This window comes from Cyprinodon tularosa, unplaced genomic scaffold (assembly GCF_016077235.1).
Source record: "Cyprinodon tularosa strain WSP-4 unplaced genomic scaffold, ASM1607723v1 ctg721, whole genome shotgun sequence".
Lineage (NCBI taxonomy): Eukaryota > Metazoa > Chordata > Actinopteri > Cyprinodontiformes > Cyprinodontidae > Cyprinodon > Cyprinodon tularosa.
This window is the reverse complement of record NW_024039476.1, coordinates 143,347-287,525: the sequence shown is the minus strand read 5'-3', so window position 1 is coordinate 287,525 and position 144,179 is coordinate 143,347. Positions and strand designations below refer to the sequence as shown.

The 144,179-nt window shown below is 36.8% G+C and overlaps 3 protein-coding genes across 32 annotated transcripts; 2 read left to right on the top strand and 1 right to left on the bottom strand.

Annotated features, from left to right (window-relative positions):
* Positions 1 to 3,335: 3,335 nt before the first annotated feature.
* gtf2f1 (general transcription factor IIF, polypeptide 1) lies at positions 3,336 to 8,674 on the top strand. 3 transcript variants are annotated; one of them, XM_038269162.1, is made up of 14 exons: positions 3,336 to 3,489; positions 3,876 to 3,942; positions 4,130 to 4,176; positions 4,337 to 4,409; positions 4,551 to 4,744; positions 4,888 to 5,058; positions 5,162 to 5,367; positions 5,494 to 5,644; positions 6,790 to 6,845; positions 7,091 to 7,222; positions 7,309 to 7,379; positions 7,507 to 7,648; positions 7,774 to 7,912; positions 8,174 to 8,674. In XM_038269162.1, the coding sequence occupies exons 2-14, from the start codon at positions 3,931 to 3,933 to the stop codon at positions 8,376 to 8,378; spliced, it is 1,599 nt and encodes a 532-aa protein (XP_038125090.1). In that variant the 5' UTR covers positions 3,336 to 3,489; positions 3,876 to 3,930; the 3' UTR covers positions 8,379 to 8,674. The 3 variants fall into 3 exon arrangements, with proteins under 3 accessions (XP_038125090.1, XP_038125091.1, XP_038125092.1); XM_038269163.1 differs by having other exon boundaries at positions 3,354 to 3,398; XM_038269164.1 differs by having other exon boundaries at positions 3,356 to 3,410.
* A 1,168-nt stretch (positions 8,675 to 9,842) lies between these two features.
* alkbh7 (alkB homolog 7) lies at positions 9,843 to 13,145 on the bottom strand. The gene is made up of 4 exons (XM_038269157.1): positions 12,769 to 13,145; positions 10,572 to 10,745; positions 10,379 to 10,503; positions 9,843 to 10,294 (listed from the first exon to the last, which is right to left on the bottom strand). Exons 1-4 carry the CDS (start codon positions 13,030 to 13,032, stop codon positions 10,174 to 10,176), a joined length of 684 nt encoding a protein of 227 aa, XP_038125085.1. The 5' UTR covers positions 13,033 to 13,145; the 3' UTR covers positions 9,843 to 10,173.
* An 11,580-nt stretch (positions 13,146 to 24,725) lies between these two features.
* Positions 24,726 to 135,382, top strand: cacna1aa (calcium channel, voltage-dependent, P/Q type, alpha 1A subunit, a). Of its 28 annotated transcripts, none has more exons than XM_038269128.1 (51): positions 24,726 to 26,221; positions 47,141 to 47,246; positions 47,602 to 47,741; positions 62,827 to 62,918; positions 63,612 to 63,764; positions 64,141 to 64,334; positions 67,483 to 67,586; positions 67,770 to 67,885; positions 68,789 to 68,833; positions 68,948 to 69,031; positions 71,894 to 72,100; positions 72,528 to 72,640; positions 75,718 to 75,830; positions 75,927 to 76,058; positions 76,277 to 76,349; positions 77,272 to 77,389; positions 77,732 to 77,799; positions 77,975 to 78,081; positions 81,692 to 81,742; positions 83,202 to 83,370; positions 83,549 to 84,177; positions 84,278 to 84,627; positions 84,723 to 84,855; positions 85,590 to 85,719; positions 86,063 to 86,122; positions 86,235 to 86,341; positions 89,572 to 89,583; positions 93,921 to 94,020; positions 94,180 to 94,340; positions 94,967 to 95,107; positions 95,189 to 95,390; positions 95,471 to 95,635; positions 97,324 to 97,434; positions 99,821 to 99,904; positions 101,982 to 101,984; positions 103,239 to 103,355; positions 104,372 to 104,437; positions 104,645 to 104,742; positions 104,857 to 105,007; positions 105,713 to 105,840; positions 107,031 to 107,127; positions 113,363 to 113,468; positions 115,545 to 115,652; positions 119,850 to 119,953; positions 121,662 to 121,777; positions 121,876 to 122,008; positions 125,273 to 125,386; positions 129,227 to 129,265; positions 130,991 to 131,201; positions 131,305 to 131,606; positions 133,783 to 135,382. In XM_038269128.1, the coding sequence occupies exons 1-51, from the start codon at positions 25,899 to 25,901 to the stop codon at positions 134,563 to 134,565; spliced, it is 7,569 nt and encodes a 2,522-aa protein (XP_038125056.1). In that variant the 5' UTR covers positions 24,726 to 25,898; the 3' UTR covers positions 134,566 to 135,382. The 28 variants fall into 28 exon arrangements, with proteins under 28 accessions (XP_038125056.1, XP_038125080.1, XP_038125082.1 ...); XM_038269145.1 differs by having other exon boundaries at positions 25,899 to 26,221; positions 83,202 to 83,340; XM_038269133.1 differs by lacking the exon at positions 107,031 to 107,127 and adding an exon at positions 108,878 to 108,974 and having other exon boundaries at positions 25,899 to 26,221; positions 119,853 to 119,953.
* The last annotated feature ends 8,797 nt before the right edge of the window (positions 135,383 to 144,179 follow it).

Below are 144,179 nucleotides of genomic sequence, written 5' to 3'. Positions count from 1 at the left end.
CCAATTTCATTTCCCACATATGAGCAAAGTCGAACCACATACATTCATTTGAAACACTAGGTGAGAGTTGAAAAGTTAAAAAGGAAGTTGCTACATCTGTTTGAAAAGGCAATTTTTCATTTTTCAATTTGATTTGATGCCAGTGTGTTGGACCAGGGAATCATCTAAAACGTTGCGGGATGAAACCGGCCCTCTGGGACTTGAGTTTCACAGCCCTGGTCTAAAGCATTTCTATGTATCTCTGGCTCTTCACTTCCTAATGGAAGGTAAACTACCCAAGTCTCAAATCTTTAAACATCTTTTCTTGTTATCTCAATGAATGGTCAGAGGAAATATTTTTATATAACTATTTCTTCAGTTTTCACAAAAAAACTGGAAGTATGTTTAGTGCTATGACCCAGAATTTCTAAAGCATATGGTTTGTAGAAATGGTAAAAAGATTCCCATAAATGATATCTGACCCATTGCATTAAATTACCGACTTTGCAGCTCAACCTTTTTTTCCTGTATGAGTCACACAACACCAGGATACAGTTAATTTCATCGATTTTTTTCAACATCACAACAATCCCTAATAGTGAGCATGAAAATTGTAGCAGTGGAGAAAATAATTCCCTTTTAAGAGGAAGAAACAGCCAGCAGGACCTGGCTCAGTGTGAGCGGCCATCTGCTGCAACCAACTGGGGATTCAAAAAGATGGCACAAATACACAAATACACAATAACACATAAGTACTTCACTAGCTACTTTAGCATCACTAAAATTGAAACACTTATACAAAAGAACAAATAGTTTCACTAAGTCTCTATTCACTTCTGGAGTAAGAAAAAGCATAATATGATAGACTAAGGTACTGTCCTCATAAAGGATAAATGTATTTTATACTTAATGATCATTGTATTTGCATGATTTCTATGCTAACATTTTTGAAGAAAATTATCTACAAAAACAACTTTCAGAAAGATCTGTTCATTATATTTCAATGTACCATACCAGGGCTGCAATGTAGCTCAGTAGTTATTTGTCCTAAATTAAAAGTCTAGCCTCTGCTTTTTTTGATTGAAATGTGCATGTTCTCCTATTGTAAATGTAGGCTTATTCTAGCTTACTCCCACAGTCCAAAAATCATGAATTTTAGGTCAATCGGCTACTTGCTGTGCATAAACTAGTTTCTTTTTGTAATATGCTGGTGAAGATTCTCAGTGATCCAGGTCATAGTCATTCTAAAAAAGTAAAAAGAAAAAAAAACAATCCACTGGACTTGGTTTCCAAATTTTAAGATGTTTTGCTTCGTATCTAGGAAGCTTCCTGGATATATTCATATATAATGGATATATTTTAACTTTTTTGGAATTGTTTTGTAATAAATTACTGTTTTAAAAAAATCACAATGTCTTTGAAGAAAGATCAATTTAATTCAGCATAAGGCTGTAGCATAATTATAAATGAAAGCAGAGCAGTGCTGTGAATTCTTTCTAGATTCATTGTAAATACCATGCAAATAACAGAAGTAAAATGCATCATAGTTCTGGTTGTTTATGCATTTAATTAAATGGGTTTTATACCCTGTAGAGAGTGTAATGTGATGAAGCTGTTCCTGACAGCTCCATATCCAGACATATTAGATGGCACAATGGATATCATTTTTTTATTTGGTAGCTGGGATAACTAAGAATATTCAAAATTATATTCAAGCATTAGAGCACATAAAACCCAGACCCAAGCCGTGACTGAAGGAAAAGAGAAATTATATATATATATTTCATAACATGACCATATCACATCACTTCTGAAGGCTGAGCAAAGTCCGAGACCTCTCAGTCAAAAAAAACAAACTGATTCTCACGATTTAGACATTTGCTTAAAAGAGAGGTTGCGGCCTTGTACAGATAAGCTTCCACTTTGCCACTTTGTCTTAACTTTGATTACCCCTCTCTGATCTGAAAAAGTGGACATTTGTTTACAGTGCCGGTACGGCGTGTTTAGTGTAGATTTTTCCCAGGCTTCTTTTGAAAAAGTGGGATTAAATTAGGCTTAATCCCAATACCCACTCCTCTGCCCTTGTGTGCTGTTATACTGTAAATTTTGAATACATTTTCAACATGAATACAATCCATGTTAAAAATGCACCTAACTGCATGGAACGTAATAAAAAAAATTTTTCCAACATCTGCAGGCTGCAGTAAAGGACATGCCTTTTGGGACATTTGTCTTGTGTTTGATCTAAGCTCAAATGTGCAACAGATTATGGGATAATGGCAATCCAGCTTTCTAAAACTGGAAAGCCTGTGTATGAAGGCATTTACCCCCAAACGTATTACAAGTTATGAGACATTATTTATTTACAGATGACATTGGCGTCTTGCTTGGTTCCAGGTTTTGATGTAGGTATGCATCCCACTTTGCATTCACATTTAAAAGCTCCAGGTGTATCAGTGAAGCAGTGCCACATTCTAGTCTAGACAGTCAGACATAGGTAAAGTTGGGAAGCCTTGATTTGTTGAATTATATCCATCCAGGGAGTAAGGTATGTCAAATAAATAAGCATAAATTCTTAGTAACTGTACTTAAAAAGCTACTTCAGTACCTGTACTTTGCATGAGTATTTATATTTCTAAAGAATTTTTATATTTGGTGACTACATTCGATAACAAATACCTGTAGCTACTGCTCCTTACTTTCTCCAAACGGCCTTGTTAATAATAAAAATACAGATAACAGCATGATGTTACAGCTGTGACATAAAAGAGAGTATGTGTCCATTTGGAGCTCAGTTGATTAAAAGAAGAACACTGATAGTGACATGAAGACAGGGGGCATTAAAACATTGCTGATGATGTATGAAAATGTCCCTCTATTAGATTTAAAATCTACATGTTGCTTGATTTTAAGCCCTATTTTCAGTTTATTACTATTTGCAACTTTACTTTGAAAAGTGATACTTAGATATGCAGCTGCTCATCCTGGACTTCTGTTTAGTCTAGTCTAAATTATCCAGTGTGACACTTGAATTTTAAACAAAACTAGACAGATTCAGTGTTTTTTATGTTCTCTCTACCAACACGGTGAGCAAAGGAGGAAACATGACCTATTTTCTGTGCATAGAAATATTTTTTAAGATGTTTTTATATAATTTTAGGAGTAACCTTAATATTTATTTATTTATAAGCGCAGCCTTTTCTTTTTTGCTTATCATAACTAGTGCTTATTTTACTTCTCTTTTTTGGTGTAAATCTCCTGTCTACACTCCAGCCCAGTAGGTGGTGGTAAAGCGCTTCAACGGTTAGTCTGCTGCTCGCCATGAAAACACAAGATGAAGAAGATAAGCGTATCCCTGCGGAACCGTTTTTAACCAGTTGTTTCCGACCGGCCATGTGAGCGGAAAGCACTGCGCCAGGGTGATCCGCACAGTTGTGTTTTACTTCCTAAATTTACAGGTTAATGTCCTATAACTGTTTATGAATTGAGTTATTTCTGTTAAAATAATAGGTGAGGGGGTTTAAACTTTAAAACAACAATTTTTAAAATGCGATACAATTAAAGACTGTAAATGGCTTCAAAGCTTTGATTACTTCTTGCTAGCTGTTTAGCATCGGTTGATAACAGTAAAACCTTTACAATTTTGCCGGTTCAGAATTTATGATACTTCGTCTGTCTTGTAATAAGCGTGTATTCCCAGATTTTATTTAAATCGCGTTTTGTGCATAACATATAAATTGTAGCAAGCATTGACGTGTTTTTAATGCAAAAAAAAAAAAAAACGTTTTAGTAGTTCGTGTTTCAGTGGTATTTAGACACTTGTCTCTGTCATACATTAGTAATTATTACATTGCCATTATAACAAACCTATTTTTATTTCTGTATGTGTGATTTAGTGTAATATATTATAAAGATTCGTCTGTTGATAAATCCAGCCGCCCAGCACACACCATGACATCACTGGTAAGTAAATCACAGTTGTTCTTAAAAATGCTAGTAACATTTATTTTCCAATTACTTTGTACATTCTAGTTCATTAGGTCTACATTAAATGGCTTTATACATCCCGTTTGTGCTTTAATAGTAATCCCTGAAGATTACAGAAAGGGCAAAACATGTTTATAGACCCACCTGTTTGTCTATCTTACAGAGTGGCGGAGGTTCCTCAACCACAGAGTACACTGTGAGAGTCCCCAAGTGAGTAACACAGACCAATATGCTTATGAATAGTACATTATTGGTGTAAAACATGAATATAGATTAGCCACACAAGGTTTAGATCTGATAAATTAACTAACACCAAGAGTTTTGTTGGAGAGTATTGTTTTATATTCACCCCTGTTTGTCTTTCCCATAGAAACACCAGCAAAAAGTACAATATAATGTCTTTCAATGCAGGTGACAGAGTCAACTGTTCAAGCTGGACACAGGTGGGCCTTCATATCCCCGCATGAGAATGGAATAATTTTAAAAGAAAGATTTTTTTTAAGAGTTGCAGCAATGTTAAAATTACAAATTACTATACAACTCAATGCAAGTTTGTAGCTTTTCCCCCTTCTTTCTCTTACAAGGCACGAATGGAAAGAGACATGAGCGCTCGGCGAATATATGGGGAAGAGGAGATACCTGAGAGCGGTGCTGGCAGCGAGTTTGGCAAAAAACAGCGAGAAGAGGCCAGGCGAAAAAAGTTTGGAATCGTGACCCGAGAGTTCAAAGTGGAAGACCAGCCTTGGATCCTTAAGGTCAATGGGAAAGCTGGGAAAAGGTTAGAAAATAGAGTCTATGTTGCTCTTATAAAGATATGAAATTGAAAGGTTTAACAAATGTTAATATATTTTTATTTTATTTTTTTTGCAATGTATTTTTGTAATTTATGCTTATTATTTAATTGTTCTGTTTTTTAATCAGGTTCAAAGGTATAAAGAAGGGTGGAGTTACAGAAAACGCATCCTACTACATTTTTACACAGTGTCCAGATGGAGCTTTTGAAGCCTTTCCAGTTCATGGGTGGTATAACTTTACACAGCAGGCAAAGCATCGAACTTTGACTGCTGAGGAAGCTGAAGAAGAGTGGGGCAGGTGAGGGAAATGAAAGAAATTAAAGTTATTTGGGGGAGGAAAAGGACCTAAAATATACCTGTATAATAAACCATGTAGGATTCATGATTCCCTCCTTTTACAGGCGGAACAAGGTTGTAAATCATTTCAGCATTATGCTTCAGAGACGCCTACGGGAGAGCGAGCGTGGTGAGGATGATGATGATGAGACAGAAAAGGGTGGGAAGAAGAAAAAGAAGGGGAGGGGAAAAAGTGGCGACTTTCTCATTCACGGCCTTGAGGATGACCTGGAGATGAGCAGTGATGACAGCGACAGCAGCATGGGAGATGGTAAGGAAAATCATGAGGTGCACACACCCTCTTATACAGCATATTGTATATCTGATAGTCATCAATATTGTTTCTGTTTCAATCTGATTCTTTTTTAATTGTTTTTGCTCTCATTTTATGTAACAGATGGAGAAAGCAAGGCAAAGACAAAAAAGGATTTGGGAAAAGGGAAAGGAAAAAAGAAGAAGCAAAAGGGCCACGATAAGGAGGCCCTTGAAGACAGTGATGATGGAGATTATGAGGGCCTAGAAGTGGATTATATGTCAGAGGAAAGCAGGTTAGTCACTAAGATTTCCTTTATACCATCCCATCGCCGCTAAAGACAATCAAGTTCGTCACACAGGTCGGATTGCACGTTTATGGGATAGTTTTCACATGACAGAACAACACCGACATTCAAAAAGTTTATCTGCAAAGCTCTACTCCACATAAATACAGAACAAGCAAGGAGCCTCCATTTAAAATCTCATCATACTATCGATTTTAGAAGTAAGCTCTATAAACTTAAAAAAAATATCTATATAGAGATGTTTTTTGTTGCATGTAAGGGTTGCACAATATATAACAGAAACCCGTCTTTATTCCTTCTGCACTGTATGCAATAAGTATATTTTTAAGAAGTGACTGAACAGTTATAGGTTATAGCTAAGGATTCAAGCGCCATCCATTCAGACTAACTATACTTAATGTAAATGGTGAAACTACTTTGATGTAGAACAAAAGGAATTGCCAATTATAGATAAGTTCGTAAGAAACTTTGCTTTCTCAGTCCTAACGCACAAGAACTATTTCCAGAAGATAAGGTATGGATATAAATGATCACTTACAATTTAGATAGAGTCCAAATATGTCACTTTAAGAGCTTTCTGGGTGCTGCTTTGATCTGATAATTAAACTAAATCTTCTTTCACAATAAGCACTTGATGGTTGAAATGTAAAACAAATATCCACAAGCTACTAGATCTGCTTTATTTCCTCACATCCAAATGCTGCAGCCACCATATCTGAGAATTTGCTGATTGATCTATTTTTACATTTTTGCTTCATTATTACTTAAATTTAGCAAAAAATATATAAATGTCTCACGGAACAGCGTACTGCGCAGTGAACAGGTGATTCTTAATATAGGATGACAGGGCTGTTACAAAGTGGTAAGTTTCTTTGCTGTGATGTTCAACATGATTAATTATGATTAAAGGCTTATATAAAAATAAATGTGTTTGAGTTTAGGGGACAATGCTTTTCCGTGCGCTGAGTTGCCCTCAGTTTATTTCTATGGCAAGCTACAGTTGTATGTCGGTATCTTCATTCTGCTCAAAGCCCTTTCCTTATTCTGATGATATCAACATTGAGTGTAGGGGGGAAGTTTTTGCATTTGGGAATGGTTGTGTTTTATTGTCTCTCTCTGTCTTCCCTCATTAGCTCAGACGACGAGCCGGTAAATGAAAAGGTCAGCAAAGCAGAAGAGCATCCTAAAGGTAGCAGCTTTTGATAATTGAAAACAAAATCAAAGTTAGAAATATTGGAGTCAGTTGTATGCATAATGTGTTTAAAAACAAAAAGTGCTTTTACTGGATTTTATTAAATAGGAATTATATAAATTTGCCTTTTACTTTTGTTTTGTTTAGTCTCGCTATTAAAATCACTTCAAGATAAATGCCAGGGCTGGGTTTGTGTTAACCTAAAGGCATGAATGTTTTGTTCTGGATAAATAAACGTGTAGGCATAGATGAGATGTCAGAAAGTGAGGAAGAGAGCGAGGAGGAGAAACCAAACGAAGATGAAGCCAAAGAGGAGGAAGAGGAGGAGGAAGGCAAGAAAACCCCAGTTCAAATGGAAAAGAAGAAGAAAAAAGGTAAAACCCCATGATGCTTTTCTATGCAAGACATAAGAAATATTGCAAAATATTCATTTATATTTTAATGCAATTATGTGTTGTAGACAGCAGCGGAGAATCGGACAGCTCTGATGACAGTGACATCGAGAAGGAAACCGCTTCTGCTTTGTTTATGGTGAGTAATGTAATATTTTTGAAATAGTTTACATCTAAATCCTTTCTGCCTGTTAAATATTGAGTGTAAGAGTGCTCAAAATCTTTGGAGCAATTTTTGATCTTCATTGGTATTTTGCTCCTCACAGAAGAAACGTACACCTCCTAAACGGCCCGGTGGACGGGGCTCCACAGGGAGCTCCAGGACGGGCAGTCGTCCGGGGACGCCATCCATCGACTCTGCCTCCACCTCCAGCACGTTACGTGCTGCTGCCAGCAAGTTGGAGCAAGGTGGGCACTATTAAAATCAACAAAAAATGTTTTAAACAAAAAAAAAATATAGATTTAAATGAAAAATATGATAGAGCATTAGATGCGTATGAGTCTGACTATGATGAAGGCAAATTTTTCCTCAGGGAAAAGACAGATTCCGGCTGCAGCTACTGACTCACCAGCAGCCAAAAGGCTGAAGATGGAGCCCAGCAGTCAGAGCCCAGTCCCCTCTGGGAAGAGCACACCTCAACCCCCGTCAGGGAAATCCACTCCAAGCTCAAGGTATGGATTTCATTTATCACAATGAAAAAAAGATGTTGGCACCTAAAACCGCTTTTAAAAGAGCTAAGACTTTATAGATTCCAATTATTTGGGATAAAATTCCCCCTAACTTTGAAAAACAGTCATTGGCTGAATACAAAATATTAAAAACAAAGATTGTAGATATTTTGAAACCAATCACAGTTTACAAAAATCAAATAAAAATAAATGCAATTTCATCTACAAACAAGCTTAGCATCTGTTTGAATTCTCTCCCTGCAGTGATGTGCAGTTAAATGAGGACGCTGTCCGCCGCTACCTGATTCGTAAGCCGATGACCACCAAAGACCTTCTGAAGAAGTTCCAGACGAAGCGTACAGGTTTGAGCAGTGAGCAGACAGTCAACGTGCTCGCGCAGATCCTAAAGCGCCTCAATCCAGAGCGAAAGATGGTCAACGACAAAATGCACTTCTACCTCACGGAGTAAGCGGCCAAGCAGGGAGGGTGGGAGTCAAGAACCATTGTAGAACCTTGAGAGGAGGTGTTACAGGAGTTATGCTCACTTTTCACAGTAGCTCTACCCTCAGTTCTCAGAAGAATAGATTTAATAAAGTCTTTTTTTTTGTTTAACTTTCTTAATTAGGTTGAATCTGAAGTGATGGAGCAAAGCTGTGTTTGTTTTCCTACAAATCTGATCAATTGATAATGTGATCCTAGAAGTTAGCCTTTAGCTGCTTTTTCCCTGGTCAAAATGTTTTATAATAAAATTAAAACTGGGCTGTTTTTTTTGTGTCGCTGATTTGTCTTGATATATTATAACTTTATAAGAAAAAGCATAAATATGCCCCACATTGTTCTTCATTTTACAATCATGCATAAAACTAGAAAACATCCCAAGGAAATTTTGGCACTGCCTGCCATTCATGTGTGCGTAATATTTGGACTGGCACCAAAGGCTTAATCGGGTTAGTTAGGTTAAGAACACTTTTCTTTTATTAGGCGGATGAAATATGCTAATTTTGTGAGAGAGGAATTTTGGGTTTTCATGAGCTGTATGCCAAAATCATCCGTATTAAGACTATAAAGGACCTGAAATATTTTAGTGTGCAATGAATCTAAAATATATGAATGTTCAAGTTTTATCATTACATTATGGAAAATAATAACTTTATCACAATATGCTAATATTTTGAGAAGGACCTGTACAGACAGCAGCTGGAGAGAGATCGAATCCCATTTTCAATTGTTGACTCTTTTTCCCTTCTTATTAGATTAGTCTATGCTTTATTACAGAGGAAATGAGAGCGCTTGTAATTTAAGTAAAAAAAAAAAGTTAAGAAAAAAGGCATAAAAAGCTAAACGAAAAGTTCAAGTGATTAAGCCAAATTAAAGTAAAAAATGTAAGCGCCTATATCAGCATTAATGCTCTAAGGCAGGCATCCCCAAACTCGGTCCTCAAGGCCCCCTGTCCTGCAGGTTTAGAGGTTTCCTTGCTCCAGCACAGCTGATTTTAATTGAAAGCTGATTAACAGGCTTTTGGTCTACTGCAATCATTATAACCAGCTGTGCTGAAGCAGAGAAACCTCTAAAACCTGCAGGACAGGGGGCTTGAGGACCGAGTTTGGGGATGCCTGCTCTAAGGTTATACAAGTTGTATTTCTTTTACTGTTTTTGTAATGAAATTCTTATAGAAGCACTTTTATGATTTTTCCTGAATAAATTTAGCAAGTGGCCGTTTCTTATTACATTGACCTTAATTTTGGCCATCAAAGTACAGGTTTTTTTTTAATGTTACAAAAGTTATAAGGTCTTGTCCTGTCCTCCAATAACACTCTTGGCTTTAACTTTTTATTTTCAAAGTATTTCAATGAGTACCTTGTAAAGGGTGAAACAAGTGTTTTTTTGTTTTGTTTGTTTTTTTCCTCATTACAGCAAAAAAAGAGAATAGAGCTGGATTGAGAAATATTTATTACGGTAATAATTTAAAATAGTCAAGTTTCAGATGAAAATTCTACACCATGTCTTGTTTTCATGTTTTTAAGCTTTACTTTAATCCCTCAGCTTAAGGTGAAAAGCAGTTTCAGGATTTCCAAGAGTATATCATACAGAAGGATAAAAAGAAACAGAAAAAGATGGTATAATTATATACAATACAAAACCTTTCCTTCAGTTTCATAATGACTTTGATTTTTGGAGGTTTTGAAACACAATATAATATATTGTTTTTACAATCTTTTAGAATCAGTCAAAAATATGTTATTTAAAATGAGAAACAGTAGGTGTCAGTCTGGAAGGTTACGACAGATAACGGAGATCCGTCGCTGGCGAGGCACCCTTTGTCCGTTGAACACTGACTCTTCATCTTTTAGGATCTCATGTGAGAAGTTATATCTAGCCTGGTCCCTGTGAAAACAGGACAGAAATTAAAGCATAACTGCAATTTATATTCGGAAATACATTCAAATTTAATGGATATGTCTAATGAACCTCAGGATGTAGAGGGAGCGACGAGTGAGCAGCAGATCCAGCCATTCTTTGGGTGAATTATCCTTTACTAAACGCATGATGCTGTCGGATAAAAGACTCAATCCGGCGATGGTGCTTCCACAAAACTAAAAAAACAAGAAGAGAAATTAAGATAACAGACTAGCTCACAAAAACAGCGTAGATAGAGAGGCACCTTGACGCTGTCGATGTGGGGCTTGATGTAACCAGCTTTGTCCAAATCTAGAACGTGCACAGGGCCCAGAAGAGGACTGCCCTGAGGGAATGCTAAAGATCGGACACGGTTCAGGATTCCCTCACACACCGGCCCCCACCTCACACGCTCTGTCTCTCTGTACCCATGAATTGCCTGAATATGAACAAGATAACAGTGCAGATTAATCTGATAGGAATCAAATACATGCATCATGTAAAGTTGTTTGAAAGACTTTGGAAAGCATATGTATTGATGTGTTTTTAAAAGCAAATTGCATGATTGCCTGCAATTACTTAAAAATCAGCATGCTTTCATAGAAACCTTTTTCATAAAGCATTTGGGAAAACTGCTGATTCTGCATTGCGGAATTGTAAGTCGATATCATAGGAATCAGGCTGTGCATTAGCCAACACTATGGCAGATGAAGCCATAGATTCATTGACTTTAGATTGACATTATTGTGAAGCATTTTAATTTCATCCTTGTATTTCCTGGTCAGCTGAATAAACCTCTTGTGTTTTATTGTTGTAATCAATAGTTTTAATTAAAAGCAGGTGAAATGTTTTGGTGCAGCTGTGCAAATAAAAAATAGGGATTTTATTAAAAAAGGAAAGGACAAAAACACAATTAAAAGACCTCTGATCAGTTTACCTTGAGCAATATCACCAAAAGCATGTGTGCTTGGTAGATGGGTTTTGAAGAGAATGTATCTCAATAAAATATTTTACAAAATTAATGAAGTCTGTTCAGTAGATATAAAAAAGACCAAACATATATAATCTATCAGAAACTAGATTAATTAAGTCCCTGTATAAACAAAAACCTGCAAAGATGCTGTAACTGATATTGAAGCGGTGCCACTGATGGGGAAAACAAAATGATATAATCAGTGGAAGGATTTTACCAAACATTCACCAGAAGAATGCGCTTTCCTCTGTTACTTGTGTAATTTATTTAAAGGAATAGTACACCCAAAACATGATTAGCCTTCATTTTCTACTCACCCCCATGCTGAACAACACCCTGGAGTACTTTTTTGATATCTCAAATGCATCTGGAGATCTGGGAGGCTTCTTGCTGTCTGCTGACATTCAAATAATGGAGGTCTATGGCGCCCGAGACAGAAAGGTCCATAAAAGTCCACAAAAACGTGTCGATATTCCTCCATACTGCTCGTCCAATGTATTCCAAGTGTCCTGAGTGGGTAGCATCCAGAATTTACTCGAAACGAAGTCATTTAGAATGTTTTTAGAGCATAAACAGTAGTGTATAGGATTTCCTGAAAGCGCGCACCTGCGCGTTCACGACGCTACGGAAGCCGGCAGACCAAACCAGATGAAAGTGCGCATTCAGCGTCTGCTCTGCCGATAATGCAAGCGTAGAAAAAGAAATTTGCTGTTTACCTGTGCAAAGAAAGAAACAACGAAAGAAAAATGTCTGAGGACTTCAGTGTTGAGGAAGAGCATGAGTTCTTTGCCGAGCTGAATGCGCACTTTCGTCTGGTTTGGTCTGCCGCGGTTTCCGTAGACTCATGAACGCGCTTTCAGGAAATCCTATACACTACTGTTTATGCTCTAAAGACATTCTAAATGACTTCGTTTCGAGTAAATTCTGGATGCTACCCACTTGGAATACATTGGACGAGCAGTATGGAGGAATATTGAAACGTTTTTTGTGGACTTTTATGGACCTTTCTGCCTCGGGCGCTGGGCACCTCCATTATTTGAATGTTAGCAGACAGCAAGAAACCTCCCAGATCTCCAGATGCATTTGAGATATCAAAAAAGTACTCCAGAGTGTTGTTCAGCATGGGGGTGAGTAGAAAATGAAGGCTAATCATGTTTTGGGTGTACTATTCCTTTAAGAACACTTTCTTCCTTCCATTCAACTTTCCATGATTAGGCCAAGATGCATCCAGATTAAAAAAGAACAAAAAACTTTCTGTAATTATGATGGGGGTCAATGGCTGCCTGCTTAGCAGCTTATCAACATGATTCTGTAACATGGCTATAATAATATAATTTGATCCATCTATTTTTAGTCAGGTTAAAATTAGGTTTTATTTAGCTGTAAACCACACATTTAGAAACAAACTAACATACATGAAAAATGATGTGTTTGATTGACCAATATAAGTGTTATTCAATTGTTCCTGCACTCACTGAAGATGCCTTACATCGTCCCAGTGGTCAAACTCGTAGCGTTTCTTCTTCAGACCTGGTTCCAGCTCCTGCAGCAGAGCTGCCTCCTCCTCTTCTGTGATGAAACCCGGTCTCACCTCCACCTGAGAGCCCAAAGCTCTCACCAGCTCCGGGCTGGACCCCACGATCACCTCATCCTGGGAGGGTGACGGGCTGCCGCTGCTCCTAAGGGTCGAACAGCACCGGAATGGGGCCCCTGGTCTATGAGTCTGTTTCAGGGCCACCAGCAACAATTTCATCCTACCGTAGGATAAATCATTCGTTAACGACGAAGAACACAACTGGTTACCATGCCCTGTGCTTTGTTTCGTTAACTGTCAGGCAACTATGGGACGCGCCATGTTGAAACCGCAATGCATTCTGGGGCAAGTAGTCCTTCTTTGGCGGTTGACAACAAACATTTAGCATTACCGCTACTTACTGGTATGGAGTGTGGGTCGTGACGGACTATCTACTTAATAAACATATATATGATTTCTAAGGGAGAAAAAAAACTACAAAATAATACATAACTTTGCATTCGATCCATCTATATATTACACATTCACATACAAATTCTATGAAATAATTGAGTTTTCTTTAAAAATAATTATTTGTATATGTTTACTCCCCAAATTCTTCCTCAAAATATCTAAAAAAATATTTTTTTCCATAATAAATTCAAACTCTCTCCTATATCTTCTCTCCCTTTCATATTTATGTAATTCCAGTATGACATGTTCTGTTGTTTCCTATTTTCCACATTAGTCCCATTTGCCAGTAGTATGCCTTTGTATTTTGAAAAGTGTATAATTAAGTCCTGTTTGCCCAAATCTTAACCTTGTTATCACTCTCCTCCTTCCTATTTTGTCTTCCATTTCTTTATCTACTATCTTCTAAATTTTATATAACAACCTTTCTGTTTTTTCTTTATCCCAACCTTTTGCCATTTGCATCAGTTTTTCTTTAATAACACTCTTTCCCTCCGATTTATTTTAACTGTAAAACTAATAGGATTTTGAATTGCCCTCTTCGCCATTTTATCTGCCCTCTCCTTTCCTTCTACTCCAACATTTGGTGGAACGCACAGAAATACAACAGTCAAACCTCTATCTTATATTCTGAATAATGTATGAAATATTTTAATAGAATTAAGTAGTCCTTCAGCAGAGAAACTACAAAAAATAAATCCTTTTTTAATAGGAGGAATTTTTTAGATTCTTTAGATGTCTCTTCAAATTTCTTTTGAAATAAACTGGATGAATTGTCGTTACTTCTGCATCTTTTTACAAATGTAATCCCAGTTTTCACACTAGAGAAATGGTAAATACGTTTATTTAACAGTATTACAAAAACGTTACGTAGTTCTCCAAAAAAAAAAAAAGAAATGCTGCAGTTCTTGACTGTGAACACTAGAGGGCAAAGGACACCAATGATTGTGAGTAGTGGGGTTCTGCTTATAAACAAGTCAAGTATTAGTGGTAAACAGGAGGGGTGTTTTCATATTTCCACCCTCACTGGCAACTGTTTGCATACAGTAGTTTCAGATTTGTGATAAATAACTGAGAGGGGGGAAAAAATAACCAAAACTTTATGCTGTCATACATTTTAGGTAAACTACAAGCCCAGCAAATGGAGGAGGAGGTAAATTCTTAATTTTTATTCATTTTCTTTAGTTAGTCTTCTAAAGGTCACTTCTGCTCTCAAAGTTTTGGCTTTGTGACATTCCTAACCTTATCTTATATATATCGTTTAGCTATAGTAACAGTTAGCAGAGAGTTTGCAAATAATCTTATTGTGGGCTACCAAGGTATCAGTCAGGAGATAAGGACTATTAAAAAAATAACAGCTTTGTGACGTTATGAAGATAACCATCAAATGCTGGAGATAAACTGATCACAGTGATGTCAGAAAAAAAAATTATATATATATATATTTTACTCCAGAGCTGATAAAATAAAGGAGAAACATTTGTCAGGGGTGCTCCTCCAATGCCTGGAAAAAGAGACAGCAGAATATTTTTTAGTGAAGGATGTGTTGTCATACTTACCATTTTAATTGAACGTGTCTGATTCATGAATTGGATCGTATATGGTTCAATGGTTTTGCTTCAGTTCAGGAAAAGACCAAGAAAAGACAAAACACAGACATGTGTTTTGTGGCGGAATGTGGTTATCTGAGGCCCTCCTGCCATCAAAGGAGCTGCCCATAGTCCTCACTGTGTTTATGCAGATCATTAATTACGCCGCAAGTTATAATAATCAGTAGGCATCTACAATACCAACACAAATTTTTTTTCTCCAAAACATACTCTGATTTGAGGCCTTTTTCATAGTCAAGTGTTTCAACATGCCATCATTACCTTTATCCCTGAATCCATTGTAATTTTCATCTATATGTTATCATCTATTACAAGGACCAGTCCTCAAGAGTTAATGTTGACTATGTTCCATGTCCTCTCCATAAAGCTCCATAAAGGTGAGTTTTCATGTCGCGTACATGAGGGATGTAGAGAACTGCAATATTACATAATTTTAGCATCCATGCCCCTCCTGCCATAGCTGAATTTCCTGCACCCTGCATCTCAGACAATTTGTAACGACACCAACTTTTCCAGGTGTAAAAACATGGCAGATAAAATACAGCTACTGGAGGGTTTGCAAATATAAAAATCTACAGACATTTTATGATTCTGCACATAAATGTCACGACAGTCAGAAATTAGTGTCCCTCTTGGATGAAACAAGCTTATTGTTTCTTTCCAACAGTCATAATGTTGGAAACAAGAGTTTTCTACTTCTGAATTTAGTTTAGCATTGTTAGCTAGTAGTCCGTGGCTGAAGGAATCCCACATTTCTTTGCGTGACTCAAGGTACAAGCCAGGGGTGCCGGCAGGAACTTGGCCCATGGAAAATATTGAAATTGCCCCCCCCCCAAAAAAAAAATAAATAAATATTCAAGCGTTAAAATTGCTTTAAAGAGCAACTGAAGAGTAAATTTAATTTATTTTTGTAATTTTTATTGTTTAATTTCCTCAAATAAACAAGATCCGAATGTGAAAAAATCAAATATACATTAACTTGAAACTTTACATTAAAAATCATCCCCTGAAAATAATAACAGCTTATTTAAAACAAAAAACACAAATGCATCTCTGTGCATATGAACAGAAAATAGGTTTTGGATTGTGAAAAGATATTCCTATTAAGTTTCACTATAACTTTAATAAACCACAAATTATTTTAGGCTGGCCCTGAGAAATTTTACATTCATGTTTGGCTGCTTCAGGTTGTTGATGGGAATGATCACAATTTATCTATCTTTTAATGGGTGTAATTGGATAAGAATATTAAAAATTTAACTAAACGTTTTTTATACTCACAAAGATTTTTATACAAGCTGCTGGAGGCTACCCAATGCACCTCAGCTGTCCAGGATACAGTATAAACAACTGGATATATATATATATATATATATATATATATATATATATATATATATATATATATATATATATATATATATATATATATATATATATATATATATATAAAACTTTTATTACATTTTTTTGGAATGGTAAAAAGAGGGAAACTGCACTGATGCAAAGTGGCCTTTCCTTGATCACAAGTTTATGTTGCCCATCTGTCACTGGGAGAAGGAGGGGGGTTGAAGAGACAGGGCTGCTGATGAACGAGGGACAAAGACAGATATTTGATGTCAGTATATTCATGCTCTGTTAGTAAGTAAGTAATGTTTATTTATATAGCACCATTCACAGATATAGAGATCAAAAAGTTCTTCACAGTCACAAAATGCATGGTCATTAAAAGACCCTTAATCCACTAGAATTAAAATGAATTTCTCAAACAAATAGGTTTTCAGTTCACTCTCAAAAACATCAATAGAATTAAGTAAGCGCAAGGAAAATGGAAGATCGTTCTTGAGTGCCCGCACGACCACCTGAAAGGAGCGATCTCCATTGGTCCTGTAACGAGTATTAGGGACCATGAGCAGGTTCTGAGGTCTAAGCCTCCAAGAGGGGGTATAAGGACACAACAAGCCTCTAATGTAGCAGGGAACCTGACCAGTGAAGGCTCTGAAGGTCAGCACCAGGATTTTAAACTGGAATCGAAAAGATCTGGGAACCAATGAAGAGCTTTTAGAATCGGTAATAATATCGGTAATATGAGCCCTTCTGTTTTTACGAGTCAGTAACCTGGCCCCAGAGCTACACTATTTATTGCTGAAAAAGGAGGGAAAACACAAATATTATTTAATTTTCTGCTGGATTTACTGTTTATAATTAAAAGATATAGTTGGTCAAATATTTTCTTCTGCTTTTGCCCCCCCGACACCCCACTCAATCAGGGCCCTTAGAATCTTCCTAACTTCTCCCCACCCAACAAAGTTTCAGGGATTATCCTGAAACTCTGTTGATCTATCCCATCTTCAACACAGGTGAATCGATTGAGTTGCTCATTACCAGGGTTGCTGAGCTGATTATTCGTTTGGTTCAGGTGTGGAGGAGAAGGGATGCATTCCTGGACAGTTGCTCTTGAGGACTGGAGTTGGGAGTCTGGATCCACAGTATTAAGTAGTGTTGCACCAATACCGATACCAGTATCAGACGGGGCCCCGATACTGCCCTAAAATGGTGGTATCGGTATCGGCGAGTACCAACAAATAGGGCACCGATACCATTTTGAGAGGCATAAGTTTATTCAACTATTGTCATCCACTCCTGGTAGGCAATAAAAAGTTCTACTGGATTCACTTTGTATTAGATTTTTTCCTGCTTCACAAAGGTAGGCAGCAGCTTCACAAAGCCATGATGGCAATTATTTTACTTTAATATGGTATTGGTATCGGCCGATACTGCACAGCCAGGTATTGGGTATCAGGGCCAAAAAATGGCATCGGCGCAACACTAGTATTAAGCATGAAGTACTTAAACCTCAACTGAATGTTTGGATTAATGTAAAGTATAAAGAACAATTGAATAGTATAACAAATTCTGTATGTGTAAATACAGTGGTGTGTATAAGGGGGGATTGTAAAAAAGTGTTTGATATGAGCGATGTCATGAAGAGAAATTCTGATCCATTTATTAGCTGTAGCTTGATTTTGTCTTTTTGTTGTTTTTATGTATGGTGTGGATCAGGCTTGCAGAGGTTTGCCTGGAAGTCTGTTACAGGTCTGTGGAGGAGCGGGTTCAGCAGGGGCGGAGTGCACTACATGCATTCAGTCATTGAATTATTCAGTCTTATGAATCATTGAGTCATGCCACTCCTTTTTAGGCCCTCGTCTCAGAGCTGCAGCCTCTCAGCCTCAGACTATATGAACATCTCATAGAAACTAAAAAAAAAAAAAAATGATTCTAAGATTTTTGCAGACATGCTTCATCTCCAGATTCAATTAATGGGTTAAAAAAGATTTCACTGGCGTGAAATTTTATGGTCTCAGATAAATCTGTCGAAAGTTTATGCTTCCTTTTTTAAAGAAGTTATTAAAGGTTAATTAGATTCCACATCAGGCTGAGCAGAAGTAGCCAATTACTTTTTCACATTTGGTTGCAGTCTGCTTCCTCTCAGTTTAAAGATTTCAGGGGGAAGTTAAAACATCACCTGAAGTTATCCCTACATCATTTTAGAAATATGTAATCAGTAGATACATAGTATTATTGAAAGGACTGGGTGCAGTAATGTAGTAATTTACAATGCCATTATAGAAGGATGAGGGCTCTACCAGGAAAAGTGAATTGAACTGCAGGGGAGAGAAATCAAACCCATTTATTCAAGAGCCATAAAGAGCAATGGATACCAAGAGAATAAACATATTACCCATTCTACCCTTTTGCAATGTGCAAGTATATCTGGACCAGTTATCACAAAAAAAAAAAAAACTTTTTCTAATGAACCAGATAGTTGGTGAGATTCTACATTCATTAACACGACATTTATAACCCTCCATATCACATTATTTGTTGTCATCTATAATGATGGATGGATGGATGGATGGATGGATGGATGGATGGATGGATGGATGGATGGAATCGATGGATGGATGGATGGATGGAGGCTTTGTCCTCGTGGAATATTTGGTTGCTTTTAGAGACCCTCCATAGTTCATTATACAGTATATATTTTTTTGCCTTTGACGGTAATCAAAAGCTCTGAATACTAACCATAATTGTTATCCAAATCATAAATATGTTCGTATGCAGTGGGAAAATATTAAAGAAAAACAATAACTTCTATAGTAAAAAAAGAAAAACACTCAAACAAGTGCTCACGTTCCCTTAGTTTGTTTCTTGGAGTGTATTGTTAAACACCTCTTTTTGTCCATTCTGTATTATTTTAGCTGGTGTGCACTAAATCTTGTTAAAAAAAAATTGTAGTCCCCTAGCAGTTCTGAGAAAAATAGTTACAAAATGACAGCAAAAAACCAGGTTTCAAATGTTGAGTGTGCTTATTTTGCTATTGCTAATCTTTTTCTTATGTCATTTCTATGTATTTTCTTGTCGATGAATGTAAAATTTACAGTCTGAATTGGTATATATTTGTGTAAACTGTCCTAGGCGGACTTTTTGTGTTTGTTCTGTTAATGTAAATGAACTAAGCTGAAATTTGGGTATTTTTTATTTTTCATTCTTTATTAATGCACTGGGGTCCGTTTTGTGAAGCACATTTAACAAATTCAGATTCAAATCTGCAACTTTAAATTGATGTAGCCTAATTTAAGGAACTCTGAGTTTTTGGTTTCACAGCGGCTGCTATGAATTAGTAGCCTGGGTGCCATTCCGAACTTAGTCCCGCCCACAACGTTTGAGGTCGGGAAGTTCGGTCTGGCATTGCTCAATATTAGTGCGAGTATGCTGGCACAAAATCTGGCGAGCCAATCAAATTGTCAGGACGGGCTTTATACAATGATGGACAGATGATCAACAGTAACGTAATCAACCACGTCACCAAAGCGCGCTTGGGTGACAACAACAATGGCTGCCGCTGGAGACTTCAGGTGTGTAGATTCTGCTATTAGGTCTGTTCTAGAAGATATCGACAGCAAATAAATTTTAAAAGAGGAACAGAGAAACGCGATCAAGGCTCATCTAATTATTCAAGGCGTGCAACTGCACACTTTGATTTTTGTTGACAACAACTATGTGTCGCTTAACATATGTCACGCACTCCATTGCTTTTATTGGTTGTAGGTCTATCCAATTGAGTGCAGAGGCATTTTTTTTCCTGGTTCGTTCGAAACACGCCCCATAATCACAGCTCTATGGAGCAGTATCAGACTCATATTCTGACTAGAATTGAGTCGGACTACGTCAGGCTAATGAATTAGTTCAATCAACTCCAAGTAGAACCATTGAGAGTTTAGCATGTACGCAACAAGTATGAAAAGCAATTATTAGTGGAGCCACGATTCGAGGGGTCACTATAAAACAAGCAACAGGAATTAGAAATTTTAATGTAGAAATGCAAAAAAATTGAAAATAAAATAAAAAAAGGAGAATGAGGGCTATGGCAGGCCGATTTATATTTATATATATCTATCTATATATCTATCTATATATATATATATATATATATATATATATATATATATATATATATATAGATATATATATATATTTATATTTATTAAAAGCACGCTCCTCTCTGTTGTTCCATTTGTAAATCAATAAAATAAGATTCATCCTGCTCAAAATCACACTCCTAGACTGAACAGGAATAACATGTTTTCTAAATTCCATTTTTTAGCAGACACTTAATTTTAGAAAGTAAAAAAACTAACTTATACAAGTAAGAATTAGGTTTTAAATGGCCGTTCTGACATTTATCAGCTTGACTGAAAATGTATTTATGATGTCTGAAATACATTTTGTCATAGTTAAAATAATACAAATGCTGACCAGTAATATTAGTAATATAAAGACCTGAAATTAATGTATAGACACCCAGAATGTTTCTGTCATTCTCATGTCATTTTATTTTGTCAAAGAAATTTTTTTTTTCAGATATCAGGAATACATATTCAGTAAAACTAATACACCAGTCTGTAGTGAATGTGATAATATTACAGGATTGTTTCTTGAATGGCAGTAGATCAGTGTATCTATATAGGTGAAATCTTCTGGCAGCTGGTGAAAATGTCTAAAAACATTCTAATATATAGAACCTGTGGATCATCTGACGCGTCCCTCCTCATGTTGATTCAGTCTTCTTTTACACAGGAAATTCCAAGTGGCTGTTTGCAGCCGTGCTTTGGATGTTATCCTCCCAATTAATTATAAATATTAATAAATATTGGCTAACAGGTTCATAGAATGGCTTCAGATTGTGCCTGTAGGCTTATTAGGTTGTTATCATCGAGTGAATCCTAATCCTGACCCTAAAGTAATTCCTTTTACCCTGTGGAATTAATAAATCTATTTATGTGTACTTCATGTACTGTAAATATAAATAAAAAATAATAAAATGATCCACATCTCGCTCATATTAAACAAACCAAAAGCAAGTAATCTCATATCCTGTCAACTGTTTTTACAAAAAGCTGACTAAATCAGGAAATAAAACAACGTGATTGGCTGTAAGGAGAGCGGAGACAGACAGCACTCTGAGTTTACTGAAGAAACTCTGCTGCTGTCCAGGTTAGTTCTAGGGAGGATGTTACTACGGTGACTCAAACAGGTGTTGAGGAAACTCTCTTTGTGAAACGGAAAATTCAAGAGTTTCCCTGTTTTCAGGTTTATAAAACTTAGTGTTTTCTGTGAACCTGCTTCATGAAACAGACCCCTGTTCTCATGCTTTGTTTATGTTGTTCCACTTTGTTAATATTCCTATTAACTCTTTTGTATTTTTTTGGCATGCAATATTGTACACGTTTTCTCTTTTTACACTTTTCTCACCATTGGCTGCTCATCTTGACCCTACTCTGCTGGATGCTTATTTCTGGAATAAACATTCTACCACACCACCTAATGCAGGAGGAGGATGATATACGAGAGCAAAGTAACGTTTCATTGCCAAATATTGGGTTCCTTTGTATTTCATGCTTTTTTCTGCACCATATGCTTTGTTGTAGACCAAGATTCTAAAATAAACAACGATGCTACTAAATATCTCCACCCCTACAAAAGGATTACATGAAAATTGGTAATATAGTAATTCTGTTAATGAAATGAGTTTCCTATTAAAAGCCAGCAAATAATTGTATGAATATTGCAGCTTTTGTAGCTACATTTACCACAGGTTCTTTTTTATGATTTTTTTTATTATTATTAATGATTTTCCATTAAACCTTTTGTTACTTTGGCTGATGTTTGATTCAGAGTAAGAGAATGAAATCAAAGTCAAAATCCTCTTTTTGTGCATACAGACTTGACAATAAATGTATTCTAAAATATTTCTTTATTCATATATATGGACAAGATGTGATTTTCTTCAGGGATGTACAACATTATAAATATATTCCTTTAAAATGGTGCTTTAATAACTTCTGCATTGTACTGTAAAGGGGTTTTAACAGTTTGTATGACACTATTGGTTAGCACTATAAAGATTAGGTCCATGCACTAGAGGAGTAAAAACACCACAGACAAAATAAAAGACTTTGAGGATAACAGGAAAATACCAGAAGGAACTGATAACTAAATAGAGGAACTGGTAGAGATATCGGCAAAGGAGTATAATTACTGGTATGAAAAACAGGCAACTCTAATTAACAAACCGGTCACTGCAATGAGGGAACAGGAAGGAGACAGAGAAAATTACAGAATACCCACATAAGGGGAAAAACAGGGATATGGGAGAGGTAAATTATAATTAGACATAGCAAAATGTTTATACTAATCAGGCAATTAAAGAATTAATTAACAAAATAAATACATTAACAAAACAGACTAAGCAGATCTTAACCAAATGATAAAATGTACATACACACTAAATTAAAGGGAACTCATCCCCCTCACTTCATAGGAAATACTGTTTATGCTGACCCAATTATATAAAGGAGCTGAAAGAGTGAATTTGTATGTAATATAGTGGAAATTGTGTACTTTATCAAAGGACCAGTGTCTAATTGTAGTGTTTCTTAACCACATAGACCTTAACTTGTTTCAATGTATCTTTCAAAAGAAGATTCCTACTTAGCATAGAAAATAATTTGTATGAAGTTCACCACCACCTTGTAAGTTCTGGGATTTGTGGTGCTGTCCTTGGTGCTGAAATATCAGCCCTATCTATCTATCTATCTATCTATCTATCTATCTATCTATCTATCTATCTATCTATCTATCTATCTATCTATCTATCTATCTATCTATCTATCTATCTATCTATCTATCTATCTATCTATCTATCTATCTATCTATCTATCTATCTATCTATCTATCTATCTATCTATCTATCTATCTATCTATCTATCTATCTATCTATCTATCTATCTATCTATCTATCTATCTATCTATCTACATTCAGGTTTTCTGTCCCTGTGGTAGGTCCAGTCCTCCCTTCGCATTAAAAGCCTTTCCAAAACGGACAAAAGGAGAAACAATCCTTTTCCTTACATATCAGATGGCCGGTTAAGGTCACGCTGTTATCGGTTGGTATTGGCGCTTAGGTTTCCCTATCTGATAGGTGAAAGGAGCTGCTTCTCCGGGTCACCCTTAAATCTTGATATGCAACATCACTATCCATTCACACGCATAAAAATACACACTGGCACACAGCCATTAGTGGAGTCAGTCAATTGGGATTCGTAACACAATTTTGCCATGTGATTAAGAAACAGATGATGATGATGATGTGAGGTTTGGTCTTCCTTTCCGCTGACGCTTCACGTAACGAGGCAACAGGCCCTTACAGAAGATTTTTACTGAGAAAAATGACATCACTCTTTGACATCCCTGGGGACATGCAAAATGAAGGCGTATATGTAACAGCTTTAATGAGAAATAAATTTGTATTATTATTACTGATAATGTGTCATAAAACATGTTCACGGTGCTTTGCCATTAGAACACTGCATGCGCTCACTGGTCACACCTTGGAAGGAGCACCAATGTTTTGGTTGTGAGATGAAAAAAAAAGTAGTCTTGAGCAGGGTAGAGTGAGGGAAGAAGATCTTCGACTCACTTTCAGAGAGGGAGGGGAGAGAAGTGAGCTCTATTCGTCCATTAACTTCCAAACGTCTGTTGCTAAGAATAGCCTCTCCCCTCCACCTTCCCTAACAAACACACGCAGACTTGCGCGCTCTAACTGTGACGCGCATTTTTGTTTTTTCATCATCTTCTTTTTATTACACGCTCCCGTGCGCGCGCAGTCTTTGTCGGCTCGGGTTGCAGCTGTGTCTTGCAGGAACTGCATGGTGCGAACATCAGCCACACATACATACAAGGGTATCTGCTTATGATGAGCGCTTATCCTATTGTGGACATTATGACACTTGTAACACCTCCCCAACCCCCCCCCCCCCCCCCCCAACATAAACAGAATATGTTACGCGTTATTAGAGTGGGCGCGTCTATACTGCAGCCAGAAGCACCTGGTGAACGAGGCGTCCACCCGTGGCATACGTGTGCAAGTTGTGTGCGTCATGCGCCCTTCCTGTAAAGCACAGAGTTTAGAAAAACTGATTTTGCTTGCAGGGGGATTTTTTTCTTTTTTTGTGTGTGTGTGTGTTTAATTAAATCGGGTTAATATTTACAGGGGAAAAAAACAGTCGATCGCCTCCTCATCCTGTCTTTTTGTGTTTGTTTGTTTCTGTCCATTCACCGATCGATCTGTCTCCATACCATCCATATCGTCCGTTTGTCCATCTCCTTTCTCTCCTTGAGGGCTGCTGGATGAGGAAAGATGAGGCCCTTTTCAGTGTGTGTGTGCGTGTGTGTGTGAACGAAAGAGAGAGGGACAGAGAGACCGACAGACAGGGAGGGAGGGAGAGAGAGAGAGAGAGAGGGCGCTCTTCCAGGACATTTGGGCTTATCGGTGCGGACCCAAGACTGTTCGGGGTGGGGATGGTGAGGGACTTTTTTTTCGGCACCTTCTCGAATGTCCGAACCTAGATCATGAGAAGGTGTGAGGCGGTGAAGAACAGCCTTGTCTTTGACGACGCCGTCCCCTTCCCTCCGTTTCTGGATGGATGGCCGCTGCAGGTGAGGGATTGAAAAGGGAGATAATGTGGTCGGACCGAAGAGGATAGGAGGAGGATGCTTCTGAATTCGTCTGATGAAGGAAAAAACAAAGACTAATATACAACAATGACAGTGACGCTACGAAGGAAAACGGTATTTTTTCTCCCCAACATTTTATCTGTAATTGGAATAATGCGATCTGAATTTGGACTTAAGATTGACAAATGTCACATTTTTTCTGCTGTCAAAGCTTGTCGGAGAGCACTTGTGAAGCAGCTGTAGGGTGACGGGAGCCAAATTATTACCACACGCTGTATCAAACATTGCGGATGTTTCATAAATAAATAAATAAATAATCCTGGCTCTCCCTCCTTCCCCCATACCTTTTTGACATAAGAAAAAAAAACACTAAAAAAGACGGGTTTGAGTCTATTTTTATATCCCTTTCTACATTGGGGCCTACATTTTGTGAATTTTAATCCAAACATTTAATGTAAAAGTGAAGAAATGAAGCGTCCAGAGAGGTGCGGGAACATTTGGTGCGCTCTGATCCAAGCATGAACCAAACAGAAGAACATGAAACATTCATGTATAACTCGATAGTCTCCCCATGAACTCATGTTTGGAGGCAAATCCTACTTTTTATGGACATAAATTCGGACTAAGACCGAGACGCCCCACAGCACTGCCATACAGTGCAACCAGCCAGCCAACCGACCGCACATTTAATTTCTTCACACCCACAGTTGGCCGTTGGCACAGGCACACAGAAGAAGGAGGACGCCGCAGGCTTCCATGGGCGTCCTCGTCTGCTGAAGCCGGAAGGTGCAGATGTTGATCGGCAAGCTCGCCAGGCAACCCCCGTTGTGCATATGAGACGTTCGGATCCAGATGAGATGTAATGTGGTGTGGCCACACAGCTGAGCATTGGTCTCCTTATCCGCTGTTACGTGAAGATTGGCGTCCGAGATCGGTGTCCACTGAATGGCGCGGTACGGAGATGAGATGCCGTCCAGGTACGGTGGTGGGCCCGGTGGAGGAGGGGGCCCCGGGGGCCGGGGCGGTAGCAGGCAAGGTGGGCCTCACGGACATGGCCACGGCCATGGGCACGGTCACGGACACGGACCACCTGGAGGACCCGGTACCCAGAGAATGTACAAGCAGTCTATGGCGCAGAGAGCCCGTACGATGGCCCTCTACAACCCCATCCCTGTGCGCCAGAACTGCTTCACAGTCAATCGCTCGCTGTTCATTTTCAGCGAGGATAACTTCGTGAGGAAATACGCCAAAAAGATCACCGAATGGCCATATCCTTTTACTGGCGCTGTCCAGTGAGTAAATGTTTCTGTTGCCAATAGGTAAGATTTTATATAACATAATTATGCTTTCAACTTCACAACAGTGGTGTAACAGGAAGACCCATCTTTGTAAGGTGAAATGCTGGCTATGCGTTTTTCAGGTAATTAAGATGAAGGTGAGGGATTGCTGATTCCCATTAATCATTTTGTTCCTCTTAATTTCACGTCAGAGTAACGCGGGATTTGCTTGATGTACCTGTCTGTGTGAGATGAGTGTAGGGTGAGCATGTGATTGGGTGGGAAGTTTGGGGGTAGGGGGTGGGGGAGTCTGTTTGCTGATGTCAGCATGCGCAGCAACCCTACCGCCTTGAACAGAGAAAGTGGCGAGAGGAACTGGAGTGAGTGGAAGGGCGGAATAAGCACAGTATGGCTTTAAATGTGTGTTTTGATGAGTGCGTCCCTGCTGTAGGCTACACCCGCTCCTATCAGCGCGATGCAGGTGGCTTTATAGATATGTGCAGAAGGCATAGCAGGTGACAGTCTGTATGGTGGATTTACTTGAGAATTAAATAATTATTTGAGTTATCCCACCATATATAGAGACATTTTGAGGCTTTCTGCTCTAATCTGGCAAAATGCAGGGTTCACTGAATTCATTTCTTCATTTCCAAACATCCTGCACGACTCTGGGTGTCAAGCCACAGCAAATTCTTTCCCCAAATCTCCTTGTTTTAGTTTTCATACATATAATGCAAAAAGGCAGAAAATGAAACAAAGGTTTTCATGTAATTTTTTTTTATTATGTGAATAAAAAACATTGGTTAATGGAGGGGATGGGAATAGGAGAAGGCCCAATGGTTGTACTGATCCTCAAGTCTTGACAAAAAGGCTAACACTTTCTGGTGTCTTTTAGTTAAATCAAGGATAGATCACTCAGTGAGGGATGTTGGCAGAAGATTTTATACCTAAAATGCTATAAGATGCCATTTGACCAGTTTTAGTGTACTCTTATTGGTATATATAGGACACAAAGAAAATTAGTTTTTTAAATAATAACCTCTGAGAATGTAATGTGTGTGTGTGTTGGATGTTATTTGTGGAGTGGCAGTAACAATTATTGGATTTCTTTGCTGCCATTTTATATGCCTCTTTAAAAAAACACTTTCCTCAGTGGTTAATTTTGTGTTGATTCTGTTTTTATCACATTAGTTCCCTCAGTCACTATTCTAAAGTGAATATGTTTTCTGTTTGCAATGTACATTATTGACTTTACAAAAAATTATCAAAGAGAGGAGAAGAGGTTGATTAAATCCAAACTGTACTTTAAACATGTAACTCCAGTTTGACTGGTTTCCAACAGCTTTTGTACTTGGCTTAATATAAATAAAGTTGTTTGACAAGATAAAGAGATAAAAAATAACGCTATTTTTCAGTGAGCAAATGCATAGCTAAAACTTCCTAAATCTAGAATTAGTTTTGGAGAGTCACTAGTTTTAAATTATATATATCATCAATTAAATATTTAGTATACAATTTTACAAGTATATGATTATCTAGTATATAGTCTTTAATTCCTATGTTTAGGTTTGACCAGTTGAGGTATTTTAGGGAGTTATTTTCCTTAGCTGTGTATAGCCCTTAAATGGATGAAAAGGTATGCTCAATCCTTATCGGTTGGAAATGACAACAAGCAAAAGACAACCTTTTCAGGCACAACGTAAATATTAATTTCTTTTAATGCCCTTGCACTGTACCCTGTCACTACAGCGCTCTGAGTAATGAGGCACTCTTCCCATATCTTAAGCCTTCTCTGAGGACAATTATTTTCTTTTTTATTGATTTCTATAAATAGCTTTTAGGCTTTTCTTGGTAGAAATGTGGATCATGCCAGTTTAAATGTTCCTTCACAAATTGGTTCTGTGACTCCCACATTTGGATGTTTTTTTTATACAATCTGTAATGCAAACTATATCAGTAGTACATCAGTCGTTTACCGTATCATAAAAAAAACATAATTCTATATGTATCATTTATAGTATTTGGTCATTTTCTAATTAACAGTTGAGATTTGAAATGGAATTGCATTATTTACAGGGCATCAATAAATTTGTCAAAAACACGGCCCCTGAGACAGTGCATGTAGATGTTTACCATTTTATTGCAAACCTTAAAAAAACAACATATTGAGTTTTGAAGTTGTAATTTGAAACATCGTTTTTTTTATTTTTTTTTTAATAGAGAACTTTAGAGCTTGGTTTAGATATTCAAGATAAACTAATACATTTCTTTCCCTATCACCAGTAACTCAAGTGAACATCACCTAATGAGAGCCATCATAAAAAAAAAAAAAAAAATCCTGTAGAGTTTGCAGTCTACCAAATGTGATATTGACAACTTGCAGGGCTCAAACAAATACTTCAACTGAAAAAAATAACTATTTGATACAAATCTATTGTACAGTCATCAGCTCAAAAAAAGCACATCATGTAAAAAAAGGAGAAAATGAAACCTAATAGTCTGATGTGAGTGAAATGCTGTCTATTGCTCACTGGTGCTGGGAAACAACTTAACAATTCATGCATGTTGGTTTTCGTTTTCCGGGTTTTATAGCTATTAGATGTCTGAAAAGTTCAAAATTGATGTTTAGTTACACCTAGTGTAATTTACACAAAGACATGCAGTCCCTCTGCATACACACAATATGGTTTCTGCGTCATCTGCATGATCTTAAGTGCTTTTTCTTCTTGATGCTGTAAATGGAGAGGAAGTCAATATATGTTCTATCTATAGCAAGAATGGGCTCCATTTGGAATACAGTGCTCTGCAAAATGTTCAGAGTACACATTATATGTGTATACCTGTTTCAAGAATCTCAATTTTAAATTATTTTTCAAGTTGCTTTGAACATTTTTTTTTTAAGATTCTTGAGAGTTTATCTTTAAACTACATGCATTGTGTGTAGCAGATAGAGAAACATTGTCCTTAGGCCAAGTCTTTTTAATTCACCATGTTCAAAAACATTTGTTTTTATTGTTATTTTTGTATTTCTGGTCTTTATCACTGACCTATGACTCAGTCAAACAATTAAAGGTCACATTAATCAAGCAGTAAGCCAATGTTGCACATAGACAAAACAAAGAACTCTGAAACAAGAAGAAACAGTAAACATCGGTCTCTATTAGCTTGTTTCAAAGTTCAGACTCCTGCAAAAATTCAATTGTGATCTTATACCAAATAATCTTATAATGATATGCAAAACACTCGATAAACAGAAGCAGTGTATGGTATTTATATTTTTCAAAATTTTCTTTATAGGCTTTATGAGATGGATGGGTGAATAGACAGACAGACAGACAGACAGACAGACAGACAGACAGACAGACAGACAGACAGATAGACAGATAGACAGATAGATAGATAGATAGATAGATAGATAGATAGATAGATAGATAGATAGATAGATAGTTCACTGTGAAACTTAGATGCAAAAGACGTGAAAAAGCTGGATGGGAAGTGAAACATCTTAAAACTTGGAAACAAAATTCAGTGGATTGTTTTTAACTTTTTTTGGAATGGCTATGACCTGGATGACGGAGAATCTTCACCAACATGTACAACTTAGACTAAAGATGATATTTCAGCACCAAGGACAGCACCACAAATTCCAAAACTGACCTGGTATTACGCACTTGTGTACTTCATACAGTTTAAACTACTTTCCATAAGTAGGACTTTTTAAAACATAAATATATATATATTTTGACTTATCTTTTTTTTTCTAAAGATTAGTCAAATTAAGTTGAGGCCTACTTAAGGGCTTGCAAAGAAGACTCAATGAAATGATGTGAAGAATCACAAAAATGAGACCAGATCCCTGTGATGAAGTACACAATGTCCACCATTTTACATATAAATTCATTCATTTCAGATCCTTTATATAACTGGATCAACATAAACAGTTCCTCACTCCAACTGGGTTGAGTTCCCTGTAATGTTGTATTTTTGTAATTGTTATAATTTTGTTAGGAGCTGTTTATTTATTTTTTTCCATTTTCCATTTGTGATTATTGTTCTTTTATTTTTAATTTATATTCCAATTGGTAGAATAATTTGGCTATGTCTCATGTTACTTTATCTTTCCCATGTCAATCTCTTGTTGGTATTGTGTAGTTTCATTTGTTTGACATATCAGCCTTTTATTACAGTCTTCTAGTCACTTGCATAAAAAATCATAAAATGAATATTACTCCTTAAATACTCTTTATTTTTATCAATCCTTTTTAATTTGATGTAATAGTAGAAAAAACATGCAAACTATTGATCAGGAGAGGCTTGTTATTAGAAATTTATTTGTCTCATTTGGACAAGGGGACAGGTTTGTTACTAAAGAGCATAGTTCGGCTGCATTAGTAGAAAATAATACTGCATAAATGGCCAAGGAATAATGTAGCCTAAACTCATAGCCAACTCATAGTGTCTGCTAGGAAAAATTCATATTTAATATATTGCACTTTCTATCAGCCACAGACAATGTGTCAGTCATAATTTAATTCAAGTCATTAGGACAGACAACTGACAAAAGGGAGCAAGAGATACACTAATGAGTCAAGAAGCAAGAAAAAGAGAAAGGGATGAGGGTAGTTTTAGGTGGTGATCTACATTCACTGCAGGATCTAAATTATTCATTCGCTGTTCTCTAACTTGCTTTTGTCAGCTGATAATGTAGAATACTTGACTTTAGTTCGTTGAGCTTGTCTTGTATTTACATCTGAGTTATTTCATAGTTCGTTTTTGACATTTTCCTCTTTATTTTGAAATCTTGTTCATGTTATAGCTCATATGTTTTGTTTTTGGTTCCTCATCAGTCAGATTATGTGTTTTATAAGCTATAGGCCAGTTTAAATGCAACTATTTTTGCTTAAAAGAAGCCCTGTTGAAAGACAACATTGTGCTGATCTTAATCATTTAAAATTTTGCAGCTTAGACTAAGGTTTGAGAGCAGGCATGAGGGACTATGAGCATAGGTAAATTATTATTACAGTAATACAGTGTTTACAGCACAATTTCTTTTGTTTGAACAAAAAGAGGAATATTATTCCTGCTAAAAAATATTAAATAATTTTCTTAATATATTATGTATAATATTTACTTGGAAATTTGATTTTAAATCATACGGCTAAAGGTAAAGTGCTGCCTTTTCGTATCTTCAATGCATCTGCATAATTCTTAGTAAAGTAGTAGATGGTATTCAACTATAGGAATGGTATGAAAACATTGTGGTAGCATTGGTCCATAATGTTTAAAACCCGTGTCTAGTGGGATGACATCAAGCTGTCCATTCCTAAACAATAAAAAAAAATGTGTTGTCAATCTTGGCACATTCAAAAAACTAGTTTTAAAAGCAATGTCAAAGTGCATGGCATGCACTAAATAAGTATACAAATAAGTATACAAACACTGTTTTAATTTCTATTATTTGGAGGCTGCTTACAAATATAGGGTTTAAATTTCAGAATTGTGTCTAGTTATTCAATTTTTACATCAATGCATTTATATTAAACAGTAGAAACATGAAAAGCATCTATAAAGTTTTATATTGAGAGCCTTATGTAGTTTAAAAAAAACAAAACATTTGTTTTAAAAGCTTAAAGTCATAGGGAAACCATATCTAAATGTCAAATCATTTTGGCTTAAATGTGTATGTAAATGTACTCTTTATCAGACTATATTGCCCCAAAATTTAGAATTATTTTTTTTAATCCTGTCTTCAATCTGTGTTTTTCTCTCGCTATTTTATGTTTTACGCTAATATACGCAATGGTTGAAATAAGAAATAAGAATCATTTCCTTTCCCATTTAGTTCCATCCCAGTGTTCATGGGGATAGACGTCTGTGTCTTCGGCAGGCGTAAAGCTAACTGAACTGGCAGCGTTGTGAGGCAAGGGCTCAAACATGTACGGCTGTAAGCCTTCTACACCAAACCAAGCTTCTGCCGCCCTGGTGTCCTCTTCCACAACAACTTCGTCCCTACTTTCCTCCTTTAAATAAAAAATGTATGAGGGAAGAGATTCATCCACGACCTCCTACACAAAACTCTCCTCCTCTTGCACGTTTCCGCTGTCCATAGCGTTCCTTGATAGTGCATTTCTAAGTCACCAATTTAGTGCTTTTTGGTCTCAATGTAATTTCCCATTGGGAACCTACTAGCACTAAGTTGCTAACTGGTTAGCAAGATGCTTCTGACAAATCGGCACCAACCGCAATTGCTTGTGAACCTTCCCCCGCAAAAATCCCACCCCCTTGATAAACGACCAATCACATTCCCTTTATTCACTTGTGTAAAGTCAGGCACTCGGAAGAATTCGAAAATGCAATGGTTGGAACAGCTTAGTTGGTAGCCATGCTGTCTTGTATACCTAAATAAAAGGCAGATATATGCAGATATATACATTTTAGGATTTCATAAAATAGCCAGCGAACACGTAGGTAACCTCAACATATTGAGGTGCTCTTATTTTGTTCAAGTTGATATGCTGAGATTTTGCACCTTTTCCACTAGCTCAATTTGGCCCTGCTCTACCCCACCTTGCAATTTTAACTCTGTTTTGTGCTGCTTTTCAATACTGGTACTGGCTTTCTGGTCTATTCAGAAATACAGTAGATAGAATCAAAATGAGAAAAATCATTACCGGTACTGAAAACCAGCAATGCAAATGTTGGTGAGGTGGAGTAGGCCAAGTGGAGCCAATTGAGAATATTTATTGGTAGTCTGGGTTGTGTATGGCATCATTGGCAGCACTAAAGAACAAGTGACTCAGCTGACATTCCTCCCGTAATGGAAACAAAAGGCATATGAAAGAGTTCGAGACTGCATTTGCGATCAGCTGTTATTTATAGACATCTGTTTTAAATAAGGCTTTTGGCCAAGTGTTGCAAAGAGAAGTTAAGCTTTTGAATGAGTCAGTCTGCCATTGAGATGAGGGATTTTAATTGGATGTAAAAGAATGAATGTTGCATTTTGGAAAAAAAACTGAAGTGAGAGACTTTTTTATATTAGAAAGGGTCTATTAAAAGGCTGACATTGTTAAGAGAGTTATGGTAAAGAGGAAAAACAGCAAAAGAATAAATTTGGACACTCTTTAAAAAAACAACAAAATTTTTTGGCATTCTAGACCTACATAGCATTAGCACAGATTAATTCCTATTCTTTAATGGGAAATCTTTTTAGTTTTCCTAAAAACTTCCAGAATTTATAATACAATAATTGCATAATTTCAAATTATAGAGGCTCACATTAGGAATCTTCTACCCATTTGTTCCCCTGAGTTGTTCTCCCTTTTGCTGTCATGCCCTTGATTGATAAGAAGTGAGGTTTTGTCATCTCTCATGTTTCACCACCAGGACGTTTTTCTCTTTCACGCATATATGATTCCCCCCCCATTCAGATTTACAACGGTTGTTACTATGTTGAATTGAATGTATTAGACATCCATGATGTTAATCAAAAACATTACACTAAAGTTTTGGAAATTTTTGCTGAACTTCCTGACAATTGCAAGTCCAGTTAAGTATAGCATGATCATATATGACATGAAAGGTTGTATGCAGCATGTGTGCCACAAGACACACACCCTTTGTTCTGTTTGTTGGTGTCCTTCGGGCACAATATGCCCACCTTGTGTTTTGCTGTCTGGTAATAAATGTGTGAACTGATCCATATCTCCCCTAGGCAGACTTTGCACTGAAGTTTGCACTTTCAAAATACCTATCTCTATGTTACATAGTATTTGCATAAGACTGTAGTGTTAAAAAATATATATTTTAAAGGTGAACAGATTATTATAATTTTTTTGCTTTTGCACATCCAGTTCCCTCTAAAGGTAAATCATGCATCACAGTACATTACAACTACAAAACCTAACAAAAAACACACATTTATGCATTTAAAAAGTAAAATGATACATCCCTTTCAAAGTAGAAGAAGATGGGCATTTTTGTTCAACTCAGAATTTCTAGCCCCTGTATTGTAAAATTGCCTTCAAAAGCAACAGTACATGAAAGTATTTTTAGAGTATGTCTCCACCAGCAATACATATGCAGAGAAGGACATTATCTTTGCAAAATAACTTGTGTTTAGTCAAATTAGATGGCGAGGATTTACTCTAATTCGGTCATTCAACTCCAACATTTTCTAATATATAAACCAGTAGCTTTAAAAACTGTTTATACTACCTTGCATGTTTTAGACGTCTTTCTGTTGCAGCACAACTGATTCAAATAACTGCAAAAAATCCTCAGCAGCCATCAAGTACTGCTGAAGTCTGTTAATTATTCTTTTTGCATAGGTGTTGTAGCAAGAAATAAATTTTAAACGGGCAAGGCAGCAGTACCTGAGGACCCAAATAAGTCTGTCATTTGCATTTCTGCAGCTCGTCCAAAGTTACTGTGGGTCTCTCGGCTGCATTTCTGATTGATGCTCTCCTTGTCGGATGGATCAGTTTTGGTGCATGGCCAAGTCTTGTTCAGTTTGCATTTAGAGGACATTGTTTTCATTTTCAGATGTTAGATCGGACAATGCTTCTTGAAAAGTTCCAACTTGGAATATTGTTTTATTATCTGCTCTCCTTTATCTTGGTCGTCATGATGCTAATTATTTACGCAGAAAACTCAGAGAACTAAGTGGATGCTTCTTTAGGCAGTAGTTGAGATCATTAAACACATGGTGAGAGTTTTTTAGTTTTAAGACAAGAAGTTAATTGTTTAACTCCTACATCCTGAATATGTTTTAGTGTAGATGTGATGTGCCACCATGCACATGATCGAAAGCATCCGGCTGCTCATGTGAATAAATTTGACCACAGTAACTGTACAAACATGACCAGCTATCTCATCAGTCATGGCTGCTGAAGCTGGAAACCATCACAAATCCAGGCATTGTCTGAGTTTAATGTGGGATGACTGTGGTGAGCCTTTCTGCTTCCTGGAAGATATGCGGATGGATAGTTAGTGTTACAGTTAAATGCAGTAGGTAAAAGCACTTCTGTAAAGCAAATATTAAATCAGAGCTTCATGGTTCACATTATGGTAGCACTGCAGGTGTAACTAGCTGCCCAGTGCAATCAGATCTCATGTGTGCAGAAGTTTCATGCATTAAGGATTTTTGATCTGCCTCTTCTGATCCATCTCTGCATCCCTACATCATTTTAGACATGTTGAAAATGCTGCAGTGAGAGAAAATATTGAGAAATTTTGCTGACTGTATGCAGTCAGCGAAATAAGAAACTTTTATCTGAGATTGAATTAAAGACGATCTTGTTTCTTTTGTCATTATTTGTATTTAAACTAAACATATTATTTTAAATTTTTCCTTTTTCCTATCCTATTCTCCTCCTGCTTATGAGTCTTCTTCCTTTCATTTAGTTCTCTGCTCTAACTCTGCTGAATTATTCAGTTGCAGTTGAGTTCGGACAAGTGCGTGTGTGCCTATAAATGTGTGTGTGTGAGAGGGGCGCAGTGACGCTCAAGAGAGCTATTTTTGGGATTCGAATACGTGGAGAGGGAGAAAATAGAGGGAGAGCGTCTGTGATGGATTGATTTTTTTTTTCTATGCTCATGTTTTTCTTGGTCACGTGTTGCAGCTGTTAGTAGACAAACCCTGTTGGGGGCCTGCACTCTACCTGCAGGGCATGCTGGCATGTTCTGAAGCTTCACTCTGTTCACTCGCCATACAGATGCATTCTGGCAGTGAAAAGAAAGGGAGTAAGCGGTGTTCAAATGAGCCTCTACTGTCAAGTATACAAACACAGTTCATTTTAACACAGCGCCTACGTCCGCCGAACATAAAGCTTATGTGAAAAAATGTCACATCCTGTCCGGGCATACACTCTCCCTGCTGCACACACCACTGTCAGCATCTTGTGGAAAGTGACAGATTGGCTATATGTGGATGATGAGGGAGAGCTGGTGACAGGGTGGGGGAGAGACAATAGCCTTTTTGTAAGAAGTAGAAAGAGCCACCATTATGGTTTATAATCTACCATTTTGAAAACATGACTTTGCCATTTTAAAGGTCTAATTAAACATCTAGTCTTATTTTGAAAGCTTTTAGCAAACTGCCTCGTTTTTTGGCCTTACATAAATGTTTAGATCCCTTTTTTTGCATTTTGTCACTTAAAAATGACAAAAATTCAAGCATTTAAGCAGCAGAAAATATATAGTCGGAAAGTGTGAGGAAAGAGCATCAACGGTTTATCTCAAAAGTGTGACATGCTTTTACATATTCCCCTATGATTTGTTACTTTGAAGAACCAATTTTTAATTACAGTTTCAACCCTTTTTAGATTTGTCTTTACCAGTTTACAGACATACATTAATCCTGTCCATCCTCTTATTAAGTTAACCAGCTTCCCTATCCCTGATAAAGATAATTATCTCCACATCAAAATAATGCCACTACCATGTTTCTAAAAAAGTGGAATAGTTGTTTCCTCGCCAAGCATTAGTCAGATTAACATAAAAGTCGGGTGCAAATATGTGCAATCAAAGAAGAAATCAATTAAAAAAAATCAAAATTAAAAGAATGATTTATTAATTCCAAAGGGAAATTAAATAAGAAAAAAAAGCTTATTGTGCAAATAAGTAATAATGTAATAAGGTAACTATTTTACAATAGATATTGGATGTGATTGTGCTAACCTGACAAGGATTGCTGGTATTTTTAAAAGTAGATGCTATCATAAACAGTATTAAATATCACTGAACAGTCTGACAGCGGTGGAGATGAAGGATCAAGTGTAGCTCTGCAGTTTTTCCGCTCCTCATCATTTCAGTGCAGGTGGTGTTGTCCATAATAATTTTAATGGCTTTCCTTCAACAATGGCTTTATTCTTCATACTCACTAAGAAAATCCTGGTTTATAAAGTACTTGACTAATAGTAGTTTGTAGAGATGGGATTTATGGCTCTTTTGTGACTCTTTGTTACAATCTTTAATTTTTCAGGTCAACTAAGAGTAACTTTTACAAGTAAAGAATTTCTAGTAGGAATTACGACACACAATATGGTTTAGAATGAATAAAATATACAAATCTCACAAGAATACTAAAGGTGAGACTTGTTCTATAACAGCCCTATTGATTTTAATTCCCTTTGTTGTCACTGCAAAAATTCCATATATGGTGGCTAGTGCTTTTTGTAGCACTGTTGCCTTGCAGCAAGAAGGTCCTGGGTTTGATTCCCTGCCTAAGGTCTCTCTGCATGGAGTTTGCATGTTTTTTCTGTGCATGAGTGGGTTCTCTCCAGGTTAATTAGGTTAATTGGTGTCTGCTAATTGCCTTTAGGTGTGTGTGCAGGGTTGTATGTCTCTGTGTTGCCCTGCAATGTACCAGTAACCTGTCCAGGGTGTACCCCGCCTTTTGCCCATATATCTTGCCAAACCAACCCTGCTTTGACAGGTTGCTAATTTGAATTACCCCTCACCTAATGAATTTTACAAATAACTAAAAATTTTAAATTATTTCAACAAACCATTAATTTACGGAGGAATTTCTTTGCAAGAGAAATTTAATAATACAGAAAACATTTTTCTGTTAAATATTGCATTGGGCTCTACCTTGTGTGTCATTCCAGAAAATTAGATCCAAATGTTGCTCCATTTTCTTTTGCTCATCTCCATGCAGGTTTTTGCCTTTTTTTTATTCCTGTTTTTCTTGTCTCCTCCAACACAAAGTGGAAAAATTGGTTCCGCGCCAAGCGCTAGGTATGCTGCCTTCAGAGTTTACACCATGCATGGGAAATACAATGCAGACTCATGGGGTACATGGGTGACATGTGAAGACAGAGTGGCTACTTTGCTTTTTAAACTGGCTACCAAACAAAGACATTGCAACTGTGAATCTATTCTCATTGCAGCATTCGAATAAAAGATTTGTTTGTGAACGTCACAACTCTAATGTCCTGTCAGCAAATTCTTCAACTTAATCCATGGATATTTTGAGCTACTCCAGAGTTATAATGGGCCGCTTATTCAGTTAATGTAATCCTTGCTCAGGCTATTGTTGTACAGAGTTGGTTGGGCACATCTTAGGATTGGAGCTCTAGCAAATCATTTCCATTTTTTGGCTGATGAACTGAACTGCAACTAACGATTCTTTTGCAAATAGATTAAACTGTTTATTATTTTCGATTAATAATCAGATAGCAAAAGGTTCCTTCAAGAAGACTTTTAAGGAAATCAACCGAGGTGGATTTCAAACTTCTAAACTTGAAGAGTTCTGGATAGGGCATATTGACAGACAAAAATATTTTTTTATCTTAAATGAAATATGTTTACATATTTATTTACAATCTTTGAATAATTGCTGCTCTAAGTGGGTTGCTCTGGCAGCTAAATTCCTGTTTTAGAGTGTCTTTACTTCAGTTAACTATTAATCAATTACTAAATTAGCTAATGATTATTTTAATAATCAATTAATCATGATTAATCCAATTAACTATTTTAGCCCTAAATGAAATGCATGTTTTATTTCTCTCCCTTTCTGTTATTTTGTCATCTAAAACCCACCAAGGAACTGTCTTTATTCTATTTCTAGTCATAAATGGATAATAAAGCAATTTGTGAATAAAGGTGCTTCATAAGAAATGTCCACCTTTTTAATTTAAATGGCAGCTAGGTGATCATTAAAAAACAACAACTTTTGGAAACCACAAATAATGCTGCTGTAAGCATTCATCAGAAATATAAAACTAAGCTTTTACTGTAGCCATGATATCTATTAAAACGGTCTTGCAGTGGTAAAATGAAGCTCTTCCACCACTTCGCTTCTTATCTTTACGCTTTCAGATTATCAAAATAATTAGCTGGGTTTCAACCACACTGCTTAATCCTATTCATCTGATCAAATCTTCTCTTCTTAGGCAGAAGTGACAAGAACGTAAAGTAATTATTTCAGCTATTCTGCTGCTGCTCAATAATGTAACAGGGCACACAGGAGGGAGTGGAAAGAATGGAGAAGAAAGGAATTAAAGATTTAAATTAAGTCTCGAAATGACTGAAGAGAGGGGCTGTATGTTTATGAGATCAGCTTAATACACCTCAAAACCTTTAAGATGGGCCTTTTAGAATCCTTTAAGGCACACTTTTAACTTAACAAATTTTTTTTTTAATGCTTGTAAAAAGTATATTTTGTCTCAATGCTCAAATTAAACTGATCTACAAAATAGATGATTTTGTGCACCATTCGTGATTCCACCACACTTACTATAGAGAACACATATGTAACTGTGCACAAAGACACTCCATCATTTCAGGGATGGTGTTTAAAAGGTTGACAACACAAAAAAATCCTTCTAAATTTAAATGGAAGGTACTTTTTGAGTGGTGAATGCAGGCATCTCATTAATAGGTGTTCACTGTTCCTGGTATAAAACATCCTGTTTTAGATGGGTACATAAAAATTACCTACGGCCAAAACTTACCTGCGATGTTTAGAATCTTTTAAGTAAATCAAAAATGGCTGAAATAACATTTGGATCTTTATACCAAAAATAATTACTTCCAAAAACTTTGTTGCTGAAAATTTGGCAGAAAAAAAAAAGTATTGACTGCAGGTAGATGCACGTCTAAGGTCCTTTCACAGGTGTTTAATGTTAGTTTCCATTTTCTAAAATAAAATAGCTGCTAGATACCTTAAATCCATGAGTAGCATTTGTTTTCCTGATTCTTATGCATTTTAATATTTCTAATCTGTAAGGACTAAAGATAGCTATAAAGATTATAGTTGGGCTCCTAAAAGTTGTATTTATCATTGTACTATAGAAAGAAAAACAAAGTTAAGGTTTAAAAAAGATACTTCCATAGAGATGATCTTTAGAGAACCCAGTAATCAAATTGCTAAAGGTCCTGTTATAACCCCCTGTCTCAGGTCTTGCATAGTTTACTATACTCAGGTTTCCTTCTTCAGTCCAAAAACATGACTATTAGGATAATTACTGTCTTTAAAATGCCCTTAGGTGTGAGTGCGTTGGTGACATGTCCAGGGTGTATTTTGCTAGAGACGGCACCATCCCCCTGTGACCCTGATGGATAAGTAGCAGAAAATGGATCAATTTCTAACCTTATTCAGATTTCAGTGTGCATTATTGCATGGTATACACACTGCTCAGCAAAGGAAAATACTGCAATCTTATCACACCTCTGTTAATTCTCATGCTTTATTCCTCATTCAACTTTACTGTGCTCATGATCTCTTCCCTTCTCTTCCTGTCCAGGTCCATCCTTCTTTTTTCTGTTTCTCATCATTTATTTTTTTCATCCATGTCTGTGCCCACAGGACAAATTTTTTTTCTCGTTCTCCTCTTTCCTCTCTCTTATTCAAGTCATCAATATACCTTTCCTCTCCCTGGCTGTTTTGTTTTTTCTTTTTCATACTCCTCATATAGTCCCGGCATTTGTGGTTCTTGCACATGTGCTGACATAGCATTATCCAGTTTCCTTTTCCTCTGTCTTATTCGATATTAAACTGAGCTGGCAAAATGATTGATGGTCAGGCTGGGTGAAAGAAAGGAAGGATATGATGAAGAAATGCTTGAATGCAAGAGTAAGCAGGAGTAAAAGAAAATAAAAAAATGAAGGAGACTAGAAAATAAGCAGAGGTGTGGCAGTAAGTGATTAAGTTTAAGCAGGGTAGATAGTGGGAGAAATATATCAGAGGAAAGGATTATCGGATGTGAACAGACTCTATGTAGAGCACTGAGGGACAAGGTTAATAAAAGCCATTAGAAATGTGTTAATATTCATAAGGTGCTTAGGTTGTTGCACCCTTCCTTTGCAAACACATTATTCGGGCACTGAAAACTGTTCATGACAGAACGCATAAATACACACGGAAGCAAAACAATGATAACGAAAAAGCAAATGTACTGTGAACCTGCAGATGGAAAGACAATGTAAAATATTTTTTGGGGAGAGTATAGCGTTATCCGTTTAACTCTCAGTTTTTGCCCTTTTTTATGTGGCTTTTAGAGAAAAAAAAATCTTATTGAAGGTTGGACAGTACCTCAGAATTAGTTTTTCTGAGTTTTGCATGTGTCTTAGTGAATTTCTTTAAACCTAAAAGTTTTACATTTTAGAGATTTGGTACCCTAGAGAGTAAAAAAAAACAAAAAACAAAGGAGTAATGCCACCAACTAAACATTCACTTATCCTTTAAATGTAATTAGTTTCCTTAAGAGTTTTGTTTGTTTTGGTTTATCGTTAAGAAAAATGTTTGTAGTTAAACCGTTCAATCATTGCAACAAAAATTTACATTGAGGTAACCAGTATATTTTCCGCTTTTAATTGTATGTCTTCTTGCTAGATATATTAGAATAAATAATATACTTTCCAACAGTTAGTGGACGCACAAATGTTGATCTTTGTTTCAGACATCCCCTACAAATGACTATGAAGTCAAACTGCAAACAGCATATCAATTAGCATTTAAAGCTGGTTGCTTTTGTAGCAAAATTAAGGGCACAATTAAAAACATTTACATACTATCTATCAAGACATATTTGCCTTTCTATGTGTTGTTTTTGTCCTTTTAAACAGAGATTTAATTGATCAATTTCTAAAAGTGCGACTGAAATTGAGATATTCACTGCATTAGGCCCAAAACAGAAAATTATGTTAAGATCTAATAAAGCCTCAAATTCTACATTTAATGAAACAGTTATCTACCTGGTATATTAACAGCTATGAATACTATGTCAAATACAGCTCACAAGGACAAGAAAAAACCTGTACAATGGTAATTTAACAAACCTATAACCCTAAGGAAATTATTTAAGAGATTAGCAATTTCTTATCGTTTTAAAAAACTCAGAATTTTTTAAAATAACCTTTTTATCACAATATCTCACAGAACAATACAGGAAGAACATTATGTGAGAGATGTGAAAACATCAGAATAATGATAATAATAAAGATATTCTGTACATATGTCCTGCTGTACATAATACAAATGTTCTCTCAGCATGTTACAATTGGCATAAAGATATACAACAATTTGGTGATATAAATAATAAAAAAAAAACACCCACACAAGTTAAAACAGGTTTTTATATTGTTAAACATTTTTCTTTCTTCTATCTTCTTTATGAAACTTGTAATTTATAGATTTAAATATTCTTTAACCATGTGCCATCTCTGGTTAAAAAGGTCGGCTTTCAGTTGTAATGAATTTTTTTCCATCACATAAATCTGTTTTAGTCTCTGTTTCCATTCAGTTACAGTTGGTAATTTCACATTCTTCCAATTAACAATTAACAAAAATTAATTAATTAAAGACATACAACAATTAACTTTTATTATGCAATGATTAGTTATACTTGTAGGATATATATTTGGTCAGAATTGAAACAAATCAGCTGATATAACACCTAGTAAGTAAAACTGTACATTTGAGAGGACTTCTCTTTTTACAATTTTCTCTGTTCTTAATTTTTTTCCCAATATGCAAGAATTACTGGATTGTCACAAAACATGTGTATAATCACCTATTTTACCACATTGTCTCCAGCATAAAGCTTAAGATGGATCTTTCACAAAATTTGAGATAACCAGAGGAGAATGAAAATAACACATTTTAAGTTTCCCTTATAGGTCCTTCCACTGTTCACTATTAATTCCCTTATGGCAGCTATAACAGAGTGTGTCCCATAACTCATCTTCTATTACTGTATTTCGCTTCTAATTCCCACTTTTCCTTGATACAGTATTTTAAGTATTTTCAACTATGTCTGTTGACACTCTCTTATAAAGATGATGGGAGCAGACAGGAACTTTTAAAGTCATTTATTTGATTGTGTATCACAACTCACTGAGGATCAGATTGTGAAACATGAGAAAGAAAGCAAGTTTTTTAGCTAGAAAATTTATTTAATCAGTGTAGAAAAATCCGACCTTTTTGCACAAAATTTTTCATAAACCAATATCGTAAGCAACTTAAATTTAGACATTGAACTAAATTAGAAAATGCATGATGTTGATTTTGACCTGACTAGCCCTGTCAGAAACCTGAAGATAGTCCACATAGAAACAGAGCATACAATACTAAAGGTCCAAATATTAATCACCTTGTTATAGATATTGTACATTGCTTTTGGGGTCATGGTATTGGGGGCCACAATGAAGCAGTACTGTATTTCAATCTGAAAAACTCACACGTAAAGAAAAGACAATTAGGAGAAATTTATTGATACAATTACTTTGTCTTTGGGGCTCAGACCTCGGCAGGAAACATAGAGCTTAATTTTGATAGATATGCATGAACGGGAGCAAAGAATAGGGCTGTTTCCCTCCAGGCCTGAAACTGGTGGTGGAGATAGATGAAGTTGGTCAGTCTGTAGACTGCTGGTTAGTGAGACGCTATGCTGAGCTTTATGGGGCGATCCAGTGGATTGCGTGAGCTGACACTAGAGCTTCACTCAGGGACCTGGAAGATGGAAGTCCAGTTTGATAACACAGGCTGAGAGAACCTGTCCATGATGAGCAAGCATGAAGCGACAGTGGAGAGGAAAAACTCCCAGTTGGGCTCAACATGGCGGTCTTCTGCCGGTTGAGATGAGACAGGGAACGCAGTAAGAGTCTGGGAGGAATGACACTTGATGAAGCTTAGCTACGATGGTGGAGGAGGGGCTGGAGGTGGGTTGAAACTGTCATCTGGATAAACTCACACAGCGCATCGACAGCCTGCGCACAGGAGCACACAAGTGGATCGAAGGCCTTTTAAGATGAACTTTAGGTGCCAATTGGCTTTCATGGAGGTGTGGTTCAAAACTGATTGGCTGTCTCGCAGTTGGATGTAAGAGCAATCAGTTTCTTCGTAGGAACTTCTGCCTAGGCTCCATTTCTGACATTGTTGCCCAACAGGAATGAATTTTGGATTTATGTAACATTTTTTTAATTTCTTTGTGTAGTTTCCATTGACTGTTTGAAGGCATGCACTTATTAAACTGGGGTAAAAAAATCTAAGTGCTAGAGTAAATGTATTTTGACAAGATGTTTTAATGTTCTCTTAACCATATTAAATCTAAATTTCACTTTCTTTTGCTTGTTGCAATGGGAAAAAAATCTCTGATGATAAGTGGTTTGTCTCTTTCAATGTATCTCTGTGGATATCTAATACTTAAATGCTAATACCAGCGGCCGGTTGAAGGTAATGTGATCCTACACATTATACTGACTCAGACTGACAATTGCATACACATCTAAGGTTAAGACTTATCATGAAAGAATGAAACAGAAATAAATAGGGTTAGAATGAGCACCAAGATCTACCAAAGTGAATTTTACATATGTATTTAAAAATGCGTTTTTATAAGCAGTTTCCTTTTACTTTATGATTTCTTACCATTTAGTGTCGAGCCCCTGTTACTATAGGGAATTGCTGCTCCTAAATGATGCCAGCAAAAATGGGGGTGGGGGTGGGGGGGAGGGGGGTGGAGAGGTATCAAAAAGGAAAGGGCAGCAAATGAGCAGTAAATATCAGGTTGGCCTGAAAATATCTGATTGTTTCTACAGATGAAAGTTTGCATGACTACATCCCCTCGCTTTAATGTCTTACTTATCTCAATTCCATTTGTAGGTCATGCATGAATGCTGCTGTAGTCAAAGCCCTTCCTATGGAAGCAATGACTACAGGTTTTTAAATCCCTCCATATTTTTGGGGTTCTAATAACAAGATGTAAGTTTTTTTGTGACTTTAAACTGTTTTAATATAAATCTGTTATGGTAGAATGACCCCAGTTGTACTTAAAAGTCTTTGAATTTACAATTTTTCATTTCAATAAGATAAAATCGCCTCAGGATTCCTTAAAAACACAGACAATAAGCAATAAATAATTTTTATCGGTGATAAAGGTGCAGTGATATAAAGCTACGGCACGTTTGTTTGAGAGAAGCAATCTATGATAAGGACAATAAAATATGAATAATCTGTTAGATACTTTAAGTCTTTACATGGAGCTCAATGGTATAAACCTCTGTAAATGTCCAGGCTCTCTACCACTTCAGTAAAGCCTATGTCTATGTTTGTTTTGTTTATCTGCGTGGGAGATGTGTTACCAGAAAATACACTTAGCAGAGCATATTTAACTGACTCATGACGAAGGGCTCGTGGGTGTATGTATGTCCTTTTGTGTGTGTAAACAGGCAGCAGTAGCATAAAGAGAGGCGAGACAGCAGTCCATTTGAGCTTTGGATCTGCTGTCTTTTTACTCACTGACCGTAAGGGGATTCAGATAGTTCTTTTGTCTACCCTCGACATGAAAGAAGGGAATGTATCTTAATTGTTATTAAATCTGCATTTATATCTTTATAGGTCATTGAGGAAGGGGTGGCTTTAAAGATCAACCAAGAACCCTTATAATACTTTGCAATCCTTAAAAAGTCTGTCATTTTAGCACAGGACTGTATGAGATTCAAAATGGTTAATATGTTTTCTTTATACAGAAAGATATGTGCATACATATTAGGATCAAGAGAAATGCAAGCCAGTGTATTGGCAGTCCATCCAAATGATAATGAAAGAGGTATTTTTATGTACTCATCATAGTGATTAATCATTATTGCTTCTTTAACCCCATGATTACAGTGGTCAACAGCTGCAAGCATGCTGCATAATATAAAGACGCTGCAAATGCAAAAAAGATGTGTAAATGCAAAATTTGGATAGTAAAAACAAAAATGAGAATAGCTAACACAAAAATTAGTATAATGCACAACTTACATGCAAATGAAAATGCAGCAAAAGGGAAATCAATCCCGAAACACAAAGCCCACTTCAAAAGCTCATTATTGATGCACATACACAACACACATGTAAAGAAAAATGCTGCCTGATGTTTTCTTTTTTTTTTTTTTTTCAAACCTTGTATTTTTTGTTAGAATCTCTTTTATATCTTTGATAATGGTCTGGTTCCATGTGATTGGTGGTAGATTCCCCCTCGTGGTTAGGAGCATATAAGTTATGCAGGGCTAGTTTGCAGCTTTTCTTAACGTGCAGAAGTTTTTAACTATTTGCAGCACTTTTCCTTTGTGTGTGTTTATCTGTAGGCATTATTTATGTGTTTTTGTGGATGATTGTGTATCTACAGTGTGTTTGCAATTTACATCAGTTTTCTGTGCTTATAGCATTTTTCTTTTTAAGCATTTATCATTTGCATTTGTCAGATATTTGTGATTACTAGTCTAATTTTTGTGTTTGCCGTACTTTTTTATCTGAGGCATGTATATGGTTGAATTTGACTTTACTTCTAGGTGAATTTAAAGATTTTGTTTATTTAAATACTGGTAAAAATCAAGAAAACACAAAACCTTGAGCAAAATATTAAATGTCTCTGTTTATAGAGAAATACGAACAACGGATTCTAGGAAAATAATTAGGCTGCATAGTTCTTCACTAGCTTTATGCCTTTTACAAGGATTGCATTTAGTCACCTTGTTGGTCCCTAACAAGGTGTCCATTTAAAACCCAGCCAGTGTTAGAAAATACCATAGAGGGCCCACATTGACAGGCTGATTGGATCAAAAGCTTCTAGCTTTACTTTCAAAACAAGATTATCTTAAAAAGAAATATGGGTGGTGCTTTTTACTGTCCAACAATGGCTGCCTAAGTTGCTGGCATTTCAAAATATCCTTGAGCTAAGAATTTTAGCTGTCTTATTCCAGCTGACATGCAGTGTGCAGCAAAAAGGTTAAACAATGGTAGTACACACCTTGAGCTATATATGACAAACTTTATGATGGATGAAGTTCTTTTTTTGAATAGTTGGTTAATGTATATTCTGTTATGTTATTGTTATGTATAAAAGCATTTTGTCGAATAATAAAAAAAGTGAATTGTTCTGAAAAACTGATGAGATATGTTCCTTAACCCACCTTCCTCACTCCATTTGAGTGGATGATTCTAGCTACCATCATTGCCAACTGCATTGTCCTAGCTCTGGAACAACATTTGCCTGATGGAGACAAGACACCACTGTCTGAACGGCTGGTGAGTTACTGACTTTTAATAAACATACGATTAAAAATTCTTAAATCTAGATTATTCCTTAATTATGTTTCTAATATATATTCCATGAAATATTTTTTTACCTATATATATATATATATATATATATATATATATATATATATATATATATATATATATATATATATATATATATATATATATAGGTCACAAAAGAGTATTGAAAGCTTACTAAATTCTTTGTCTTTGTTCTACATTTTTATTATCTCACCTAAGTATTTTTGAAGGCACTCTCAATGCAAGCTCTTGTCTTTCATCACAAAGCTCCTGATTTCTCTTTGTCTCTTTTTGCCTTTTTCCCCATCTTCTGTCATAGGACGATACGGAGCCGTACTTTATAGGAATCTTCTGCTTTGAGTCTGGAATAAAGATCCTGGCGCTTGGGTTTGCCTTCCACAAGAACTCTTACCTGAGAAATGGATGGAACATCATGGACTTTGTCGTGGTCCTAACAGGGTAAGCAATTAATAGAAAACTCTCTCACGGACAAAAATGAATTACTTACACATATTTCTGCAAAAAAATAATATCAAAGGTCAGAGTCACATGACCGAATCCTGCTTCTACTTTCAGCTTCATTGTTCACTTTTTGTTCAAGTTTGTATGTCCTAGGTTTCTCTACACACATGTGAGTGTCCTTTACCAGCTCGTCTTTTCTAATGAATGGGCCCCATTCTGTGCAAGGTAGCACTCAGATCACAGAGCTGAGCTGCAGGCAGTCAGCCGCCTGGGTGGTGAACAAATGTCACCTCGGTATACACTGAGACTAGAGGGGTAAGGAGGACAGATGGAGCTGACACTGGTGAGGAGGCAGGATGAGAGGCTTTAAGAAATACGGACACATGTCGGTAGTCAAGTAGCAACAGGGAACAGTCGGATGAAAAAAGAAAGGTTTATGAAGCGAAAAAAAAAAAAGGGCTGTGTGTTATTCTGAAGCTGTGATTGCATCCAGAAGCAATGATAGCAAAAATGTAATAATTTAATTGAAAGCAGATTGGATTGAAACAGTGGTTCCTAAAATCAAAGTTCAAAGTTCTCAGTTGACTTTTTTCTGTGTCGATTTATTAAACAGCATAAACTTTCATGATTGAAAACATGAATTTGGTTTTATTATAGATTTCCTTGAATCTGTGATGAACCAGAATAGTTGATGATAGATTTAATACAAAAAACAAAAACAAAAGTATTTAGATAAATGTGCGTCACTAAGTTTTAGGAAACAAAATGATTATTTAGTCTCAAACAAGCTTCCAGCATAACCCTGTTAGAATTAACGGATCATTTATATTGCTTGTTTTTCCAACATGGACCTAAATTTTAAGCATTGATTATATTCATTTTATAAGCATATGATGTTTGTGTTGTCTACAATCAGCAGTACATTTCAGTTGATTTCAAGTGGAATGATAAAGAATTTATCTGCCTTTTTCGGGGCAATTTATCATATTTAATACACCAGTCAATTGGTACTGAATAGACCCTCAGCATGATTCTGACATCACCATGGTTGACAATTGTCATAACAGCGTAATTAGTGTTTCGAAGTGAGCAGTTTAGAAAATATAATATTAGCCACTTAAGAACAGTTTTGATGGCTTTTTGTCATTTTCCTGCTGGAATACCCAACAGTGGCAGAGGGTCACCAATGAACTGTTAAGAAGAAGGAGAATTTAGAAATTGTCCACCATCTTTTTTTTAATTTTTATTTCATGGATTTGAATGCACCTGGCCCACTCATAGTAAAACAGACCCTCAGTAGGATTCTGCTTACGCCCAGTTTAGACAGTTGGTAAACGGAAGTTTAGCTCAAAAGCTTAACCCTGACTCCTTCAAACATGCCATTTCTCGTTGTTTCCACATAGCTCAATCAACATCTCTGCGAGGCGTTTGGTTTGTCATGTGTGGGCAGCTGACCATTTCATTCAAGCTTGAAGGTGTCCATTTTGGAGTAGACTTCTTTCTTTGTCATCCCTCTTAATGTTGTCATGAAACATGCTTCACTGTGGACTCTGTCAATATTGTTTTACATATTTCTGTCCATAGTAGACTTGAGTCCGTAGTTCTTTCTAGGTTCTTATTAGTGGGAAAATATGGTATTTATTTTTCTTTGGAGGGATGTTAGGGTCAAACAACTGCTTACTGAATTGACGTAAAACATGAGCCTTGGCAAAAGAAACACCAAATCTTAATTAATTCTACCTGTCTGGAAAATATTTAATTAGACTTATTCCATGTTGGCTATAAAAGCACATGGTCAAGGTCAACCTTATTAAGGAAGACTATTTGGTGGGATATGTGTATTTTTAACCTCCATTAATACTGGATCTTTTTAACCCTATGTGAACAAGTGAAAATATATTAAAGAACTCAAATATGTGCACTTGTTTTCAGAAAATTCAAATGGATAAATTACAAAGAAATATATTGAATGCATAGCTAAAGGCCTGAAATGTCTTAGACATTAATGCGTATTATGTGTTATGGTAACTTGATCAGAACAATACAAAAATGATGTGTCTTTTGTGCTGACAAAGCATCAGCAAATAGCCATCTTTTGGTTACCTGTTTTCCCACTCATACTTTGTCACAAATATCTTACGGACACAAGTGTACTTCTCAGTCTGGCAGTGTGGTTATAAACCTTAACAAGAGCAACCATGACACCAAGCTCCTCGCAGTGTGGTACAACAGAGTTAGTGTGACCGAGGTGAGAAGATATGTGTCAGCAAAACAGTAGCATGGAGTGAGGAAAAGGAGAAGGAGGCAATGTTGAGTGAAGGATTGTTTTATTGAGCTTTTTTGTAGATAGGGAAATCATATTACAAAATAAAATTAAATAAAAAAAAAATATATATAAAAACAACAACAATAGCATTGGAGAAAGTAATTTAATGAACAAAATAACTATAAATTAAAAAATTCACCCCACCGTTTCATCTAAACAACACACTGTTTCAGAGTACAGCCTTCAAGTGTTTCTTAACCTGGCTACAAATGAGCCCCATGTGTGCTCATACTGGTCCAGTTTGTCCACACCAGTTTAAAACCCCTTCATAGCTGGCCTATTGAGATATAAAAGTTCCCACCTTTTCGTAGGGTGGATAGCGATCTGTTTTCCGTGTCTCAGGAGCACTCATTTTGCAGGCATGATGGCAAGGATAACCTACCTTATTTCAGAAGGACAGAAGCCTGTTTCTCAAGGTCTCATAAACAGCTTTACTTTCATTAGAAAGTATTTCTTTCCAACTTCAAATGAGCTTGTTTGATACTTTTCCACCATTATTTGAGAAAAGGCCAAAACCTAAGTGTAAGAATAGTTAGGGCTCCAAACTGTCCACCTTCCCAACAACAGTCTCCTGGTATGACATTCCTAGTGTCATTTCTGTTGTGTAATTATTTTAAACAAAGTATTTGTGTGGGTTAAATATAATTTCCACTCCTCTGTGGATTTATTTGGACCCAATTCTTTTATCCACTGGTTAACTTTTTGCAACGAATCAGATGTTCATTCTTGGAGCTTGTGTTAGATTATTATTTTTTTTTTTTTTTCAAATAATGCTGTTGTCACTGGGCTACCTATCAGGCTAAGTTTCCTAACCAATTAGATAATGTCCTTCATAATTGCATATATCTCTAAAATTGGTTGCCTTGGAACCTGTAGTTGAAAGTTGATTTAACTTGTATTTTGTGGTTTCATTAAACTAGTCTAAAAAAGTGAATTCCCACCTCGTCCATCTGATTCCAACACATCGTCCTACTTCTTACCAAAATACATTAATTATACCCCAGGTGGGCACATTGGGATTTATATAAGTCCCAGGGTTCTGCTCAGTACAGTGTAATCTATGAGAAGTTAGAATTTGAAACATCTTAGTGGTTTGGTAGCAACTTGTCAAGACTAAATCTGTTCCTCAGCAAAGTTCCTCCACAAGCCTCCAACTCCAGTTAGAGCTTGTCTAGATTAACTTGTTTTTGTGTGCTGGCAAGGTACCTGCTCATATATTATTGGTTGAAGGGTCATTAAAAAAACATAAATCTGAGGGGTGGCTTTGGCATGCATTTTTTATTTTTTATTTTTTGCAGGTGTTTTTTAGAGTTACCATAGAGAAATTCAAATATTAGTCTAGCATTTTTTATAGATAGAAATTAAGAATGTATACAGGAATTATCAGGACTTGGAACAGAGGACCCAGTATGTAGGCAAAAAAGACAGCGGAATGACTCAAACAGCCTTTATTAAAATAAACAGGTCTTTGACAACAGGTTGTGTAGGACCCTTTCCTTTCTTATGAATGAGAGATATGACTACATTGAGATTAGTAAGGAAACTACTTACATATTATTTGAGAATTTATGCATTTAAGCTACTGATACAAAAATATCTATCAAAGTTGTTTTTGTCTAATACATCTTGTGATGGACAGGAAACTGTTAAAATAATTAAGGGGCTGCAAATAACAGAACTAAATGTGTCAATCATGAAAGATACAGTTATCTACAGAGAAAAAAGCCAAGGTGGGAACATCTAGAAGTGAAATAAAAAAATTCTGAGAATATAGAATTAGAATAAGTCATTAATGTAGATGAGCAAAATGAAAGGATTTTTTTGTGTGGAGGACAGAATGAGCCCTCCTCCATGTGTCAGTGTCTCTTTCTTTAAAAGACAAAGGTGAATGGTTTAAAGACTGAAAATGAATATGCTTCAAGCCATTACAAGGAGGCTTTTTTGAGATACATTTGTTATTGTCCACACACGCACACATATTCTTTGTTTAGCTTTTTTTGAATAGCGGTTGTTTTGTTGTTGTTTTTTTTTTTGGGGGGGGGATTGGGTTATTGCTCTTTGAAGATGAAAGACCACTTGGCCTTTCTTTTTTACCTTTGGTTGAAACCTTTGATAACAGTCTGACCACTGTGCACACACAATACTCAAACACACCAATGTATTTCCATTTCAAACATTACTGTCCATTTCCTCCTCACAGTTTTAGCCTTTTAAGATGCTCTTTTAAAACATGCAAGCTTACAAATTTCTCCTACATATCATGCTTAAATAGAATAACTTGAGAAGACTTTTTTTATTTAATTTGGGTTCTGAGTGATTGATCGATCTTTTGTTACTGTTAATCCCCAGAGTAGTGTGATTCTACTAATAGTCCAGCTGTTTCTTATTTCTTATATTGATTACTAGTCCAATTGCCCTTCATTTATGGCCATTCTACCATAAATAACCCTCTTTTGTATACAGGTGCTGGTCATAAAATTAGAATATCATGAAAAAGTAGATTGATTTCAGTAATTCCATTTAAAAAGTGAAACTTGTATATTATATTCATACATTACATACAAACTCATATATTTCAGATGTTTATTTTGTTTAATTTTGATGATTACAAATGACAACAAATGAAAATCTCAAATTCATCATATCAGAAAATTAGAATATTGTGAAAAGGTTCAAAATTGATGGCCCCTGGTGCCACACTCTAATCAGCTAATTAACTCAAACCACCTGCAAAAGCCTTTAAATGGTCTTTCAGTCTAGTTCTATAGGCTACACAATCATGGGAAGACTGCTGACTTGACAGTTGTCCAAAAGACGACCATCGACACCTTGCACAAGGAGGGCAAGACACAAAAGGTCATCGCTAAAGAGGCTGGCTGTTCACAGAGCTCAGTGTCCAAGCACATTAATAGAGAGGCGAAGGGAAGGAAAAGATGTGGTTGAAAAAAGTGTACAAGCAAGAGAGATAACCGCACCCTGGAGAGGATTGTGAAACAAAACCCCTTCAAAAATGTGGGGGAGATTCACAAAGAGTGGACTGCAGCTGGAGTGAGTGCTTCAAGAACCACCACACACAGACGTATGAAAGACATGGGTTTCTGCTGTCGCATTCCTTGTGTCAAGCCACTCTTGAACCACAGACAGCGTCAGAAGCGTCTTGCCTGGGCTAAAGAGAAACAGGACTGGACTGCTGGTGAGTGGTCCAAAGTCATGTTCTCTGATGAAAGTAAATTTTGCATTTCCTTTGGAAATCAAGGTCCCAGAGTCTGGAGGAAAAGAAGAGAGGCACTTCATCCACGTTGCTTGAAGTCCAGTGTAAAGTTTCCACAGTCAGTGATGGTTTGGGGTGCCATGTCATCTGCTGGTGTTGGTCCATTGTGTTTTCTGAGGTCCAGGGTCAACGCAGCCACATACCAGGAAGTTTTAGAGCACTTCATGCTTCCTGCAGCTGACCAACTTTTTGGAGATGCAGATTTCATTTTCCAACAGGACTTGGCACCTGCACACAGTGCCAAAGCTACCAGTACCTGGTTGAAGGACCATGGTATCCCTGTTCTTAATTGGCCAGCAAACTCTCCTGACCTTAACCCCATAGAAAATCTATGGGGTATTGTGAAGAAGAAGATGCAATACACCAGACCCAACAATTCAGAAGAGCTAAAAGCCACTATTAGAGCAACCTGGGCTATCATAACACCTGAGCAGTGCCACAGACTGATCGACGCCATGCCACGCCGCATTGCTGCAGTAATACAGGCCAAAGGAGGCCCAACTAAATACTGAGTGCTGTACATGCTCATACTTTTCATGTTCATACTTTTCAGTTGGCCAACATTTCTATAAATCCTTTGTTTTTATTGGTCTTCAGTAATATTCTAATTTTCTGATATGATGAATTTGAGATTTTCATTTGTTGTCATTTGTAATCATCAAAATTAAACAAAATAAACATCTGAAATATATGAGTTTGTATGTAATGTATGAATATAATATACAAGTTTCACTTTTTAAATGGAATTACTGAAATCAATCTACTTTTTCATGATATTCTAATTTTATGACCAGCACCTGTAGCTTCCTGTGCTCTGCTTTAGATGGCTGCCAAACAGTTTCTATCTTGCTACTTACTTACCTAAAAAAGGTGTTTTTTGTTCATCCGAGGGAATAAAAACTTTAATATTTTAGAACAGAGTAAGTAACTTTTGCATAGGTGTAACCACCTGTCTTTTCCCCCAACTTAACAATCACATGAATATGTGGGATGAAAAATTGGCTGAGATACTAAGAACTTGTTATGGAAACTACTAAATTAATCCCAAAGGTAAATTAAATGCTGTTGTAACACATACAACAAATCATTTAGGGGTTTCCTCAATTACTTGAGCAAGTGTCATGCAGTGGTCTGTCTTAGAGAAGACCTGAAGTTTTCTGCAAATGACAGGACTCTGTCTTGTACTGAAGGTTTGAGGTGTATAGACCAGACACTAATAGTGAGAGTTCCATCCCCAAGGTAGGAGGAGAGATGGCACCAAGGAAAAAACCCAGCCACCGCAAGTCCACGGGCTCCGCCAGCCACCCTGAAGTGGATCCGGCCATTGGCCCTGGGGACCCGAGAAGATGAGGTGCTATAGGTTCCATCATGGTAGGATAAGCCCCTACACGGGCTGTACCACCTAAACATAACGGAAGTGGCAGATAGTAGGAAATTCTACCAATGGCCAAATAAACTTACTGAAAGACAGCACAGAGGTACTCATCATGGCTGCACAGGAGCAGGCCCTGAGCACCAGAGCAAAAGAGGCCCAGATCTACCACACCAGACAAGAACCCAGGTGCAGACTGTGCAAAGAGGCCCCTGAGACAATCATAAAACATAACTGCATGGTGTAAGGTGCTAGCAGGGAAAGCTTACATGGACGCCATAACCAAAAAAGCAGAGGAAATTCGTTGTGGTTGACATAGCAATACCAAGTGACTGCAACATAAGGAAAAAGGAACACGAGAAACTAGAGAAATACCAGGGGCTAAGAGCAGAGCTGGAGAAAACCTGGAAGGTCAAGGCATCGGTGGTATCTGTGGTCATTTGGGCACTGGGAGCAATGACCCCCAAACTTGAGTGGTTACAGCCGATTCCTGGAAATGTCCAGTGATTAATTTATCTTTATTTTGAAAGTCTTAAGCTCCCCTTGAAAATCGTTTTGTTCGATGCTGTAGAGCATGTATTGTTTACATTCTGACTGGTTGTAACTAGGGAGTATCAATATGGCTGCTGTTGACCTCACAGCAACGTGTACTACCAACGGCTAATCAGACATCCAGAGAATAAATAGAGATGAGTGGTTAGGTGTTGATGTAGCATAAAGAGAAAAGGCTGCTTTTGTGTTGTACTGCAAACTATCACAGGGTGGACTGTTGGGGTTTTTGTGATTTGAACTGACCTGACCTGTCCTAATCGTTAAGTGTGCCGTCACTATAAAGCGACTGCAAAACTGACTATATTTGAAAGCTGCTCACATGATGGATATGTTTGCAGCTGCACCCCCGTGGCATCTACTTCATGATACCCTCATACGCATAACCGGCTAAATCCTTATTCTTGTTCAGTCTCTCCAGCTTCCTCCTAACCAGGCAGATTTATGGAAGGGGTGGGAAAGGAGCAGGAGCTTGCTTCTGATTTGGCTATAAACAAACACATAAAGGCAGAAGGGTCAGTGAGCAGGAAGATAAAACATTTGAGGTGGGACAGGGGAAGCTTTGGGTCAAAGAAGGGAGAAAAGTGTCTTTGACAGTCAGCAGAAGAGGATACTTAGCTTGGCTCTGAACTGAACCTGCTGAAGAAAGTCTTCAATTCATTGGCTTTGTCCAGACTTCAATCTTTCAGATCCTCCTGCTTGAAGCCTGTGATCCTTTTCATCCCTGACCACTCATCTCTTACATTATTCTGTGGTTTCTTGCTTTCAGCTTCAGACTCTACGCCTCTTGCTGCCTCTTACTTTGAATTTTGGTTGCTTCTTAAGAAATGGGAGATATTTCCATTGTGTGACCCATGCTTTTTGTCTGTGTAGATAGAAAATCTGGTTGCTTAGCATACATTAAATAATGCTATCATCAGTGCTGTGATAAGTAATAGATGCAATAAAACCAAACTTAAAGTCATACATTTTTAGTGCACTAAAAGACACACTTAATATGTGTGTTCAAAGTCTTTTAGATTCTCTCCTAGATAAAAAAAAATATTTATGAACAAACTAGTTACTGTATACAATTACTTTGAACCTGTCGGTAGAATGTTGATTATATTTACCTATGTCCGACCGAAAATCAAAGCATGGAGCAACTACAGTAGAGTCACCTGGTTGCTCCATGCAGGGAGGGTACCACCACAGTCATCTGGTTGATCCATACTAAACATTTAGATATGTGACATAGGCTACTGATGTTACTGACTGCTTGGCAGCAAAATCATTTGGTTAATTTGATCCAACATTACAAAGTTCTACTGATAAAAGTTGAGTTTCCCATAATAAATCAATTATGATTCTGACATAGTCTTGGGAGACACAGAGAAAAGAGATTAGCTATGCCAATCACAAGATGTACAACATCACAACAGGTATGATGAAATTAGCCTAAATGGTAGCTATTTTGAATGTCTCCTCTTGTTAAAGTTGTGGCAACTGTGTCACCCATTGCACCTTTATGTTGCCCTTAGGGAGTATCTCTGCCAGTTACAACGTGTCTGCAGGTTAATGTGAGAAATTACTGTAATTCCCCATAGCATTAACATTTAGATGATTAAATACTGTGCTGGCTATTCTACAGGCAGTTGCTGCTGTCATTGAATGTCTTTTGGATATTCAGGTGTGCTCTTTTTTTTCCTCAGGAATTTCATTTTAAAATAATCCAGTTTATAGGCTGTACAGTAGTTTCATACAATTTCTTCCTAATATATTTTGTAGAATTAATCTGAAAAGACATTTAAGGTAACATTGATATCCAATTACTTTATCGTCATATTTATCACAGGAAAATAAACTTTGATTAACTGGGGAAAATAGGGAAAACAATATTGTGAGGAACGTAAATATAACTGATTTAACTGCATTCAGACAAGGTCAGCAAGAAGGCAGGACATACAATCAGATAAAACTAGTACGTCTCTTTTTTTATATGATCTTTACCGTATTTTTGTATAAACTGTAGACTTACAGTTTGTTTGCTTGTGTTTTGTTTCTATGGTCCACATTAGACACCATCTCTGCCTCTTTGAAGCAAATAATTGTTTTCCAATAATTTCTTCAAACAACCCCATTTCCTGCATTAGCACTTGAATTATTTTAACCCGATATGTCTCAGCTCATGCCTATTGGACTCCCTGGTGTGTCTGTGTTGGGTGTGTCTTTGTGAGTAAGGGTGTTCATATGTCTGTGTCGGTCTGAGCTTCTTCGAAAATGTGTATATTTAAAAATAAATAAACAGAAATCAATTCGGCTCCTCCCTTGACCCTGTTACCAAGGTGATACTAAGATTTTATCAATGAGCCGAGGTACCTGTAGCCATGGAAACATTTATGAATGAGATACGGTATGGTAACCGTGGAGACACTTAGTGACAAGGATGGTGGTTGCATTAAGCTGCATTAATATCACCGTTGTCAGAATTTGTCTAGTTCTAATCAATTATATTTTCATTGTTAAAATGTGTTATGAGTAATAGTACTTAATAGAAGTACTAACACTACTATAGGGATATTAACAGTTCTTCCAATTGATATAATAAACATGTTTATAGTCATAAAAAATGCTCTGCTCCATGGTGAAAACTTATCTTTCATAAACTTTATGTTTATGTATTGAAGGATATTTTTCTACAAATACAATATTATAATGTTAACATAACAATGTTACAGAAGCTATTTTTGATTTTCTAAATGTTTTATCATTCATTTTTTATTTATATTAATACTGCTCATTTATTGTTGTCATCTGATGTGTGTTTTTTGTGTAATAAGCTTGATTATTCCAGTCATTTGCCATTTAATTTTATAAACTATGTTTGAGTAGCCCTAGCAAAGACTTTTCAGTCTTTTTCAACAGTTTTATGTCATATGACTAACATAACAAGAGTTTTATCATAAAAAAAGGTACATATATAGATACAGTACTCAATAACATAAATATTATTTAATTTTGATAATTTTAGAAACTGAGAATAAAGTAATATCCTATCAGATGCCTCTGAGAGGTATTTGTTTTGACTTGGCTTTATTTTTTAAAATTAAAAATTTAAAACCATTAAACATTAACAGATAGCGTGTTGATTTGAGGTGAAAGAATGGCAGATAATCATACATTGGATTGCAAATATTGTAAATAAATGTAGAATCAAGATGCCATGGAATTTTCTTTTTCTTCAAACTTATTTGCATATGCTATAATACATTTCATCAAATGTATGTTTTATTACTTTCTAAGCACTTGTATTTGGCTTCATTAACAAGATACTGTAGAAATTGGCCAACGGAGCTGTAAACTAAATATGGTCTGTTGCTCTATCGATGTTAGATGCAATATAGAGAAAAGTTCTTGTCTTTTATCGTTTTTCATTTTTGGCTTTTTTTAACTTGCATTCTAAAGATAATCCATCCATCCATTTTCTAACACGCTTACTCCCAAGTGGGGTGACGAGGGGTGCTGGTGCCTATCTCCAGCTGTCTATGGGCGAGAGGCGGGGTCATTCTAAAGATTATAATGCACATTTTAATATCTGACAAAGATAACCTAAGTTAACACAAAAATATATTTTTAGATGATTTTATTTGTTGCTTAAAAAAAGCTTTCTAAGTCAACTTCGTTCAATTTGAAATATTATTTTAACAGCTAGTTATGCCACTCTGTCATCAAGGGTCTACATTAACTGGTAATGAGTGTGTCAATCCTCGATCCAGAATGTAAAAAAGCCTGTAAAGAAATTAGTTTCCAGCATTTGCATTTCCAGCTCCAAAACATAGATAGGGAATAATCACCTGATTAAGTAAACATGTTGAACTTGGTAGGGTTTCTGCTTTCTAGTTCTGAATTTTCCACCTTTATTTTGGCCAAAATCTCCTTATCAAATTTAATGATCCTCCACATTGGAGTGCTTTAAAGAAATAACTGCTTGTATACAATTTTCTTCAGCATCTTATACATTTTCAGGGGTGTAGTTTAGATAAAATCTTTGATTTTGAGCCAACAAAAGCCAACTCACTGTTGTTTGTTTTCTGCTGCATGAGAGCACTTGAGCTTAAGTTCATGAAGTGAAGTTTTTCTGCATATGTTTTAAGTTAGATAAACAAAAACCTTCAAACTGTTCCACTTTGTCTCATAAGTGAACATATATTTTTTTTTCAAATGCACCAAGAATCCTTGAGGATGTTATTTTGGAAAAGTAGGAAATGTGCTTTGGTTAGCACATTTTGCTCTGTCATGTTGTTACAGTTAAATATGGACACTTGCCATTAACTTAGACTAGTGGAGTCTGCAGTGCTGTAGGATGTTGCTTTGGGTTATTTTGTGACCTCCTTGATGATTCATGAATGTGCTCATGGAATCACCATTGTTCAGTGTTTTCTAAATTTTTATACACTGGTTCCTACTATGGCTTTCTATACTCTTAAATCCCAAAAAATTGTATTTTACTCATTTCCAGATCATAGTAAATGATTTTGTTTTTTTCCTGAATTTCTTTAGATAAGAGCATAATTTGCTTTTTAAAAAATCTCTTGGTTTACTTCATGTTGACAACTGATATCGAGCTGGTTATTGTTTGGGAAAACAAACCAAAAAATATGGTTAATCATGTCAATTTCTGAATGAAAATAAAGATGGTTGGGGAGTTATGGTCATGATTTAAAAGCTGCATTATATTCCAACTCTTAAAATTGTGCTTAAAACAGAAGGGATCTATACTGTGCCATTACTTATGAACAAATTTGTATCTAAAACAAATTTCACAAAAGAACAGCTAGAATATTTCTTAAGCATCATGTCAAAGATGTCCCATGCTAAAACACATCCTAAAATTCTGGATCTTTTTTCAATGAAAAAGCCACTGGTAATGCTTCACCAGTGGCTTTTTTGCTGATCTACTTCAGTAATTTTTGGCAAAAAAACACCTGTGGCTCTGTTTTAGCTTTGCCCCTACTCAAGAAATTGTAAATCAGTCTGGTAAGTCTCAGACTCTTTGGTCAAAAAACCAATCGCATCACAGGAGGCAGGAGTTGACATTGTGCCAGTATCACCCATATTGCAACAGAACTTTTCTGTAATCATAATAGTCAAGGTTGCTGCTGGAAAAAAGTAATGTTTTATTGATGATTGAGCTTGACATTTCTTGAAATGGCTGCTGTAAGAGTTTTTCTTAAAAAAAAAAAAAAAAAAAAATATTTGTAGGTATCTGATCTTGTACCAACCTGTTTCCACCGTCTCTGCTAGTCACACGTTCACAGTCACACTATACCAGCTCCTTTTAAGTATGAAAGGCCGTTGATACAGGGTAAGTAAGCTGCTAGGTTACAGGAAATATCCCTCGAATTAAGTCAACTTAACCATATTTAGCTCAACCTATCCAGTGTTTGCTAATATAACTGGAAAGGACTGCAAACCATCATGTTTATTCAGGTGTGTTTATACTGGTTGTACTGACTCTCAGTCAGCAATTTTAGGGTTTATCACTTTTGTCACCTTGGTCCATTCAGATTGATATTGAATCTGGATACCGTTTCAATGGTAGTAAACAAGACAGAGTGACAATTTGTGATTGAGTTCTAATGTGTTTTTTTTGCCAAAAAAATGTCATCTTAATTTGTAATAAGAGGGATATAATGTCAATACTAAGAGCAGCAGACTTGATTTACTATTTTATATATTATTTCGTTTTTTTTTTTTTTTTGAGAAACAATATCACAGTGAATTCATAAAATTGGCTATGTGTTTAGTGGCACATATTACATATCACAGAGCCTTACGCAGCATTATATATATTATACAAAGTTATGCACAAGGCCCACGGCTCCAGAGCCAGTGCGGCTCTTTAGTGCCCCCCTTGCAGATTTTTTTTTGTTCATTTGTTTCTTTTGATATAGTGTGTAGCAGGGGGAAAAAATCTTTATCTTTTCCAATGCTGTAAAAATGTGTGTAATAAATAAATTTAAATAATAAAGTTCAACATTTCTATCAACAAAGATTTGTGTCATAGCCTGCGACAGACGTTTCAGTGCGGCACGGTGCCAGGCAGGTGGCTGCTGTAAAAACACTGGTGGGTGCAATGTCATTAAACTATACTGGTTTATTTTCGTTTACATTGTCTACTTACTTTATCAAAAGGCTGCTGTTGCAATCTTTTATTTGCACTTTTATTGTGCTTTTGCCCCAATAAGGGGGAAAAAGAGGATTGTATTTTTATTGTGGTTTGAAGAGGACTGCATTTTATTTCCAAGTGGAGGTTTGTAATGAGAGTCCTATTACTTGCAACAATTTTTTTTCAAGCCTTAAAATAAAAATAACGCCTAAAATCAAATGCTTAATTGTTTTTCCATAATTCCATTGATGCAAGAAAACATAATACATTAATACTGTAATGTATAGCAAGTTTAAATTTAAAGCACCACATATCGTACAGCAGATTAGTGACATGGTGTCTTATTTTCTCCAGGATGAGCTGCAGGAAAAATAAACATTTATCATGAGTATTTATTATGTATTTATCTACTTAGTCATTTTGATGCTGCACTAATATACAATTAGAGCCCTTAGGAGGCTTATATAAGAATTTAAATTTTTTTCGGCTCCAGACAGATCTGTTTTGTGTTTTTTTTTGGTCTCTTTGAACATTTTGGTTTGCCTACCCCAGAACCAAGGCCTAAATACATTTGGAAATCAATCGGTACAGACCGTCACAGCACTACTGTTCAACAAACTACCTGCTTCTTGTTTAGCCACTGGCTCTTAGACAAAGCTTCTGCCTTTTTCGTTCTTGCTAAACGTAAAGTATCCCAGTGATAGTAAGCAGAGATCAGAGCCATGATTAACTTTCTGCTGTGTCATTTCACATCTTTTAGGAACAGAAGAAAGCAGAAATGTGTTAGAGAGATAGAATGAATGAAAGAGAGAGAGAGAAGTGGGAAGTAAGGATGATTCACAGAATGCGTCAGACAGGAGGACTGACTGGAAGTCTGTCAGCACCCAGGAACATCTTAACCTTCTCAAGCTGTTAACTTTGATGATGGGTTTTGATAAAGGTGCAATGGCACACACTACACTGTGTTTACTGTGTAGCAGGACTGAGAAAAACTAAATGCATCTGAAATACACAAAATTAGATAAACAACCTCTCTGATTCAGGATATCCAGTAGTGTTCTTTCTTTGTATCTGTCTCTAACTCTTTTCCACCCTCCTATCCTTCTTCTTTGCATTGTTTCTTTTTCTTTTGTGGTCCTTCTAAAATCCGGATACAGTGCAGCATCTCCTCAGCATGCCCCTCCCTCATACTGATACACTCTTCTGTCTTACTTCACTTGCCAGCTCTATTGATTGGTTTGGTTCTTACAGGATTTACATAGAATGCTCACCCAGTTGCTTGTAATGGCCTTGCAGGGGATGTGTGTGGATGAAAGAGAATGTGAGAAAGAGAGAGTTTGACTGACAGTGACAAGCCTGACTGGCTTGAATATTGATTAGCCTCACACATCTAAGCAGTTGTCTTTTTCCTTCCAGGATCCTGTCCACTGTGGGCTCAGATTTCGACTTGCGGACCCTCCGGGCTGTTAGGGTATTGAGACCCCTCAAACTGGTGTCTGGTATACCCAGTAAGTCAGCGCTTATCATTTTGATAATACATTTTTTTTCCCCAAGCATAGGTTATGACATTTAATTTGGTTGCTTTCTCCTTTGTACTAAAATACCAAGTCAAACTGGATCATCTCTACATCAAATTAAAATATATTTTCAAAAGTGAAAATATTTCCCTCAATTACACCCCAACAGTCCTCTGTCTTTTTCTGTCCAATGTATAGATTTCTATCAATTTTATTGAGTGAAGTTATCGGTACCCAACTGGAATTAATCTTACCTCAATTAATACACTTACATTGAGTAATGTTTTTCTTGTGTTGTTCTTCAAGGAAAATATCTTTTGAGACATTTTAACTAATAATCTGTTCCTGGTGAATCATGTTGAAAATCACTAGATTATATCAGATTTCAAGTCTTGAGGAAATATTAGTAAGTTACTTTGGCTGACCTTCCACTCAGTTCAGTTATGAAGCAGCTTCTGTTAAATATAGATTGCAGGAGCATGTTTTTGGCTGTGTAGAGGTGCCCCCTGGATACCTCTGAGACTTTGTTGCTGTATATCTAGAGGACTGACAAGTGCTGTCGTGAGTGAGCACATCAAAGAAACCAGAAAGGGATTCTTTTAGACTTGAAGGAATCCACAACGGAAATTAAAACATAAAAATCATGACACTGAGAAATCATTTTGTGTCCTCTGTGTTCCTCAGGCTTACAGGTGGTGCTCAAATCCATCATGAAAGCGATGATTCCCCTGCTGCAAATCGGCCTTTTGCTTTTCTTTGCCATCCTCATGTTTGCCATCATTGGTCTGGAGTTCTACATAGGCAAATTCCACAAAACCTGCTTTGACAACACTACAGGTAAAAATGACTGTGTTGACATGTGCTTAAACCATTTTACCCAGCGTAGGCTACATCTTTGTCCACTGGGAATTGATTCACATAGTCACAGCAATAGAAATAGAAAATCAACCCGAGAAATGTGCTTATTCTTGTGCAAGTACATGAATGAGTGAGGAAAGCATGCCGTTTCCATAATATGGTTATAAGAGTACCAAACATCTACAAAAACTCTTCTCAGTTATTACAATACTGTTTAATAATTTGTGTCATAGTGATGATAAGGAGTTTGTTTAAATCAGGCCGTCATTTGTGTATAACATATATGATTTAGAGATCTAACAAAATAACATCTTTTTATATTTTTGTTCTAATATGAATTTTCCATTCTACCCAGACTCAGGTGAGATCCGGGAAGAGTTCCCATGTGGAGATGAAGCCCCATCCCGGCTGTGTCCAGCAGGCACTGTTTGCAGGGGGTACTGGTTGGGACCAAACTATGGCATTACCCAGTTCGACAACATCCTGTTTGCTATTCTCACCGTCTTCCAGTGCATCACCATGGAGGGCTGGACAGACCTGCTCTACTATGTGTGTACTACCAAGCAGAATTTTACAGTATTTTTTCATTTTTATGTTGCCATATTGCTTCATGATAGATTTGATAATGCACTTAAGCAAGCTATCTTTGTTAGCAACCATACTTGAGTGTTCATTCAGGATATTTTAGATTTGAAAGGTCACAATGACTAATTCAGCAAAGATTTTTTTAATTGTGCCAAATTTCCTCAGTCTTTGGCTCACTATTAACTCTTTCTCCAGAAACCACTTGTTTATTGTTTTCTTTTTTTTTCTTTTTTTTCATGTGGCTTTTCATTTAAGCAAGGGCTTCTTTTGTGTTCGTTACCAAAAAGAAAATGTTGACCTTGAAATTCTTTTCTAGGTTGTAGTTTTTTTGTTCTGTTGGATCCTTCAACATTTTCTTTCATCCACTTAACTGTTCGGGAATAGGTGTTATTACAACAATCCCTGAATAAGTAGCATTTTTATTAATTACCTTTAAAGGCTTATCGTTCTTGTTGAGGTTGGAAATCACTCACCAGTCTTCTGGAGATCTGTCCTGTCAGCAGTCTTTTCCATGGTTTTGTGATCTACTGACCCCCGACTGAAAGCCTATTAGAGGTCCAGGGAACTTTTAACCTTGTAAAAATTTCAAATATTCTAATACCCCTTTCCCACTGCCCAGGAAATCCTTTAAAACCCAGGAACATTTAGCTTTTAGTGGCAGTGAGAATGGCTCACTGGCCCACAGGAGTGCCACTGCAAATTTTGGGCCCCCTGAAAGAGTCTATGCCTCCCCCCACCTACAGTTCTTGCAATTTCGCAGGGTGGGTTGATTTCATTCAATAAACATGGGGCAGCGTTGGTAAGAGGGAGTCGGACAGACAATAAATCACAATTGCTAAACCATCGCTCACTTCCATGTTGCTCTCCATTTTTTGTTTCCCCATTATTGGTGCACCAATGACAGCATCAAGGCTAACCTAGTGTGTTGGCATCACAAGACACACTTGCCAGTTGGCTTTTTTTGCCAATGGTAGGGAAGCTTAATGATTATTAGCAGGCTGACCCATGTTTTAAAAACCAACATTAACCCGTGGAAAAGAGGCTTACAATTCTAAGTTGTTGGGTGTTTTATATTTGTAAGCCACAATAAATAAAAACTTGAAATGATTCACTCAGTAAGTGCTTTCAAACAAAATGTTTGGAATGCTTTTCATTGTACTAGAGGTTGGTCCCTGAGGTCAATTAATTGAGGTCAGTTAACTGTTTAATATTTTCCAAAATGTTGTTTTAAATCAATCTAATGTGAACCAATATAGATAATTTAAAAGTGTTAAATTTAACTCTCTAGGAACTGCATTAACTCTTTCAGATTTGCTGTGTACCCCACAATTACAAATGCAGCTTTTAACATGGTTTGCCAAACCCTGGAACGATTCGCTTGTAGTCTGAATCCATGTCAGCTTTTAGCATATCAAAATGAGGAAGAGAGGTTTTGGCATAAGTCTAGAGCTTTTGAGCAAAATCTGAAAACATATAGAGTAAGGCTATATATTTTAGCTGCTTAAGTCTACCTACAAGATCGATAACGTGTTTAAACTATTAAGTGAATGACATCACGAACAAACAGAACGGTGCTGAAATAACATCAATTGAAGGGTCTGTAGAAAACAGAATTGCAGGAGGGAATGGTGTAGCTTTTATCAGTTAGTGCTTTTTTTCATTCTTGATCAACTTAATACGACCCCTGAAACAATCTGTTGCAACTGCATATTTTTAGTTTTAAAATATGTGTGTGTGATATACAGTATAAATTTCACTCTGCGAAATGACTGATAGAATAGTTTTGACTTTTTTCAAGATTTTCAACTCTTGCAATATATAATATGCAATATCATCTGATAAACTTAATCAAATTCTTATAATCTGAGTCTAGCAATTAGGTCAGATGGTTTATCTTAGGACACAAATAGGTTCTTCAATAGGAAATCTATCCCAAAGGCACAGCATACCCTGTTCAAAAATATGTGGACTATGCTTAAAACCTACTCCTTAAAAATTAGTTTCTACCAGAAACCCAATAAATTTATAATGTACTCTTATACTTACAATGAAATCATATATCCAGGCAGGACTTGTCATAGAATAGGAAGTGAAACTCTGTCAATCACTAATTCCTTTGCTTTGTCGAATCGAATCTTCTCTCCTCCATCCATTTCCCTCTCTTTCACACTCTCTCACCATGTTTCTCCTTCCTGATGCTGCTCCATATTTAAAAGGGCCTGTTCATCCCAAGTTATTCTTGCAGCTGTTGAGAAAGCAGAGGAATAAAACTTTATTGGTAGAAAAAATGGGGCGCAGTACTCTGAGTACACAACAGCCGAAAAAGCTTACATGCAGGGAAATAGGATGAGGGAGGAGACGGGTAACTTAAACAGGGACATTTCAATACTGAGGTTAAAAAAAGGTATTAGGAGTTATTTGTGAAAAGGCTAATTAGAGAGTGGGAGGAGATGAGATTAAAGAAAGAGAGAGTGGTGAATAAACATAAAGATATAAAGTAAACAGCATTCCATAGTAGAGTTAATGAGAAAATATTTGGTCCTAAAAGATTCTGGGCACTAGGAACAACAGCTCTAAAGAGACAAAAGAATTGTCCCAGAAAGGGACATTTTAGAGGCTGATAGGGAATGGGGAAAGCATTTCTTATACATTATTTACTCTGACAGGGCAGCTAAATAGAGATGTATTTACTTATTAAGATCGTTGCTCTATTGCATGTGTTTCTTACTACTTTATAAAGCATTGAACTTAGAAGTATACTAACATGAATTTAATAAAATGTATAATATTAAACGTATAGAGCCATAACATATTAATACTGCTTTTATTTTCAAAATTCCTTGGATCTACCTCTTTACTCCCTAATGCCAAATTCCAATTATAACATCCCTGCTAATTCCGGAGGTTTCTGTCTTTTTCCATATATCTGCTCTCTTCCTTATCCACAACTACCTCAAAATATTTCATGAAATTTGTTTAATTATTCAGCTGTTTATAAATGATTCTATTGATAATCAGCAGAACAAGTGACACATATGTTGGCATAGATAAATAAAGGGGTACGGAATAAAACCTTGACTACTCTACATAACGTCTGGGTGTGTGTTTCCAGAGCAACGACGCCTCAGGGAGTGCATGGAACTGGATGTACTTCATTCCTCTTATCATTATTGGCTCCTTCTTCATGCTCAACCTGGTGCTTGGTGTGTTGTCAGGGTAAGCATGCAAGTCTCTGTCCTGTTTTGTAAAGGATATAAATATGGTTTAACTTAACTACTTTAATATTCTAGGTTTTTATATCATGGCAGATATAAAAACAAATCTGCTAATTTTATAAATTGTATTGATATAGTCAACAATAAATTTACAACAACCTTTTTTGTGATTGTGTCTCTGTAGGGAGTTTGCCAAAGAGAGAGAGCGTGTTGAGAACAGGAGAGAGTTCCTAAAGCTCAGAAGACAGCAACAGATAGAAAGGGAACTCAATGGATACCTGGAGTGGATCTGCAAGGCTGGTATGGACATAATAGCTCCTGTTTCCACTGTTTTGCAGATAAATTATTTCCTCATGTCATCTACCTTTACATTTGATTTAATTTACTCAATCAAGGAAAATTTTTTTTTAAATCAAACTTAACAATAACAAGGAGTCTCAATAGGAAAAAAAACGATTAGACACTATTGAATTAATAATTTAACAGAAAAACACTTTTATAGATAATTCCGTTTAAATCTGTATTAATAAATTTTTTGTATATCCTAAAACTAAGCTTTTTTCATAGGTTTTAAATCTTTATTTTTTTCAATGCTCAAATTGCATTTAGGTGACTGTATTCATGCAAATGTACTGTGTTAAAATAAATGTCTAATACGTCCTTTAAATCCCATGCTGATAGAATCATTAGCATCCTCTGATAATCAGCATTGCTTTTGCTCCTTCTGCCATGGTGTGCCCTACCTCTTTCTGCAGCATTTTCAATAATATTCTTATGTTTCGCTTTAATGCGTGTAGCCTTCACTTTGTTTTGAGGAGCTGCAATTTTGCAATAAGCTATAATAGCAATACATTTATGTTAACATGTTCTGGTGTGTAAGACCGAGCTTGCAAAACTCAAAGTTGTCTAAACAGTCAGTCCAACTTTGTTTTCTAATATGTTTTTATGTGTTTGGGACTTCTTAACTACTAGTTGAAGATCTCTGTGTGCTGGCTACAGGTGATCGCACCTTTCCTGCCAGTCAGTGGAAGATTTGTTTATTTCTGTGTCCTTTATTAACCTGCTTGGGTCATAAAAGACATTCAGTGGTTGCTTTTTTATTACACTGTGATTTTCAACTTTTCTGTAATGGTGTTGGTGTTAAAACATGAACACATGAGTGTTTTAAAGGTACATAACATTTTCTCTCTTTGTGTTTTGTAGAAGAAGTCATCTTGGCAGATGATGAAAATGAAAATGATTACGATGGTATGAAATAATACTTCCTATACAGAAGTTTTAATTAGCAACAATAACAAAAATCAACACATTTTAACATGGGTATGATTAGCTAAAAAGAAAACTTGTATTTTTCCGCAACAGGTTCTCGTCGAAGAGCTACCAAGAACCATAAGAGCAAAGCGGAGCTCCTCAATCCAGAGGAAAGAGAGGGAGATCTGGCATTGGGTAAGATAAGTCTCTCTCTAACACTCACAGATTTCAGGTACATAGAGATGGTATCTTATCTCGCATTACAACGTTATCTGACCAACCTCTCTTGCCTTCTCCTGCCCTTTGCTTTTCTGTCTTTTTCTTTACAGCTATGGTTTTTGTAATATTACATTTCTTCCATCCTATTGCCTCTTGTCTTACTCCCTTTCTTTAATCAGCCGTTATCTCAGTCCCGCTTTACCTCTCCTAATGATTCTTTACCACCACTTTAACCTTAAACGGGCTGATCTTAAGCTTACCTTTAATTTTGGATGCCTTCATAGCAATTCTAAATTTACCAAAACATCACAAACTGAGTATAATTATACGGTACAACTGAAAATAGAGTCAGTTTTACAGTGACCTGCAAAAATATTTATCCCCCTCAACCTGTTTTCACGTTTTTACACATTAAAACATACATGCAAAGTACAATTTGATTGTTAACCAGAAAGAAAATTGTGTTTTGCATTTTTATTCCACTACCTTCAGCAATATTTTGATTAGTTGTCACATTCCATCTGTGAGCGATAGATGAGGCATCATGAAGTCTAAAAACTGTGTCAAGGTCAAGGATCAGGAGAGTGTTGCTTGATTTTTTAGCTCAATTGATTGCTCATTATTTTAAAAGATAATATATAAGACAGCGAATGGAATAAGAAATCCCTTTTTATCGTTTTCTGATACTTTGTAGAGGCAAAAAATCAAAAACTTGGGACAGTGGGTTTAGGTCAGATTGGGCAACTTCCAAGAGTTCTGTATGGGAGAAATCTACCATTGCACATCACTGAGAATACCCCATTTCCACTGTGAAACATGGGCAGTGCTCCTGCAACATGGTATGGGGAGGGTTTTTTTTAAGCAGGGTCTCTAAAACTGAAGGTTCTTAGTTTGTGTATGAATAAATTTAAATATTGAACATTTATGCTAGCCGTCATAGTAACATAGATAAAGCTGATTATGCTTGAAAACTTGTATGAGGTTCACTTTCATGAGAACAACTCTGACTATAAGTAGGGCTGCAACTAATGATTATTTTGCAAATTGATTAATATGTCGATTATTTTTTCCATTAATCAATTGATAATCAGATAGCCAAAGGTTCCGTAAAGAAGACTTTTTTTATGAAATCAAACTAGATGAAACTAAAACTTTTCCACTTGAGGAGGCTGGATAGATCATACTGACAGACAAAATTGATTTTTTTTATCTTAAATGCAAAATGTTCATATTTATGTTTAAACTCTAGATATAATTACAGCTGTGAGTTGGTTGCTCTGTCAGCTAAACACATATTTTACAGTCTATATTCTCCACTTAACGATCATACGATTACTAAATTATTATTTCAATAAATGATTAATCACGATTAATCTGATTTTTTCAGTCCTAATACACAGCCAGATTTACAATGGAAAAACTAAGATCAAATGCTATTCATTTATGGTATCACACTTTTAGATCTAAACCCTTATAAAAGATTTTCTCCACCAAAAAGGGCTTTCAATATCCAACCCTGATGACGACATACTGTAATGCAAATGCATCCAAGTCCATTCCATGAGATATACTGCCCTGCAGCCTTTAGGTGTGTTAGTCTGGGGATGCATCTGAAAGCTGCAGAACTGAAGATCATGAGAACTAGGGTTTGAGACCCTCATGTTATTGCACCTGTGGTTAAATGTTTTTGTAAAACTATTTGTATACTCAACCAATAGTTTGGGTAATTTACTTTTTTACAATTTTCTGGGTCAGAAGCTTAAATGTTTGGAACCAATGCTCTTAAGAGCTTGCAACTATAGGATCCAAAACCACAATTTAAATGCATACCACATTTTTTTAGATTTCTACTTCTAAAAGAAAAATGGAAATCATATGTATCCTTCTGCCCTTTTCTAAAAAAAAATGCCATGCAAAAATTAGTAATGTTTGCTGATGTAATATGACAAAATGTAGAAATAATCTAGAGGTGACTAAGTTTTCAACAACTTGGAATCGGCGTTTATGTCAGGTTGAGTGTTTGGAGAGGACCCAAATGCAGAGACTGGAGCCGTAGGTGATTTCTAGCAGATTAAAAAAAAAAAAAGTGGCAAAAGAAGCACAAAAATAACAAAAAAAAAAAAAAATACAGAATTAGCAAAATACCGCAGGACATCAGGAAAAAAAAAACACACACACAAGGGGCCAAGAAACGATGAGGAACCAGCAGATAGTGACTGAACAGGAGGTGTATAAATGGGAGACTGAACAAGGACCAGGCTAATCAGCAGATTGGGAGCAGGTGTGGACAGAGGAGAAGGAGACTTACACAAGAGGGCAACAGAGGGTTATCAACAAATAAATTAGAACTCAAGAAATATAACCAAAAACAACTAGAAAAATGCAAAATGGAAAGGAAACCAATAAACTTGAAAACACAAAATAGAACTGAAAACTCAAAAAGAAAACTTAAACAGAACCAAAAAGTGCAGAAACATGACATTTTAATCTATGAGGTAATTTTTCGACAAGCAAAGTAACCTTTATGTTAGGTATACTTTTGCTTTACCTTACTATATTCAAATAAAATCAGTGAAGCGTTAGGTTAGTGTTTGATTCTGTAGTCAGAGGGAAGTTTACTATAAGCTTACACTGGTTTAATGGCTCCATTAGAGGTCATGCACTTATCATGTACGTATTTAGAATTTAGAAACACTAAATTTTTTTCTGTCAGTGATGTTTAGGATAAAATTACTCTCCTTCACTTCTCAATGTTGTCCAGATAGATCATGCAGTTAGTCCAATTTTGATATAATCCACTCTGAGTCTGTTTTTTCTCTCTCGCTTTATATTTTTCAGGTTCACCATTTGCTCGTGCCAGCCTAAAGAGCTCAAAACTCGAAGGTTCAACTTTTAAGCGGCGAGAGCGGCGTTTTCGTTTTTTTGTCCGACGTGTTGTCAAGTCCCAGGCATTTTACTGGACCGTGCTATGTTTGGTGGGCCTTAACACACTATGTGTGGCTGTGGTGCACTACGACCAGCCTGAACCACTTTCAGATTTTCTATGTGAGTAGGAGGGGAACACAAGCTCACTTGATGTACATATTGGTCCTACAAATACAGAAATGCTGGCATCACAGCATACAATAAGGGAGTGGGTTAGCAAATGTTTTGGTAATTTGCCTGTATCTAAGAAAGAGCTGGTAGTAACATTAACAGTTAAATGCATCAAAAAGAAACCAGGAGCTGCTTATTTGAATGTTTAACATAAGAATATAATCATTATGTGGAGATATAACTCTTTTTATTAGTTTCCTTCCCACTAATCCAGTTGCGATAATCTCACCCCTTTATTGTCTTAAATGATGATCTTTATTTTTTTACCTAAGCTCGAAAAGGTTGCTATGAGATGCTGGGCTTGCATCAGATTGAGTTCAAAGCTTTGCTGTTAATTTTTTTAACATATTTATTTCTCCTTTTCTTCTTCCTGTAGTTTATGCTGAATTCATCTTCCTGGGGATTTTCCTGACTGAGATGTGTGTTAAGTTGTATGGCCTTGGAAGACAGGCCTACCTCAACTCGTCCTTCAACTGTTTTGACTGCATTGTAAGACTGCAGCGTATTAACTGTGGTGTGAAAAAAAAATGTGTCTGCCCAATGAATTGATTATTTAACGAGTGAAAAAGCATATCCAAACCAACCTGTCTCCATGTGAAAACAAACTTTATTAACTCTTCATCAACTCCGGCAACAGGCCCTGATCTAAACAAAATCTATTTTTGATTGAATCGAAAATAGATTTAATCCATATTCCTGACAAAGGAGGGCTCCCAGTCATGCCGCAGCACCACAGAGGCAGCGGGGAATACCAAGTTAACTGGAATGGCTTCTATTTGCAGAGAGGAAAATACATGAATGACAGAATCTGTGAGAACGAGGGGTAAGGCTATAGAACTTTAGTGAAATAATGCAATGAAATCCACAATTATCCCAGTAAAAGATGGGACTGTGGTGAGCCTTTATATATGAATAACTCTAAAAGATCAGGAGAACACCAGAAAACCTTAATCATTTTAAGTACTTTAGGGCATCATCTGTCATAGTTTACATCAATTGGCCTTGTGCAAGAAGCGTTGGTACAAACAAATGCATTCTTCAATTGTTCATACCAATGATTTAGGCAAAAATGTCACATTCACTATTTTCTCCTTTTTTGAACCTTCTCTCAGGTACGAACAATTTTTACGAGTTCTCCAGACTTGATGTAGGAGTCTTTCATAATCATCCAGCTGTTATCCAAACCAGTTTTTTAATAAATGACTATATATTTTTCTTAGAAGCAATATTTCATTTACTAGGCTGCATCAGTATGTATTATGCAACTCTGTCATGGCAGAACTATTGATCACTACACCTGGGGCTGGCATGTCGGTATCCAGGGGACACTGGTTTAATTTGTTGTCATTTCAAAAGAAAGAACAGTCACTAAGCTCTTTGTAGGATCAAGCTACAACTGAAATACACTATATTGCCAAAAGTATTTGCTCACCTGCCTTGACTCACATATGAGCTTAAGTGACATCCCGTTCCTAATCCATAGGGTTCAATATGACGTCGGTCCACCCTTTGCAGCTAGAACAGCTTCAACTCTTCTGGGAAGGCTGTCCACAAGGTTTAGGAGTGTGTTTATGGGAATTTTTGACCATTCTTCCAGAAGCGCATTTGTGAGGTCGCACACTGATGTTGGACGAGAAGGCCTGGCTCTCAGTCTCCGCTCTAATTCATCCCAAAGGTGTTCTATCGGGTTGAGGTCAGGACTCTGTGCAGGCCAGTCAAGTTCATCCACACCAGACTCTGTCATCCATGTCTTTATGGACCTTGCTTTGTGCACTGGTGCACAGTCATGTTGGAAGAGGAAGGGGCCAGCTCCAAACTGTTCCCACAAAGTTGGGAGCATGGAATTGTCCAAAATGTCTTGGTATGCTGAAGCATTCAGAGTTCCTTTCACTGGAACTAAGGGGCCAAGCCCAGCTCCTGAAAAACAACCCCACACCATAATCCCCCCTCCACCAAACTTTACACTTGGCACAATGCAGTCAGACAAGTACCGTTCTCCTGGCAACCGCCAAACCCAGACCCGTCCATCAGATTGCCAGATGGAGAAGCGCGATTCGTCACTCCAGAGAACGCGTCTCCACTGCTCTAGAGTCCAGTGGCGGCGTGCTTTACACCACCGCATCCGACGCTTTGCATTGCACTTGGTGATGTATGGCTTGGATGCAGCTGCTCGACCATGGAAACCCATTCCGTGAAGCTCTCTGCGCACTGTTCTTGAGCTAATCTGAAGGCCACATGAAGTTTGGAGGTCTGTAGTGATTGACTCTGCAGAAAGTTGGCGACCTCTTCGCACTATGCGCGTCAGCATCCGCTGACCCCGCTCCGTCAGTTTACGTGGCCTACCACTTCGTGGCTGAGTTGCTGTCGTTCCCAAACACTTCCATTTTCTTATAATACAGCTGACAGTTGACTGTGGAATATTTAGGAGCGAGGAAATTTCACGACTGGATTTGTTGCACAGGTGGCATCCTATCACAGTTCCACGCTGGAATTCACTGAGCTCCTGAGAGCGACCCATTCTTTCACAAATGTTTGTAAAAACAGTCTGCATGCCTAGGTGCTTGAATTTATACACCTGTGGCCATGGAAGTGATTGGAACACCTGATTCCAATAATTTGGATGGGTGAGCAAATACTTTTGGCAATATAGTGTATCATCTCGAACAGAGCAATGTTCAGCAATGTGTTGCTGCTTGTAACCCTTTTCACAGTGAGTCAAGCATTCAGTTGACATCATGGCTGCTCCTACAGTAGATTTTGTCATTACACCAAACATGAAATGCTTGGGTATTTCTGAATTTTTCAAGTTAGAGTTTCAGCATTAACGTTTAAATGTTTTGTGCATAAGAGACATGGAGAGTGCAACAAAGGATTGGCAGTCTGTAGACTATACCTGTACATGTGTACCTTCCACTTTTATAGTTTGTGCACAAACGTTTTGCATACCAAAAATGCCATTGGCCAGTAAAATGATATTATAAATCCCACGTGCTTGTGATATATCTCATTGGGTAATTTGAAAGTACTAGTTTCTGGAGATATGTGTACAGACTCTGTAGGTTTTACAAAACCAGAGCTGTGTGACTTCAAACATGTCCAAAAACCCTATTCTCCCCCTTGAATAAAATAATGCCTTTATGTATGTAAAAGGTCCATTCGGCACCATTGTGCCAAATTTGCACCAAATGTTGCAAACTGATTTATATGAATTTTATGAAAAATTTGATCATAATAAACACATTTCCATGTTCAGTTATTAGTTTAGGAGACTCTTTTTCACATAGGACCAGGATTGTTTGGATATCTTTCTAATGTTAATAAAATGTCATAATTTATTATTTGCTATTATTCTTATTCTGCTCCTTTAATTTGATGATGCAAAACATTTCTTACAGCATTGCATGTACCCTCCTTATGTATACACACGTAAGAAGAATACGTGCAAACACCTTTTCCACCCCTGCCTTCACGCAAATTAATCTGTTCTGCTATTGCATGCTTTTTTTTCACTGTGCATAACTTCCATATTTAACAAAATACCTAAAATGGTTTTCTATTTGCTTCAGGTCATATGTGGTAGCATTTTCGAAGTATTATGGTCAATCATCCAACCGGGCACATCATTTGGCATCAGCGTGCTACGGGCTCTCAGGTTATTAAGAATCTTCAAAGTCACCAAGTGAGTTTAAATGATCATTTTCCATCTAAAATAAACATTGCGTTTTATGCATCATTGAGCAAAACTTCTTATGCACTTCCTTTGTCTTTTTATCAGGTACTGGGCATCGCTGCGCAACCTTGTGGTCTCTCTGCTTAATTCCATGAAATCCATTATCAGCTTGCTCTTCCTGCTCTTCCTCTTCATAGTTGTGTTTGCCCTTCTGGGCATGCAGCTCTTCGGAGGACAGTCAGTGTTGTCTTAGCTCTCTTTTTTTCCCTCATAATAGACTTAATTTGCTGTCGTTTACCACCAAGAGACAGCTTTCTGTTAATTGACAGTTTCTGAATAATTTTTAAAGTTGTTTTTTGAAACGTAATAAGCTGTACTTGTGAAACAAATCTGGTTACACTGCTAATTGCTGTTTTTTTTTTCATATTTTACTCTATTTCCTCGCCTCCTATTAGGTTTAATTTTGAAAATGGCACCCCTCCGACCAATTTCGATACCTTCCCTGCAGCAATAATGACGGTGTTTCAGGTGAGTGGAGACAATGCATTAAAAGAGGAAAGATTAGATTTAGGGAGAATTATTGCAAAAACTAGTTTTGTTTTGTCTTAATGATTTGGACATCAATAAATAATTCTCTCTCTGAATTCCCAATATTATTATAGTCCCTATTAAGGATAATATGAATGAGCAAATGCAACATTTTATCTGCACCTCTAATAAAATGTGTAAAAAAAAAAAAAGGAACAAGTATTTAAGTAAGAATGATTTCAACTTTAACTGCAGTGGTATTTATCAGGCTGAAAAATTGTTTAAAATTAAAACTGCAATTAGAATACATTTCATAAGTGAGACAAAATCCCATGGAAAGATGTAAAGAAATAATTTTTCCAAGTGGGTGGCAGTTAGTCCTTTCTTATAATTAATTGTTCACTAAGTTGAATCTTACAGAGTAAAGCATCTTCTTTGCACAATCGCTTCAGATCTGTTTGAATTCTTATTCTGGTATTCCCTATTCTCTCCTGTATGTAACAAAAATCATATCAATCTATTTCCATTATATGAAACACCTGAGTCAGACATGGGCAATGTGGAGTCAACAAGTCATCTCCATGTCATGTATTTGTTCTGCCCAGCCACTGAAGCAGGTGAGTCCAATCTTCACCGTGAATTAACCTGTGCAGATTGGACTCACCTGGTTAATTGGCTGGGTAGATTAAATACATGACATGGAGATGACTTGTTGACTCCACATTGCCCATGTCTGACCTGAGTCTCTGGTTTTAGAAGTTCTGATCAACATAAATAAAAAAAAACTATTTAAAAAGGCTTTGGTTTCCACGATTTTATAGGCTTGCTTTGTGTAGTAATAAAATGGCCAAATGTGGCTTTGTTATTTTCCATGTATGACCGATTCCTGGTGTAAACGTGTTGGACATTGTGTTTGTTACAGATCCTCACAGGCGAGGACTGGAACATGGTGATGTATGATGGCATTCAGTCCCAGGGTGGAGTTAACAAAGGGATGGCCTTTTCTGTCTTCTTCATTGTGCTCACTCTTTTTGGCAACTGTATCCTTTAATGGGGATGTGGTCATGAAATATGGTGGATTTACACATGAATATGTGCTCACCATGATTAATATATAATGACCTGTTTTACATAAACACGCAAACAAACACACAAGTTTACCAATCATTGAGCAGTTATACTCAATAACAATACAGTTTAAGCATTATAACGTTAACATACATATATTATTGAAATTATATGATATATATTGTATGTTCAGTCTCTATATATTAATAAGTAATTATATAAAACACGTGTCTATCACTGTTAGCTCACAGGTGTTCTGTACTCTTGTGTTACCAAATTGCCAATGAACTGTAATTCTTTGACTCTATGCTTAGATACGTTGCTAAATGTGTTCTTGGCCATCGCTGTGGACAATTTAGCCAATGCACAGGAATTGACCAAGGTAAAGTACTACACAACTTAGCTTGAAACTGTATTGGTATTTCTTAAAACTTCTTATCAACCAGAGAATATTATATGAATAAAAAGTTGTTTTGTTTATTTCCCTAATTTATTCTTTACGTCCTTCTTGTTTCAGTCACATTGGGCTTGTTTTTTTCTGCAATAATTTTCTGCAGGATGAACAGGAAGAAGAGGAAGCTGCTAGTCAGAAGATCGCTCTGCAGAAAGCCAAGGAGGTGGCTGAAGTCAGCCCATTGTCAGCCGCCAACCTTTCCATTGCAGCGTGAGTTTCTATTATTGACACTCCTCTCTTATTTTTTAACCTCTATATCAGGATGCCTACAAGCTATACTGGAAGCAGCTCTTACACTTATCAATTATGTTTCTATTTTTTTTTTTTTTTTACTTTTCATTTGTCTCCCTACCTTATATTTCTCTGTTTAAATTAGACTTAAAATCTTTGGATATCTACATTAAATGAGAGTTCCTACAAGGTTTCATTCGCATTTTTCAGTATTTTCATAAGTATGCAAAAAAAATAATAATAATACTTTGGGGAGAGATCAAGCTGGTGGAGGACTTTTAAAAGACAATGTTTCTGCTCATCTTGTAGTACATTTTATTGTACGTGAACACTGAAATTCATGTTTAATCAGTTGTTATAAATAATTCTATATTTCATTCATTCTGAACATGTTTTGATATAGCCAGCTTTTAAGTAAGTATTCAGCAACCAAAAATCTTTCATGAAATAGCCACATTTGCTTATAGGGTTTTAGTCCCAGCTACAGTAAAATGTGGATGGGGAAAAATAAACCAAAATAAAAAATGTGAATATATCATTTTTACATTTTTCTTATTTTAGTTTATATATATAGGTAGTTAATTGAGTAATGAGATGTCATTTTACGTCATTTACTTCCCTGTCTTCTCTATACCATTTCATTTATCTGTTTTGGGTGCGTTTTTTATGTCCGTTTTTAACTCTACTTAGTACTTTGCATACGACAGCTAAAATTACCCCGTAGAACATATGTTCCAATTTACCATGTACTGTATTATACAGAATACAATATAGGTGGGTAGTAGGACACAGATCTTGCACATTGATTGATTCTTCTTTGCACAATTTCCTATTTTCAGAAGTAAAAATTATTAACTTAAGAAAAAAAAAGGTTTAAAGCAGATTTATGCCTAATATTATTTTTTTTCTCTTATGTTTACATATCTGCAAAGTACCAGTGTTCTATAGTTGATATGATATGCTCAGTCTATTTAAATCTTAAATACAGATGATTTACAAAGATTTCTTGAGCAAAGGAGAGCAGGTGCAAGACTAGTTCAGGTCGCACTAATTAAATAAGGTATTTGCTAGTGCTACTGGTAATTTGGAGTAGAGTAGCCAAAAAATTATATATGAAATTTTAAGTTGTAGAGTTGGATTAAATAATAATCATCCATAATAATCTTCCGCCTGTCTGTGAGGCTGACAGTGAGGGTGGTGTCTATCTCCGGCAGTCTGTTGGTGAAAGGCAGGGAACACCCTTGACAGGTCTAGTCTATTGCAGGGCAGACTCCGATTCGACCTAAAAGCGATTCAGAGAGATCCAATTTTTCTAACAGTGTTTTTGGACTTTGGGAGGAAGCCAGTGTGCCCAGAGAGAACCCGCGCATGTATAGGGAAAACAGTCAAATCCATGGTGGAAGACCTTGGGCTGGTAATCAAACCCAGGAACTTCTTGTTTCTAGGCAACAGTGCTACAAACTGCGCTGCTGTGCAGTCTGATAATTATTAATATTAATTAGAGGAATAAATAATGATAATAATTTAAAAAATGAAACATTTCTACAAGAAACTTCACATATTTTTATCTCAAGGTCCTATAAACAAGTTAAAAAATATGCAAATAATAAAAGCTGAAATTGAAAAATTAAATATCAATCATACAGTCTAGAAAAGTCTACTTAACCTTGTTATACACTATTCTTATTAATGTGTTTTCTTGATTATGTGGTCCAGCAGTATTCAGGTTTGGTGTGGCTTGTGAAATTAATCCTAGCTCTCCAGAAACCCTAGTTAATCCCTATACATTTCTACCATGCTAGCTTTAATGGCATTCTATATTAGCAAATGAAATAAGCAATAATTGAGCACTGATAATCTGAAACATATCAGTGTGATAGAAAAAGCAAATTAGGAGAAGATGTCTAAATGGTAATTTACAACTTAACGCCCCTGTTTGTCCTAAATATTAACACTGCCTTCTTCTCAGTGTTTGGTCCATCATTAGACTTGAGACTATTAGCTGAAAAGTGACATTGTTGATTGATGTCTTTGACAAAAAGGTTCAACTTATTCTTTTGTTATCTATTAGCGATGCAAATCTTAAGTAAAACAGAAGATATTTTCCCAAAATAAGGTAGCACACACCTAGTATGTCGTATTAGTAGAAAAACGCATATGGACACACATACTGTATGTTGCTTTGTGCCAACACTCTGGCCAGTAGACACTTTGATCTCTCCTCTTTGGATACACAGGGGTCTTTCTTTTTGTCACTGGTAAAGTTCAACCTCTCCCACTTAAACACGCTGTCTTGCATGTATAAGCTTGCACCTCAATATGGTCTGCACAAGAGAAAGATAACACTCTTGACAGGTGCAGAGTATCCTGACTTTACCACTTAATGCTTATGCGAAGGATCCTTACACACAGTGTCTGACAAAACTGTGAATTTGCTTATCATTACAAACAAATTACATTACAAAAGTAATTGTTGTTTCTTTAACTTGATTTGTTCTGTCCCTTCTATGTAAGCATATGAGTCGATGTTTTAGTGATCATTTTTTCCCCTGGGATTGCATGTTTTACCTTTGTTTAAATTGCAGGAGCTGGATCCTGTCATTTACTTTCTAGGGACTGTTTTCGGAAAAAAAATAAAATATTCCATTCTGTGAATGAGAAACATGTTGCTGAAATGATTTATAATTGAAAAGATGTTTAAATCTTTGGGAAATTTAGAACATATGGTGAATATTCAAATTGAATTCCACTTGAAATCCCAGACTTGTGTAAGGATTTAGGAAATACATTGAAATTCCTTCTAGAAAAAGAAGGAATTTCAAAGAAGGGATTTTCAGTATGAGGTGACCACTGGTGCATAAAGGATCTTTTAAGAAGATATTCTATGGTAGTTTCAGACCAAAGACTGCAAAAAAATCTACATAGAACCCTAAAAAAAACAATGGTATTATTTTAGGGGTGCTCTGAATCAAACCCTTCTATTGCAGAATACACTGCAACTTACAATAATGTGTCCAAAAATGCAAACAAAAGAGCTTTATGTGAAGCAGCAAACATCCACTTGAAGACATAAACTGATATAAAATGATACAGTGTACAAATAATTACAGTTAAAAATTTATTTTGCTGCTTCTAATTTCGATAAATTATTTGAAATAAACTCAAAGTAAAACAAAACTTTATTGGATACGTCTACATTTTTTTGTTTTAAATAGTTCATTCACAAGATTCCATGTTTCATACATTCAAGGTCATAGGAAAACATGCTATGCAGGGAGTTTCACAAAAAGGCCAAGCATACATAAAATGTTCAGTTTTTGATCAAGATGTGGAGTACTCTCCTGAGTCATTGTTTTGGTGACTGTTTAATGTGCATTTTGTATTGTGTTTCTCTGTTAAGGATTGGATTCCAAAATGTCAAAATAATTTCTTGACAAAATAAGCAAATCAGAAATATTTTCTGAATAATTGTTGTATAGTTTATATAGTTGGCACACTCTTAGTTAAATGGTGGATGGATTGGCCATTTTGGAATGAAATCCTCCTCTTATGTTGTGCCATTTCACTCACCAGCTGTTTCCCTCCTCAGCAACAAAGTACACAGTGAGTGTCACAACGCATCCGACCCCTTTCTGGACTGGTATTTATTTATTTGTTTATTCATTTCTGAATTCCTTATGTTTGACCTTACAACCATTCTTTGCCTTCTTTGTGTTTGAGAGCAGCTTCCTTCCCTTTTTTTACCTTTGTTCTTGAAATTCCCTTTAAAACCAACATTCTAGTTTTTTTTTTAGCTGTTTTGTTGGCTTTTTTGTGTTACAACTTTTTTTTGTTTAATTAATTTTTTTTATTTATTATTTTTGGTTGATTTTTGTTGTTGTTGTTGCCTGCTCCATGCAGCACTGCTAATGCTTTATTGTGGTTGAAGGCTGGCCTTAAGAGACAATGGAGTAGATGGTTGTAGTTTGGGGGGGGGGACCCGACCAGTAGTAGCACATTTGATCAACTCAGTGGTGATTCTAGGGGTGTAGTTTTACTAAAAGTATTTTCGAGGATTGATTTACTCAGCTTAGTTGATGTTCTGTGCCGTTGTCACTAGAAGTCAGTCTTTTCTTTCAACAAATGGAGGGATGAACCATAGTTTAAATTATTCCTAGTTTGAGCAGCCAAGACCAAAGAGTATTTCTGGTTTCTTAAATAACTCATAGTAGACACGGCAGCTGGTTCCTACATTAGAAGATCTTTGATCAACAGATGGATTCATTCTAGACAAGACACCCGTCCATTACAAGATAAACATACAGAACAAACAACCTGTCACACAATTTCACTCCAATGGACAATTTAGAGAGACCTATTACTCTACCAATAATGCTTTTGGACTGTTGAAGAAAGCCAGAGTGGCCTTAGAGAGACCGCCCATGCACTGGGAGAATGTTCACCATCCAGGAAGTCCTTATTATTTTTAACCCAGGCCTTATTTCTGTTCCACTGTGGAACAGCAATAATACATATGAAAATATGATGAATTATCAAGAGACTTTAAGTAAGCTCTCATGAGATGACAATTGCACTTACTTTGGTCTTGGGTCTGCTATGTCTAGATGCTAGCTAAACTCTCTAGTTGAAATTACCTTCTTTTTCTTTCTCCAAACTTTGGCTATTCTGAAGGTTTTCTGTATCAACGGGAATGCTGGCCACTGACAACTACACAAAAGTGCACTTCCAAAATAGCATTAATTTCAGAACAAATTGCATAAGTACAGGTTTTGTTAATTATTGACAAAGATTTAAGACAGATTTTTTTCCACACATGGTTCACTAGGTAAGGCCAAACTGGCTCTCGTGTTGGCAGCCTGTGTGGTCAGCAGTAGCTATGTTTTATTGAGACATGCCCAGTTTTATACACCGAATGTAATGACCCCTAAATGTCTGTGGGCCCCACTGTGTCTTTATGCCCTTGCTACTTTATGTACCTACATTTTTGGTGTTAATTTTCACGCATCACCTTCATTTGAGAGTAAATTTTTGCAAAATAAAGCCTAAAAATAGATCTTAATGCTAGCAATGTTCTTGTCTCCTCTTTTCCTTATCTCTAGTAAAGAACAACAGAAGAACCACAATAAGGGTATCAATAAATCAGTGTGGGAACAGCGAACCAAAGAGCTGAGGAAGCAGACCATTGCATCCAGTTGCGAGGCCCTCTATAATGAGCTGGACCCTGATGACCGCTGGAAGGCAAGGACAGGGAGGGAAGAACAAAACAATGTAAAGCATCAGGCATAAACTAGCCCTTAGCCTTGTGCTATCAGTGTACACAAGCTGGCTGGCGTTATTATACAATTTTCACTTCAAATCTAGTTAAAATGTCTATAGAACTTAAATTTATGCCTTTTGTTGATTCCTTTATATTTTGCCCTTCCTATGCCCTCTTATGTTCTTGTAGGTCAACCATTCACGTCAAATTCGGCCTGATATGAAAACTCATCTGGATCGACCATTAGTTGTTGATCCCCGTGAAAACCGAAACAACAACACCAACAAGACCACTGCCAATGATTTGGATCTCTGTGTTGCCCAGCACCATTCTTCTGATGACCTTCACAAACAGACGCAGGTGCAAGACCAACAAGGTCAAGTAGGAGTGGGAGGTGGAGGTAGCTCTGGCCAATCAAGGGCCCTTTTGTATCGAGGGGAGTCCACTGAAAGTAGGCGGAGTCGCAAAGGTGAGCATCATCACAAGTCCCATGTCCGGTTGGATGCTACAGTTATTCCAGGTCCAGGCTCAGAGGAGAGACCACCAAGACGGCATCACCACAATCGGAGTGGCAGTCGAGGGGGAGGACAGTCGGAGCACAGAAGGACCAGGTCACATCGAAAAAATGCAGAAGAAGGAGGAGAGGGTGGTGGAGGTGCTGGAAAATCAGGGAGGCATAAGAGTAAGGGGATGAATGGCGGTGGGGAAGCAGGAGAAAATGAAGGATCTAGTGAAGGCGGTGAGAAGAGGCCAAGAAGAAGTCGTCATGGCAATCAACCAGAGGGAGAGGGAAGAAGGATGTGCCAGCACAGAAGGAGGTAAGGATACCCTTGTGCCCTGTAGGCTTATATACTTCTCACCTTTGGTGATATTCTCAATGACCTACATCCCTTTTAACTATTTAATTGCTTTCTATAGGGATTGCAGTGTCCCAAATCTCTCAACCACTCGTCCCATCCAAAAGAGCCTCTCCAGACAGAATAGCCAGTACAGTGAGGATATGGACAATCTAATGAATACTAAATTAGTTTCTGGCCCTTTCCCACACGGCCAAGGTCATTCTAATCCAGTTGCCAATTACACAGTGGCCCCTGGCTTTGGATCTGCCCTCCATCTTACTAACAGCGGCACTCATGGTAGTTTGGTCACGTTGGACAGCTATGGAAACATCGGCCATCACCGGGCACACAGTGTGATCAGGCTGCCTCATCCAGACTACACAGCAGTGGACATGCCAATTTTTCCATCTATTAATGCAATTCTGCAAGGTAGGGTAAATGAAAATAACTGTTTGCTTTCAGGTAAAACTCCAAAACAAATTCTCATCTAAACCTCAACTTTTTTTTCTTGGTGTATGATTAAGTCAATAAAAATGCAAACACTGAGCCTCTGCCGGCAAAGGAAGATAAGGACGATGATGATGATAAGGGAGGTGAAGGAGGACCCAGGCCAATGCCTCCATACAGCTCCATGTTCATCTTGTCCACTACCAACCCGTAAGACTTATGAAACAAAACAGCACACAGAAATAATGATAAAAATGATACATGAATTAAATCCATCCGAATTTGATTTATTCATTAGTCTTTCATCACAGAACTTAATTAAATAAGATTTCTATTAAAGTGGCAATTTTACTAAAAAAAAGTTACAATACACACATACATTTTACCTAAATACACGTTTTTTTTTATTTTTTTTTTACTTTTTCACCTTCTGGAAATACTGTTTCATAAGCCATAAAGCTCAAGTGTATCATTTTGTGCATGCTTGATTGCTTTTTTCCTGACAAAAACACAAGTCTTTCACTAGTGTTTTCTTCCACATAAAGACATTTCAAGTAATAATGTAATATTAAACCAATGAACATTGAAGAAAAAAAGATTCATAGAAAAGAACTATTAAGTTATATTATATTGCAAAATGACCACAATATGGAAATTATGATGCCTTAAATATAAGCTCTAATCAGACAAATACAAAAAAGTATAATCTACCAAAAGGAACCCAATTGTTTACCTTCACTAGTTAATACAATGAGCAGAATTCTACCAATATCTGGCAACAGGTAATCCTTGAGTTCATGAAAACCAGTTCTGTTACCATAAGGGATTGTGATTAACTTGTCTTACCTCCATCCTGACATTTTCATTTTTCTCATATTCTGTGCTAACGTTTGTGCTATAACCACTACTTGAGAAGAAATGATAATGTTTTCCGCTGCTTCTAGCTTTCGGCGGGCGTGCCACTACATTTGTACCCTTCGCTACTTTGAGATGTGCATCCTGTTGGTCATTGCTATGAGCAGTATCGCCTTGGCAGCTGAAGATCCTGTCTGGCCCGAATCACCTCGAAACAATGTAAGAAAGTCAAAGTACATTGTTTTAACAGTTATATGTAGGATATCATTTATTCCACTTTTTCATTGTCCATATTGTCATTGTCTTTCTCTCAGTTGCCTCCCTTATTGCTTTCTTATATATCACTGATCCAGTAATTAAACATCTGAAACATAGAAGCAATTAAATTTACAGTATATGAATCAGATTATCTGTTTCATAATATAACCATATAAGAAATTTATTTGAGTTATAAAAAGTCCTTGATTACATTTTTTCTGGAAGAATTTTAAAATGCAAAGAACTCTTCTCCTTAACACCATTATTCTCCTTCCTTAGATATATGTATTTTTTCTTTCTTCAGGTACTTCGCTACTTTGACTATGTTTTTACTGGAGTTTTCACATTTGAGATGTTGATAAAGGTAAAAAAGTATTAAATGCATTTTTAAATGTTGTAGAAGGTTTCAAATGCAAACCCACTCCAAACTTTGAGTGTCACAAGCATTATGCTCATGGATTCTGTCCCTGTTCTAGATGGTGGACCTGGGATTGGTCTTGCACCAGGGCTCTTATTTCCGGGACTTGTGGAACATCCTTGACTTTATAGTGGTTAGTGGTGCTCTGGTGGCCTTTGCCTTCACGTAAGTCTCCCTCCTCTCCCTCTCCTCTCCTTTCCTTGCTCCTGCACCTCATCATGCCTAATTCCTTAAATTGTGTTGTACCCTGGAGTACAACCTCTCATACTCTTTAGCTGTGAGTGTCTTTTCCCCTTTCCAGTCCTTGCTAGTATACTCTTTTGTTTATTTTTTCTGTTCCATGTGTCATGTTACTTATCATAAATTTTTTTGTACCCTAACCCCATTTTGACATTGTTATTTTTTTGGAGTTGCTAGTCCTATTTTCTACATGTTCTCTATCCTGTCCATCTTATATTTCTGTAATCATTTTATTTCAAAGCAACATTTCCTTCAAAGCCCTCCTTCACCTGCTTTACATCAAACATTTTGTAGAAAATAGAGCCCCCGCATCCCCCCTAACCAACCTGATCTTTACCCTGTGAGAGGGGAGGACCACCCTTTGCACCTGTAACCCTTTAGAGCCTAGGGCGGTCTAGATTTAAAGCGGGCCCAATGCAAAGCCAGGCCACGTCATGTTGAACTTGGCTTCCATGCCCTTCTCCTCCACAAAGCAGGTATTTTAACTTTACCTAATCTGCATGGCTGGGAAAAGGTTCATAAGTGAATTAGCTTAGAGTTAAAGTTAGAGTGTAACTCTGGGTATAAACAAAGAATTACAAACATAAGATATGCATGTGTGTTTTTCTATGGCCACATGGTTGCATAGCGGTAAACCTTTCCTTGTGATAGCTGGTGAGCTACTATAGGAACCCACTGACATTGTTTTTAGATTCCACTTGTTGATAGATGGTAAATCACATTTTGAATAAAACATATATTTAAGTGTAACATCATGACACTTTAGGCAGTATTTGAATTAATTATTGCTAAATCTTGAGGCATTGGTTTTTACACCAGCTTCCTAATTATTGCTTACAGTTACACATAATTGAAACAGAAATGTAGTAGCTGGTCCTCTTGATGTTGTAATGCCATATATATATATATATATATATATATATATATATATATTAGGGGTGGAACGATTCACAAAATCCACGGTTCGGTTCACGTTTTCTGGTCACGGTTTTCAATTCGATTCGATACATGTTGATTGTTACACCGAAATTCCATAAAAAATTATGAAATTAATGAAAAAATCCCCCCAAAAATAATGGATTGTAATTATTTTAAATGATCCGCGGAAACCCTGGATCATTTCCGTATGTTTTGCTGCTTTGAATTTAATCATCTGGCGCATGCTCTCTAACCTGACAAAAGCCAGATGCATGTCTCGCTCATGCATCTGGCTGTTGTCAGGTTACATGCTTGCTGACGGAGTATGAGGGATTTCGGGGTTAGCATGACATGTTGCTGTTAGCATAAACAAAACGTGTTGCACAATGCTTGCACACTGTTGCACTTTTATCCACAACTTTCTTTCCGCTGTCATCGTAGGTCACTCTAAATGCAAAGCGCTCCCATACAGCAGACCTATAAAGTGCTGCTGGCGCGTCTTCCAAGTCCTGTTCTTTCCCACTCGCCAGTCCGACACAATTCTCCACAACAACTGATTTTTTCTCCTGCTAAACCCAGCTAAGCTGCTTCGCTTCTTCTTCTTGTTTACTACTGGCGGTTGGCTTTGGTCGCAGTACCGCCACCTTCTGCTCTGGAGTGTAATCGCTTCCTCTATGAAAAAAAGGAGCAGCGCATGAACCAAACGAAACACACGCGAACCGAACCGAGACAGTCGAACCGAACGTTTCTGACGGTTTTCATAAATCGTCCCATTCCTAATATATATATATATATATATCAAAGTAGAAGATAACACAAAAAAATATGTTTAGAACATATTACAGCATATTTTTTTGCGTTTTGAAGACATTAAGCATTTATTTTTATTCGGTATTATCAATAAAACAAATTTCAATTGTATCAACAGTTAACCATTACTATCAGTAGTTCAAGTAAATTTATTTGACTTATGACATTAATTTATGTGGCTAATTCTTTTTATGTTTCTTTTTAATTCTGCTGTTATTGATACTTTTACCCTTTTATTACCCAGATTAACACCCTGATATTAACTTGTTTTTTTATTCACTTGTAAAAAATCAAATATTAGATATTTTTTTAGCCTAAAAACATTTGTTGTCAAGTGCCATGCATTTGGATGTCTCATAATCACAGAGCTGTTCAGAGCTGTTACTACATAAGCATAAAACTATGAACAACACAGGGGCTTTAGTGGTGGTGCTCTTTGAATAATGCCAACTTTTGTCCTGGGTCTTTTTTCTCTAGATCATCTTTACATTTTATCTTTTAACCAATCCCCTGTCCTGGCCTATGTATAAGTGTAATCGATTTGTGTTTACATTAAGGTTTATGAAAAGCATAACTTGTCAATTAGGTTTTTGTGTCTGAATTTGTAGCATTCACAAAAGTTGTTTTCCATACAAATGTTTGAATTAATGTATAAGCAGTCATAAATGTTTTTGATTCAAAAGTTCATTAGTTAATTAATTAGTCTAAACCACAATATTGGTTTATAACTAATGGACATTGTGTAGATGGGAACCAGTCAGATCAGACTCATACCCATCAAGATAGCACCTTAATTTGATTGCAGGAAATCAAGCAGCACTCCAGAAAGAATCAGTAGTCTTGTTGGAGATGTTTATCACTTCTTTAATCCAATCAGTCAGGTCTGAGAGCTGCTGTGTTGTTTGTCGCAATTTTAGCCATTCCAGTTATTTCTACATTCAGACCTGGATTTTTTATTCAGACTGGAAAAAGTGCTTAAACAAATACCAAAATAGTCACTTTTTATTTTATTTACTAATACGTAAGTATTAAGTCTTATTTTTATTATTTTTTTTATTAGCAGTTAAAATTTTGTTTGGTTATTAGTTACAATATAGTCATTCACCCATTACCACTGGATTTCAGTAAGGACCCTGGAAGTTCTAATTTACGTATTTAAATATTGTTTTTGAAAATATTGCAACTAGTCAAATGTTTATATTATGTGCATGTTTTGCTTTGGTAGAGGGAGTACATTATATGAGCTTTATCTAACAAAGAGAAATCCTTTTGTCCTTTTATTTTTTTCTTACTCTGTCACTTGTATGGATGTATTACCTCCTTTTTCTGTGTCCCATCCCGTGTCCTTCTCCTTTGTCTTTTGTCATCTCTTATCCTTATTCTTACTGTCTTTCACTTCTCACTCATCTCTTCCTTCGGATCACCAGCAGCGGCAGCGGGTAATGTTTTCTGCCTTGCTCAGTCTTTCTCCTCTTCATCTCCCTCTGCACTCTCAGCATCTGTTCTTCTAAACACGCTCAATTTTCTCTATTCATCCATCCCTCATCCCTGCTGATGTTTTTACCTGTCACCATGAAACAACTCTGCTTTAAACACATGTAAACCTCATTTTAACCCGCATTCTGTGTCAGATCGATCACTGTGCTGTAAAGCAACATTATGATCTCATGGAAGGTTTGATATAAAATAGCCCCAATGAAAATATGACAGACATACAGCAGCAGAAAATGTCTGTTATGATCATTGTGGATTTTTTTTAAAGGTAAGAATGTTTTAAAAAAATGAATCATATTATGAAGAATAGGAGTTCTTCAAACAAATGCTTAAACCACTTGATAGGTGTGGCACACTAAATTAGAAATTTGTAAATCACCACCAGCAGACTGCCATCTGGTACAACAGCTGGAAGAATCTCACAGCTTTATAAACATCTGCCAGCTCTGTGGAAACCTTTAAACTTTGTCTTTTCACCCAAATTGTAAAAATTTAAGCGTGATAAATTTAGGGGAAAATATCAGTGAAAAGAGCTTTGGAACAACTGGAAAGTTTCCTATTTTATATCTATTTTTACTTTAAAATCTGTAACTCCTTGAGTAATTGCCAGTGTGTCAACTAACATATCTGACATACTATATTTCATGCTGGCTAATCTTTATTTCTTAAATATTGTGTAACTAAGCCTAAAATATTATATTTTAGATTTATTTTTAGATTTGTTTTCTTAGACTAAAGTTTGATTTGGAATCTCATGAAGAAATACTCGTTATCATTGTCTCGACTAAGAGTCCTTTGAGACAAGATTGTTTGTACACTGTCACAACACAGATAAGCTGTTGAAAGTATGTATATTGAGAAATTAATTTTATGTTGATTTATGTCAATTGTGACCAGCGTTCTGGATAGTTGTGGGAACATACTGGCAAGATTTGTTAAAAACCTTAAAAAATATATTTTATTACAGGAGGATAATCTCTTACAGTCAAAAAATTAAACATAACCTTTTTCAGTGGGCATTTTTAACAGGGTAAAGAAATAACGTTGAGTAATTTATTTTACAAGATCCACTACCACAGTTAAGAGTATGCTAAGATTTGTGTAGAATAAAAATAGGTGCAACTGATTTTAGATTAACTTGATGAAATATTTTTTAATAATTTAGAGTGAAAGAAAACAACTTATAATGCAAAATTGCAGATTTAAGAGGAGGCCAATGGAGGTAGCACAGTACAGAAAAACTAAAGTAAAGTTGGAAATTTTGTGTTCCAAAAGTTTTAGAAATATCTTTCTGAGAAACTGAATGCTAAAAATGGCTTATTTGTTCCCCACATAATATGCATCCTTTAGTGGGATAATACTGTCTGCATGTTTCTGTTGCTAAGGCAACTTTTTTAATATGACAGCAGCATAGACTTGTGACAGACCATTTTAAATAAAAAAAAATATTGTGAACTGTCAGTTACTGGGTCTTTATAGTGATCAAAGGCCTGTGTCAAAAGCAGTTTAGCATAAGAAAAACCATAAAAAAACAAAAAAGCTTAATCTTTGGGATAATGTTAATGGAAGTAGGTGGTCAAAGCTCCATCTACCGATTTGTAAAAGAAGACTGAGGTCTGTTCTTGGGACCCAACAGGCTTTTAGAAAGCAGAACAGGAAGAATAACAAAAAGTTTGTGACTTGTGGTTTTGTAATTTCATTTATCATGAAAAATATTAATCCTAATTTAACAATTGTACTCAAGGTTTTTTTTTTCACTATTCCCATTTGAGATTATGTTGACTTGATAGAAGATCAAGTAAAATGCACACCAGAAATGGCAATAACTTTAGAGAGATTTTATACTCAAATTTTATAATCATCTTTTTCATAGTTAATAAGCTATGGTGACACTTCCAAAGGTGTCACCATATGTTTAGCTGACTCTACACTGAAACTCTCCTAGAATATTCCTACAAACTATACCCTTCTCCATCACTCTGGCTGCTGCTGAAAAACTGAGAATTTTCAGCATTGAAGCAAGGTTTCAATGCAGCATGAATAGATTTCACCATTGGCTGAGCATGTAGAAGCCAAGGCTTTAGCCACATGTGTAAAGCATTGAAATACATTGCAATGTTTAGTAAGTAGAGTAATAGAGCAGTAGTAAGTTAGCAATCAGCATGTACCGTATTTTCACGACCATAAGGCGCACCGTACTAAAAGGCGCACTCTCAGTTATGTGTCCCATTTCTGTATTTAACACACACATAAGGCGCACCGGACTATAGGCCGCGTTTTTTATATACAGGTACATGTCCTCTACTACCTTTAAATACCTCTACTGCGTATTTAAAAATACAGCGGGCCCAAAACTGAGTATGACTGTGCTTTATTCGTGTATTTATTACAAAGTATTAATCAAACCTGGCAGCTGGCCGTGAGACAGACACATCGCAGATGACACAGCGCTGTGATCACTCCTAAATTAACTTAAAATCCTGAAACCTGCCGACGGAATATGTTCGCTTTTATTACCGGTATCCTGGTGCCTGCAGTTTAAATTATTTAGATGAAAAACACCTGTCAGCAGCCGCGGTGAGGCTGCTGTTGAAGGGATTTCTACTGTCGGTGCACCGCTGGTATGTGGGGGTCTGAGCGCCTCCGACAGAAATAGATAATCTGGATGAACTGACTGCAATTATTAAGTTTTCAGGTGGACTTTCTCACTTAAAAATATATTAAAACTACTTTATTCCCACTGATCACAGCAAATATAGCTGCAAGATTTGGATTATTTAGATGAAAAAACACCTGCCAGCCGCCGCAGTGAAGAGGAGGAGACCCGCCCAGAGGCTGCTGTTGAATTAAGTTTTCAGGTAGAAAAATAGAGCGGGAGCAAAACTGAGTATGATTGTGCTTTATTCATGTATTTATTACAAAGTATTAATCAAACCCATCAAAGTCATCATCCTCTGTTTCTGAATTAAACAGCTGCGCTAAATCAGACATGCCAGTTTCCCCTTCTTCGCTGTCAGAGTCACTTTCCGTGCAGCGCAGCTCCTCAGAAATAATGCCGGCTTTTGCAAAAGCTTGAACAACAGTGCCAGCAGACACATTAGTCCAAGCATCTACAATCCATCCGCAAACGGTGGCGTAACTTGCCCGGCGCTGCCTTCCACTTATCCTGAAACTGTGGTCTCCGTCTATCATCCATCGCTCCCACGCCGCTCGCAGCCTTACTTTGAACGGCCGCTTCACACCGATGTCGAGCGGTTGAAGTTCCTTTGTCAGACCCCCCGGGATAACGGCGAGCACAGCGTTCATTTGATTCACCATGTTTTTCTCATCAGCTGTGAGATGGGCACGCAGCGATGGTGATGCGTGGAAAAAAACACCTGTTCTCCTCACATACACCTGCCTCTGCTACGCTTTCATCATCTCCTCGTCCATCCAGCCCTTTTCAATTAATATCATATGTCACCAGAGCGCTGTGTCCGTCTCGCTGTCAGCTCCCAGATCAGCTTCTCTGATTGGTTGATGCGGCGCGTCCAGCAGCAAAACTTCAATTTTTCCATCTCGAGCGGCAGCAGCGCGTTGGCGGTGCGTCAGATGCTTAAACGCTTCCCGACGCGCTGCACCTGCTGCTGCGGGACCTTTTGCTGCGCCTATACGCGCGTCAACCATTGACTTTGCATGTAAACTCGCTGCTTCTGCTGCACCTGCTGGGTCCGGTTCACACCAATGTCGAGCGCTTGAACAGCGAGCACAGCGTTAATTTGTTTCCCCATGTTTTTCACATCAGCTGTGAGATGGGCACGCATGGAGTTACATATTAACAGCGATGGTGATGAGTGGAAAAAAAAACACCTGGTCTCCTTACATTCAGCCACTCTTTCATCATCTCCTCAATGAGGTGGTCTCAAAAGTCGCAGTTACAACACACATAGGGCGCACCGCACCATAGGGCGCACCGCACATTTTGAGGGGAAAAAAAGACGTTTAAGTGCGCCTTATAGTCGTGAAAATACGGTAATATAGCTTTAAAAACACAAATTCTAGCATGTAGCTACAGTACCAAAGAGACATTAGAACTAAGGATGGAGTGTAATTATATAGCAATGCTGCATGTGTTGCTATGTTATTAACCCTGACGCAGTTACTCAATTTGAGTCAACTCGAATCAATGATAATCAAAAAATGGCTGCACACTGCCATTTTGGTATCCAGAAATCTATATACTGCTCTATCCACCTCAAACTTTTGTATTTATGTGTGTGTTTGTCGACCTGTTTATGTGTAGGGGAAGCAGCAAAGGAAAAGATATCAGCACCATCAAATCTTTGAGGGTTTTGCGAGTCTTGCGTCCTCTAAAGACCATTAAACGGCTTCCCAAGCTAAAGGTAAGTTCACATTGCTTCATAGGAAGAAGGGTTCCTCAAGACCAAAACTAAGGCTGTTCTGTTTTATTTGACTTTAGAGAAAGAGAAAAATTCATGTCATTGTGTTGGGGTTTTTTTTAGAGATTGACCAGTAACTCTTCTCCTGTTATCTTTGTTCAGGCTGTGTTTGACTGCGTGGTGAACTCTCTAAAGAATGTCCTGAATATCCTGATTGTCTACCTACTCTTCATGTTCATTTTTGCTGTGGTGGCTGTGCAGCTCTTCAAGGGACGTTTCTTTTACTGCACTGATGAATCTAAAGAGTTTGAGCGCGACTGCAGGTAAATATGTGGAAATGCTGGGGGACAGCCTTATACTGCTTGCTTGTAAAGCCAATATTTTTCTTTTTCTGGTTTGTTATGGTACGGCTTAAAAAACCTTGCAGCAAAAACAGTAAGGACATGACAAGCAGAAACATTTTTAGGGGATAATAAGTGGCAGCACAAGATGTGCTTCCAGCACATGCTCCCTCCGCCTGGTCTTCAATGGGCTTGGTTTCTGCCAACTGATCTGGACCTGATTGGACCTGTGACTCGGTTGGGTCCTGTCCTTGGATGGTTCCCTGGATCAACCCTGGTCCTCTCTGGTCCTCTCTGGAGCTATGGCAATCCCTGGAGCCACAGAGCTTCTGAAACACCTTGATGCACTTTGATGAAACCTGGTACCAAGGTGACACACCTCCTGATAGATGGAACGGCACTCCGTAAATACCATCCAAGTGGCCACATAATCAGAAGCACCTCCCACAATCAAGGACCTGCATAGACAAACATTACCGGCCACTAGCCTCACAGCAGGGCCGTCCCATGTTGTCTTCTAGATCGGCAGGGATATTTAAAGATGTATATGTGAAAGACCTAATTCATGTACTTTTGGCCAAACCGATGATGTGACATGTGTGTTTCAGAGGCGAATATCTGGTGTATGAACGTGATAACGAAGTGAGGGCGCAGAAGCGGGAATGGAAGAAATACGATTTCCACTATGACAATGTGGCTTGGGCCCTCCTCACCCTCTTCACAGTTTCCACTGGAGAGGGGTGGCCGCAGTAAGCTACCATACATATGTGAAGTAAGGTGGAATATTTTTACCCATTCCTCAATGTGATAACCAATCCTTTACCCCACAGAGTGCTGAAACATTCAGTGGATGCGACCTATGAGAACCAGGGCCCGAGCCCCGGATATAGGATGGAGATGTCCATCTTTTACGTGGTGTACTTCGTGGTCTTCCCCTTCTTCTTCGTCAACATTTTCGTTGCTCTCATTATCATCACCTTCCAAGAACAAGGAGATAAAATGATGGAAGAATATAGTCTAGAAAAGAACGAGGTAATGATTATAAAGTGAGAATTGTAGTTCAAAGAATTTAGCTGAGACCAGTATCAAATGTTCTTTTTTGTTTTGAACAGAGAGCGTGTATAGATTTTGCTATCAACGCCAGGCCTCTGACTCGCCACATGCCTCAGAATAAGTTGAGCTTTCAGTACAAAATGTGGGAGTTTGTCGTTTCGCCGCCATTTGAATACACAATAATGGCTATGATTGCGCTCAACACCGTGGTGCTAATGATGAAGGTAAGTCATAATGAAACACTTTAACATAGCTACAGAATTTGGGCTTCCTTTCTTGTTACTTATACAGGTGCTGGTCATAAAATTAGAATATCATGAAAAAGTAGATTGATTTCAGTAATTCCATTTAAAAAGTGAAACTTGTATATTATATTCATACATTACATACAAACTCATATATTTCAGATGTTTATTTTGTTTAATTTTGATGATTACAAATGACAACAAATGAAAATCTCAAATTCATCATATCAGAAAATTAGAATATTGTGAAAAGGTTCAAAAGTGATGGCCCCTGGTGCCACACTCTAATCAGCTAATTAACTCAAACCACCTGCAAAAGCCTTTAAATGGTCTTTCAGTCTAGTTCTATAGGCTACACAATCATGGGGAAGACTGCTGACTTGACAGTTGTCCAAAAGACGACCATCGACACCTTGCACAAGGAGGGCAAGACACAAAAGGTCATCGCTAAAGAGGCTGGCTGTTCACAGAGCTCAGTGTCCAAGCACATTAATAGAGGCGAAGGGAAGGTAAAAGATTGTGTCGAAAAAGGTGTCACAGAGCAGAGAATAAGCTGACCTGTGTAGGATTGATTGAAAAGAAAAAATTCATCAATGTGGGGTGAGATTACCAGAACTCTCTCTTATTTGTTAGGCAGTTGATGCTGCTTCAAGAAACCAAATCCAGATTGTCATAAAGATCATGGTTCATTTTTGCTGTGGATTGCTGTGCAGTTCAAGGACTCTTGAACTGCACATGAATGCTAAGATTGAGCGGACTGAGTAAATATGGAAATGCTGGTGGGTCCAAGTCCTGTATCTCTTGCTGAAAGCAATATTTTTCTGTTTGTTATTCCTTTTGACAAACAAGGATACAAGCAGAGTCTGGGGAAAAAGTGCAGAAAGAGGCAGCACATCCCCTCCCCTTGGTCCATGGTTGGTTTCTCAGCCAACTGATGGCTTTGGACTGTGCATCGTTGAGTCCTGCTGGTGGTTTGGTCATTGGTTTCTGGGTCCATGGTCAGAGCTATGGCAATCCCTGGAGAAGAGTTTAAACACCTTCATGCTTTCCTGCCAGCTGACCAACTTATGTGGAACTGCGATGTTCATACCATCCAAGTGGCACTATCAGAAGCACCTGCACACATCAAGACTGCATAACAACATTACCTGCTAGTAAGAGGACCCATGGTCTTAATCCATGGTATTTAAATGGCTCAGTGAAAACCTCTCATGACTTGAAACCCGATATGAATTGTAGATGCATATGGGTATATGTACGAAGGAGGGGCAGATGCGAATAGAAACGACCACAGACAATGTGCTTGAGGCCTCTAAAAGTCCACTATATAAGAGCATACAATACAAACTGATCAAATTAATCTATGGGTATATGTGTACTTCCAAGCACTTTAGCAACAAAAGAAAAGATGTCAGTTCTTTAAACTAATAAAAGTATTCTGAGTAAATAAAGTGACTTTAAGCAAGCCAGTAGATAACAATGTTTTACATTTATTTTTCATGACTTAATACAACAAAGCCAAAGCCCTACATGCAGTGTTTGACATATATCCAGAAAGTAGTACTTGGAAAATTTGGTATTATTAAAATAGTGCTTTTTATTTAAAGTTTCAGAATTACTGAGGTTAACTGTATTTCTAAGGGAGTAAGTTGTCTTATTTTCTTTAGTACGATGGAGCTTCTGAAACCTATGATGACGTTTTGGCCAACCTCAACATTGTTTTTACGTCCCTCTTCTCCTTGGAGTGTGTACTCAAGATCATTGCCTTTGGAGCTCTGGTGAGTGCATAGGTATTTGTGTCCATGTTTTTTTAAAAGTAGCAAGAAAAATATGTTTTTGTTTTTTTCGAATTCATGCGAAATAAAAGAAAATAGTTATCAATGCTATCATGGAATGCAAATATGTGCAAAGTTTTTTTTATGAATAGCATTTAATCGGTTTGAACCCAAACAAGTATTACAAAAAAAAAAACAGGCTGAAACATTTTAATCCTGAAATATCTGAATATCTGCCATGTTAAAGATTGTGACATTTACACCAAAAACTCTGCATGTCGCAGTCTGCAAAGCTCAGGGTGTGTTTGATCTTAATGGCTGTGTCCCCCGTCTACCTGGACTGGGTCCTTCAAGGTCCGTGAAAATAAGGAGACCGTAAGAGTTTGGCTATGGGTTCAAACAGGTCCATCCTTCTCTGGCTTTCAGTACCCATATGCTCTATCGCCTAGCAACAGTTGACACAAAAAGCAGGCATACTTTAGATGCCGAAGTTCTCACTGTTGTTCTGTATGTTAATTACATTTCTGAGGAACTTCAGAATCAGTACCATTGACACTAATATCAGATTTACAGTCCCCACACAATATTGGAATCTGTTCTTTAATGTCAACCAAACCCATTTACATGAGGACAGATAAAACCTTTCAATAACTAAACATTATCTGCCACATATCTGACTCAATAACCATTAAAAAATTGACAAAACTATTCAGATACTTGTATTATATTAAACTGCACTTACAATATTCCACACTGTTTAGCGCCAAGTAATTTTTTCCTCTGAGCACGGAAAAGCCGGCTTGCTTTGACTCGCAGTGAATCACGGGATACCAGAGGCCATGTAGGATACACTGGACCCGTCCTTCAAAACGCGTAAAAGGAAGGCTGCATTTGTGCATAAGGAGGAGTCTTCGAATCTTAACAGACCTCGGTGCTTCGCTATGATGTAATTGGCAGACAAATCTGGCCAACGGAGGACGCAGCCACTGAATTCGAACTCAGCTTCAGTCTATTTGCTGAGTTTTTAAGCATGGGTGGGGTGTCAGCTTCACGCAGCTGGAGCTTTGATGATGTGGTCTGGGGTGTAAACACTGAGCATATGCATTGCAGAGCTTTGAACTCCATGCAGGCCTTGCGAAAATCACTGCAGACAACGCATTCGGTCTGAACAGACTTTTAGACCTCCAGCAATAATCAAGCAGGCGAATAGTGTAGACAAGCACAATAAAAAGGGGACAAAGTTCTCTTTTCAGTGAAAAAAGTGTGACCCATGTAAAGTAGTTCTGCTACTATCTCTTTATCCCCTTCCACTGTAAAAAAAAAAAAAAAAAAAAAACTGTGTTAATGAATGGTGATCCCAAACTAATTCTTAGAAAAGGTATCTGAAGTTAAAACTCCTATTATTTGTTTTGTTTCTTTTCTCCTTTTTTCTAATAAGACCAACTAAACTGAAATTTCATTTAACTTTCTGTAAGCAGTAAAGGCTGATAAATCTAACAGGGATCAAATGGTAACTTGTGTTGTGAGGAAAAAAGGCAGGAAAAGAGCATATTTTTTGACTGAATGGCCGGAGGAGACAGAGGACAGTGTGGGAACAGCACTGCAGTAATTAGCAGAAAAGCAAGTGAATGACATATCGGTGGCAAAAATAGAAGCAAAGAGTACAGTGAGGGTGTGAGTAGACAGCAGAAGAGGATTTGAATCTCAGCGAGAGGGATGAACATATAGACAGGATGGGCATTTTAAACACAGATAACACTGTCCCTGACCAGATGTGTGTGTTTGTAGGTGTGTATCAAGTTGGTTTATTTTGATAGCTCCCATTTTTAACTACCTTTGCCGATAGGCGATAGCTAAATAAGAAGAAGGGGTGTTCAGAGTATTAATGTGTCCCGTAAACATTAATCACACAGATAAAAAAACAAATACAGATCTGGGTTTCATACCTACTGTATATTTCATGTGTGGATATTGAATTGCATGCTAAGCTTTGTAAGCAAGAGCCTTCAAACTTAGCAACTTAAGTGAGTCTACAAAACTTGCAATGTGTGACATTTGATGGCTGCTTTTGTTGTCCGATGCAGCACATTTTGTCCTAAACCTGTCTACTGGCATCTATCCAATAGACCATCAGTGATGCTCCATTTGTCTTATCTAATTTCCTTCTGTTCCTGTCAGAGTCTGACATGTCTTTTTTTCCACTTCCCAATTCTAATTGTTTAACCTTCCATTTAATCGTACCATATCCATTTTCTAATTTCTTTTATTGTATTCCACCTATGTGGTCTTATTGCATCACATTCTTTCTCTATTCTAATTTATTTTCTGCTTTACTTCCCTCCCATATCTTTCTCTTCCCCTTTCTTCCCCTCTTCTTTGATCTGCTCAGAACTATTTCAAAGATGCCTGGAATATTTTTGACTGTGTGACAGTTCTGGGCAGCATTACTGACATCCTGGTTACAGAGCTTGGGGTAAGTAGCAGTTTTTTTGCCATTTATGCACAAAAGTGTTTTCCTATGAAAGCCCACATTTTTAATTGGAAAAAAATCTTCTGAAAGTGCAGTTTAAGTTAGGTGTATTATGGCAAGTTTTGAATCAGTGGCTGTCAAAAACATATAGAAGCCAAGAGAATAAGGGGAGAGCATGAGTTAGATATTACCCAGAGTCTGGCATTGCTCCGTCATGCGTGGCGATCTCTTGAAAGTCTTATATAATTGTCCCAGTTGGTGAGATAGTGAACCGGCCAGCTAACTCTGAGCCACTGTCTGCACAGCAGGGAGCAGGCTGATGCTCAACATAGACCCACTTAACAGCTTGTCCAAGTAGCCAGTCATGTTATTTGCTTTTTTCAGTAGTTAAATACTCGCCATGTCAGGGGATTCTAGCAATAATCTCATGCTGTAGTGATGATTCAGATATAAGAAATTTCTGAATCATCATTTGACAAAATGCTTTTTTTTATATACACTATATTATAGAAGCTATTTATACAAGTTATTTTACACACATAAGAGCATTTCTGTTTTTATGGTTTGGGTTAATTGTGATGACTGCTAAAAAAAAACAATATGAGAAGACACATTTTTCACGAGTGTATTTAAAGGGTTTGACCATCTCGTGTATTTAGTAGAAACTGGCTCATAATCTCCACTCTAATTAATATAAAAGGTTTTCTATGAAGTTGAAGTCAGAAGTCTCAGCAGATCAGTCAAGTTCTTCATGCCAAACTATGCCAATTACTTCTTCAAATACCTTGTTCTGAGTATGCTTAAGTAGTACACATTCCTTTCCCTGGATGAAGCATATCAGAAAGCCAACCAAACTTTACGTTTAATACATTGCAGAAAGGCAGTAGCTGTTCTCTTGGCAGCTGTCAGAACCAGACTTGTTGACTGAATTAGAACAGTGCTGCATGCTTCCAAGCAGAACTTTTTATGATAATTAAAATGTTTTATCAATGGGAGTATAAATCTAATCCAAGGCACTTTGATTTTAACAGATAGTAGGCATGGGCTACGAGTCTAAATGTAAATAAATGTATAATTACTAAATTTGTTTTAAAATAAAAACTACTTTATTTTGCTTATTCTAAATTTAGATTCTGATACTCATCTTCAATACAAATTTACAAAGAAATATGTGAATGCCTTTGAAATCCCTATTTGCAGTCAGCAAATACTGTTTTGCATATGTATGAAACTGTTTTTTTATTAATTTAAAAATGTTGGTGTTTAATATGTATTTAATAGAAATAATTTGTTTAAAATGTGGAATGTTTCCATCTTAAAGAGCAAAGAGCCAGTAGGCAATTTTAAAGGTTTCAGATATCAAATTGTCTCATTTAAGAAGGAAATTTCATAATATGTACTGTAGGTATTTTTTTCATCTATAGATATATTTGTAAAGTAAACACACAAAGTATTTTAAGACAATGAGCATAACAAGTTATTCAGCTTTTTGACTGATTTCTTAGATGGGTTCTGTGCACTGACTTGTTTTACTTTGTTTATTTTGGAATGATGATTAAACCACAATTTAGCAAAAACTAAAATGGTTTTAAAACCACAAGACTTTCTAACTTAAGGATTCTATACCTTGGAACCAAAAGTACCCAATACCTGGAATATGATTAGTGGTAGTGGGTCAAATTCATATGATCAATTTTTTTTTGTTTGTTTTATATGGTTGTTGTATTCAGTTTCATAATGTGAAAAATCTATTCACTGACACAAACTATTGTGCTGACTTATGACCTGATGTTATGACCATTCATTTTTGTCTTGTAATTTTTTTTTATCTTTTCACATGCTTTCTTTAAATCATCTACAAACTTTACAACGACCTTCTGTAATCAATTTTGCCCTGTCCCCCTTCTCTCCCCCTCGACTTGTTCCTGTGATTTCGCCCAATCAAAATGCACTATGAAACCTCTGTGTTCCACCTATGACAACCGGCTTGGTCAATCTGTCTGGTTGTTCTTCGAATCAATCAAAAAAAATCCCCAAAATGTGCTGCTATAAACCATATGTCTGCAACATCTACATGTAGATGGTTTGTAATTTTTTTGGAGATCTTATTTTGCTGCATGTGTTTTAACTGCATCCTAACCAGTTTTATGTTTGTGAACTGTGCATGCTGTGGTTTGCTCACTCACAGCACTCACTGTGTATCCTTTACTGAGAACTTAAGTACAGTTTGTAAAGGATTAGGACACAATAAAACTCCTTAGACATTCAGCGATGTAAGCATACAATATTCACAAATTCACCCACACATCTAAAATGTACTGGTAGGTTTTTTTTTTTTATTATTATCTGCCAAGACAGGGACTCAGAATCTTTGCTCCTGGCAGAGGGAATAAGTGACGCATGATGACCCTTGCATGTCTTTGGCAGCAGCTTTTTACTTTCACTACACACAAAACAAGTGCACACAAACACATATGGTGATGCACCAAAAGCTGTACAGTAACCTGCATGTGCTTCTGTCAGCTTTCTTTCAGCACCCATTTTCAAACAGCAGTCTTTTGTTCTTATCTGTGATAAACAGTGGAAGAACACATGCTGTAGATGTTTTTTTAATAATTGAGAAAATCAAATAAAAGTAACAAAATCAAAAACAACTATTAAAGTGCAAATGTGAGAACTTTAAAACTGGACTTTTGTTGCTCTTTTTTGATTGTGACATCAGTACAGTGTCTTATCTGTCTTCTTCAGTTTGTTAAACTGATGTATGTGCTGCTGTTTGCTTTGCTTTCTTCTGCATCTGCATGTTTTTTTGCTCGTCATGCTTCAAAATTTGAATCTTTGCCGTTAGAGAATTAGTGCATTTGGTTGTCTTTAAAAGAAAATGTCCTGACAGTCCTGCACTCAAAGTGTTCACCCTCTCTACCACAAATACTAGTAACTTTTTTCCTAATTGGATGAAACTATAGACTTGAATGTTCTTTCTCCCCTTGTGTTGCATTGCTGTTTGCCCGATCTAATGGATATGAATAGCTTGTTGGAGTCTTGCTAAATTGAGTATGGTTTGCTTTGACTTGTATGACTCTTTATTATTTAATCCATATTTACTCAAAACCTTAACCACTTTTAGTTTTGTTTTCCTATTTGCGTTATCATTTTTTAAGCATATATATATATTTTGCAGAATTTGCAGCTAAACTAACTACTGTATTATTTCATTCCAACCCCAATCCTCTTCTCTGTCCATCTTTTGCCTCTTTTTATTCCCTCTCCTTGTCCTTTGCTATCTTCAACCTCCCCATCTATCTTTATCTCTGGTCATGATGTGGCTGTTCTATAGAATAATTTCATCAACTTAAGTTTCCTAAGGCTGTTCAGGGCAGCTCGTCTCATCAAGCTGCTGAGACAAGGAGAAACAATTCGTATCCTGCTCTGGACCTTTGTTCAATCTTTTAAGGTTTGCTTCCAATTACAGAACATAATGTATGCTAAGGACATATGCATTCACTTGAGACAACATAACACCTCATAATACATGCAGCTCAGATTTCATAAGTACTGAAAAATCAGTGTATAAGAGGTGACTATCTATAAAGTCATACAGTCCCTAAAAAGGTATATTTCCAGTATTTACTAATTAGACATCTGCTTATGATGAATCTCACTGTTGCATTAAAATTAACACAACACCTTTAGATTATCAGTAGTTAGCATCCATAAAGCTGATGTTTCCAAATCAGTTCATGTATGAAACTTCTAGATTGTTGTTTCTGATGTGCACACAACACACTCTACTTATCTTAAATGCAATTCTTCTGAAGGCAGAATACTATTTGTCTAATAAAGATTATATATATTGCAGATTTCTGATCTATACCATGCATACCTCATTTATCTGATATTAGTGGTGTGTATTAAAATGTCTCATAGAAATAAGTACTTTTATGAACTGATAACTGTTTGAAATTATTACATACATATGTTCAATACATTACCATAACAGATAAGAAAATACATGAATATTTAATTCAACTTCCTCACAAATATCTTAACACAAGACTATTCTGCTAAAACCTGTATATCTGATATTGACACAGTTACAAAGCAAGAAACAGATGGTGACATCTGAAGCTTAATGCACAACACAGATTTAGAAGAAAGTAGCATCATTTTTTTCTACAGTTAAAGACATTTAAAAAATGTGACTTATTAATTATAGATTACAAGAAATCTCTCCTTGATGTCCAAAATGTCAGTTTTTGATAAGGAAAAAATATGCATATGTGCTGTACATTTTGGCTCAGGCGTGAAATGTTCTGGCCTTCACACTGATTTAAATGCTAAACATACTTTGAGATAAAAATTATTATATTACGAGTAGTCCAGGGTTTTAAGTCTAAAAAGGTGACTGTGGTCTGCATGTTGTGGTTTAATTACATGCTATAAATTCCTGTCATATGTGTTCCTCCTTAGGCACTGCCTTATGTCTGCCTTCTCATTGCCATGCTGTTTTTCATCTACGCCATAATTGGGATGCAGGTGGGTTGAAACTTTAAGTAAAGTGTGCTTTAAAGATGCAGTGTGAGAAAAAGTACAGACAAATTAAGAGTGTTAATCACTATGGTTAAATGCAAACACTGAAAGGGAATATGGTTATAGCCATTGTCTCCACATTTAGTGTTTTTTTTTTTTTTAGTTTACATGATGTCCTCTTTAATGTTTTAATGATATGGCTTTGTTTGGCAGCTATTTGGGAATATTGCTATTGAAGAAGATGGAGAGAGTGCTATCAATGAACACAACAACTTCAGGACCTTTGTCCAGGCGTTGATGCTCCTCTTTAGGTGCTTATTTGCATGTTTGAACTTTTTTTTGCACTTTTGTTCTTGTAAATTCCTTCTTTTGGTAAGAACTTATAGAATTCTTAAACAGATTATATGAATTATATTTATTTAAAGGAGTGCGACAGGGGAGGCGTGGCATGAGATTATGCTGGCTTGTCTTGGGGGTAAAGAGTGTGACCCCCTGTCAGGAAACACGGAGCCAGAGTGTGGCAGCCAGTTTGCCTACCTCTACTTTGTCTCCTTCATCTTCTTCTGTTCATTCTTGGTAAGCACCCTACCTAAACTTAACATTTACATCTAATTCAGTTTATTTATAAGGTGCCAATTTAACACATATTGTTTTAAGGCAAAAGTTAGTTTAATCATATCATACAGGCAGTTTTCAAATCAAATGCACATATTCCTGTCGATTGATCCAAATGATCAAACAATGCAGTTGAGATCAGTTTATCATCTAAATTGGTCAAATCTCTCGCAAAAGAAAACCATCAGATTGCACCAACTGTTGCTTTCAATGTGTCGTTGACTTTGCAAATATCTTGCCGAGGGTCATTTACCCCCACAAAAAAACAAAAAAAAACAAAGAATATATTCATGTGCAAAGCAGGCAGACCTTAAAGGTCTTTAAGTTATAATTATGAAAAAAATATATGATTCAGAGGGGTTGAATATAAACAGAGATCACATTATCTGATTTGTTTGTTTGTAAAAATACTTAAAAAAACATGTAATTTTTCTCCTATTTCACAATTATCTGCAGTGCTTTATAATACTCTATCGCATAAACTGCTAATGCAATCAAAACGTGGTTTTTGATTGCATTTATTTTTAAGTTTAAGACATAAAGGCACATATATACTGAACTTCATTGAAAAAAAATTTATTTGCAGGACAATTTGATCATAAGACAACCATTTAATGATTCAGTTCTGTTTCCTCTTAATATGTCTTCAATTGCATATGTGTGCAGATGCTGAATCTGTTTGTAGCTGTCATTATGGACAACTTTGAGTACCTGACGAGGGATTCATCCATTCTTGGGCCTCACCACCTGGATGAGTATGTAAGGATATGGGCCGAGTATGATCCTGCTGCCTGGTGAGTGCTAACAACCATGGGCTACTTACAGCTCCTAACAGTCACACATACAAAAAAAGCAAAACGGTAATATTTGGTATATATATATAGTATCTGTGGTATTAAGATCTGCTAAATTATTGTTTAATGTTCTAACAGTTTTCCTCACACAGGTCTTCTCACTAGGGTCTGTGGTCATCTCAGAGAAACTATATGATCATTCTTTATCATAAAAAAAAAAATAAAAAGATCTGATTTTTACAAATTAACGATGTTACTATCAAAGAGCTTAGCTGGTTAGCTCGGCTGTAACAGATCTAAGTATAATCTAATGGGACCTCTGGTTATCACACTATGCAGCCCTTAATTGATCCTCTCCTGCCCTCCTCCTTTCACCTTGATGTATCCAAGGATATATCTCTCACCTGTTTCTAAGTCTTTTCCCTTTACTGGAATCTGCATACTGGCAAAAAACTTAATGTGGCAGTGTCTACACTCCACACCAACCTCCCCTTTAATGTAAATATGTGCTGTAGACATGCTAAGTTTCATGGTATCTGTATTCCAGATCCTGTGTGTTGCTCTATGCCTTCCTGCCAACTGTTGGGAAAGAAAAAGACAAAACTGAACTGGTATAAATATTGGAGAATAGACTTGGTATATTTATTACTGTTAGTTTTTCTCAGATTTGATCAAAATAAAAGATTGGTATGTTTCTTTATTAAATAGCTGTGTTTTTTTTTTACATATTTTTCTCTCAGTGTAAAATGTTTGAGTAATATATATATATATATACATTTTTTTTAACAGACATGTAGAGGGTATACAAAAAAAAGCTGAAAGCAACAACTAGCAGCTAAGACTAAACATGTATTTAGGAGGGAGGGGTTGCTCTCATCACAAGCAGCTTTTAAGCAATTACCAAGCACATGCTTTCCTAGCTATTTTTTTAATCACGTTGTTAATACAATGCTACTCAGCTGCTAATTATCAAGAGGCTTTATAAAAGGCTTAACAATCATATAAAAATACTTTGCACTTTAGTGATATTTTTGTGACTAATGTTATCTTAAGGATCATTTTTATTACGCTGTAAAGTCTTTTCTTGTTCTTGTCGTTCTTGCTCCCAATGTCCTCTCTTCTCTCTGGATGTTTTTTTTTTCCTTTCCCTGTTTGTGTGCGTGTTTAACTGCCCTGTATTCTTCTTGCAGCGGGCGCATACATTATAAGGACATGTACAGTTTATTACGAGTTATCGACCCGCCTCTTGGCTTAGGCAAGAAATGCCCCCATAGGGTGGCCTGCAAGGTTTGACTCTTATTCAATGAAACCTAACCACTTGCTAGCCACGGCATCCAGGAATGGATTGAATGCTGCTTTTGTTTTTGATTTGTTTTTGTTCTTTTAGATGTTTTGTTTTTTTGTTTTGTTTTTCATTTCAACTTATTTTCCACCCTTTATTGACTTGCATTCTGAACTGCTGAGAGAATGTGCAGGACAATGCAGACACCTAGAGACGCATGTGAAATGCTCCAACTGGAAACCTTAAGACGTTTTGCTATTCCAAACTAGATTTATTATTTTTGTATTTCTTTTTGACTATCTTTGGATTTTTTTTTTTTTTTTTTGCTTGCTGTGGAGCCATGGCTTTAATGTAGCGAGCTACGGTTGTCCACTGTAGTGTTGCATTGTTCTTGGTTTTTGGGGGTTGGGGGAACAACAGAAACTGCATTGACACCCCTTCCTCTCCCTCCCCTCTCTGATCAGAGTAGACACAGCTTGTTGCCTTCTGTCAAGCTTTGTAAGCCTTTCTTTGGAAACACACAACAACATAGACTGACAAACATACTGAACACACATCAGTATTAAAACAGCTCCAATTCACCTGGTCCAAAACCCTGCATTAAACGCTGACTTTTTGGAAGAGTGACATCAGCATTTAGTTAAAGATGGAGACATTTATTGCCTCTTTAATACTAGTGTTTAGTGATTAACCGCAATGGAAGGCAACATTTAAAAGAGTGAATTGAAGTATTGCTGATAAAGCCTTGTATATTATGACATTTCTTACCTTTTCCTTACAAAATGGATCCCCTCATTAATACTGTACTCTGGTAGAACTTCCAAATCAAAGCTTGCCAAAGAAAAAAATGTTAAAACCTGATGAAACAGCCTTGATTATTTTTCAAAATTAGAAGTATAGAAGAACAGTACAATATGCAAAAAATCTGGTATTATTACAGCATCAAGTTTAACAAGATAAGTGTTTGCATTGCTTTGTAATTCCATGTAAGGCTGAAAACCACTTAAACAGAACCTGGATTTCATGCATGAATTCTAAACCCAAGCCATGGACAAGATAATAAGAAGTGATCCTGGAAACACCTGATCACAAAATTGCAGGCTCATGCCTTACTAAGTTTGTAGCAAACATGAAATCAAAGCATTTAACAAACTTAGTTATCATTAAGAAATGAATTGATTGAAAGGTTTGAGCATCTGTAAGGAAGGTAAGGATTCTAACATCATCTATCTATCTATAAAGTCATCTAAACACAACCTAGATTTTTGACTTCCTCTTTGTCCCAAATATTGGTGTATATTTGTATTCTTTTTGGATTTTGGAATTCATCTCTGGATATTTTTTTTCCTCTTTAAAAATTCCCTGTTTTTATAGAATTAGGAAACAAACTTTTGAATTATGCACACCTTTTGCAACTAATACACATATTTATATGGCTGACCTTGTTGCCACATATCTAAATTCCAGCCTTTAGCTTTGATATGATTTCTCTTTGATTTTTCTGATTTCCATATTTCAGATATAAACCAGATAATAATTTAACCTTAGAAATGCTACACTCTAACAAACTCTAAGTCAAAAACTTGTCCTCCTGCTGTCTATTTTTATTTGTTTTGGTGAACTTCCTTCCACTTTCTCTTATATCTTTCTGATATTCTATTTTCAAACCTATACTTTAACTTCATCTACTTTCTGCCTCTCTCTCTCCTTCTCTTGATTTTGATAACGGGGTGGTGGCTGTGGCTGATGATGCAGTGGCAGGATCAGTTGCAGGGAAATGTATGACATGCTGAGACACATGAGTCCTCCACTGGGCCTAGGGAAGAGGTGTCCAGCACGGGTGGCCTACAAGGTCAGAAAGGCCCTCCCCCACATCTCTATCAAAGCCTTCTTGTGGGTTTCGTGGGGAATCGGGGGTGGTCATTAAGGGAGGGGCCAGGGATTCAAGTGCTCAACGTGCTGTAAAGTTTAGTGTCATTGTTTCTTTGGTTCTGTTTCTGTTTCTTTTCGTGGAAAACTTGGGGTCGGCTGGTCGGTGTTGTGGCCTTTGTGTGGTGGTGTGGAACTGATGGGTGCAGGTAGCAGAAGAGTCATTTCGAAGGGTTTCAGGTGGGGGGATGGCGTATCCACAGGAGGGTGCGAGAAAGAGGGACCCTCTCAGCTCGTTTGCACTGGACGGACAAGTGCACAAACACATACACACAGAGACTTTATAGCTCATGATCGATGTAATTGTTTTTACCTTTTTTCAAATATTGAGATATTTTTTTACAACACTTTAACAAATCCAAACTGTTTATAGAAAAAGTCACTGACAGAAACACGCTAACATCATGCATGTGCAACAGGGCTTGGAAGGTCCTCCAGACTTACCGTCCTCTGATCCATTCCCTCCTGTGGATGAGGCCGATACTCAAACGTACACCCTTGCATACACAGAATCACAGGGAATTAGGTCACATCAACCTACACATATTTATTTTCTGCTATGTCTCATGGTAGAGAGAGCAGGAGGGCTTGTGTCAGTGATGTGTTTCCCTCAGGGAGCCTTTGGTTGCCATTCAGAAGCCGTTCTTTTTTCTGTCACCCTTCATGTAGCAGCTCCAAGCCCCCAAGCAGCCTTTTCTATCTGCAAGTCCGATCTCCTCTTTGTCCTTTGGTTCTGTCGTCAATGCAGTTCTATTCTGTTTCCAGCCCCCTTTCATCTCTGAATATCGCTGCTCCCCTCCCCATGCATACACTCACCTGCCTTCTGCATGGCCAATAACCCACCCACTGTCACCTTATATTTTTCCCCCTGCACACACACCTGTTTGTCATGTACTACAGACACAAAGAGTCACACATGAAATACTTCCAAAATAGAAGCGTACAGAATGGTAATTACATTCATGTAAGCATATGTTCCCTGAACTCCTCCCGTGATCGGCTCCCATGAGAAATCACTGGCAGATCACTGTAAGCCCCCGGGGGGGCAGCCAGCCAAACAGCCTGTAGGCACTGGAGACCATTTCCATTCCCAATCATCACTCCTTCATCAACAGAGTTTGGGCAAATAGAGCTGACATTTTACTGTATTTACTGTTGCATACTGAAAGGGAATCAGGAATTTCTGTGCCTACTTTATTTCGATGGTTTTACAAAGATTATTGTCTGCTTTGGCAATTTCCCTGAATATATATATATATATATAACCTAACGAATAGTGATTGGCTACTATTTGCTTTTTAAGCTCTGTTGAACTATTTCTCATTTATTTGTCTCTTTTAATTATGACACCAGTCCCTCTCAGTTTTCATTACTATATCAGATGCAGCCTCAGTATATCTCTTTTGGTCCATTAGCTTAGCTGTTTTTTTTGTTTTGTTTTTTAGCTATGCTTTTGTTTTTGCAAATGTGAAGATGCCACATGAGCTTTTCACATTTGTTGGCATTACAATCAAAAACCTCAGTTTTATCATGTTGTGCTTTTGTGTCTTAGATCAAAACAAAGTAGTGTATAATGCAAAAGTAAGATGCCTGATTTTGCTTAAACCTCCAATGAAATTTGGAATATTATGGCATGTATGTATACATGTAGTCTACATGGTTCCATACTTTAAAAAAACAACAACCCTTCAGATAAAGTTACAGCTGCAAATTGATCGGAAATTGATCAGTGAGCTCGGAACATCTGGAAATTCAAACTCTTGCAAACTCTAGATTTTCAATTAGTTTCTTAAACTCAGTCAGACTAGATTAAGAACACCTAGGTAATTTGAATTCGAAGTCTTGCCAGAGATTAGCTTTACGCCTTGTCTTTAATTGGACACATTTGTGTTTTAAATACAGTATTCTTTGCTTCAGACCATTGTAATATAGCCATTGAGCTAGCATCATTGCTCCCCACTCCCTGAAGTATCTGACTTGGAGTTTTTTTTTTTGTATTTCTTTTTTAGCATTGCTCTGTCATGAGCAGCACTCTGTCCAGCTTACCTGACAGTGCTGACGAAAACAATCCCTACAGCATGCTGCTGTCACCTATGAGTTTGATATTTGGATTGGCATGTTTCTGTCATACACTGTATTGGGTTTTACTTGTGGGTTAAAAGATTCAACTTTGGCCTCATCTGACCAGCGCTGCCTTCCATTTGCTGTGTCTCTATATGGCTTGGGACACTTGGATGTCTTCCACAGATGTTTTCTTAATGCTTATTCACCATAACAGCCAGTACAGTGCACCGCTCGCCGAAAGTTATTATATTTGGATATTTTGACATCTGCCATCCCTGTATGGCTTGTCATTTTAGGTGGACAACCAAGTTCACCTACATTAACCAGGAGTTGAGTCCTATAATGGGCTAATTTCTCAGTTTTTACAATATTTTTTGTTGTTGTTGCTGTTTGTTTTCTATAATAAACTGAACAATATAATAATATATTATGATATACTCAAAGCTCAGTATGAACAGGTGGACTAAAGTCTAATATAATTGCTCTAATGTGTCAGAGTAAAGGGGACAGAAAAAAAGCATGCCACATTTTTTTAAATAAAATAACAGAAATAATGCTCCAACTTAATTTGCACTTCTTTGTGCTATTCTGATACATAAAACCCAATGCAATGCTTTGATGTTTTTGTTTGTAATGAGGAAAAAAAAGCATAAATGTTTGCAAACATGTTAGGTGTCCTTCCAGATAGAAAGGAAAATTGCAACCCCTCTGTGTCACTACCACTGCCTAACAAAACAACATGCATTTTGTGCATGGTTCAATCCAATTATCTGCCCCTTGAAAATAATTACTGGAACAGTTCCATACATTTGCTTTTAATCCAAGCTTCATGTTTAGATTTTCAACTAGTTCACAGAATAATAAACTGTTTAGCTCTCTAGCTTTTCACTGTTGACCATCTGCATCTGGAGGAGAGACACCAGAGCCCTCGGGCAGGACTGCTTTATACAGACACAGCCAACTAAGAATAACCATGTTTCTGTTTCTTTTCCTGCTTCTTTTTTATTGCATTGCTTTCCTCTTTGTAATTTGGTTTTTGCTCACTTCTTTCTTACATTCACCTATTTAGCACAAATAGATTTTTTTCATACTCTGTTATTTCTTTCTTAAACTTTCCATTTCGGTTCTGATATTTATTTTCTGGCACTTCATGTTTCACTTCATATTCCCTAAATATGTTTAGTTAACCTTTACCTAAAAAGCTACATACTTCTGCACCAAAGTCATGCGTTGGTGGTGAGCTATTTCTGCTTTTTCCTCTTCCCAATAAAAAAAAAACACTGCTCTCTCTCACCTAACCTTAACCCTAAACCCATTTTCAAACACTATATATCAGAAAACTAGCAGTACAGCAAAATGCTCATCTGTGTCAACACAGCTACATCTTGTTGTCTTGTTTCTTAACCCAACAACCATATTAAAAAAAACTCAAGCTCATTCCAGCGTCACCAACAGTGAATTTCTGTGCACAGCTACACAGCTGCTTTTCCTGTGAGACATTTTATGTGTGCACGGCATGCCAGCATGGGGACAGAATGTGCAAGAAGGACTTGGGGATAGGTGAATTAATGTAGAAGCATTTTAACGGAATGTGCGCGGGAAAGGCATGATGCAATGCATGCAAGGGCTTTTTTGTCCTTTTGTTGTTGTTGTTTTTTTTTTTCACCAAAACACACACGAGCATCGTGAAGTGAGTTGGTGTCAACGAGACCTATAAAAGATCAAACCAATAAATAAAACACATAGTGTTTTATTTCTCTAAATTTTCCCTTAATTTTTTCCTGGTTTATTGGTTTATCAACTGGTCTTAGTTGTTTTTACTGTGAACCTCCAAACCTTGAGGGGGAGCTCTAGGCAACACTAGGTACTGCTCAGCCTGTAATGCTGCTGGTTCGATACTCATTTGCTGAACCTGTGAAGGTTTTTAAATATCAGCATTCACATGTTAAAGAGGCCATTTTGAAGCAAATGAGTGTTAGCTAATTGAATCAATAGTTCTGAAATGCTATAAATTAACTGTATTTGGCTAAATTTCTCAATGTAAATAAATTCTATTAAATCTAAGCCATTACAGGTAGAGTTAGTTCCTTCCGTGCAAAGCTCCTTCAATCTGAGGACCCTTGCCCTCCCCCCTTTCCAGCTCCCCTTCTAGCCACAAACCTTGTGGTCATGTCACCTGGAGGTTCCACAAACACTTGCCTTACTTCACAATTTCCTCATTGCTCACCTTAATTGCCTTTCTCACAGAGATTACTTCGTATGGATCTGCCTGTGGGCGATGACAACACAGTACACTTCAATTCCACTCTCATGGCTCTGATCCGGACAGCTCTTGATATCAAGATTGCAAAAGGTACGTAATGGTTTGCAAATGGTACGTAAATTCCCTGTCTTTTTAAAGGGTTAATCTCACCCATTGGTTGAGATGATTAACAATATTTGGTCTCAAAGAATGCAAAGCCTTTTTAGCAATATTGTTTTCCTTTTTAAGAACAATTTATTTAAAATCGCAATCAATAAAAACATTTTAAAGACTCTGTACAGTCAAGTACAGCAAAAATGACAGTAATTTAACACCCACTATTGTAACTTTAACACCAAAAAAGTATATATATATATATATATATATATATATATATATATATATATATATATATATATATATATATATATATATATATATATATATATATATATATATATATATGTCCACACTAGCTAGCATTAAAATAACATTTATTAAAATGTTAATAGACTGACATCCAATTTGTGTTAAATTTACACCAGCCATTGTTGATTATCCAACACTACTGGGTGTGGTATTGACATTTCATTAGTATTTGTGTTAGAATATAAGGTTAAAATTAACACCAGTGTGGTGTCCATACCAAAACCAATGTTTTAGTTTATTTCATTTTATCTTTTTAGGGCACTAGTGGCTCGGTTTTTATACAATGGGCTGACAGTAAATGGGGTACGAGAGAGAGAGGGACATGCAGCAAAGGACCACATGTCAGATTCAAACCTGAGTCGGCCACATCAAGGACTAAGGCCTCAGTATATGGGTCGTGCACGCTAAGCAATGCTCCAGTGCTATTCCAAACAATGCACAGAAATTCAAAGTTTAACATTTTTGTTAAACTGTTCTCTTTCAAAGAACTCAAACAATGCACAGCTCATATAAAACAGCACAATATGCATTTTTTCGTCATTATCAACTGAAAACTGTCTGTCATAAGGCTGATAATATATCACGTTCGAAACACAGGCCACAAAAAACATATCCTCCACTATTTCTATTTGGAAAGCACTCAGGTGCTCATCAAAAAACTCTGTATTGACTTTAGTGATAAAAAAAATTGCTTCATCTATGTTGACTGTGATGTTGACAAGTTTTTGAAATGCAGGCATTTCTGCATTGGAAAAGAAGATGGCGTCTCATTCGACCAAAAAATTAGGTTATGTCATTCGCAGCCGTTACGTAAGGGTGTGGCTTAAACTAAACAAAAAACAGTTTACGCTCCAGTCTAACAACGTAAATATGTCACAAGTTACTATGACAGTGTTATTTTACTGCTGTATAAAGTTAATGTTATACAACACTGACACTATTTAATTAACACTACACCTAAGATTTTAACACTGGCATTTTTGCTGTGTATAGAATAATTTAGTCTTGGTTTGATTCATCCATTGTGCCATGGTATTGATAAACCATAACCTAAGAGAGGCTTTTCAGGATGGTAAACCAAAGAGGGTCGAATGGCAGCTAGAAAAAAGGGAACAATAGATCTGAGCCATCTAACAACAAGTCAGTGTTATTAGAAGCTAACAGTTGTCTGCAGTATTCTCACAGTGTAAACCGTTCCCATGTTCTCTGTCACGCTGTTACTGGTTCTGTTTTAGTCTTAGAATTCCAAAGAAGTTAAAAACAAACCACTGGACTTTGTTGTCTAAGTCTGAAGACGTTTAGCTTCCCAACGTCTGAAATAGCGTTGAGTTCCAAGCTTTGTAGTCTTGTTTTGGCTCAGAAAAAACCCCCAAATTGAACCATAAGAACAGGTCTTAGTATAAGGTAACATTTTTCAGATGTAGAGGTTAAATCCCATCTGTTATAACAAACGTTATACATTTAATTTTACGAATCGTATTGCTATCTCATTACACCTTTATGTTTTGCCACCTTTGTTATGGTGTAATAAATAGTGAAGATGGAGTCACAAATCCATTTGATTCTAACTACTGTATTACTAATAAACACCTTTTCTCTTTTTGTCTTTCTTCTTCTTTGTATGTCTTTTGTTTTCTCTGTTTTATGTATATATTTTTTTTCTTTAAATGAATAATGTGCTCTTTTGTCAAATATTTTAAACCTCATTTTCTGTCTGTATTTGCATGCGTGCATTGGTCTTGTCCTGAATATGTTTAGGTGGCATTGACAAGCATCAGATGGACGCGGAGCTGAGGAAAGAGATGATGGCGATATGGCCTAACCTCTCCCAGAAAACTCTGGATTTGCTGGTCACGCCACACAAGGGTAAGTCTCAGAGTTCTGGTGCAAACAAAGACCCGTGGCTTGGTCCAGCCACCTTCTGGCACCGAGTGCTCCGACGAAGATTCACATCACACCACCCGAGGTCCGCTTTTCTCAGTCAGTCTCTCTCTTTTTCTGTCTCTGTCCCAGCTGCACCCTCTGAATCAGCTAGCAGATCTATGGGGCCAAGAAAGGGTCAAAATTATTTTAGATCTGATAAAAATAAAAAAGACTATCTCAAGCTGCAAAATAAATATTGAAACTGAAAGTCAAATTTTGATCTTAAGATCTGAAAAAGTTAAGGCATGTTTGAATAAACATTTTAATCACTTCAGAAAATGAGTAAAGTATTTCACTTTTAACTTGAGCGTCAGCTGCAACTTATACTTTGAATGAAAGTTTCTCTTTAATATAGTAAATAAAAACTGTGGTAAATAAAGACAACAATAATCTAAATGTGGTAAATAAAAGTAACTGTAAGTAACTAAAAGATTAAAGGTGTAGTGGAGGATGTTCTTTTTCCGGGTGGATTATCAAAATAAGTGGACCTCCTAATTGTCAATCTCTCTGGTGATGTGTTAGTCTGACAGAGTGAAAAAATTGCAAATCTTCTTTTGGAAAGCAAGCTTGTATGAGCGATGCAAACAGCAACTTTTAAACAGCTTGCACAAGGATAAATGGGCTCCTGCATGCTCTTGCAGACGTTCCCTCTCCGGAGCGGGTACAGGGGTGTGCTTTTTTTTTTTTTTTTTTATTCAGGAAAACCCTCTACTATACTGCTAAGAGCCTGAAAAAATTGGAAGTATTCATTGATATGGATGAGATGATAAGTTAATCTGTAGCAGGACAGTGACTGTAGAAATCTATAAAAAAATGTCTGCATCTGGTAACACAACTAGAAGGGTCATAAAACAAATATGTCTTTACTGACTACACCAAACAAAATGACACAAATTGTTCACTAATGTCAGCTTTGTAAAAAGTTGCTCATGCACACGTTAGGTCAGACAAATGAAGTAAAATTGGAATCAAATTGAAGGTCAAAACCAATGTGTTCCCAATGGAAGATGACTGCAGTCCTCTTCCTGCTGCTTTTCTTAGTGAGCTAAGCAACATTTCATAGCTGCTGCTATTGTTAAATGTGTTATATTTGATTTGTTTTTTATAATTACTGTAATTATTTCACCAGAAAAGTCATGGAAATACAGTTTGTATGAACTCTGAAATATTTTAGAAAAGCAACATGTTGGGAGCAGCTCTTCAGCCATTTTGGGCATACTCTCCAACATGTTGGATCAGTGGCCATCTGATCCCACCGCTCTTTTATCGCACTGGGGCACCAGATTTAAAACAAAGAAAAAAGAACCCAAAATTTAAAGTATATATATATAAAAAATGTTAAAGTCAGAAACATACTTTGCAGGTTTTGAGAGTTTTTATTTTTAAATTTGGGAATTAGTAATGTGTTATGCAAGCTCATAGATTACCTGCAGCAGCAATGCTAAGAAACAGAAGGTAGCTTTGGTATGATTTTAGTACATTTATTATATATAGCAGAGTCAAATCAATGACTTTGGTATTTATACCAGTTAAAAACTGTACAAACAATACATTTGGAAGTATTTTGCAATTTGGGTCTCAGTTAAACCTGCATTAAAGCTTCAAACTAAAAGGGTAAATTTAAAAGTAATCGAATGTGACCGTGATAAAAACCCTATAACTGATCCAGACAAAGATAACCTACAACACATAAAAATGTTTGATAGAATAACTTAATTGAATCTTCATTCAAGCTTAAATAAACTTCAGTTTCTCCTTTTTTTTCCCTTTTCCTATCTAGTTCATGATTTTACATTTGGTTTTCACATTTATAGTTGCAGTTCTATTTCTTTTCTCAAACAGGCATCATATTTGACCCCTTCTTGGTCCCATGTGATCCCCAAACAGAAATCAACACACAGTGCCTAGTCATAATAAAGAAACAAACATTAAAAACACATAGAAACACAAAGCTACACATAAGATACCCCTATGCTACTTTTTGTGGCCTTTTCTGCACCTGAAATCAGAGGGTGTCACACTATAGATAAACTCTCTATAGATGTCTTTTCACTCCAGGCAGTCAGAAATAAAGACTAAATGTGTTTGTTTATGTCTAAGAAAATAAGATACATGGAGAAGACTTTTTCAAACATTCCAAACTAGCAACAATAAATCTTCTTGGCTCTCTTACTTTTCCCACCAAAACTGCCACAGTGCAAATAAATTCTCACTTAGCATAAATTGTTCCCCTTTTGACAGCTAAAGTAATGGATACTTTACTGGATACTCCCAATAAACACATGTAGACTTCACTTTGATAGAGAAAATAACCACTTTTGTGAAAGAGGACAGCTCTAAAATAGAAAAACAAAGGGTTACCATGTTTTTCATTTCTGATTAGGTCTTGCAAACTACAAATTTTAAAACATTTTTTTTCACAAATTTTCACAAATTTGACGATCAAGCTTTTAGCTTTTGATTTTATAAATAGATCAGAAGTCTGACTTTGAAAAGCTGATAATTGTAAATTACAGTATTAGATAGCAATTTACAATGTCAGTGGCATTCCAGAAATTCGCATAAGCGATGTATTATACCTGCATCTTTAGTTAAAATTGGTATAATTAGACAAACAGGGTGATCTATGTTCATAAGTTCTTCTTTACTGAAGTATTTTTCTAAACTTTCTGTGTCCAGCATTTTTTTAGTTACTTCTGTGCTCATCTGGCAGTGATAAAATTATTTAACTAAAGAGCTGATTATTCAAATTGAATGCAGGTCTTTAAGAATGTGTCAGTTTATTAGGAAAATTCCATAGGAAATAGAGGGATTAAGGACTAGAATACTCTCTTCCATATAAACTAAAAATACAGACCAAAAGTTGAATATATACCCAATAGAGAGATGAGCAACTCCTGTAACTCTAAGCTGATTATCTTGCTGAATAAAAAAGTTTTTCTTAGTATCTTTTTATAGAAGCACATTAGCATCAGCTGTAACACTAATGATAGCACTACAATGGGTATTGCCAACCCTAAATAAGTGAATACATAGTAGTTGTCTGCATTTGAAGATGTACTTCCTTTGTTGGTTCAGATAATTATTTTTGATATACTCTAATGTTGAAATTTCATTTCAAATTGGTTGAAAAATCGTTTCGAACCTTACATTGTTTTGGTTATTGTTCGCTGCACCTGTTCCTGAGAGGTTCATCCGGGTGCAACCGTAATATGTGGACATTATTAAAAAAAAGTGACATCAGCGAGCGAAATTTTTAAGTTTAAGAAAATACTTGGATGAGTTTAATGCCCAAGATGAACTGGAAAAATGCTTGTACTGCATGCATGTGCAAAGACTTTGATTTGAAAATGTTTCTTTATTTTAATGATAATGGCAGCACCCCCAGGGTAAATCAATTTCTAAAACAGCTTGTGGTTTAAACGGTTGAGAAATGCTATTGAAGTGCATGAATTTTTGCTCTCAAGTACTTGTAGAAATGATAGAATAATGCATTCACACTGACAATTTAATAGGAACTGCATGGCATTTTATTAAAAAAAAAAAAAAAAAAAACAAGCACAACTTACAGTGGATATAAAAAGTGCACACTACAGTTAAAATGGAGGGTTTTTGTGATGCTAAAAAAGAAAGATGGGTCATTTTAGATTTTTTAGAAAATTTAATGTGCTACAACCTCCTGTGCAAATTGACAGAAAAGCTAAAACGTAAAAAAAAAGAAGAAAAACATCGTTGCATAAGTATGTCAGAACCAAAATTACTGCACTGTAAAGGCAATAGTTTGAGCAACTAAGTTATTTCCTATTTTTATTAGCTTCTTATTTGAATTTTTTTCTCCTTTGTTTTTTTTATTGTTTTCTTCCCCTGACAAAAAAAGGCTTATTAATTTAATAATTACATTTTTGCTTCACAAAAACCTGGAATTTTAACACTTTTGAGAGCCCTTCGATTTCAGGAAACATTTTACAATTTTTTATCCATCTGTCAGTGAAAAGACTTATTGCTCCATTTGTGTATGTTTCTGTGTGGTAAAGCAGAGGTTGCACTTCGCGTGCATGCCTAGCTCTTCTTTACCATCTTCCATGCTCAGGGTCCATACCAGAGTGTCTAATCCTGCAGGGTAACTTGTCATTCTCTCAGCAGCGACAGACCTGACGGTGGGGAAAATCTATGCGGCAATGATGATCATGGAGTACTATCGGCAGAGCAAGATCAAACGATCCCAGGCTCTTCGTGATGAACAGGTACTGCAGTCTCTAGTAAAGTAATCCCCTGCCTGCATCTGAGTCCCTGAATTAAAAGGCAGACTGACTCGCTGACATAAAGACTACAGGTGTGTAGACTCATTTCTACAAATGTGGGCTGTGACAGCTTCTGGCCCCATCAGAACTTTCTGTTCAGTTGATTTATAAGCTACAGGAAGGAGTTAGTGATCAAATGCTGCCTCCCACAGTGGGGAAAACTTTCTCCAAACACATTGCTACCATCTTGTGGCCAAAGTCCTTTAAAATGGAAGGTCTCATATAAGTCAAAGCCTATAATGTGACATAGAGGTTGCATTTTTCTTTAGCCTACAGTGTTGTCACAGCCCATACCTGAATAATCAAAGGTATCTTTCCTATACTGACTGCCTGCAAAAATACTGCATCTGCTAACATTCGGACACCTGAGCTTGTAATCTTGGACTGTTTGCACTGCAAAAAAAAAAACGCTCTTCCCTTACCCGTAAACCCAGCCCCTGACAAAGAATTTGAGGGACCACTCTCTATATGAGGGTTTTTTTTTTTTTATATATACATATATACATTACATATTATAATTTTATTTATTTTTACATGAAAATGTTTGGAAACATTAGATGACATCTTTTCTGAGCATCGTTTTTCCTCTCGACAGAAGTGTGTTTGCAATCTTTGCCTGCTTCAGATGTTAAATGCACGTGTTAATATGACCATCAGGTTTCTGTTTTCCCTCATTCGTTCCTTTGACTGTTGCCACATCCACTGCCCCACATTCACACATTTAATTTTATGTATTATTTTGACTTATCACCAACGTTGGACATTATCATCACACACTATCAAATGTCTCAAGCTCATGTGGTTGTTACACTTTAATATTGATTTGTGGCTTGCAGACGCATTTATCATAAGGTCAGCAGCACTAGCTCTCCTCCCGATTACTCATTGATTGACTAAAGAAACATTCTTTAATATCAAAGCTCAGTGTAAAACTTAGAGTAAGATAAAAAGCAAAATTTGTATTTCTATGAAAACAATTTGTAGAAAAAACATGTCTTACTGGAACTGTGGGACCCTTCCAATCACAGCTGTCTGTGGTATCTGATTTTTTTTCCTTAAATATGCATATTTATCTACTAAACTTTTTAACAAAATTAGAAATTATATCAATTGGTGTTATAGTAATGTATAACTAGTAGTATAGCAAGTGACAAAATGTGATTTATGGCATTCACTTGGCTCATCTTTAAAGGTGATAGATTTCAATGTTTTGGTTGACATAGATAGCTACCGTATTAAAGGTCAGTGTGGCTTTAGCTATGATCGGTTCCAAAAGCATTTATCGGAGCAGAGAAAATTTAAAAGCATGTGCGAGAGACTGGTCAATCCAGAAATGGAAACAGACAAACAGAACTAGCTAGTCTCTTGTTGGTCCCTGATTATTTTTAGTCATTTTGATTTCATCCTACATATAGACCTTTAAAGAGCCCTCTGTTGCTTACCTTCTTAAACATTTTCTCCTCTCTTTTGACTAGATGTGGGGTATCACTTTTCCCAGACTTACTCCTTTTAGTTTGATCCCATGGTTTTCTTTGCCTGGCCTTGCTTAAGGCAACTGGCTCCTGTTTGTTCCTGCTCTGCTCCTTTTCCCTGCATTTCCCTGTCAGTCTGCCTGATAGCTGGCAATGGCCATGTTGTATATCTCAAACAGAACCGAACGCCATTACTGTTTCAGCGCGTGGAGCCACCAACCCCCTCCCAGGATGGGGGTCCAGAATTTAACAATGCCTTGCCGCCGCCTGAGACAACAGATCCTGGCAACAGCTTGTAAGTTTGTTATTGAAGGACAATTTAGACTTTTCACAGTTTTTTTTTTTTTTTTTTAGGAGATTTTAAGCAAGAAGACATGTTTCTGTGTGTTTCAGGCCAGTAGAGGGCGGGATCCCAGAGAGCCAGTCTTGGGTGACGGCTCGGGCCAAGGAGATGTCACAGAAGGTTGGCAGCTGGAGTCCTGAAGGGCATTCTGAGGATGGGCTGGGAAGCATGACCAACTCACAGGTAGACGGTTCAAAAACTTTCAATACACTTCACAACACTACACAGTGAAAACATCTCATCATGTGTAATTTTTTTGCTCCATTATTTATGCTCCTATATATGATCTATGTATGAAGTTGCCATTGACACAAATGACATGATAACTTTTGGATTTCAAAATGGCATTTAATCAGTGTTTCTTAGGTTGGAAAGAGGCACAATACAACTTCATAGAATTGTAAAAGCAAGAATAAGGTTCATGAGTTTGAATTTGTTGTGATTTTCATTCCACCCCACACAGGTTTAACTCTATACAGTAGCAGCCATTCAAATTTCCCCATTACCATCAATGGGCCATGGGCTGCTCCTTGGCTGGTCCCCTATAATTCCTTTTTTTTAAATCAGTCTTTGTACTAAAATATGCTTTCTGTCATGATTTGTGGACATTAAGATCTAAAGAGAAGCGTTGTCTCCTGGTCAGACCCTGTATTTCAGTGAAAGGGTTGAGTCAGAGTAGAAAAATATGCACATCCAGGAGAAAGAGGGGGTCACTCCAGTGGCTGGAAGTTGGAGGGGATTTTGCAGCCCATGGAAGTGGGCTGCCATCCAGCTGAAGTTTCACTGGGAAGGGCCATTTTGAATGGCTGCTACTGTACATGCTCTCACCAGTCATTTTTTTAGGTATGCCTGTTCAGTTTTCTCTCTGCACCCCAGAAACAGTACTTTTTCACATTTAGACATGGTATTGACCAAATGTTGGAAATAGGAAGAAAGAGGATCTACCTGACCCGAATTCAGGGTTCCTGATGCAAGATGAACTGGCCTGAAGAAGTTTCTGCAATGTTGAATTTGGAAGTAGATGAGCTACAACAGCAGAAAACGTTTGTCAATGGTACTAATGCAGCTCATAGGGACGTTGGGCCACAATATATACCAATTTAACCAACTTTGACAATAGCAGACTGTAAATAACGATCTGATCCTGCCTCATCCAATAAGCCTTTATTGCAATTGGGATATTCAGTCAGTAGGATGAGGATTTTAAATAGAGGATGAAAGCATGGCTTTAACCTGCCTTCTGGTAGCACTTCAGGCTATTAGTGGTGATGCGATAGGACACAGAATATTTTCCTGATAAACTTGGGTTCCTTATTTCTAACAGAGCATGGCTTTAAGCATCAAAGCTTACCTTTGTACTGTGATTGACTTCATCTATCCCTGTTGTACCAGAGTGTGCAAAATTTTTTGATGAAATTTCCCTGCAGAACAGAGCATGTATACTATACTAAGTATAACATTTACATTATAACATTTAAATTATACTAAGTTTGTTTGCTGAAGATGAAAATAAGTGAAGTGGTTAAAGTCTTTAACTTGTGGGAGATTTGACCCAGGTTCAAGTCATAATGACAAACAAATTGCCTTTAACTGATTAGGTGCCTTTGGAAATATTTCTCACATCAAGTATGTGCTGCTAGCAAAAACTGCATGTTGGAAACCCATCAGGTCTGACCAAAATCTATAAGCATGGTTTCTGTCACATTGTTCAATCTATGCTGAAGAGATTAGAGCAGTTCTACAAGCAAAGTTAAAAGAACAAAGTTATACCTGCTATGGTGGCTGGTTCACTGTCATTTTCACAGAAACTTAGAATTTAAACACATATTGTTTTTTAACCATAAAAAAAAAAAACACTGTGATGGCATAATTTGTCGACTTTATAACCATTTGTTCCCTTTCCTTAAATCTTTAATAGGCTTTAGGTTTAGGCAGCAATTAAAATTTACAAACAAAAAAAGCTTTGTGCTGTTTGAATGCCCAACTGCGTGCAGTTATCCAACCTTTGGAGCCAAACCTCCAGACTAGGATGAAAAGGAATTACGTATAGTGTTTAAGAGCAATGCAGGTCCCACTCATTTGTAACCCAATCCAATCCAGCTTTATTTATAAACAATAGGACCAAAGTTGTGCACAAATGCAAAAATAAAAACACCACTAAATGCACTAAAAAGTAGTAAAAACTATATAAAAATGATAGAGCACTTTTCACTTCATTAAGATGCACATGTTTTTATCTGAGCCTGCATGTAGAATGATGACAGTGTGTGGGGAAAAAAAAAGAAAAAAACTGCAAGTCAGTCCTTGTTTTTTAAATTCTTTGAAGTTATGTTTTATCAGTCCACCCCTGATAAAAGAACATTTAAAAACAATTAAAAGCCCAACATTACTGTTACATTCCGACATTAGAAGTACTGATCACAATGATAGACTGTAAAAGCATAAAATCCTTCCAGGATAAAAACACTGCTTTACTTACTTATTTACATCTAAATTTAAATCAAGGTCTGTTATTATAATTTAGGTCTATATAAAATTTCCTTAATTCCATATTTGAATGCTGGTTTCCCATCCCCTATTTGTGCTCTGTATAAACTAAAGCTTTCTTGGTACAAAGTCTCAAGGTTGAGAAGTCCTACTGTGCTACCCTTACTGGTCTTTTACTGGTAATTTTCCTATTATTGTCCCATTTGCTCAGAGTTTACATGTTTTATACTCTCTCATTTTCAAAATCATACTCTTCTGATACATTTTGAATCTTTCTGTAACTCCTTGAAACCCAGCACCATGCATCTATCTTGTGTTTGTCTTTAAAGTGACTCATGTCCATGTTTCTTGTGCTCGAAAATCTAATCAGTTTCCTAAAAGACATTTTTATCATGCATAGCAGCCCCTGCACCCTGGTCAACAGATGTCTGAAAAGGTTTGAATTAAGCCGCATACAGATTAAAAATAGAGACCTGTGCAACATAATTAAAAAAATGGTTATCTATATTCCAAATTTATATGAGACAAAACAAGATGCTTCATTTGTATTGACTTCATTGACCAGAAGTGTTTTTTTTTTCTTTATAATATTATTGTTAACTGCCTTCAGCGGGTCACCACTGGATTCAGATAACTTTTCTATTGTTGTTTCTCTCATAAATTCCTTAAGTTGAAAAATAAGTTTCTCCTCAAATCCATTCCTGCAATATTTTCCAAAACTTCTTTATGTATCATGAATTCCTTAAAACACATAAAATCTCCTCTCATTATCATTAGTAGATGGCCGCTTTTGCTTGGGGTGTACCTTCCATCATTTCTTTAAAATTATTGTTACATCTGTCAATGGCGATACAAAACCTCTCTAAATTCGCCTCTGTATCAGACATTTTCCAACTGTTCCCCTGTTAGTTATCATGGCAGCCAATCACGCCATCTACTGCTCTCCTGCTCTGTTTACAGACGGTAGAGATGAGAGAGATGGGGCAAGATGGTATCTCGGATACTGAGCAATTTCCACCAATGGAAGGCCACGGCAGGGCCGCTTCCATGCCCCGCCTACCAGGCGACAACCAAGTGAGCAGCATCTCCACCTCTCCACTGTCTATGTGTTTTCTCCTCCATCATGCATGTGCTTCATCTGTGTTTATTTACCCCTATTACATGTTATAAGGTCTGAGCTAAAATAGCTCTTTAGGTCCCAGACTGAAACAGGTTAGGGGACAAATTGCTGCAACTGATGGTTTTTGTTTTACATAATGGTTCATGTTTAATCAGAAAAAAATCTATGTCACTAACTGTCATTCATTGAGATAACTCTGGTCAAAACATATATATATATGTTTTACCAGCTGCTTCCTCCTTGCTAGGATTCTACTAAGCAAGTCTAAATCAGACCTTCTCTTGATATCAGTTTACCCTTTCATCTGCATGAATGTATTTATTCATGATTGTCTTGTTTTTCATCTCACACCATCATACATTTTATCATGATTCATGTATCTGCGGGTGCTCTGGTTGTCATCCACGCACAAAACTCCTTATAAACACGCACATACAGTAGTTCTCTTGCTAAACTTTTTTTTTATTTACTTCTTCTTTGTCTTTTTTTAGGATCCCATCCTTCAATTTATTTTTATTTATTAAACAGTTTCTCCGTTCCAGCTGAAGGTTGTAACCCGCTGTTTGGAGGAGAACAAGCATAATGCTCTGTGGTTAAACACGTGTGGCTATGTGTGCAGGTGTGAGTGTTGTGCATGTTTTTGCTTTGAAGGTTTTCCTTTTTTCTCAGTGTGCCCTCAGAGTCATATTGGTCCTGTTGCTTTTCTGTGTGCTGCTGTCTCAAATTTAAGTGTGCGTATCTGTGTATGTAAATCCACACATCTTGGTATTTTGCCAGCTGTCATCGCTGTTGTGGTCACGAATGTGTTGTGGAATTTGTTCTTTCAGACACTCAAGGACTCAGCTTAAATGCAATTTTTGAGTTAACAAAACTATGATACCTTGCAACTTACTCATAATCCTTTTAACCATTTAGCTTTTTGTCATGTTACATCCGTAATCTCTTATATTTTACTGGGATTTTATAAGAAAGATCAACACAAAGTAAGCCATAATTGTGAAGTGGAAAGAAAATAAATAGTTAGAAATATTTCTATAAATGATTAAAAGTGTGCTCTGTATTTAGCACAGCTTCATTTTTGTATCATCAAACATAGTTGTGCACCTGGAGAAAAATCTAAGTTAAAGGAAAGATAAACTTTAGGCCACAGAATTAGTCTAAGTTCGTTCTTTAGACTATGTGTGGCAAAAAATCTAACATGGCATACTAACCTTCACATACCATCCCCATGTTGATGTAGGGCGATGTTAACATCATGGTTATGGGGTGCAAATCCTTAGCATGGACAGGGAATCTGGTTAGAGTTGATGGAAGTATAGGTGGTATTCATTGAGTAAAACCTTTTAGTCTCTAAGCAATGAAAGCTGATTATCAGGGTTTTGCTGAACTGTAATCATCAGAATCAGCTGTGTTAAAGCAGCAAACAAGCATAGGAGTACTTTTTCGTGCTTTGGCGTAACAGCAGAATGCTAGCCAAACAGTGTATAAGTTACGCTTGAAGCTTACTGTACATACAGTGGTAGCCAGTCAAAATTTTCCCACTTCCCTTGATGGGACCTGGGCTGGTCCTCTACAATTCTTTTTTAAACATCAATATTTGTACTAAAACATTCTTTCTGTTATGATTTGTGGACATTAGGATCACTAAAAGAGTGGATTCATTGTAAAAAAAAAAAGAAAAAAAAAAAAAAGTATGCATGCCCATGAGAAGGAGGGCGTCACTCTAGTGGCTGGAAGTTGGAGGGGATTTTGCCGGGAGATGCAGGGAAGTGGGCTGCCATTCGGCTGCCGTTTGACTGGGAAGGGCCTTTTGAATGGCTGTTACCGTAGATAACGTGCTGGAGGCACATATGTAAAATGTTTGATTGACAAACAAGTAGCCAATCCACTTTTGACAGTAGGCAAAGTACATTGGCTAATGTTTTGTAGGCCCCACAAAGTCCAGAGTTTATTGATTTTTATTTTTTATTTTTTGGGGAGGGGGGACCATAAGTGCAAGAATGCCAGCCATCAATTAAGTCATTTCAGATTAAGTCTTATTAAGTTAGATATTAACACAAAGAACAGTTGGCAGAAGCTTGTTCTTTTTTCTGGAAGTGTAAATCAGGAATAGACTTGCAGTAATGGGTTTAAATGTATGGACTGATGTTTGCTAATTACATACAGTCAAGCACAAAATCAATCATATTGTGGCAAGTATAACATCAATTAATAATAAAAACATTGTTTTTGATATGAAATAAAAGTGTTCTCAAGAACAACAAAACAATGTGAAATGAGTAAGTCTTTTTGAAAAAAATAAATCACAATTTTATATTTACATTTTATTAGTGTGACATCGGCTCATTTCAGATTGGCAGTCACCGTTTAGATCATCCTAATCTGTAGCCTGCCGTAAACTCTTTGAGGACCCCTGGAAAGTGTTATAGCCTGGGATACACTGTAAGACTCTCACATAGCTTTTGAAAAGAGTAGGAAATCATACTAGCATGTTTTTATTTCCTGATGTAAACACTTGGAGTTACATGCTTTACATGTTTGCTGACTGCTGAGGGATCATTAACTACAGGATATCTATAGTAATACTAGCCACAGCAACATTCTGATGGAACAGAGATACCAGCAGGGGGCGATAAGAGAAAATATTTTCAGACTTTGGGAAAAAGCTGTGTCACTCCTTTACAAAATAAAACAGATGCAGTTTAAAATATGTTCAGCTCAAAAATGAAATGGATAATGTTATTATCATGAGCCAGTTGGGTTTTTTTTTTTTTTTTTCCCCTGTTTTGTTTTTTATCTATGTTTGTACATTTTTATGTATCTGGGTAAAGTGAAAAAAATAGTTAGTTTACAGATGTTGTCCATCTCAGTCTCTTTTTATTTAATTTTTTAAGCTAAAACATGCTTTTGCAGTTGGCTTGTTGTATCAGTCTGCACTGCCCATCTGCATCCAGATATGTCTCAGAAAATTATTAAGTTTTACTCCAATGAGGTCGGCTTGGTTCCAGTCACACACTTGCAGAGCGTGAACTTCACCCCATCTCACACTAACAAGGTTTGGTGCTGATTCAGCATACCAAATGACAACATCTGGAGCAGATCGGCACAGACTTGTTCTGAGTGGGAATCAGTGTTACAATTGGCCCAAAATCAAATAGTGTGTTCCCTGCTTAAACAGAAAAAAATATTTTACCTAAATTTATCATGAATATCAAAACATTCAGCATAAACTGCATGAATACTATTTAGTTTTTATTTGTAAAGGAATTTGCTAACTATTTTGTGTTGGTCTTGCACATAATATCCAATTAAAACACATTAAGATTTGCGGTTGTAAGGTGAAGAAATAAAACGTCTTTGCCTGCAGTAAAACAGAGATATGGTCTTCTAACAAACTTAAAATGAGAAGGGCAAATTTAATTTAGCCAATCAAACTTATGCGTAAGTGATCATTTGAGTGACTGTAGTAGTATTTCTTGGAAGTGTTCTTTTTCTTTCATTTTCACAGCTGCTTAAGTGTCTAATCTTTCCCTCCTTCTCTTTCTGTCCCTCTTTGTTTCCTTCATTGTGGCACTCCATCTTATCTGGGTTGAAAATCCTCACTAACATCTCTTTTTCCTTTATTTGTTTTTGGTATATCCTATCCTATCTCATGGTTTATCAAACCATCCCCATCTTCCATTTAATTTTCTCTTTACCCCTCTATTGGTTTCATGGGTTTCCTCCATGTGTGACCATACCTTTGGTGTATTTGTGGCTCTGTGTGTATGCGTGTCTTCTTTGTGCTCATACAGCAGCGGAGGAAAGGGAAGCACCGTGGCAGTAACCTCAGTGTATGTACCTTGTCTTCTGTTGTTTGTTCCTTTCAACCATTCTCAACCTCCATAACTTATTCATCATATGTAATGTCCCCATGTTGTGTCTATCATGGATCATTAAAGGCCAAAGTTATATGAGGCGGAGTTATAAAAACATGATAATTTACTCCAGTCAAGCTTCAAACTGGTTTTGAAGTTAGGAATTTGCCTGACCGCTCTTACTGTAATACCAACGTTTTCCTCTGGATCTTATAACTCCGTCTCTATTTGCTCAGCTGCTGCCACTGCTTTGTTGTTCTGAAGCCTGTCTGCTTAACTGTAATGATGTTAATGGTCCCGGATCTGTGTCCGAGCGTGCACTCACAACTGTTTAACCTGCATGAAGAAAATGTGTTTCAAAAGAAAAAAAATGTGTATGCATGTGTGCTTGAGAGAAATAAAGTACGAAAAACACAAATATAGCTTTAAACAGTGAGGCTGGAATTGTTTGACATGTTTTATTAAAACCTTGGTGAGCTGACCGCTAAAGGTATCTGCTTATGAAGTGAGATTTTATCAGTTTTGTACCCTATACACTGTCCATTCTGTCCTTCCTTGGAAACAAAGGCCTCAGCACTGCTGAGGAAACAAAAACACCAAATTAATTCTAAAAATTCCGATACATGCATGGCTTTAGGGAAGCACCCATTGAATGAAAAAAGAAAAAGTTTTTGCAACCTGGAATGTGTAATTTTTAGGACAATTCTGAATGAAGATGGTAAAGTGCTGCAAGTTGTAATGACTCTGTTATAATGACTCTTTTTTTTTTCTTAAAGCAAGTCAAATTAGCATGACAGGCATGGCTGTTTAGCAATATCTCCTTTATTGTATTTTTTGTATATTTTTTCTTTTTTTTTTTAAATCAGGGGACTGCAATTACTTGTAAGTAATCCTTTAATGAAACCCGAACCTCTGCCCCCTTAGAGGTGCCACTAATGCAGTGCAGAAAAGTCAGAAGTTGAAATCAGTACAGCCTTAAAATGAGACATCTGTTGTAAACTGTCTCTATTAATTATATATTAGTTTGAGAAATATAGCTTTAGAGCTTGAAGATGTTTAAATCTGGAATATTTCCATCTAAAATGAAACTGAAACCTTGTATTCTCTGTGAAACTCTTATCAAAAAGAATACTCTCTTGCTAATACGTAGAAGATTATTAAAACATAAAACCTGTAATTTAAGAAACGCTTCCAAATCTTTGCTTAAGTTGACAATTTATTTATTTTTTTGACAAGCCCCAGCACTGATGGCAAAAAACTTTCATCTGGAGCATTTAACCCTGATTGTTAGCAAATGTTTGCAATTTTATCAGCTTTATGTCTTTATTATTATTAAACATGGGTTTAGGTATTTTTCTAGGTAGCCATAATCATGATTTTAATATTTTATCATCTTAAAAATATATATTTAGAGATATAAAGTTGGCTTCATATGATGAAATTTCCACAGGCTGTATTGGTTGCTTTGCAGGCCCCTGACCTTTACATCTTATGTACCATAAAATTGATTTTAAAAAAGCATGTATGTAACATTTGCTAGTGCTATACCTAAGTTTAGATACGTTTTTAGAAAAAATCTAAGAGGGAGTTTGCATCGAAGATTAACATTTAGGATCCACGCATTCTTCAACCATCTCTGTATAAAAAGAATGGTTTTGAGTAGAAACAATTCATACCTTCCGGGTTCTGTTTCTTTCTTAGACCATCAGTGACAACAGTCCCATGAAAAGGTCTGCCTCATCTTTGGGCCACAGCAGATCGGGACGCGGCCACAGAGATAGAGGAGATGATTACCACATGGAGTCCTCAATACCCGAGGAGGGGAGATCTTCCAGACATGGACACCGCCGAAAGGATCGCAGTCATCGAGCGTCTGAGAGATCCCTTTGTCGCTACAATGAAGTTGACATAGGTAAGACTAAACCGATCAATGTGTCTTTACATTTGTCAGGTAATACAAGACTACAGCTTGTCAATTTAACTATGTGTTTTTACCACACTGTGTCTGGGCACAGACCTGAACACTAACACCCAGTCAGGTGACATCTCATCAAAAGAGAGGGATCGTGACCGAGGTCGATCCAAAGACCGCAAGCACCACCACCATCATCACCACCACCATATCTCTGTGGACAAGGAGCGCTATGTGCCAGAACGAGGTGGCGAGTATGGACACAGGCACTCCCGGGACAGGGAGCATGACCGGGAGAGGGAGCATGACCGGGAACGGGAGCATGACCGGGAGAGAGAAAGAGACCGGGAACGGCGCTGGTCGCGATCACCGAGTGAGGGCCGCGAGAACGTCCCTCACAGACAGGTGGGCTTTAGGGTCATTTAGGATGTGCATGTACCACAAAAACCCTTTTAGAATTCTGATTAATTCTGATGTTTCTAATTTAATGGCAGCTATCTTCCATATTATCACATTATAATGTGCCATAAATCATATCCTAAGATGAACTGAAACCAAAACACATTTTTCATAGAGTTCTCCTTCCTGCTGCTATTTAATTAGAGGCTTTTTTGTCTTAAAATGTCACCTAACAATGTTTTATACAAAAATTCTAAAAATAGTTACCTAACAATGTTCACATAAACGTGTGCAGTATTGTGGGTATAATAATGTAAAATGTTTTTTAAGCATGTTTGTTAGATGAAGTCAGTATATCTCAGACAACCTAACAAATATGCAAAAAATGAAATACAAAATTAGAGATGCATCTATGTGAACTTTGAGAGCAAGTTCTGAAAAGTTTTGACCTGCACATATTGATTTTAGACAATTCTGAATTCCTTTTTTAGACTCTTTGTGATTCATCACAAAAAATAATATAAAACAACATTTGAAAATCAGGTTGAAATGTGACATAATAGTAAAAGGGCACTCAGTGAAATTCTTTGAAAATCCAAATTATAATGATTAATAGTGTTATTGGAATCCAGGACAATACCTTATTACCTTTGTAACGTTCAAAAAATTTTGATATTTTGATGGAAATAATTGATGTCAATTTAATAACAAGAAACGCCAAAATGCCCGAATATATTAAGAAATATATTAAGAAAAATATTAAAAGTGCTTCTATGAGAAATTCATGAAAAATACTCTGAGAGTGAAGCAAACATTGTTAATGCTGAGGCATTAATGCTGATACTGGCACTTACATTTTTTAGTTTATAAATATAATTTTTTATTAACTTTTCAATTAGCTTTTCTTTCTTTTTTTTTCTCAACTTAATTTACAGTAGGCAACATATCATTCAAGGGCTCATCTAATTGGTCAAATGCCAAAATAAGATGTGCGGCCATGTAGCAGTATCTTTGCTGAATGGCTGGATATAGATCGTGTGCCTTTAGATCTCACTGAGGGGGGACTCCATTTGTAAGGGGTATGCAAGGGATCAAAAACGGTAACTTGTATTATGAAGGGTTGACACTGTTTACCAAAATTATTCATACCATGGTCAAATTTGGGTTTTAATTGTCATTTAATCTTACCAACATATTTCTTATGAGTGGAATTATTATACATTTCTAGCTGTGGAATAGCTTCTTATATAAAGTTCGAAATGCTTAGAGTAAGCTGAAGATTAGTGAAGGCCTGGCTTTACAAACTCAAAGATGTGATGCTCAGTATTAAATAATTAAAATATTATTTATAGGAATTGTTTGTTTACAATATAAATAACTCCTAAAATGATAAATCTTTACTCAGTAACAGCATCTACACCGAAGAGTATACTGCAATATCCTCTAGTACGAAAATAAGTACAATGCTTTCAATGATCAGAAAGAGTTATTTTTATTTTCAACTAACAGGTCACTAGACAAGAAATATTAAGCTAAAAATAATTGAAATTATGCTCCCAATCAATTTCTCACTGCATCTCTAATGAAAATGTATATTTGACCACATTATTACTGTGACCAGCCTTCTGATACTTGCAGCCTGCTATTGTTTTCTTGCATCCCCCTCAAAATTTTCATTTCCTAAGACAGGACCTTTTAAGTCTTTATGCAATGGTTAAATACCACTCAATAAATTCTAGTGTATCAAATGAATTTTCTGTTTTTTATATTTACCCTCTGCTGTGTTTGCTGTTCTGCAAATCAACCCTTTAACTTTTTTTTTCTTCTTCCGTCTTTTGTGTTCTTTCCTCTGCATGACATCTTGCTTCTCTTTGTATGCCGCTGTTTGGAATCTTATCCTTTATATCCCCATCCTCCACTCTTGTTTATCTGCTGCTCTGCTGGTGTTTGATGCCTTTGATTTACTTTTTTCTTCCACAAAAATTATGATTGGTGCATTTCTTCTTATTGTTGCTCTAAACCTTGTATTTTCTATTCTACATCTTCTGTCTTTCTGGGTTTCTTTCCTTCTTCTCTGTTTGTTTTATGCTCTCTCTTCATCATCCTCTGCTTTATTCTACATGTCGTGTCTTTGAATTTGTGGTTCGTTCTTTTTATTTGCTTTATTTCACTTTTTGTGTAGGGCAGTAGTTCAGTCAGCGGAAGTCCAGTTCCATCGACCTCGGGAACCAGTACACCACGGAGAGGTCGCCGACAGTTGCCTCAGACACCTGCCACACCCCGACCCCACGTCACATACTCCCCTGTAGTTCGTAAGTCCATGCCCACACCTCCTGGTGGACTGCAGGGCAGACCCCCAGGCCCCCGGCACTTTTCTCCAGAGCCTCACCAAGGGCAGGGTCCACCCCCAGCTGGAATCCCTATGGCCCACCATGGCACACCCCGCCAGAGTCACCACCCCCCACCTCGCTGGGGTGACTCAGGTGGAGGAGGAGGTTCCATGGAAGGGGATGGCTGTTTCTACGATCAGGAGTACCAGGACTATGATCCACACCATGAACCCCCTGCCTACGAGCCAAGTGGAAACCCTCACCCCCATGCCCTGGCCAACCACCCACTGCCTCCTCCCACACAACCACAGCCTCACAACCCCCATCCCCTTCCTCCTCAGCAGCCTCACCCTGTGAACAATCCCCACCCACAGCCCTCTCGCACCTCACCCAGGACTGTCTGCCACTCAGTCCCTCCCACCACTGCCCTGACTGGGCCTGTGCAGAACCAGGTTCAACCTTCTGCTCAGCGCCGTCTACCAAATGGCTATCGATCGTCATCACCTTCCACACACCTTCATGGACCTCCACACACTGGACCTCACAAGGTTCCTCCTCCGGCTGGGCATCCAAGGGTTCCCCGCAAGGGACTGCATGAACCTTATGGTAAAACAGAGGAAGATGATTGGTGCTAGCCCCTGGGGAACAGGGAGGGATGTATAATCAATAGATTGAAAACTATGGAAAGCTCTTAGCCAGAGCAGTGACTGCCAAGGGAAACCACAACCTTTCTTTTTTGTCCAGTAATTATTTCTGCCAGCCCAGCCAGTTGGGGTGTCACATGGACGCTTCACTGGATGAAAGAATTGGTATCAGCATGAAACAGACATAGTGAGAATGTAAAGGTTGATTCTGGAGAAACATGAAGCAAGAACTTTTTTGTTCTCCTTGCATTGTTGATCATCTCTTGATGCCAAAAGAGACAAAGCTCAGTTTTTTCGGATGGGAGGAGAAATGATGGACACTACTCTTTGTGTCTTAATTTATGCCTCTGGCAATGAGCTATAGCCACTTACAAGATGTCAAGAGTTGCGACTCGATAAAAGACACTTTAACGTCAAAGAAAAAGGAACAACCTTTTATTTTCCTTTTTTAAAACTCCTTGAGGCTAACTGTTAGGTTAGCTGCAAAATAATCAAATCTAAACCTCCCAGCCACCAATTAAATATTGATGAGTTTTATCATCTGTGTTTTTAAAACTGACAAAGAGCCCTCTGCCTGTAAATGGTGAGACGGCTAAGTGGGTGGGAGAGTTTGGAATTGTTTCAGGGGTGTTAAAAAGCCTCTCTGACTAAATAAAAGCCAGAGATCTGGATGGGTGTGTTGGTGATATTTAACACGCTCCTCCCAGAGACAAAAAAACTTTAAGCACACCTCATACCATGACCAAGAAAAAAAAAAGAAAACGTTGAGGATGGATTTCAGCGACAAACAAACAAATAACTGTTTTCTGCAGTATTTCTTCTTCTACTCCTGCGGCTGCTTCTTCTCCTTCTTCCCCTTCCTCCTTTTCTTCTTCAGAACATCGAAGCTTGAATCTTCTGTTGCACCCCACGCAGCTTCGTTTTTTTAAGACTTGCGGAGTTGTAACACTTTATGAAATCCTGCATGAATGCTACAAAAGAATACTAATGATACAAACAATGAGAATCTACTGTCTGTTTGGAGGGAAAGGGGTTAATCTTCCCTTTCCGTTGTGCTCTGTAGGGTTTCTCTCTTTTTTACTGGAAAATACTTTCTGTTTATCTCTTTGTGCTCTGAATGACATTCCTCTCATTGTTCCTTCATTTTCACTAAAAATCAAAAGACAGAGGGCTATAGGGGAAATTGGATAGTTTGTGTAGGTTTATGTGGGGGGAGGCTAAATCTTTTTGCTTGCTTGTCAACTGTCCATTCCGTGCCAAATGCCTGCCACTTGCACCGCTGGAATTGCACATATTTTTAGTGAAAGTAATGTTTTTGTAATGAAGGTCATCATGTGATTATGATATAATGGGTAGCAGGGTAAAATTAACATGGATATATATTTTTTTTTTTGTAATGTGGTTTCAGTGGTGAAAAGTCAGACAAATCAGTAACTCAAATCTTAAAGTCTTCCAGGGTTTGGGGTTCAAACAGAGGTGTCACAGGAGAAGAGACCAATAGAAAGGCGCAGAAAGGAGAGAAACTCTTCATCTTTGTTTTTCTTTGTCTCTGAGGAAATTATGGATAAACTGCTAATGTAATTGCTTGTATTTGATTATTGATTGTGAGAATGACATGGATGTTTTGTTCTGTGTTTTTTTTTTATTTGGAGCTCAGGTAATCATTTTTTCAACCCTGTGGTGGACCTCAAACACTAAGACATACTGTAGGGGAATGTTTTTTTTGCTTGTCCTCTCTTGAGATGGGTCTGGTGAAAGACACAGAGTCTGTAGTGGAGCTCTGGCGATAGGTGGAATTTAGATCCACTGGTGGGCAGATGCATAATGTATTTTAACTGAAGTGGGTACACCTGCAGAAAGCTAGCCTATACGCATTGGAGATTATTTAGTTTTCCTTTATAAGCTTAATTCAAAGGGAAAGCCAGCAAAGAATGAGCAATGGATCATTATCTATACCTACAAGTAATACATTTGCGAGTCAATCAGTAAAAAATAAAAATAGTAATTTTTGTTGCGATTGCTAAGTCCGGGATTGGCCATTTTTGCCAAAATATAGTAACACCTCGCAGTGACATCACAGTGCGGTAAGCCTAGCACCATTCTCCCTGCTTTACAAGAAAAATCCATTTGAGCTACTAGACACCCCTGCAATCAACAACTATTATTAAAGATTTCTAGAGCACTTCACCATTGAAATTCCCGAGAGCTATAGTAAAACTCACAATGCCCACGTGCATGGCAGCTGGATGTTGTAATACATCGGGTAAAAGTGAGAAAGAAAAATTAGTTATTCACCTTTCCAATTCATGATGATCCTAGGATGGGTTCGTCGTTGGATTACCGGCTTTGATTTGCCATCGAACTTCTGACCAGAGAAAAAAACACGTAAAAACACTTAGAAGAAGAATGTTTTCAAGAGGAGTTGGATAATAGCGCGTTGTGAAAAACACCAGATACAGCATTTGGACTTGCTCAACAGCTGATACCGCACCGTGACGTCACAAACCAGTAGGTGGCAGTAGTGTTCTTTGACAAATCATGGATGTCTCCCGTAAAGCACATTCAAATTAAAGTAACTCTTAATTAATGACACTTATCATTTATTGAAGAGCATGTTATAATTTCATATTTAAAGTACTTTCAGAAGTTTGAATTCTGAATATGACTTTTCCTTTAAAAAAGATGACAAATGGTTTTAGGCCCTCAAAATGTTTTAAAACTGTTTGTCCCTCCAAAATAAAAATAAAAAGTTAGAAATATGGTAAAGCAGCGATACCATGTTGTAAAAACAAGGGCAGAATGTAATATTGGGTATTCTAGGGATTTGTCGCATATTTCTTTGTTTGATTTAAGACTAAACTTATGTTAATGACATAATTTCATAGGATTTTTAAGAATCAAAAGTTGTTTTTTCTTATGTTAGCAATCACTCTCATTTAGTATGAGCAGGATACCCAGCAACTTCAGGTGTACTTCTGGCACAGGTGATTTTTTTTTTCTTTTGCAATCTCTTCCTTTATTTTTTTCTTTAGAAAAGTTTCTAAGTCTGCACACAAAGCTAAAAGCAAGAATCAAAATTGTCTTATCTTAAAGATCCCCCTTAATATTGAGGCAGAATTGTTTTGCTACTTCAAATATATCATTATATAGAAAGTAATGATAAGAGACAACTTTTTAGATGATGTACACTTTCCATGCATTACAGCACACATAACAAAGTAAATGTATATTAAGGCAATTAAAAATAAATCAAATTATATATATATAACTTCTGATTTATACTTTGCTTTTAATCTATATGTTAGTAAGAAAAGTACTTAACATGTAATTACCAGTACAGAACCACTTGACCAGACGCACAATACTGCGCATGATCACAATAAATAAACAAGGAAAAGCCATATATATATATATATAATGTTTATGGGAGAACCATTGAAACCGAGTAAGTCAACAATACCATACAGAAGTGTAAAAGAAAGAAGTTCAAGATCTAGTGGGAAAAAGTGCAAAAATGTAGGATCCCAAGTAGGATAAGACACAAATAGCTCTCAGATAAAATATGAACTTTAGTGATCAATGAGCTAAAGCTGCGCAATCATTCAGATTTCACTGCCAAGTTGATAAATGCTTGATTACACAGCGCCATCACTACTTATTGTAAGGAGAGATTTTATGCTCTTAGCTATAATGATAGATACATTTAAACAGTATATAATGAGAACAGTTTTTTTTCCTTTGTTCAAGTGCAAACATTATATTACGCTCAGAAACGACTATATAAACACTAGGACCTAAACTTGGTATATTTTTGCAGAGGTGTATTTTTAATCATAACCCCCTCACATTTTTTACTACCTTTTAATATAAGAAGAAATGTATGTTTTAGCCAGCAGACAATATAATGGACTCAATGGAAAATTCTGATGAAACCCGAAATTAATTCTTTAAACAATTCAAATTCTACCCCAGGTGTCATTGAAACCTGAAAAAAAAAATCAAAGACTTATTCAAATCTCATATTAATATTCCATTACATCAATGTCAAATCAGCTGTAAAATACCAAATTAAACACATTATAATTAGCAGAGTGGCAAACCTATTTTTAGGAATATTTTGTAAAGACATAAATCATTAACAATGAGTTTAAACACTCACTACGAGTGAGTGCTTAAGGTTTTTAAATGTCTATGTTGCTTCTAAAGGAATCAAAGAAAAAATGCTTCTTTTCTGAGGTCAGGTATCCACAAACACTAAACAAGCAGTTGCATCTTAAGTGTAGGTGTCTAACTATGCCCAGTCTGTAAAATCTAGAAAAATCTCAATTCAGTTGTCCTGAATAAGGAAATATGTGTTTCCTTATTCCCTGTTTTCAGCTGATTCCACCTATCAGCAGAGATCTACTAGTAACAGTGTTTGCAGCCAGAGGCTTTTGGCCATCTCAGGCAGGTGATTAATCCAGATTTTTAACACCATTGGTGACCTCCAGGGGGTGCCATATGATAGTAAAACTCAGTTACTTTTGAGTGAGCTTGTAGCATTTCCCCTCACTTCCAGGCCACCTCATCAATGTTCACCTTGTCAGCAGGTGACTGAACTGCACTGTAGCACAGCTCAGAAGGGTTGGAGAAATGACATCTGGGGCCTGTTTCACAAAGTAGATTTTCTGACAACTTTTTAGTTGTCTAAACTGAAATCAAGGAAACTCTGAGGTTTTTCATTTCACAAAGAGAGTTTACTCAACCTCTGTTTTTGTTACAGTAGTAAAATTCTCTCCAGAGCTCACCTGGTTGGAAACAGGTTTTACTCAGTAAACTCATAGTGTCCTCAGCTCTCCTTAGAACCAATCCCGTTTGTTTGATTCTACCCTATGCACCCATGACCTAATCCTTCCTCACATTTGTAGCATCAACATCTTTAATACATAGTATAAAAAAAAAGCTGCACAGCCAGACAACCACTTATTTAGTGTGTAATGGAAAACATAAATAAAATGAGGAGGAAGAGCATGAGATGATGCACTGGGCCTACCTGTTTGAATAATGTTTTTATACTTTATCTACTTAACTTAAATATAACATATGGATACACTACTATTCAACCAGTAAACTAGTTTCCCCCCTGTAATGTTATGGTGATTAGAACAGACTTTGGCAGGCCTTTAAGGTGCTTATTAGTTAGTCTGAATAGGTATTTCTGATATCTGAAATACTTTTTTCTTTTTGTTTTAATTTTTAAACAAAATTACATTGTTTATACCTTAATAAAATTCTCACTAGAACAAATTTTTTATTTTTTTTTTACTTTCTGAAATTCAGTTTCTGCCTTAAAAAATGTAATTTAGAAAATCTGTTATCACAGTTCTGTCTAGGAATGTGATTTTGAGCGGGAAGAATCCTATTTTAGTGAGGAGAGTGCTTTTAATAAATATTAAAAGGGCCTGCCATAGATACATTGTATAAAATTATGCATTAACTCGAGCAGAAACCTTCTCCCGCACCATCGCCCTCTCTTTTGCACTTTCCCCAATTTGTTTTTTTCATATCATTAAACTCTCTCGCCCTAGTGGTGTGAAATAGTCACTTCCTCTTGCCTGTTGTCATGGTGACTCGTCAAATCAGGGCTGCACTGATAATGGCTTTTCATATGGTAATGCACGTGTTCAACTCTGAGTGGACCTACTCAGAGTTGATTAAACTAACACAGCAGCTTTTATGGGAATGAAAACTCAGTTTCCAACCTTAGGCTAGATCAATTCAGAGTTAAGGATCTTAGTCTGAGTTTATTAAACCTGCTTTGTGAAACAGACCACTTACCTTTTGCCATGAATCCTGAATATCCTGGGGTTCTGAGTGTTTTGCTCCTGTGTGTCTTTTGATTCCTTGTCATTGTGTTTCATTGTGTGCCTCAAACTAAAACCGGATCACCAACACACACCACTTTCAGTCCCAGTGTTTTTGTTTTCCCTGTGCTTATTTTTTTTAATTGACCAACATTACTAACCTGGAGGCCTATCATATGTTGACCAGAGAATGCATCAAAAACAAACAGAAATAAAAAATAACAACTGCCTATTAGTGTCTTTCCAGCCTTAGTGGGATGTCACGAACAAGTACTTTTCACATCACTACACTAAAGAAAAAAAAAAGAAAGAAAATCAGAAAGCAACTAGGTATGTAGCTCCTGGTTGTGATGTGTGAAAGTGGGCTTTTTTGCTCGCCTGTATGTACACGGGTGAATGTGTTTGGGATATCAACGTTTTATTTCTTGTGCTTGCTTTTGTTTTCTATGCTCTGTCTGCAGAAATCCTTTTTCAAGTTTTAAACACGCCTCATATCATTGTGACAGTTTGCAACTATCTGTGTTGTGAGCGTTTGTGCTGTCAGTCAAACCTCTGAATGAGACGTGCAAAGCCTGAGCATTCACTTTTCCATCTTTGTGTATATGCCGCAGTGAAAATCCACTAACACGCTGATTAACTACACAAATTCTTCAAAAAGCAATGTAAAGTCGCAACAGAGAGAAAAATGTATTTTTTGGTTCGTTTTTTTGGGTTTGTTTGATTGTTTTTTTCAGTATAAAAGATCTTTCAAAAGAAAAAAAAATCTAGTTCCAGAAATGCATGTGCTATGTGCATGCCACACCGTGGGTTAAAAGTCATCTTCAGGACAGAAAAGAAAAAGCACATTAAATAATTCAGAGAGATAAGAAAAAAAGATATATAAATAGATAGATGTTTAAAAAAAAAAAAAAAAAAGCAATGTTTCTTTTTTCTTCTATTTTTGAAAACAAAAAAGGCAAAAAAAAAAAAAAAAATGACAATGAAAACAGAGGAGACTTTGGTAAATGTCAAAGTCTTGTTTCTTTTCTTTATTTCCATGGGTTGAGACATATTGCATTCAAGTTCAGGACACCGCAAAAAAAAAAGAAACAACTGTTTTCATGAAAAAAAGAGAGAAAATAACAGTTCAGATGACGGTGTATTCTCCTTTCTCTTCATGTAAGGATCAGGGGGTGCAGAAGCTAGCCAAATCTGTTGATGTTCTCGTTCTAACTGGCTGTTTGACCTTTGATCCTTCACTCACATCCTCTTTATTTTCTCCCTCTCTAACTCTTGTCTCTCTCACGCTCTAACCTTTCTCACTCTCGGCCAGTCTCACCGCTATTTCTACCAGTGCATTTTGTAATTCCAAACAGATCTCTTCCTAAAGAATAAAATCCTGAGAGAATGCACATGACTTTGTCTTTTTTCTGCAGTCGTATTTGACTTCACATATTTAGCTGAAATGATTTTCTGTTTGACAAAGGCAGCCGTTTTCAGGGTGTGCTGCGTTCAGGATGAACAAAGCAAGGTTTATGTTTAGGAACATTTGGAAGTCATATTGTCAGGAATATTCCAGCTGCAGGTAGCTAATCAAATTCTGAAATTCGCTGATATTTCATTTATAAATCATCTAATCTGCTTATGTAAACATATCTTAAAGGTACAGAGGACGATATTTTATTTCCAGGTGATCATCAAAACAAGTGGTCCTCCTAATTGTCAATCATTTTGGTGATACAGTATGTTTACCTAAGGCTGTCCTACACGCTCGCCAACAGTTAGGTATCCTTTTCTGCGCATGCAAACTTTGAAGCTGGGTTTACATTTTATGATTTTTCTTCATCATTGTACACAGCTACAGCTTACACTGTACGACAAAACCAAGGGTTTAATAGTTTACAGCTTACGATGTATATTCTCACACTGTGCGGCCCGACGCTCTGATGCAATCTACCTGCTCACATTATATGTCTAAAATCACATCAGACTGAGCTCCGCAGTGAGATGGTGATGCTCAGACTCGTCTGTCTGGAAGCCAAACGAGTAGAAGAGGGAAAAAACAGAAGTGTCGAGGCCTCCTGTTAAACATTAAGCTCACTAGAGTGAAACGCCCTGCCTTGGCAATTTGTGCAATTTCGTGTGCTGAAAGCCATAAAAAGAAAAGGCAACGACATATTTGGACAAAGACATTGTTGCGCATGCGAACTGAGCGATTTACCCACGACCACCTTATGAAGGCCAACTGAATTTCAAACATGTTTGATTTTCTTCCAACCTTACAACTCAAGATTGGGAGCATGATCAGGCTGAAAGTTGGCCCGATCAAAAAAATTCTTGCACACAGAAGAATCCTGCAAAAAAAATCGTACAGTGTATGCCTGGATTTAGGCATATATGTGTGGTAAGCTACGGTTTCAACCAGTTATTGAAGCTCACCTTTCTCGCAACAGTTCTTTAAAAATGGTGGGGAGTCATAAGAGAAAAAGTGTCTACGAAGTTTATGAGAAGAAAAGAAAGGCCTAAGAAGAGGCAGATATATCCTAGAATGATTTGCGCGGAGAGCTCTCCTTGCAAAGCATTTTGGGATTTGATGTCAAAGCGGCCCGTCGCCATAGGCTGTCGCTACAGGACAATAACAAAGAAAGCGCAGGCATTGTGTGGGGGAGGAGTTACATGATCAATGAACAGCAAAAAGTAGTGATCATCTGTCTGAACGGTACGTTAACTGTGTTTTCTACAAAGTCCACTATATAGTCCTTGCTCAATATAGTGATTGAGGGATTAAGGGGTTAGGGCAGACGTTCAGACACAGTAAACTTGTATCAACAGCAACAGAGCGTGCAAAAGGAGAAATTAGCCTTTTTTTGCTGTTGCAGGCATTTAATAGGTGTTCCCTCTTGAGAGCGGGTACAGGGTTGTGCATGTGCACATATTTTAAAGAGGGGTGGTATGAAAAAGCAGTCATGGTGACATCCACTAGATGTACAGATTTTTCCCTAGAGGTATTTTCCTCTTTGCATTAGGAGATGAAAATCCACTACAGTATGTGTTGCACCATTAGAAGTGTGTATTTGGCACTAACAGGATATGAGCATCTTTATAACCTTTCCAATCTTCAGAAGAATTAACTAAAATCCAGAAAGGATTCTAAAATATTTGCTTGTAAAATTAATCTGACTACAGATTACAAAGGAAACGTTGGAACAAGTGGACAATTTTTTTGTTTTGTTCTTTTTATGATGCAGGTTTGCCTAATGCTATTGGTCTTCTGGACCCCACACAACAGATAGAACTCCCCTCTGGAACACATGAAGATGTTTTTGTTAACAGAAAACCCCAATGTTCAGGTAAGAGTGAGTTATAATTAGGCCTGTCAGATGCATACATTTATTATGTGAAATACTTATCCTATCTAAACACATCTTATTCCTTCCAAACATTCCTTGCTTGATCCCTTCTAAAATGCATCTTAATATGTTTAAGTTAAAGGACAGGTTTTCTGCCATTACAATTCTATGAATAACAGATTGTTGTAAGATATAAAAGTGATAAATCATATTTGCTGTTTGATAGTTTTTAATTACAGATGTACCTTGGAGTCAATTCCATATCAGCCACAGTGAAGGCTAAGACCTAAACCACCACAGAGAGAGTGAATAAAACTGTAAGATCTGTGCATTACTATATTGGCCTTTGCTGTTCATATAGAGGTTAATGGTTAATTTAAGAAGAATGACTAGTAAGTCCTTAAATTCTGATGTTTTCAGTTAAGCTGTAGTC

What these genes read in the sequence shown, in the direction of transcription:
- cacna1aa (XM_038269128.1), top strand. Translation starts at nt 25,899, where the DNA reads ATGGCGCGGTACGGAGATGAGATGCCGTCCAGGTACGGTGGTGGGCCC. An exon ending in GGACAGACCTGCTCTACTAT is followed by an intron (nt 64,335 to 67,482) that starts GTGTGTACTACC and finishes GTGTGTTTCCAG; the next exon opens with AGCAACGACGCCTCAGGGAG. An exon ending in ATGTGCCAGCACAGAAGGAG is followed by an intron (nt 84,178 to 84,277) that starts GTAAGGATACCC and finishes TGCTTTCTATAG; the next exon opens with GGATTGCAGTGTCCCAAATC.
- alkbh7 (XM_038269157.1), bottom strand. Translation starts at nt 13,032, where the DNA reads ATGAAATTGTTGCTGGTGGCCCTGAAACAGACTCATAGACCAGGGGCC. An exon ending in CCCACATCGACAGCGTCAAG is followed by an intron (nt 10,504 to 10,571) that starts GTGCCTCTCTAT and finishes TTGTTTTTTTAG; the next exon opens with TTTTGTGGAAGCACCATCGC. An exon ending in CGCTCCCTCTACATCCTGAG is followed by an intron (nt 10,295 to 10,378) that starts GTTCATTAGACA and finishes CTGTTTTCACAG; the next exon opens with GGACCAGGCTAGATATAACT.
- gtf2f1 (XM_038269162.1), top strand. An exon ending in CGACAGCAGCATGGGAGATG is followed by an intron (nt 5,368 to 5,493) that starts GTAAGGAAAATC and finishes TTTATGTAACAG; the next exon opens with ATGGAGAAAGCAAGGCAAAG. An exon ending in AAATCCACTCCAAGCTCAAG is followed by an intron (nt 7,913 to 8,173) that starts GTATGGATTTCA and finishes CTCTCCCTGCAG; the next exon opens with TGATGTGCAGTTAAATGAGG.